The 112,281-nt window shown below is 44.1% G+C and overlaps 4 protein-coding genes across 9 annotated transcripts; 3 read left to right on the top strand and 1 right to left on the bottom strand.

The window, feature by feature from the left end:
* Positions 1-2,937: 2,937 nt before the first annotated feature.
* Positions 2,938-24,258, bottom strand: ADAL (adenosine deaminase like). 6 transcript variants are annotated; one of them, XM_045539920.1, is made up of 12 exons: positions 24,004-24,258; positions 22,294-22,429; positions 19,290-19,519; positions 18,927-19,057; positions 18,362-18,422; positions 14,960-15,047; positions 13,146-13,227; positions 10,615-10,741; positions 9,595-9,675; positions 7,252-7,390; positions 5,190-5,290; positions 2,938-4,669 (listed from the first exon to the last, which is right to left on the bottom strand). In XM_045539920.1, the coding sequence occupies exons 3-12, from the start codon at positions 19,350-19,352 to the stop codon at positions 4,475-4,477; spliced, it is 1,068 nt and encodes a 355-aa protein (XP_045395876.1). In that variant the 5' UTR covers positions 19,353-19,519; positions 22,294-22,429; positions 24,004-24,258; the 3' UTR covers positions 2,938-4,474. The 6 variants fall into 6 exon arrangements, with proteins under 6 accessions (XP_045395876.1, XP_045395849.1, XP_045395859.1 ...); XM_045539893.1 differs by lacking the exon at positions 24,004-24,258 and adding an exon at positions 23,727-23,947 and having other exon boundaries at positions 22,285-22,429; XM_045539903.1 differs by lacking the exon at positions 24,004-24,258 and adding an exon at positions 23,727-23,947 and having other exon boundaries at positions 19,290-19,516; positions 22,285-22,429.
* LCMT2 (leucine carboxyl methyltransferase 2) lies at positions 23,979-26,667 on the top strand. Its single transcript, XM_045539866.1, has one exon. The coding sequence runs from the start codon at positions 24,086-24,088 to the stop codon at positions 26,144-26,146; it is 2,061 nt and encodes a 686-aa protein (XP_045395822.1). The 5' UTR covers positions 23,979-24,085; the 3' UTR covers positions 26,147-26,667.
* Positions 26,668-50,526: 23,859 nt separating this feature from the next.
* On the top strand, positions 50,527-72,679 carry TGM7 (transglutaminase 7). The gene is made up of 13 exons (XM_045539857.1): positions 50,527-50,541; positions 58,171-58,353; positions 58,843-59,088; positions 59,977-60,095; positions 61,732-61,860; positions 61,945-62,122; positions 64,201-64,339; positions 65,670-65,773; positions 66,229-66,471; positions 67,821-68,147; positions 68,537-68,697; positions 71,960-72,093; positions 72,339-72,679. The coding sequence occupies exons 1-13, from the start codon at positions 50,532-50,534 to the stop codon at positions 72,496-72,498; spliced, it is 2,133 nt and encodes a 710-aa protein (XP_045395813.1). The 5' UTR covers positions 50,527-50,531; the 3' UTR covers positions 72,499-72,679.
* Positions 72,680-76,553: 3,874 nt separating this feature from the next.
* TGM5 (transglutaminase 5) lies at positions 76,554-105,704 on the top strand. Its single transcript, XM_045539846.1, has 13 exons — positions 76,554-76,609; positions 83,546-83,725; positions 83,860-84,105; positions 87,043-87,161; positions 89,758-89,886; positions 90,466-90,643; positions 99,435-99,573; positions 100,513-100,616; positions 100,707-100,946; positions 102,308-102,673; positions 103,622-103,782; positions 104,833-104,966; positions 105,175-105,704. The coding sequence occupies exons 1-13, from the start codon at positions 76,600-76,602 to the stop codon at positions 105,326-105,328; spliced, it is 2,160 nt and encodes a 719-aa protein (XP_045395802.1). The 5' UTR covers positions 76,554-76,599; the 3' UTR covers positions 105,329-105,704.
* The last annotated feature ends 6,577 nt before the right edge of the window (positions 105,705-112,281 follow it).

Raw genomic sequence — 112,281 nt, 5'->3', positions numbered from 1 at the left:
ATTAAAAGGAGGGAAAGTTACTGGGTAAATTAGGGTAGGATGAACTTTCCAAAACTAGTTGCAAAATTAAGTGTTGGGTAGGTCACAGAAAATGAGGGAGCACGCTGTTTTGTGTAAATGGAGCAAAGAGCAAAGGACAGACTGTAAGGATGGCTAGATAAAGCTTGGAGCAGCACAAAACTTGAGGATAGTATCACATGAGCTTTGCAGTAGGCAGAGAATCAATTTAGCTGAAACACAGAGTGCCAGAGGCAGACCACAAGGGGGGACCCCCATCACTGAGAGTAAATAAGGTACTGTGCTGTACTTATTGATAAGGAAACAGCTAGCTGGCACTGGTGGGGAATGAGCAGTTTTAGAGGACTAGCTCCTATGGGATACAAAGGTCAGAAACAGTAGTATCTATTACAGGTATTTTGGTGGGCAGGTCAGAGTAAAGATGAACACAGCCAGATGTCCAAGACATGGGATAAGAAGCTGTTTCACATTCTTATTTAATTAGAATCCTGTGGCTGGAATGGAATGAGATCTGAGAGAGAAGGAGAGAGACAGAATATTGGATAATTCATAGTTTACTGTGTTAGAGGAGAGATTAATTAGGGTTCTGGTGTTGAGGGATCCTAACACAAAAAATCTAACATTAGGAATTAAGGGAAAATGATATCTCAATTATGTTGCCTAAGCAGACAGGAAGGTACAAGAAACACCAGTCTAAAAGTAAAGCCTCAGGATCTGAGATGGTGTAGGAAATATGCTATAATGTCAAATAAGAGATAATCATCTTTAGTGTATCCATATATAGTCTGTGGGAAAAGCATTGGTTGTGGTATCAACAGATATGAGTTGTGGTTCCAGATGTTTGTGTGGATGTCAACCTGCCCCTACTTCCCTTTCTGTAAAGCAGAATACTGTTTACACCTAATCTGCCTCTCAGGGATACCATGTTAATAAAAATTACGTCTATAAAGTACCTGGTATTTCTTCAGGTGTTTTTATACATATATGCAAATTATGATCACGTTGGTAGTAAGAAAAGATAAATCTTTACCTGCTTGCTTTGGCTCCCTGTGTGTGGTTAGTAGAAGTATGCCTGTCTAAATCTTTATGTTCTAGGCAGAGGAACAAATTAGGATCTAGTGAAAGAAAACAGAATAAAAGTCCTTCCTTGGTATCTTCAAGATAACTGGGCATGGAGAGCTATTACCAACCCCCCAACCTCCAGATGAAAAGAATGTGCAACAGGAATAGGGTGAGGGCAAACTCTCTTACCAGGTGAAGACCCAGTTCACTCAAACTAGTTTGCAAACCATTAAGTGCTGCCCAACCTGCCATTCCTGAGGATGGAACAAGAAATAAGTCTTAAAACATTCTAAGAAACAGAAACCAAGCCCACTGTTGGGGGAGCAAGAGGATCTATGCACCCATAACCTAATAAAGTAATCAATAAAGCCTCTGTGGATGACGGGGTGGGATGTGCAGCAAAATCAGCAAAAAATGCATGTATTAGCAGAAGCCAGATAGTCCAATCTATTATCAGTTGTTTCCTTAGTGCTGTTACTTCTTTTTATTTTTGCCATTCTATCATTCTTTTTACTGTTTGTTCTCCACTGCCAATGCCATAGAACTTAACATTTATGTGTGTTCTCTGTGTTGCTGCCATTTCCCATGTATCATAATCTGAGTGCAGAGGCTGAGTCTTATCAACTTTGTGCCAGGTGTGGTGGCTCATGCCTATAATCTCAGCACTTTGGGAGGCCGAGGCAGGCAGATGAGGCCAGGAGTTCAGGACCAGCCTAAGCAACATAGTGAGACTCTTGTCTCTACAAAAAATAGAAAAAAAAATTAGCTACGTGTGGTGGCGTGCACCTGTAGTCCCAACTACTCATGAGGCTGAGGCAAGAGGATTGCTTTAGCCCAGGAGTTTGAGGTTGCAGTGAGCTATAATGATGCCACTTCACTCTAGCCTGGGCAACAGGGCGAGACCCTGTCTCAAAAAAAACCTTTGTACGGCTATTTTGTATCGATGTTTTTATGGTGACCAGGTCAAAGGGGGGATTACGTATGAATGTAAAGATGGATCAGTTCTCTCCCTGTTATTCAATTCAAAATCTAAAATGAAGACTTTACTCCTATACACTCAAATAGCTATCTAAGCCTGGATGTAGTTTTTCATAAATGCTCTTTATTAGCAAATCCACATACTTCAAATTCTGGAACCTCAAACAGGATAACTTACACCCTTCACACTTTCTTGCCCCCACTTAAGACTAGTATGACTTTTATACTGTAAAAAGAACTTCATAATAAAGCTTATACATTAAAATCACTTACCCTATCAGCTTTGGTATACATATTAAAAAATGGACCATATAATTATTTGTAACCATATTTTTTCACTGAGTATATTATCATGAATATTTTCATGATTTTCATGAAATTAAATTTTGCTCTACAACATTTTTAGTGGCTGCAGTATATCCACATTTTATGGATAAACCATAATGCTTTTACTATGAGTGGGTGGGGGTAGAGCATAATATAATGCTATGCAAGGTTAGCAACCTAAGAGTTCCCTCTACCCTGTTTCCTAAAAGAAAGTCTAAGTGGAAAAAAACCTGTTTTTTCTCTGTTCTCACAGAAGACTCCTGTGACCAAATGTGTGGGGGGGTTTCCCCACACACCAAGCAATCAGTTTTGCAGCACATACCAGCTGGGTGTCCTCCAATTCAATTCTGACACTACCTCTTTGGAGACAGTGTTAGATCCCACAGGTAGAGGGCTCAGTCCCACAAGATGGCTCCCCATTTCCAGTGCCAGTCATAAGCCCCACGTGGTTTTACTTGTGTTTTGACCAATGGGCTATAAATCAGAGTTTCTCCACCCCCTTCTTGGGTTTGATTAATTTGCCAGTGCAGCTCACAGAACTCAGGGAAACGCTTAGATTTACTAGTTTATTATACAGGACAGTACAAAGGATGCAGACGAAGAGATGCATAGGGCAAGGTATGGGGGCAGGAGAAGCTTCCATGCCCTCTCCAGGTACACCACCCTCCAGGAACCTCCACATGTTCCACTACCTAGAAGCACTCCGAAATATGTCCTTTTGCGTTTTATGGAGGCTTCATTATGTAGGCATGATTGATTAAAGTACTGGTGATCAACTTAACCTTCAGTCCCTCTTCCTTCCTGGAGATCACCAATCATGCCTTGGTCTTTCTGGTGACCAGCCCCCAGCTACCTAGAGGCTGCCAGTCATCACTCAATTATTAGCATACAAAAAGACGTCACTTTGGAGATTCTAATGATTTTAGGAGTTGTGTTGCCAGGAAACAGGGTCGAAGACCAAATATATATTTTAAAATATCACAAAAAGACAGATAGAAAAACCCTTAGTCATTTAAATTAGGGGTGTTATCAGCCTTAACTTCCTCTAATACCAGGGGCAAATATACATTTTAAGCAATTCAAGTATACCCTAGTATCTAATAAATTCTTTTTCTTACTGTTCAGAACTGATCTTAGTTAGTCCCTTGTCCTCAGCTGAGTGGCCACGGTACATGTGAGAGTTTATGTAAGCCTGCGCCAGTGGTCCATCACGTAGGGGTGAGGTTACAAGAGACCCAAAGACCCTATTTACCACGATGTTGTCACTACTAGTGAGATCTTTTCGAATGAGGAGAAAGTGAGTACTGGGGTGGGAATCCTGGCAGCTTCCACAAAGAAAAATTGATAGAAGCTGTTTTAAAAATGAAAGCTGCAGCAGTTTTTCTCTCTCTCACCCCTTGTCTAGCTTTCTGGACCTTTTATTCCTAAATTGGAGCAATGACTTCAATCCCTTTCAAATATTGATGGGACACTCATGAGAAGGGCAAAGCCAGATCTCAGCAGCTAGCTTTATCTGTCACTAGGGTCACTCACAGTAGATTAACCCTGACTACTGGGCACTCACACAAATCCATGATGTGCACTGTGGCCTGCTGTCAATAGTCTTGGGGAATACTTTTAAAAAATTAGAGCAAGTGAAGGGAATCTGATTAAAGTAAGCACAAAAAAATATAAAGCTATTGTCACGTGCTAGAAAGCTTAAAGGTCTTGGCAGCAATCTGTTTTCCCCTCTTTCTTTACCTTAGACTAGTAATCCCAAAGCTTTTCTGGATGAGAAACTACTTTGATTTCCCTGATGTTTTATGACCACTAATGGGGAGGCACTGCTAATTTAATGGCGAGTTTAGTTAGCAACAACACTCAAGTTCCTTCAGTAAGCAGCACGGAGGTAAGCTATGTGAAGACCTCAGCCTGCTAGTCAGTTGAAGACATTTTTACCAAACACCCGCCATGTGTAAGGTGCTGGTGATGGAGCCCATGGTACTTGATTGTTATGCTTCAAGGGAGCAGTGGACAGATTACTAAGTGGGATATGGCAGGAAGATCTTGGTTGCAACACATAATCAAAAGTAGTTAACCTCATTACAGCTTAAAAATGTAACACTTTGGGCTTCAGATGATTCCACTTCTTCCTCAGTTCAGATCTGGTACTGTCAGAAGCAAAGATGTAGTTGATGGATTCATAAGACAGATCCCACACCTGAGACTGGGTCAAATTAAATGTTTCAGCTGCCAGCTGGTACTCTTGAGAAAGGAGTGTTGCAAAAACACCCTTATCATCAGTCTGCCAATGTAAATAAGAATGTTTCAAAATGAAAAAGGAAATGATTTTTCAAAAACCAGTAACTTTTTTGGTTAGTGTCTATTTTCTGATTTATCATGCTTGTTTCAAGAGCCTGAACAGGGGCCTATAAATCCATCTATGCTTATCTGTAAATAAACAAACTTGTTTATACTTAAAACAAAAAAACAAGAGCAGTGTTTCAACTGTGGCTGCATATTAAAATCACCTAAGCAGCTTTTAAAGCATATCCATGTCAAGGACTTACTCCACATCAAATAAAGCAGAATCTCATGGGATGGTATTTTTTTTTAAGTTCCCTCAGGTACTGTCTAGGGCCTTTTCCCATAGAGCCAAACCATTCGCCCTGGCCTCTGCAGCCTCTCATGCCCCAATCCATTCTAGCTCCTCTACTTGGGCATCACCCTCAGGCATGCAAGGCAGTCAGCTTGGTGGTGAATGTCTGACTTAATGTAACTCAGGAACTAAAAGGGAGCAAAATGTTTCACACAAAACACCTTACACAGATCACAGAAGGATGGGCAATGCTGTACCAGAATCCAAAATGATGTTGGTTGTAAGACGGAACTGTCTGACTTTTGATGTTTGAGGTCAAACAGAGTTCTAGATGAAAAGGGAAAAAAGTCTCTCATTAAAAGCAGGTAAATGAACTCATTCAGTGTTCACCAAGTAGACACGCGAGAAATCTTTCTGAACTATGCTACTTTGAAGTAGCTTATTATTTTACAAAATTGACCTTAACTTATGTGTGAAAATTTGTAGTTCAATTAGTATAGTTCAGCAGGAAATATGTACTGCAACTTATGGCAGCAACTGTTCTAGACAAGGAATTAATTAATTTCCCCTTCACAACTATGTGCTTCTTTTTCTTTTACCAAAATGAGGAAGAAAGAGATGTTATAAGCCAGTCATAAAGAACAAGGCAGGGAATTTTCAGGACAGAGGAGAAGGGTTTTTTAAAGGACTACTGAATTCTTCCTAGTCTTACAGTGAAGGCCAAAAACAAGGCAAGGAAACCGTAGCAGTGCTTGAGAGTTAGAGCATTATAAAGAGATAAGAGTGGGCGTGGACTTTTCCTGTGGCTTCTAAGAACCCCTCAACACTTTAACCCAGACAACCATCCATTCATTGCTCACTGCTTCTAGGTCAGTTAAGTCCATCTTAAGAATGACTTCTACTATTAACAAATTCCTGCCTTGAAACACTACCGGGATCTTCAGCCAGAGTAACATACTTCACTGACTTCATTGATGGCATCTGCTCACTTGGGTACGGTAGCCTCAACACCAGGTCACTCAGGCCAAGGGATGACAAGCCCAAACTGCCCCCTCACTCCACTGGGAGCAGAGCTGGGCCACCAAATCACCAAGTAAGGTCACTATGCAAGTGGTTTCCATTCTCTCCACTTTTGTGGATATTTTTAAATGTCCTTAGTAAAAAGAAAAAAACCTCACCCATTATGAGTTGCTGAAAACTCTATAAATGGTTAAAAAATACACACAGAAGAATTTTTGTAAATTGGTAAATTTGTAAATTTAGCAAATTGATCATTCTGTAAAATGGCTTGCAGCCAATCGCTTCTTTCTCTATTTGGAAAGACATTCCCTGAGCATCCAATTCAAAGTGGTTATCCAATCACTATTATATCACCCTGTTTAATTTTCGTCATTGAATTTAACATGATATTTTCTTATACATTTGTTTATTGTTTATTGTCTCCCCTCTTTAGAATATCAGTTCCTTGAGAAAGAAACCTTGTCCATTTTGTTTACTGCTCTATTCCCAGCAATTAGAGCAGTGACTGCAACAAAGTAGGTACTTCGTGAACATGTAGACAATTAAGTGTATAACAGTCAAAAGACAAGTAAAAACATACTTGGATTTTTCCATAATTTCTTAATTTTTAAATAAATGGTACATATTTTCATAACACACGTCAACTTCATTAAAGTCATTTCAAAATTCTAGATGACCCTTATTCTTTCAAAAAATATACCAGGTACAGTGGCTCATGCCTATAATCCCAGCACTTTGGAAGGTCAAGGCTGGAGGACTGCTTGAGCCCAGGAGTTTAAGACCAGCCTGGGAACATAGCAAGACCCTGTCTCTACAAAAACATTAAAAAAATTAGCCAGCATGGTGGTGTGTGCCTATAGTCCTAGCTACTCGGAATGCTGAGGCAGCAGGATTGCTGGAGCCCAGGAGTTGAGGTTGCAGTGAACTATGATCGCACCACTGCACTCAATCCTGGGTGACAGAGCAAGATCCTATGTCAAAAAAGCCAAACAAACAAAGAAAACAACCTTACTCAGTCCCAAGCACTGGGAAGTGCAGCAGTGAACGAGACAGGTAGGGGCCCTGCTCTCACTGGGCTTATATTTTAATGGAAGCTAAAAGTTTGTTACTTAAATGAGGCTCAGAAAGCACACATGTCATGCATCTTTTAATTTCTAAATGGCATTTGTAGTTTGAGAACAGTACTTCTCTATATATGGGATGCAACCTGGGGTTGGAGAAGGAAGGGACGGAGGGTTGTCTGAGAGACCTGAAACCTTAAGCCTTACCCAGTGGTATCCGGTGTTGCCTCACAAAGTCCACCAGATCCAGGGATTCTCCCTCACAGGAGTTGAGAAATGTTCCATGCCCGATTCTGTCAGGAAGCAGATCCAGGAGTATTTGTGTTTCTTTTTTTTGGTTTGGAATCTTAACAAAAGGAGGAAAGGGGATTAATGATCTCTTTCAGTGGTTCTTAAAGTATGTTTTTCCTATAACTATTTTTTTATCTGCTCCTCTGAGTAGTTAATGCAGACATTTGGGGAAGCTGAACTACTTATATCTTCCTAGCTCTCTTCTTCATCTTTTATCTTCTCATTCGTTCCCCAGTATTCTTCCAGATTCATTTCAATGATAATAATAAATACTTACTAAGAACCTACTTTGTACCTTTTTGTTAAGGCCTCACAAATCTTACAAAGTGCTAAGATGAAGAAATTAAAACTTAGAAAAATTAAATTTTCCAAAACCAAACTGCCACAATTCTACATGTGTGCTCTGTATTGTGCACATGTGTTCATATATATTAGAAAAAGTTCTGAAAAATGTAAAACACAAAACTATTAACAGTATTAACTCTGGGGAACAGAATAGAACTGAAATAGAAAGGGAACCTTTTATTTTAATTTTTTTCCTTATATTATACTTCTCTATACTTGGATTTTCTTCGGGTACATATATAACTTTTATAGTTAAAAATATAAAGCATTTTTAAAAAATTGTCCAAGGTCATAGAGCTAGTGAAAGGTAGAAATAAAGGGTGAAACCTAACTCTGTCTGACTCCAGGCCCCAGACACTTTCCACACAGTATGCTCAGGTTTTATTTTGACAAGTCTAGCTACATACACACCACAATCACCATAAAATGTCTAGCTCTGATCTTAATCTCCTAGATAGCCCAAAACACAAATGATCAAAACATTTTGAAATGAAATTTTTTATATCCAATGAATCAAATAAAAAAAAGCAACAGAAACTAAAGTAAAAAGCAGTTTCTAACACTGTGCACAAGGCCAGAGGTAACTGTTCACAGTCACATATGCTATTCCATTATATCGAACAGTTTCTATCACGCACCAGTTAAGTCAGCTATGTGGTGTCCTATGAGTCTTTTTTGATCAGAGTGTAGAAATATGTACTCTACATTTTAAGTTCTGCCATTAGTTAAGTTCTGCCACTGACCCTCTGCTTGCAGACATGAAAGATACAAGTACTGGCAAGAGGTTCCAATTTTTTAATTTTTATTTTTGCTTTTATTTTTTTTAGATAGGGTCTTGCACTGTCATGCAAGCTAAAGTACAGTGGCATCATCATAGCTTACTACAACCTCAAACTCCTGAGCTCAAGTGATCCTCCTGCCTCAGATTCCCATGTAGATGCGACTACAAGTACGCCCCACCATGCCTGGCTAATTTTTCTATTTTTTCTAGAGACAGGTCTTGCTATGTTTGCTTAGGCTGCTCTTGAACTCCTGGCCTCAAGCGATCCTCCCGCCTCTGCCTCCCAAAGTGCTGGGATTACAGGTGTGAACCACCATGCTCAGCCAAGAGGTTCCAATTTTTTCCTTCATCTTTAAATCACTATGCTACTCAACCTTTATATACTACCCTTGTAATACAACAACTTTGTGAGTAAGTAGACTAAGTATCATTTCCTGCGTTTAAGAAACAATAGGTAGAAGTACTGAAGTAGAAAGTAAATCCATCTATAAAATGGGGAACAGTGCAGTAGAGTCCCTTGTTTTACTCACAGGGATGTGTTAAGAAAATAACTGTTTTCCAGCCATACTTGTCACTGTACTCATGCTGCCAGGGAGCTGGGGGCTGATGTGGGGCACTGGATCTCCTTGCTGAGCCTTATGAAATGACAATGAGCTCCTTCCTTTATTGCCAGCGTATGTGATACATTCAGGTCCCTCCCACTATGAGGACGGATGAGATGGACTGGTGCTTTTCTCAGAGTTAGCTTCCCAATAACAAGGCTAATGATGGAAATTCATGGATTTTCTCTAGCCTGATGTCATTAAGCTGTTTTTAATGATACATCTGGAATTCAAGTCAACAGCCACCCCCAGGAATCACAAAAAGATAAAAACAGTAACACCAGAGACTAAAGTAAGTCATGCCTTTATCATTTTAATTTACATTTAAAAATATTTCTACTGTCCCCTTTTAAAAATCTTTTTTCTTTTCTTTCTTTTCCTTTTTTGATACCTCCAGAATCCACAAGGACAAAGGCCTAGAAAGTATCTTAAAAATGTTTTTTCAGTCCAGGTTTATTTCTAGCCACTTATAAATGATCCTATTATTTTCCATCATAATCTGTCCTCTCCAGCCTAGACAATATTATTTACCTCTGAAAGATGCAATGCCAACTTCAGACCTGCTTTTTTAGCTTCTAAAAGAGGTTCCAAGAAGTCTTTTGCTTGTCCTACCTTGAAGATAAAAGTTAAAACAAGGATGCATGAGAATTCTGGGCGAACTGAAGAATTAAGCACCCTGTTCCAATGAAAAAAATAATAATGGCAGAAAAAAATAATGGCACATTCATCTGCATATTTTGTTTATAAACTACCTACATACATTGTGCTAGACACTTTGCAGAATATAAAGCAGGCAAAGGCATAGTTCCTGCCCTTGAGAATCTTAAGTCTAGTATCAGCGAACCTGAGGCCAATTAGCTAAGCTGAATACAGCAGTCACTGAATTTTATTTCTGGAATGACACCTAGGTATCTAGTGCTAAGGAGAACTCACCTGATTCAGGAACCCTTGTGATTACTAAAAACACTTCTATTTAATAGATGGATGAAAAGAAGAACAGAATAGTCCAGATTTAGACAAAGCCATAAGAATCAGTTTCATGGGACTCTCATTCAGTGGTCTCAACCAGGGTCAATTCTACTTCCCAGGGTACATTTGGCAATTTCTGAAGATATTTCTTGCTGTCACAACTGGAAGAGTATACTGGCCTCTAGTGGGTAGAGGCCAGGGATGCTGCTAAACATCCTAAAATGCACAGGGCAGCCCCCACGTCCCCACAACAAAGAATTATCTGGCCCCAAATGACAAGATTTCTATTTGACTCTGATATTCAAGAATTTCAGGCTTTGCATCATCTTTAGAAGAACAGAGATAATAGTCACACAGTCAGGCAAATCTTTTTTTTTTTTTTCTCCTTAGGATTCTTAATTCTTTCACAGAACCCTGGCTAAGAACAGCTGCTCCAGATATTCTGGTCACCCAGGGCAGAAGAGGGCTTTACCCACAGAGTGTCTGCTGGACACTCTGCAGAATGCAGGATGCTCCAAGCTAATCCTTATCCCAATGATTCTACCTTTTAGAATTAAAATGTATTTAGGAAAAATAACTTACAGTAGGGTCTCCACTGAGGTCAAGGCCAAGAACTATTCCCTCAGTAGAAAGGAAGAACTCTTCAGCAAGTTTAACAGTCTCCTTGGCCACTGAAGGACCACCTCTTCTGTCGATTGCTATCAAATACCTTTAACATAAGAAAAACATAGTTGAAAAGTAATATGATGCAAATGAAGAAGACAATTCTGTGTGTGGCCAGAGAGGCATGGCAGGCTACATGTAATACATCTTATTAGAAAAAGTATAACCTGAGTCTAGACAAGATGACAGTTTACTTTGCCAGAGGGAATGAGACATGAATTCCTAAATAGCATCAAATATCTAGTCAGCATTCAAATTTCGAACTCTCTTGTGTTTTTCTCTTCATTTGCTTTTTAGTTTGTTTGATTCAGGATCCAAATAAGGTCCATACTTTGTGTAAGTCAATGTATCTCTTGTTTCCTATTTTTTTTTTTTTTTTTTGGAGACAGGACCTCGCTCTGTCACCTAGGCTAGAGTGCAGTGGCATCATCATAGCTCACTGCAACCTCAAACTCCTGGGCTCGAGTGATCCTCCTGCCTCAGCCTCCTGAGTAGCTGGGACTACAGGTGCATGCCACCACGCCCTGCTATTTTTTTTTCTATTTTTCATTGAGATGGGGTCTTGCTATGTTCACCAGGCTGGTCTCAAATTCATGGGCTCAAGCAATACTCCCATCTCAGCCTCCCAAAGTGCTAGGATTATAGGGGTGAGCCACCACACCCAGCCAAGTCTCTTTTATTCTACAGCCACTCCTTCCTCTCCTCCTCCCACCCCCGCCCCACCTCTTTTCTTGCAATTTATTTGTTAAAGAAACCAGGTTGTTTGTCCTGCAAAGTTTCTCACAGTCTGGATTTTGTTGATTGTATTCCTGTATAGTTAACGTTTTCTTGTCTCTTGTATTTCCTATAATCAATAATTGGATCTAGTCTAGAAGCTTTATCAAATTTGATTTGATTTTTTGGCAAGAGTATATTGGTGGTGGTATATTCTCAGGAGGCTTTGATCCATTATTTCATTAATGGTTACAAAATTATATTCTAATTCTAAAATGTATCAAATATCTGATACAAATTCATTCTTCATCTATTAGCTAGAATTTTATAGGACTTAAATACCCAGAGAACCCATGTTAATACTGTGTCATTTTTCTCCTGCATTAGTTTACTTATTTATTCACAAAATAAAGAAATTTCATTTATTTACTTATTTATAAAATCTAGATTATATATATAAAGATCAATTATATAAAATACAGTGTCACTGTATTTTCACTTATTAATTTCCTGTGCCATTAATGTTAAAAAACAATATAAATCATATGAACTTACCATAATATGATTGTCCTCTGATTGCTAGACATTTTACGATGTTTTCTATTTTTTGTTATAACACTACAATAAGGTCTTATGCACAAATCAATCTATTTCCTAGGACACATTTCTAGAACAGAATTACTGGGGCAGAGGGAAAAGTTTTTTACAAATCTTGATACATACCGTTATTCAGAGAGGTTTTATTAATTACATATGCTTACCAGTAGTGTGCAACTTCACAAACACTGGTTATTACTTTTTTCCTAAACCTACTGAAATGGCATTGTAATATCTCCTTTTAAAAGTACCTGATTAATGAGGTTAAATAGTTTCCTATTCATTTACTGGCCATTTGCATGTCTTCTTTTCTGCATTCTTTTCTTGTCTTCCACTTGGTTTTTTATTGGAGTATTTGTCTAGTTAAGTTTAATTTTTAGAAATGCTCATAGCCCGAAGCTCTACAGCTAGCTTTCTTTCTTTCTTCATTCAAGGCCTTACTGAACCCCTAGTATGTGCCAGCTTTGTTGAATCAGAAGACAAGGTCCCTGGCCTCACTGAACATACACTCTAGTGGGTGGAGATATATATAAAATAATACAAGTTAATTCTTTATCTTGGTATAAATGAATGCCACAGAGAAAAAAGATGGATGATTGGAGGATTAGGGGAGCACTGTAGATACTGGTCAAAGAAGGCCCTCTGAGGAAATGACAGCCAAACTGAGACCTGAATAACAAGAAGGCAGCCGTGCAAGGACCTAGTAGAAGTGTGTTCTAGGGAAAAGTAACAGGAAGTACTGTACCAAGTTGCTGAGGTGAGATAGTCTTACCTATTTAGGGAACAGAAAGCAGGCCAGTGCATAAGTGAGGAGGAGTGGTCTAGATGAGCTGCTTAAGAAAGAGGGGCAGCCAGATCATGTGGGACCTTGTGGGTCACAGTAAGAAGTTCATTTTAACTTAATAGCAAAGGGATGCTATACTTTACTCAAGTAAAAATACTCAGAATTTTATTGCCGTATAAATAAATTTGGAATTGTATTCTTACTTTAAACAACAGCGTTCTTGATTATATTTTTCTATGGCAGGTAGAAATCATTTAAAGGTAAATTATTAAAAATCCATAATACCCATGATTAAAACAGTAAAAATTCACATTCTAGTTTTTAAATGGTAACTACTAGGGTACAATTTTCTTACCTAACATCAATGTCTAAGTTTTCTTCTTTAGACTGTTTTATGCCCTCAAGTATAGATTCCACATAAGTCTTTTTAGTCATTCCTGGAAAGGACACATAGAAAATATACGTAAAGAGATCGATCATCAACTATTTTATCCTTCAACTTTAGCATCTCTATATGAACAATACATTTTCACTTTATGCTGTGACAAGGGCATGATTAAAGATAAGTGAAAACATGGCCTTTAATGGGTACATTTTAGTAAATGCTAATTGTATTTAATAAAACTGAAAAAAACGAAGTACTAGAAAAAAAACCAAAAGGACATATGCTATACCAGCCCATTTAAAAATTATTCTTAGATTCAATAGACATGAAATTGCCCTCACAAATTGCTATAAAAATTTAAATGCTCATTCTAACAAAACAAGAAAAACAACAAGCCCTTTTCTAAGGCCTGTTCTTTAAAAAAATAAAAATAAAAAGATACATTTTCTCTATTAGCAGGATGTTTTTCTGCTGGTCCAGAAAAAAAATCCTAGCTTGGGTTCCTTTTCCCTCAATCCTACTCAAGCTTGGTGTTTCTCATCCAAGACACCAGAGATGTTCTTCCCAATTTGAGTGCTCTGGTGTTCCTCTTCTGGGAAGCTCTGCAAAAGTGCTCTCCAGAACAACTTCCTCTAAAATACTTTTAGCCTGATTATAAAATGCTTGTTTTGGTGGAAAATCTCTAGTGAAACACAGAAAATTATAAAGAAGAAAAATAAACATAACCTGTAATCTCCCACCCAGAGATAACTACTATCTTTTTTTAAGTATACATATACACATGTTTAAATAGATGAGATGCTTCTAGGTATATATGTACCTGGTTCAGTCATTTAATATTGCATTCTAAGTATTTCCCCATGTCATTAAAGTATCTTCACAAATATTTTTAATGGTTGCCTAATATTCCATTAACCTTTATTTAAACATTCCCCTACTGTTGCATACTAAGGTTAATAATATCCTTCTTCCCTTTCATTACCCTCACCAGCTTAACTTGGAACCTACTGTACAGTTTAAAAATGTGAGATAAGAATCTTGTTGTTGTCCCATTTAAACACTTACTTTACAATAACAGTTTCAAAAATTTTACCACCCAAATGATTGCTAAGCTACACACATCAGGGCATAAGACAACCTAGGTCTCTTCAGGCCATAGACAAGGTGCTCAGAGGGTCTCAATGACACTACATAATATCTCCTGATGCTGCTCTTATGCAAGGAGGGTCCCAGGAAATCCCTCCAGACCACATCCAGATTCGCTCTTCTCCATCCAGAGAGGTTTTGCCACATCAACAGCTTGCTCCTGCCCTAAGAAACTATCAGTCCCTGAGCAGTGACTGAATAACCTATATTTCAATAACCACCATAAAATATGATTCTGTATCCCCTCAGTGGCATTGTCTCACAAGTGCCCTTGATACAGGGAACTAGAATTAGCCTCTGTTATAACAATACAACTATCAGAGTAAGTGTTCTTTTCTCAGAGTGAGAAAAACTAAACAAAGAAGAACAAAAGAAATTTTTACAGGCCTTTTTCTCCCCCCTTAAAAAGACAATGCCTGACCAGATTTTCTGCTTTTTACTTAGGAATAACTCATTAATAATGTACATCATTAATGTACATTAGAGGATTTGGACTGTTGACTCAAGGTCCCCATGAAAATAGAGAACAATACAATAGTGTAAAAGCGCTTCATACTCCCAACTTCAAAATATGTGAATGATTAAAACACACAGGAAAAGGGACAAACAGTACATTCAGTGAGAAGTATAAATTCTACCAGTAGCATTTTCTCTTCTCGGTGTGCTCCTTAGTTCCAGGTATTTGACACCATCATCTGCAAATTCTTTAATGACATCTTTTGTGACCTGATAATAAAGGCAATGTATATGGTATTGATAATGTTAGCATAAGGGTCCCAGTGAAAGTGCCAAGTGCTACAACTTTATTTCATTCATTAAATTTGATTTGGAAGAAATGCCAGCACTATCCCACATGGTAGAGATTAACTGCTTTGTCACACCCTGATGGAGAACACAACAGAGCTGCAACATCTCCAATAGCTCTCATCACACACTCATTCCCACCTTAAATCTAAATCTGCACGTCTGTCACACTGTTTATTTCCTCCCTTTTAACCACTTGTCTATTTTCTCATGTTCATAAAAGCAGATTGATAAAACAGAGAAATGAGGCAAAACTAGAACCAGGTGGAACCATCTACTGTGTTTACAGTGTAGGAAATGTACATACAGAAATAAACAGTTAAAATGATGAGGCGTTACTGATGTGCTATTTAAAGTCAAGGCTTAAGGTTCTTATTCAAGTTACTTAAGAATAAATTGTATTTTTCAGTGGATTCTGGGAGGATTAAATTTTCCCGAGAAGTACTTAGGAAAATTCCCCTATGCAAAGAAAGTTGGTGATAAATATTAAGTAAAAATGTATCTAATTTAGTACAAATCTCAATAATTCAAAAGTTACTCAAGGCATGTTTTTCCTTTCTACCCTCAAACCTAAAAAATACCAAATCTAAAAGAAAAAAGGACTTGTAGGGGACGCTGTGCCTACCTGCCCTAGTTAGTATCCTAATCTTCGTCGGCTTTGTCTATATGCACGTAGGCATGCACGTGCAGTGTCCTGGCAAGGAACAGGGCTGGCTATTTGTGAAGACAGTGCCTAATGGGATGGCACTATGTTGGTGAATTCACAGCAATCCAAGGTCTGGGACTCTTCTTTTTTGTTTGTTTGTTTGTTTGTTTTGTTCCCTCCCCCACCCCCGCCCCACTAAAGCCAAATAGGAATTTATTATACTGTAAATGGAATGGGTAGCTCAGATTCACCAGGAGGTCTGGAGAACCAGACTCTGAGACTACACAGCTCAAGATAACATTTAAGTATTCAAAATCCTGAGACACTCCCGGACCAAGCAAGACACCACTGCTGCCTCCACCACTGAGCACAACCCCGCATCCTCCACGCCTTCTTCACTGGCACTTGGCCCTGCGGCACTGCTACCCCAGGAACTCCATCTTGCTGCCACTGATGCCTTATCTTTGCAAGTTGAGGAACCTGGATCTTGCATTGCCTCAGAAATGAAGAGACTCAGAGGGACCAACTCACCCTACCCCAGCGCATGAGACTAATGCAGAAACCTGTTTCACAAAGGAGAGGTGAACAGAAGAGAGGGTTTGAAACAGTGGTCCTTTTCAGTAACTGAAGTGATCATATACACTGTCCATGGCCCCCCCTTCCCAGGCAGTTAGGTACCTGCAAAACCAAGTGAACAATGAAAAAGTTGCTGGCAAGTATAGAACAACAGCAAAGGGAGGAAGATTTATCTAGGCCACAGTGAGGCCTGTGGAATTATCCCTAACCCACATCCAAGAACCCTTCCCTGGGGTCACATCTGTGTCTGCCAGATTTAGCCCTTTCTGTTCTGTGCAGTGGGTACCGAGGGCTACTCTTTGCTCTTTCCTCTCCTGTGCTCTGGACTGAAAGTATCTATTCAAATTCTTTTTCCAGATAGAGTACCTCACAATTAGTTAAGTTCCTGCTTACTCAAAGGCTTGAATGGGAAATGAGCTCTGGAACCAGATAGAGAGAATCAGTTCTTCCACTTACTCTCTGTGGGTAACCTTAAACAAGTTACAGTTAACCTCTTTAAGCCTTTTTTCCATCTGCAAAAAAGGAACAATAAAAAAAACCTACTTCGGAGAGTAGTCCTGAGAATAATGTTTGGTACATGTAATAGTGAATATCATTTTTTTAGCCACATTCGAATCCTGTCTCTTTGAGATTATACCCAGGTCAACTTGACTAGAGTTTTAAGTGATTCCCCCACACTGAGTTCCACATTTACAAATGATCTCTTAGCTTCCTCTCACAGATGTTTCACCTATAATATTGGGCCCCTCACAGTCATCTTCTAAACCACTTATATATAGATGCTCATCCAATAGCAAGCACTAAGTCAAATGCACAAAACTTTGTTTCTCACTTCATTTAATAGAGCTTTTCAACTTTCATTCTGAAATGAATGTAGTGATACACATAGCATTATTTAATCCATTGAGTATTAAGCTCTTAGAATTTCAAATTTGATCCTTTTGCTCCATAACACTCAGCAACTAGGTGAGACCAGAGCCCCTGTGGTAGAAAATTCCTAGGAGTATTCAATGGTATCTGTTGAGTGGCTGATGAGAGAATGCCCTTTTGGGTTCCTGTAAATTCTTGTGCATGTTTCTAATACAAAGTTTACCACATTATGTTGCGTTTATCTGCTTATGGGTCTGTCTCTCCACCCTGAGTATAAATTTCTCGGGGGCAGGGACTGTGTCTATCTCTCCTTATATCTCCAGGTCTGTAGCACAGTATCTGGAACACTACAGGCCTTCAGTGAACTTTTGTTGAACTAAACTATTAGAGTTAACTCTCCTCTAAAAGGTGATTAATTTACTTACTACTTATCATGAAGATCAGTCTTGACCAAGGGGGAAAATTTTTTCTTGAGCAGCCAAAAGTAACTTCTCCAGAAACACAGGTTATACTTACTTTACATTTTTTTTCTAATGGCTAAGAACCCTGACAAGATTTTGTTTCTCTCTGTTTACAAAGAAGACATTTTAAAATGCCATCCTGGTCAGATCAACGATACAGAAGCCAGTCTTCCATGTCAGACTCTAGTGCCATGGAGCTTCAGATAAGAGCATAGTGGCATCCTCTACTCCTTCATCTCCAGAGAGAAGGCACAATTTCCCTAGGGATTAATCATTCAATCTATAAGTACTTCTTAACTTCTTCATTCTCTACAATGTCCACCCAGGCAGGTAAAAGTTTCCTACACAATACACACAAAGCTCTATCAAGGACATTCCCACCTGTGGTCAAATATTTCATACATTATATATTAAAAACAGGACCATATATTGTCCTCCATATGGTCCTCAATCCAACAGAAGATGCTCATCTTAGTTCTTTCCTCATATCTTTTACAAACACACTCTTTTTATATTAGCTCTTAAGCAAATGTATTATATTGGTTTTGAAAAGAGTTGCCATAAAAAAGAAAACATTTTCATCAGACTCTTAATAAAACTAAAAATGAAAGGTCGCATGCAACAACAAAAGGGCATAAATTACTTCATAATCTTAACCATCTAAAAATTCCTTCATGTCTCACCATTAGAATATCTTCAGGGCTACTAGTAAGCTGATGAATAGTTTGAAACATCTGGAAACATCTGTAACATGAATGAAAAGGTTTAGCATACTCTAGTCATCAAAAACTTTTCACTCAAGAGAAACTCACTAAGCAGAATTAATGGACAGATTTTAGGCTAACAGTAAGTATACATTTATATTTACAAAGAACTACAAAATAAGTTTTTCAAAAATTACATTTATCTGGAAAGATAATCAAATGACTGAAAATCAAACATTAATGATATTTTTAAGTGAGAAATAATAGTTCCCCTTCTCCAACCCCACCTCAGACACAGGGACAAAATTCAATATGCCTATATTATCAAGTCTAAAGAATATTCCAATTTAGCATAACTTCACAAACAATACAAATCACTAAAAATACTGTCAGTGGTCTGACAGTTGGAAAAAATGCTGTATATTATACTCTCCATGGCAGATGCCTACCCCATTCTAACTAGTAAAATCTGAATTTTTACTACTTACAATCTCAAAATACTGATACAAAAAAAAGAAGTATGACACAACCTCCCCAAACTCACTCTTCTAAAGTTCGTTTCTTTCCCTTGTCAATCATAGTCATCTGATCATTGATTTTAAGATCTGGTTTCTTGGCTATTAATTTCTTCATGGTATTAGAACTAATGGATCCATTCAAGTGGGCATGAAGTTCCTAACACAAGAGAATACAAACAGTAAAAACTTATCAAGTGTCCAATAGTTTCACAGCATCATACCAGGCACTTGATGTTTGCAGTTTGTACTAGGCAAACTGCCTATTTAATTTAGCTACATAAATTTTAAAGTTTACAAAGTCTACCTACAAAATTTACTTTTGTGAAAAGGAACAACATAAAAATCATTTAATTAGCAACCACTCAAGAATTCTGTAGGTGAATTCTCACCACTTTTGGCAATTCCAAGTAAAAGTCTGTCTTCCATGGTTGTTGCTGTTCTTCTGCCTCCATTGTGATTTTAGCAGGAAAAAAAATAGTCCTTCTCCACTTTTAGTATGAAAAATACAATGTATTTCAGCCAGTAAATTCTGTGGTCTCCAATTTCCTTCAGATTGCTTTCCTTTCACACATTTTGATAAGATTAGTTATATGCGTAGCTCTGGGCTCAGCTTCACCTACTTAAACAAATGGGAATATTTTTGGATGTTGACATAAAAAGCAAAGAAGCAGGATTTTGCTTATTTATTCTTCAAAATGCAAAAGCCCCTCCAAAGCTAACTTAAGTGTGTCTGAGGTGGAGAAATGATTACTGAACAATCTGAACTAGAAATAGGAAAAGGCCTCAAGCTTATAAAAGGTGTATTAAAACCTGAAATTTAGTAGAGTATATTCCTTACCTATTGGGACCATCTATAAAACTACTTCAAAAATTAGAAATTTCATAAGGTCTATTTTGGATAAAAATAAAACTTACATTTTTGAATTATTTAAAATATATAAAGGAAGGAACAGAGGTGTTGGGAGTCAGACAGACCTAGGTTTGTCCTTTTACCACTTCTGCAAGTTAGTAGCTGTGTGGCTTTAGTCACTTACTCTCATGGCCTATTTCCTTATTTGTAAAAATGGGATTAAAAATACAAAGTAGCTGTGAGGATTAATAAAGCAATTTAAATCCCCCTCTTCTATGCTCTCACATGAGCCAGTGACTACAGTAACTCAGTATCTTACCACATTGTATCTCAATCACTGATTTACTTGTCTTTCTCCATCATCAGACTTTAAGTTCCTTGAACATAGGTCCTACTGATTATTCTACCACTCTAGCGCTTAGCACACTGTAGGTGATAAATAAATCCTCATTTCCCTTCACCTCTGAAAGTGGCTTATTAAATTAAGATAAAATTCCAAATGAAATTTAGTGATTTTTCAAAGTAGCCACCTTGAACCTCTCTGGGTACCCACCTATTAATGATACTGATAACAGCTTCCATCTATTCAGAACCTGCCAGGTATGTGGCAGGTACTTTTAATAATACTATCTTTAATTGTCACAATAATCTTTTAAAATATTATTACAACATTACAAATCAATAAATTGACACTGAACAGAGTTGAAGTTACCAATATAATGTGCAACAAAGAAAATAGCTTGTACAGGACTAAAAAGAGCCATAAAAATCCACAGAAACGCGAACTCAATATGAGATAAAAGTGGCATTTCAATGTAATGCCAAAGTAAGTGCTTAATAAGTAGTAACAAATGAAAAAGATGGACTATTTAATCAATGGCATTTAATAACTCTACTAAAAAACATAAAAAACTTCATTAAAATGAGAAAATATACCTTATTCTTGCATAGGTAAAGCCAATTTATTGTAAATTAACTTATAAAGTGTCAATCAAAATATTCCCTAAATTATTCCTTAAAAATTTATTTTAAAGTTCAATGGAAGATTTAACTTATAAAAATACTCATAAAAACATCTGAATCTCAGAAGAATAATACCCAATACTGGTAAAGATATGAGTAAAAGCTCTGGTGGGAGCAGAGCTTGGTATGATCTTTTTGGAAAACAATTTGGCAATATCTATCAATATTAAAAAAAACACACATTTTTTTGACCCAATAGTTCTACTTCTAGGAATTTATTCTATATCTTGTATGAACAAATATATTTCTTGCAGCATTGTTTATAACAGCAAAAAGCTGGAAATAACCTAAATGTCATCAGTAGTGTACTGACTAAATTATTAATAATTATATATCCATCCAATTGAATATAACTCTATGGAAAGATGACAGTCATTTTCAAAAATATATTGTTTAGAGCGATGACTTTATAAACAAAACATGTGTGTGTATATATACTCATACAACAAGTATACACACATTAATTTATTTATATCATGATGCCTAAAATATATATGAAAGGATATACAGAAAATTGTTACCACTAGAAAGTGGTTTGGAAGTGGGAAAGGAGAGTATTTTGTTTACCTTATTACTTTTGTGCAATTTGAAGGTTTTACAAGCATGTAATAGTTGATAATTTTTAAAATAATTTAAAAAAACAGTGCTTGCAAAAAAAACTTTATTATTATGGATTGCTCTAACTTGATGAAATATTACTAATGAAAATCTTATCCCAGGGTTTGCTGCCTTTCTCCATTAGTAATATTTCATCAAGTTAGAGCAGGGCCAAAACCAAGTCTCCTGTCCCAGGGAACCTTTTTCATGCTCCCCCTCCCCCCCTGCAAAATGGAACTCAGAATAAAAAAATTGCTACTATTTATTATGTACTTACTAGGAGATAGGCACTGTGCTAAGTATCTTAGAAGTTACTTTATTAAAATCCTCACAACCCATAAGGTATTATTATTCCCATTTCACATAAGAATAAACTGAGATTTAAAAAAACAAAACAGTCATAAGGCACCGAAATCACAAATTTTGCTCCATTCTCTTTCTTCTTGAATCACTTTTCTTGATCTGCTCTTTGCAAAAAAGTACTATTTTTAACATAACATCTATATTTTACTAACTTGTCATTAAATTCCTTTCTACAGTGCTATATATTTTTTCAAAGTCCCTCACTCCTTTTTTTTACTATTTGGCCCTCAATCAACTTTATGAAGCAGAACTTAATCCCCTCATTTTAGAGATGAGGAACCAAAGACCTAGCAAGCTTCCGTGAGTCCTTCTCCCAATTCCTACAGAGGCAATTCCAAATTCCTCAACTGTTCTACCAGATCCAACCACCTTACAATAAACTGACAACCCCACCAATAACTTTATAGAGAATACAAAAGCCATTAGGCATGAATTCCTTCTATTTCTCTCTGCCCTACCCCACACCTAAGCTTATCTTTATCCATACTGTTTTTTTTCCTCATGAGTCAGAGAAAAAGGATCCATTTCCTGTCCCCAAGACTAATATGTACCCAGGATACCATTTCTTCCTATCTATTCCAAGTGGTTACTCCACCAGTGAGTTATCTTCTCGTTTTTCTGTTCCTTCAACCTCTTCCCCTCTACTGGCTGATTTCCCTCATGGGACCAACATGTATGTGCAGTATTTGCTTCCACCTGAAAACAAAACAAAAGAAAAAACTCTTTTACCCCACATTCTTCTTTAGGTACTGCTCTGTCTCTCCTTTCCTTCCACGACAAGCTCCCTGAAACTATAATTTAGACTCAATGCCTCCATTAACTTATCTCCCATTCACTGACACATGGATTCTGCCCTCATTGCTTTGCTCCACGGAAACTACTCTCCCTAAGGTTGGTTGGTTGGTTTGTTTTTTTTTTTTTTTTTTTGAGACAGACTCTTGCTCTGTCACCCTGGCTAGAGTGCAGTGGCATCATCCTAGTTCACTGCAACTTCAAACTCCTGGGCTCAAGCGATCCACCTGCCTCAGCCTCCCAAGTAACTGGGACTACAGGTGCGCACCACAACCCCAGCTAATTTTTCTATTTTTGTAGAGACAGGGTTTCACTCTTGTTTAGGCTGGTCTCAAACTCCTGAGCTTAATGGATCCTCCCACCTCAGTCTCCCAGAGTGCTAGGATTACAGGTGTGAGCCACGGTGCCCGGCCCCCTAAGGTCATTAATGAGCTCTTAAACACCATATCGAAATGACATTTTTCAAAGATCAAATCTTTATCCTGATTCAAACTTTCTCTTGACTCCAGTATTCAAATTGGCTGGGCTCCAAAACTCATGCTCTTAACCATTATGCAATATTACTTAAAGTTAACCATTCATCCTGATTTCAGCCGGTCAGTCACCAAATCCCAACTAATAAATTATAAATTTCCTATGTATCTCTGGAAGCGGTTTCCTATTGATGACTACGATACCCAATGTTGAAATTTTATGATTATTTCAAATTCCAACCTGGATTTATTCCTTAAAAATAAAGCTCAGAACATATCACAGGGAATAATCACTCTCTTCAGTGACTCTCTCTTCAGCGGACATATTCAACACTACTTCAAAATCCACAGGTTTTGTGAAGTGGAGGGGTGTGTCATTTTAACAAAGAGAAACAGAGGCGAATGGTTAACTCACTGTCAGCCTATCACAGGACTAGGAATACAAGGGTATCAACAGTCCATCTGTGGGGGGCACGTTTATTGTAAATATCTGTAAATTATTTGTAAAGGTTAGTTTCTTCACTTTGCACCTGGCCTCACTGATTTGTTTTCACACATAAATGGGTTCTCTTCTGCAACGATGAGAGTATTAAATAAATTAGCATCCAAAGACGCCAACTAATTAATCCTTGCCGGCTAAAGGTGCGTAGTGCTGACCCTTCTAGATCCTTCCCAGACCTTCCTTCCGCCGTCCTAGGAAGTCAGGTCGTCAGTACCCACGGACTCACCTCTTAGCGATTTCTCAACTATGAGGACCTAGGCAAATTTTCCCTTCAGCCTGGAAGACTTGTAGAAAAGTGACAACCCGCGCACCCCTAATACACGTGTGACAGCGGTAGCCGGCTGCCCACCCCGGAAAACGTAATGCGGGAGAATGAAAAAAAGGTCAATCACTGTCGCACTTAGTACAAGCTACACCCTCCTCCATTCTGATTGAGGCGCGCTCCCCGGAAGTGACGCACTCTGCGGAAGGGAAGTCAAGGGGGAGAGGTGGAGCTTCCATACCGAGGTCCCTGAAGTGTGTACTGTACGACCGAAGGACCGGCTCAAACCGTGACCGACCGCCGTTCCTGAGTCTCTCCTGGCCATGGGGCCAAGGAGCCGCGAGCGTCGGGCGGGAGCGGTACAGAGTACCAACGACAGCAGCGCCCTCAGCAAGAGTTCCTTGGCCGCGCGCGGGTACGTACAAGACGCCTTTGCCGCCTTGCTGGTTCCGGGAGCCGCGCGCCGCGCGCCACTCATTCACCGAGGATATTACGTCCGCGCACGCGCCGTGCGGCACTGCGTGCGCGCCTTCCTGGAGCGGACGTGCGCGCCCTCCGATGGGCCTCGCGCGCAGATCTTGTCTCTTGGCGCCGGCTCTGACTCGCTGTATTTTCGCCTCAAAACTGCGGGCCACCTGGCCCGGGCTGCAGTCTGGGAGGTGGATTTCCCTGACGTGGCGTGGCGCAAGGCGGAGAGGATTAGCGAGACGCTGGAACTGTGCGCGTTGACCGGGCCTTTCCAGAAGGGGGACCCCGCGTCAGCGCTGTGCTTGGAGAGCTCGGACTACCGCATCCTGGGCCTGGACCTGCGGCAGCTCGAACGACTGGACGAGGCCCTGGCCGCCGCGGGCCTCGACGCGGCCTCACCCACCCTGCTCCTGGCCGAGGCCGTGCTGACTTACCTCGAGCCTGATCGTGCAGCGGCCCTCATCGCCTGGGCAGCCCGGCGTTTTCCTAACGCCATCTTCGCGATCTATGAGCAGATGAAGCCTCAAGACGCCTTTGGCCAGTTCATGCTGCAACATTTTCGGCAGCTGAATTCTCCCCTGCATGGTCTGGACCACTTTCCTGACGTGGAGGCCCAGCGGTGCCGCTTTCTCCAAGCTGGCTGGACTGCCTGCAGTGCCGTGGACATGAATGAATTCTATCGCCGCTTTCTCCCCGCAGAAGAACGCCGGCGGATGGAAAATCTTGAACCCTTTGATGAGTTTGAGGAGTGGCATCTGAAGTGCGCCCATTATTTCATTCTGGCAGCTTCTAGGGGAGACACCCTCTCCCAGCCTCTCCTGTTTCCATGCTCAGAGGCCTTTCCTCGGATAGATCCTGTTTCGCCTTCAGGGGTCTTCCCTGCTAGAGTAGTTACTAGTGACAGCCAGGGCCCAAACCTTAAGAGATACGGCCACGCCTCTGTCCTCTTGAGCCCGGACATTATTCTCAGTGCAGGAGGTTTTGGAGAGCAAGAGGGGCAGCACTGCCGAGTGAAAAAGCTTCACTTGCTCTCAAGATACTGTGACTTTGAATGGAAAGGCAGTCAAATATACAGTCATGGGACTGAAGTTCAGTGGGATGGACGCCTTTATCACACCATGACAAGACTTTCAGATACTCAGGTTTTGGTTCTGGGAGGGAGGCTATCCCCAGTAAGTCCAGCCTTGGGGTTTCTCCAACTTCATTTTTGTAAGAGTGAGGATAATAGCACTGAGGACCTGAAGGTGATATTAACAAAGGCTGTCCTAAAAGAAGATTCCACTTTGTCATGTTGGCGGCATTCAGCAACAGAAGTGTCCTATCAGAATCAGAAATATTTGTTTGTGTATGGGGGTCGAAGTGTGGTGGAACCTGTACTAAGTGACTGGCATTTCCTACATATAGAAACAATGGCTTGGGTCAGGATCCCAGTGGAGGGGGAAGCACCGGAAGCTCGGCATTCCCACAGTGCGTGCAGTTGGCAAGGGGGAGCCCTTATTGCTGGAGGTCTCGGGGCTTCCGAGGAGGTGTTGAACTCTGTACTCTTTCTGAGACCAATCTCTTGTGGATTCCTCTGGGAATCAATAGACATCCAGCCTCCCATTACCCCACGGTACTCTCACACAGCTCATGTGCTCAATGGAAAGCTTCTGTTGGTGGGAGGGGTCTGGATTCATTCCTCCTCAGTTCCTGGAGTGACTGTTATCAATTTGACTACAGGCTTGAGCTCTGAGTATCAGATTGACACAACACATGTGCCACGGCCATTAATGTTACACAACCATACCAGCATCCTTCTTCCTGAAGAGCAACAGCTCCTGCTCCTTGGAGGTGGTGGGAACTGCTTTTCCTTTGGCACCTACTTCAACCCCCATACAGTAACATTAGACCTTTCTTCCTTAAGTGCTGGGCAGTAAGGACTGGACTCTTGATATGTTCAGGACCCGCTAAAATAGACAATAAAGGTTTCCACAAATAGAACTTGCCTCTAGCTATAGATTTTGCCACTCCTTCCTCCCCACCTCTTTTTTTTCCCCTTAGCACTATTCACTGTAGACGGTGAAAAAGTTAAAATACACACCAACAATCAGAGACAGTACAAAACTAAAACAGCTGAAGACAGTGACCACACAGTAGTAGAGCAGGAGACTTTGGATTCACGTATCCAGTTTATTGGTTTTCCTCTAACTTTCTAATCTAAGTTTACCCATTTATTGAGTTTAAATGGCCTTTAGCCTAAGTCAAGTAAAAAAATTTCCCAATCCTGGGCCTTGTGATTTGAGATGGAACCTTGGAAAAAGTTTCGCACAGATCCTTCGTTGAATATAGTTGAAGGAACATAGTATTGACCTAATTCTTCATGTATGAAATCTGAAGTGAACACAGTTGCAGTTTGATTAAAGCATTGTGGCTGTTTAGTGCAACAGAGAATTCTAGGATAGCTTTAACAAAAGGAAACATTTGTAGGTCTTTACAAACAAGCTTTTGATCAATTTTTTTGCTTTTGGGTCCATATTTGTTTAGATTTATAAGTGCCAATAAGCCAGTTGTTTGATGCCTTAACTTGTACATTTTGTACAATCATTTTGTACAATCTTTTGTATAATAATGTTTAGATCTATTCTCCTCCCTTGACTGTGTTCTGTGCATCAAGAGGCTGACCTTTATGGACTGCTTCAGTGAGCTCTCTTGTCTAGTTTTTGGTTGAGTCCTACCAGTCAGAAGCACCAGAGGGAAATGGGGGCAAGAAGAGTGAGTCAGGGTATTTTTTTTTGCAGTGGCATCATAGCTCACTGCAACCTTACGCTCCTGACCTCAAGGGATCCTCCTGCCTTGGCCTCCTAGAGTGCTAAGATTCTAGGTGTGTGCCACTGCACCCAGCCAAGTCAGGGTATTTATTCCCAGCTCTTCCCCAGTCAGTCTGCAGGTTGGCAGTGGCTGCATTCTTCTATCAAAGGCTACAGCTCCACAGAGCTCTAATGTTGCATTGCTCCAGGTTTCGGTAATTGTTCTTTTTCCTTACCTCTTCAGGTCTAGGAGTTACAATGGCTCTTTGCTAGACCTGAGCTGTACTGTCCACTATAGTAGCTATTGGCAACATATGGCCATTTAAACAAATTAAGAATAATAAGAAGTCAGTGGCTTAGTCATACCATATTTTAAGTGCTTAATAGCCATGTGTGGCTAATGGCTACTGTATTAGTGTAGATTTAGAACATTTTTCATGGCAAAAAGATCTAATGGACACCACTGAGGTTCTTTACCATCTTGAGTTTGTTTTCCTTAACCCTGCTAACCTTTCCCCAACCCCTGGGCCATGGCCTGTTAGGAAAACAGGGCCACGCATCACTGTCTGAGCTTCGCCTCCTCCCTCCACCCCCCACTGTCAGTGGAAAAATTGTCTTTCATGAAACCAGTCCCTGGTGCCAAAAAGGTTGGGGACCTTTTTGTGCTAATCCCTTGCAGTTGGTATCTTCATTAAACTCCTCAATTATCCCTTTAAGTGGACAGTCTGTTTACTGGTGAGCCTTATGAGATCAATAAAGTATCTTAGCTATTCATCCATCAAATTTGAGACTTAATTTGTCATCTAAATTATGCATACCTTATGAAATTCACATCTCAAAACATAGTGGCTTTGGTAGTACTAAGTGTACCATTTTAGTATTTCTTGTTAGTCTTTAATCTTGGAAACCTTAGTATCTTGAGATTCTACAAGTGCTAAATGGTTATTAATTATCAGTGTTAACATCTTAATGCACCCAGTATGGCACAGAATCTTTTTCTCTATTTTTATTTACTTTGCATATTAATGGATATGAAAGGTGATTAAAATGAAAACTAAGTAGCAAAGGCAAACCAAAGTGTATGTAGAGGGCAATCTCAGCTCCATTAAAGGATTGTTCTTACATGAAGGCTCCCAGGTGAAAACAAGCTGAATAAAGGGCTAAAAAGCCTAACTTCAGCTTTCCTGAGCCTGTGTAAGAGCCCTTCCTAGTGAAGTCATTGTTAATGGTTATGGGTGAGTCCTGGGAAACAAAGGCAGGTATCTGATGAGGCTATCAATGGGCCAAGTACTAGATCACTGTCAGGAATATAATTAGGGTAAGAAAAGGCTGTTCTGTGTTTCCAGTTTCTGAGTTTACTACAGCCTGCCTCCAGCTTTCAGGAGCAGATCAAAGCAGAATGCTATAATGAAATGAGTGTTCTCAGCTATACAGTGGATAGTATCAGAATTCTAACCTAGATCTGACTCCAAAGCCCAGCTTATACCTTCCATCATGCTACTGCTTAGATCATGCCATCAATCATTATTATTTCATTACTTTTTGGGGGGAAAAAAAGGAGGAAAGGGAGGTAGTCAGGAGAATGTGGATGTGTGCCAGACCTAAATTAGTAGTTCAGTAGTGCTTATTCTCTTGAGCACTGCCCAGTATGGTGCATTATGAGTAATTGAGCTTGTTCTCTCCAGAGAAATTACCCACATTTTCTATAAGTGATTACCAGATTAAGCATGCCCTCCACCTCTAACCCTATATATGCATCATGCTTGGTTAAGGAATTATTCATCTCCCAAGCTCTACTCATTAGAGCACTTAGAAGTTTTGTCAGCAGTATTTACTCTGTGCCTTTGGAGCAGCACTCAGTATGTACTTGTGCTGGATCGCAATTTCATTAACAGTACTCTGCAGCAGTTGGAGATGCAGCCAGATTGAGAACTAAACTTGACAATAATTTTTGCTTCTCCATTTCATCTTTGAATATTTTTGCTCTAGAATTCTGGTAAGGAGCTCTGGGTTAGTTATGAGAGTTAATGAACAGGTCTCTTCCTCTTTTAGTGATTGTACTTTCTAGAATAGATAAACAAGTTAAGGAAGGAAAAGAATTTCTTATTTTGAATCTCTACTCTGGGTCAGGGTCTCAAAAACAGTGTATAACACTACAGAGGATATGAAAACAAGGTTAAGAACAACTGTTCTAGCATATGTTCTTCAAAGGCCAATGCTGTCACATCTTTGAGTGCTTTCTAAATTTTACAACTGAATGTTCATTTTTCATCTTTCTGGAGCTTTAATCCTTCTTAGTGATTTTAGGGAGATGGCATGTATCTGACATGTTCCAGGGCCCAGGCATTTCCTTGGTCTTGTTCAGTGATCTCAAACCTTGAAGTCTTGGTTTATTCCATATGCACTTTGTGGTCCCAAACCCAACCTCAAGCAACCCATGCCTACTCTGGGACTCATTGCACATGGCATCTTCTGGAAGACAGCCCCAAATGTAACCAACTACTCTCTGCCTGTGCAAGAGAAGCCTGTGCTATTTGGAGAGTGTGGTAAGAGAAGAACTAGTTACTAAGGTGGGTTCTTAATCATAGGGACCATCCAATAATGTCTAGTCTGACGTTAAGATTAAAGTTAGTCTTTTGACGTCAGTAATGAAGAAGGGGACATAAAATTTAATAGCATTAGGCTGACAAGTGAGGTCATGAATCCTGGCTAATCTCATTAGATTTGATGTGAGTGATCTGAGGGAGTAGGAACATGCAATTAAATGTACTTGTGAGCACATACACACAGGCTCTTCCTAGGTGTTTTGATGCTTCACTGGGCATGACTTGGTACGTAACTCTCAACATAAGTTTAACAGAGGAAGGAGGAAAAACCTTGCCCTAATTTTTTTGTGAAAATTCATTTGTCACCTAATTGGTAGACCAAGGCTAGGAAATAAATTGTAGTAAGAATGATGTTAGGATATTACACAACATTCTGCTTTCCTCATTCCCTAGCCTTTGTCCACATTTTTAGGCTTTTTGCATAGAGCTGTAACTTCTGATTCATATTTAGATTTATTACTTCAGAAAAATTCAGCAAAGCTGATTTTTCCTGTTTATGGATATATCAGCAATTTAAGCAATATTTAAGAAAAATAAATTTTGCCATCCCCTTCCCTCTCCCCCCAAAAAAACCTTAATTAAAAAGGTAGAGTCTAGATCCCAATCCATGAAATTTATATTTGGACAATTGAGTCCAGTCAGCAATATTTTTATTTCTAGCACATAGCACATAGTAAATGGTCAAAAATGTTTACCACATTATTGAATATATGGTTGATTTAGGCTAAAATTAGTAATAAATTATAGTGAATTATGTTAAGACCAGAGATTACCACCAGAAAATCAAAATATACTATAAAGTCATAGTAATTAAAAATAGTTTGGTATTGGTGTCAGAATAGACAAATGGATGGAAGGAGCAAAGAATTAAAAACCAGACCGTGTGATAAGGTGATTTTTCAAATCAATGAGGAAAGGCTGTACTGTTATGGTTTGGGATGACCTGCATTTGTGAAAAATGATGTTAGCTCCCTACTTCTTAACAAATTACAAGCATAAATTCCAAAAGGATTAAAGACCAGACCCAAATTAAAAAACAATAATAAAAATTATAACCTAAATTATGTGAGCATTAGAACAAGCATAAAAGATGTTTATAATCTTCACGGTAGGAAAGGCCCTGAAGAACACACAAATGCAAACAAAATCCATGGAGAGAAAGTTCCGATAAATTTAACCGTATATGTATATAAAACTTCTGGACAACAAGAATATACACTAAAATGTTAAAATAGTGATCAGCTAATCTTTTAGATTGTAATTGCTGTCTTCCTTGGAGGAAAATAGCTCACAAGGTGTCTCTCTCCTCCCCATGGCCATCATGCCCCAGGCAGATTGTTTTCTTTTCTTAGCCTCTGGAATTAAGATGCATGGGACTCATCCCTCAGTTTCTTAATATTAGCTTCTAAGATATTTTAAGAATGGAAAATTTGAGTAATAGAAAGTGGAGCTTTTTCTCTTTTTTATTTTTTATCTTTTATTTTTACCAACCAGGAAAGCACTAAGAAAGTGGAGCTTTCAATTAAAGATATTCACTCATTCACTCATCCATCCATTCATCCGTTCAACATTTAAGTGTTCTAAGCAGATATATCAGTGAACCAAATAATTCCTCACAGAATTTACAACCTAGCAGAGGGAGACAAGAAATTAAACAATGGGCTGGGCACAGTGACTCATGCCTATAATCCTAGCACTCTGGGAGACCGAGGCAGGAGGATCACTTCAGCTCAGGAGTTCGAGACCAGCCTGAGCAAGAGCAAAACCCCGTCTCTACTAAAAATAGAAAACATTAGCCAGTGTTGTGGTGCACGCCTGTAGTCCCAACTATTCGGGAGGCTGAGGAAGGAGGATCATTTGAGCTCAGGAGTTTGAGGTTGCTGTGAGCTAGGCTGATACCACGGCACTTTAGCCTGGGCAACAGAGCAAGACTCTGTCTCAAAAAAAAAAAAAAAAACCAGAAATTAAACAATAAAGATAACAAATACACTATATATTCTAAGTGATAAGGACTTGGCAAAAGAAAAAGTGAAGTAGGGTAAGAGAGATCAGGAGGGCCTGGGGGTGAGGGTAGTGGGTTATAATACTAACTAGGGTAGACAGTGTTCCTCTCACTCAGAGGTGAAATTTTAGAAAGACTTGAGGAATAGTAGGAATTAGCTAAGTAGACTACTGGAGAAAGAGTATTTCAGACAGAAGGAATAGGCAGAGCAAAGCTCCTAAAGCCATTTATTAAGAACTTTGTAAAGGCCGGGCGTGGTGGCTCACGCCTGTAATCCTAGCACTCTGGGAGGCCGAGGCAGGTGGATCGCTCGAGGTCAGGAGTTCGAGACCAGCCTGAGCAAGAGCGAGACCCTGTCTCTACCAAAAATAGAAAGAAATTATCTGGCCAACTAAAAATATATAGAGAAAAAATTAGCTGGGCATGGTGGCGCATGTCTGTAGTCCCAGCTACTCAGGAGCCTGAGGCAGTAGGATTGCTTGAGCCCAGGAGTTTGAGGTTGCTGTGAGCTAGGCTGATGCCACAGCACTCATGCTAGCCCGGGCAACAGAGTGAGACTTTGTCCCAAAAAAAAAAGAACTTTGTAAAGTCCTTTAAATGGTCTATTAAAAGTATTAATAAAAAATTTTTAAAAAGAAATAAAAGAACTTGGCTTTTAATCTGGGTGAAAAAGGGAGTTGTGCAGGGTTTTGGGTGATATCATTAGACTTTTTTAAAAAATAGGCTTTATTTTTTAGAGCAGTTTTAGGTTCACAGCCAAATTGAGAGGAAGGTACAGAGGTTTCCCATGAACAGCTTGCCTTCACACATGCATAGCTTCCCCCATTATTAACGTCCCGCCACCTGCGTAGTACATTTGCTACAATTGATGAACCTAATTGACACATCGTCATCACCCAAAGACCATAGTTCACGTTGGGTTCACTCTGGGAATGGTACATTCTATGGGTTTGGATAAACATAATGACATGTATCTACCATTACAGTATCATGCAGAATAGTTTCACTGTTTCACTGCCCTCAAAGTCCTCTGTGCTCTACCTATTCATCCCTCTCTCCCCCTGCCCCTGGTAACCACTGATTTTTTACTGTCTTCATAGTTTTGACTTTCCCAGAATGTCATATAATTGAAATTCTACAGCCTTTTCAGATTGGCTTCTTTCACTTTGACTACATTTTTAAAGGATCCGTCTGATGAGAATAGATTATAGGAGTTCAGGAGTAAAAGCAAGGAGACTTTTTGGAAGGTTATTGCAGTAATCAAGATGAGAGATGATGTAGATTCAGCTGGAGATGGTGAGAAAGGGTGGGATTTGCAGTATTCTGAAGGTAGAGAATTTCCTAATAGACTGGATATGGGATATGATAGTGAAGGGTGGGATTTTAGACTTTAGGCCTAAGCAGCTGGAAAGCTGGAGTTGCCATTAACTGAGATGGGGGAGGCTACCTGTGGCACAGATTTGTAGGGGGAGATCCAGAGGTCTAGAGTTAAATATGATGTTGGCTTTGGGAAGTCTGTTAGACATTCCAAATGAAGATCTTCTTACTCAAATATCTGTTTTATAACCTGCATCCTCATCTTCCACATTCACTCACTATTTTCTTTTTCTTCTGTAAATATCCAGACCAAACACAGGGATGGGACTAGCAAATAAAAATGACTGAATTAGAAACATACATTGTAGCTTAAGAAATAGAAGCAAATCCTCTGTGGGATGGCCCAAGAGCTGCTTTCATTCAGACATATTGTCTTGTTTTTTTCTTATTTTCATTTATTTATAAATTAATATTTATTATACATATTGTATAATCCTTCATTAGCATTTTCAGAAAGCTAGAAGTGGAAATTCCCCATCTTACAAGCCTATCCTCTGTCACGCCTCCTCATGCCACCTCCCCTTCCTTGGCATCCTGGTTACATGGAACCATCCCTAGTTCCCAAAGATGATATTTGGGAAGCATTCCATGATTCTAACCATCCCTGCTTTCAGGCTAGGATAGGTTTCTCTTTTTTTGTATTGCCATAGCACCTTGTAAATATCATTTATATTGCATTTATCACATTGTGTTATAATTTGTATTTTACTCTGTCTTCTCACTTAAGACTAAAGTTTCTTGACAGCAGAGATAATGTTATTCATGTTTGTATTCCCAGTGCCCGGCACTCTACAAACACTTGAACTGAACAGGGTCCTTCACTATGTATGTTTAACTTCTTTTTTTTTTTTTTTTTTTGAGACAGAGTCTCACTTTGTTGCCCAGGCTAGAGTGAGTGCCGTGGCGTCAGCCTAGCTCACAGCAATCTCAAACTCCTGGGCTCAAGCGATCCTCCTGCCTCAGCCTCCCAAGTAGCTGGGACTACAGGCATGTGCCACCATGTCCGGCTAATTTTTTCTCTATATATTTTTAGTTGGTCAGATAATTTCTTTCTATTTTTAGTAGAGACGGGGTCTCGCTCTTGCTCAGGCTGGTCTCGAACTCCTGACCTCGAGCAATCCACCCACCTTGGCCTCTCAGAGTGCTAGGATTACAGGCGTGAGCCACCGCGCCCGGCCTGTTTAACTTCTTGAAGCCAGACCTTTCTTTTACCCTTTTAATAGAACAATCCTGTGCCACTGGCTTCCTGGGAAAGGACAGTATAGCACTAGAGAAGAATAATAAAATGGCACCCAAAGCCCCACAAACTTCCATCATGCAAGGCAGTGCCCTTGCTCATAAATTCAGGGAGAATCAGCCAGAATCTTTAGAACACAGCCGTGACTACATATATCTGTTTTCAGGAACCCTATTTTTAGTCCCGGTGCTTCCTTTGTCTCCTACTCAGACATCTGGTGGGTGGTGACAGAGGTAAGTAGCCATATAGCAGTGAGTTTTTGTATTTGTGGTTTTAGTAGTAGAAGACTAGTATACGAATCCCATTGTAACTACTAAGACCACCAACTGTTGTGACTTGAACCTGCAACTTACCCTCTAGCCCAGTTTCCTTTGATTTTTTTCATTTTGGGTAAGACATCCCTGAGGCCACTTTTGGTTTGAATTGACCACTTAGTCTTACACCAGTGTCAGTTTACCTACATAGATTCAGCTAGAACACACAGCAACTCAAGGTTTCTGTATCCTGCTATGGTTCACCTACAGTTCATTTAAAAACACTTATTGTTGCTATTTATTGTATAAATCATACATGCTCATTGTAGAAATATTAGAAAAAGCAAGATCTGTAATTTTAAAACATTTTCTAGGACTTTCTAACCATATTTGGGTCACCTTGTTTGCCTTTTTTACAAGTTCTACATAAAATTGTTTTCCACAGCCACGAAAAAAGTTAACTTCAGAGAGACAGAATCAAGTGATTGATAGTTCTTGTGTGTGACTCTTGTTCAGCTAGTGCTTGCATACCAATTTCTCAGGTTGATGGATCTCCTCACTGTTGAGTGATTGCCTTCTCTTGCCTACAACTGATAAGACTAACACCAAGTCTCTAAAGATACTAAGATTATGAAACTAAGATATTTGGTATTCTTCGTACTATTTTCTTATAAGATGAGAAATATGGTCTGCAAAATCAGCTCTGGGGAGACGTGAGGAAAAATAGTGTTCAGATGAAGAATGAAAGCACTGCTACTCAGGGTGGAAGAGAAGTAAAATATATGCCTGAGAAGCACAATGTGTAGTCAATGGCAACCTGAACTAATGTTCACTCATCCTGAAGAGCTAACTAGAAAGAATTGTGAAAGAGCTCACACTCGACAACTGAGGTAATGGTGGCTGTGCAAGTAGTAGTTTTAAGTTCACAGGATTTGGAGTCAGGCAGACCTGGGTTGGAATTCTGACTTCGTTCCTTGCTATTGTGTGACTTTGAGAAAGTTACTTCATCTCTCTAAACCATATCTGTAAAATGGGTATAATAATGGTACCCATATTATAAGTTGATGAACTGTATAGGACAATGTAAATAAAGCATTTAGCACAATGTGAGGCACACAGTAAGCGCACAGTAAGTGTTAGCCCAGGACATAATGAAGGAGAGAAGGGATAGACTTTGACCTCTCAGAAGTAGTTTGTCCTCAGGGTTTAGCCAGTTAGCCCATTTTTTCCCCGTATGAACAGTTGACACAGGAAGTCCAATAGTTAATGACTGTTTAACATAGTGCTAGGTCTTATGGAGGAAAACATCATATCTACCCTTGAAGAAGTTAACAATCTAAAACAAAAAATTAATGCACATGAAGCAACTGGAGAAAAATTGGTATGGATAGTGTAATGGCCAGAGAGACTCATAGAATAGCTTAGAGTTAGAAGAAATCAGATAGAGTTTAATTGAGAGAGGTTACACAGCTACATAGATGATTCTTGGCAAAACAGGTTTTGACTGGAGCATGAGGGAGTAGTGGAAGAACACTTCAGGATAATGTGGGATGAATGCCTTGCATGGAAAGAATGAATAAAATATAGATGAACTGAGACAGGAAGCCAGCACTTCCCAGGTCTAACTGGGACAATACCTTTGAAATGCTTCCCATGAACATATTTTCCATTCTTGATGATTCTTTTTTTTTTTTTTTTTTTTGAGACAGAGTCTTGCTCTGTTGCCCGGGCTAGAGTGAGTGCTGTGGCATCAGCCTAGCTCACAGCAACCTCAAACTCCTGGGCTTAAGCGATCCTACTGCCTCAGCCTCCCAAGTAGCTGGGACTAAAGGCATGCGCCACCATGTCCGGCTAATTTTTTCTCTATATATTTTAGTTGGCCGGCTAATTTTTTCTCTATATATTTTAGTTGGCCAGATAATTTCTTTCTACTTTTAGTAGAGACGGGGTCTCCCTCTTGCTCAGGCTGGTCTCGAACTCCTGACCTCGAGCGATCCACCTGCCTCGGCCTCCCAGAGTGCTAGGATTACAGGCGTGAGCCACCGCGCCCGGCCTCTTGATAATTCTTATTTGGTTCTCTTAGGTGATTTATTCTTTAATTCTAGGCCATGAGGCTGGAGTACAAAAGAAAGAAGATAAAACATATGAGAAGGACCTTCTAGACAGGAAGGGGAGCTGAAAGCCCTCCTGGTCCTGGAAGAGAGAGAGAAAAAAGAAAGTATGGCAAGACTTGAGATAAGAGTATCCTGGTTTCCTACCCTCCTACCCCCACCTCTGAAGTAAGTAAGTGATGGTTGAAACATCCAGATGGATTTAGTTAACTCTGAATTCAAGGCTTTCTTCTCCATTCTCAGGGGAGAGTCTGGGAATGCTATAAACCTCTCAGAGAAGCTCCATATTAAACATGGCACAAGAGCAATATGGGGCCACCCGGGAGGTAGATTAGAAATTGCCAAGGATATGAGGATCTGAAATAGCACCACAGTTTCCTACTGCCTGTGTGTGGCATGTAATGGAACCAGAAGTTCCTTCATAACCAGCACAACACAAAAGCACTGAACTATCCAGCAGACCAACAGAGGCCTGGAGTCAGGCTAAGAAAAGCCACAGGGGAGGGACAATGGACTTTAGCAGAGGAAAAAAGGATTCATCATGAGTTTCAGAGAACAAGATGGGCCCACCTGAACCTCAGCAGAGACCAACATAGGACATGGCAGGACCAGATGAGACCACAGGACATCCAAGACCAGACAGGAGCCAGAGGTCTGTGCTCCCAGCCCCTGTGAGGATATGTAAGCTCCCCCTACACTCAGAAGCCATCTTAGGAAAAAGGCAGGGAGTGAGAGAGTCTTGAGAGTGGAGAAACAGTCTGAATAGGGAATTTAAAATTTTGAAATGACCAAAGACACACAGTTACCTAAGGTTACACAGTTAGCTAATGGTGGAGCCCCTGAGCCTGTGCCCTCAGTCTCTACACTACACCTGGACAGGCACTGAGCAGGGTGAATTCTTGAGGCCCTTAGAAGCTGCCCAGAGGATTGTGAATTGGAAACCATAGGTATTAGGAAGCCGTTGTGAAGTCTGAACTGGAAACTTACATGGTGTTTAAGGAAGACCAGTCTGGCAGAACCCTGCAGGATGGGTTGAGGAAAGGAGAGTCTGAAAGCAGGATAAAATTAAATAGCAGTATCTGTAACCCAAGCCAAAGATGATAAGTGCTTAAAATAGAGCAGCTGCAATAAAAATAGAGAGAAAGGAGCACATCCTAGACTATTATAAGAATAATAAAATTAGTAGCAGAACTGGATCAGAACTGGCACTTACTATGTGCCATCACTGTGCTAAAAATCATCTCATTTAATTATCACAGCAACAATTATTTTTAGTCTCTTATTTGGTTATTTTTGCTATTTTACAGATGAGGAAATGGAAGCACAAGGAAGTTAAGAGATGGGCCTGATGTCGTGTGGATGTAAAGGGTCATGTCAGGCATCGAAACCAGGATGTCTGGTGATGGAGCACAGGATCCTATCTAGTCTGTGTCACCATGATGCAGCAACAGGACCAGCTGGCTCCTAACCACAGGGGAAAGGAGGTGGAAGAATCAGAGATCACTTCAAGATCTTCAGCTGTGGAGAGGCAATAGTAAAGCTAATCTTCAAATTTAAAGGCATATATTATTTTTAACTTGAATCCTCTGTATTGCGCTTATACTAAGATAAACAAGAAAAAGGTAACATTTTTCTCTCCATAACATCAGGGACATTCACTCAATCAGGTGAGTTTAGAAATCTAGAACAGAACAAAAATTATCATCATTGTTCTACATTCAGCAGAAAACTTCCGTGGTAACTTAAGTCCTTTGAGAGGCTCAGCTACTTCTAGATGCTACACCCAGCCTTGTGGTTACTCAACAAACACCTTCACCCTTCCTTATTTATCATATTAAATAAGGTGTCAACAAGCCATAGTTCTGCTTTCTTCAATACCAAAGAACCTGAGTAATTTGCTGAGGTAATCACCGTAAGTAACTACCTTTGGACAGATGCCGAACTATCTGGAAATGGAATGGGATGATGGGTAATGAAGTACATTACCAACTGGTCAACCTCTGTAGTCCTTCAGCAAAAATAAGGAAGGCCAAGCAAAGAGGGGGGCAGTCATATGATTTTTAAATAGTCATAACCACTTCTATTCATGGAGAGCTGACTTTGTGCCCAGAACTGGGCTGAATGTTCCTCACAACCCTGTAAAGAGGTATTATCATCACGTCCTCTTTGAAGATGAGGAAACTGAGGATGATGAGGAGAAGGGATATAATTTGTTCATGGACCCAAACTAATCAAGACAGGATTCAAACTCAGGATTGAGAATCCCATAGTAATCCAGTGTCAAGGTAGCTCTGAGGCTTGGACTAAATCCAAACCTATTACACTAATCTTCCTTGTAAGAATAACCACCGCCACATCTTATAGAGGCAAACTAGAAAAGTCAAGCTGGTACTTGCGGGAAATACCTCTGAGAACATGTTGCTGGTCAGACTGGCCATACAGGCAGCATCGACTCTGCCCCTGAAATGCCAAAACTCCCTTCTCGCATTGTCAATGCAGCAACCTGAAACCCATTTCTGTTGACTTTGAGAACTAAACCTTACATAACCCTTTGCTGCCTGTACTTCTTTTACAGGTCCATGATTTCATGCCACACTGAAATCAAATAATCCAGGCATTGGTTTATGTCACAGCAGTTAAACACAAGCTATTAAGGGAAACCATTGTCCTTTTGTCCAGAACACCAAGCCAAGCATGAAACTACAATAGAGATGTGTGGTATTTCCTGGGGCTGATGTAGTGCAGACTCGCCCCAGGTGCCCAGTCCATATCTCAACTTGAAAACTACCTGGGATGATGGTTTGGGGAGTGAGTTAACCTGGAAGTCATTCTCTCATCCAGAAATTTTGCTACTGTTCTACCAAGTAACTTAGAGACCAGACTCCTTTTTGCTTCTTGTTTCCTATCTACGGCCTTGTTTGCTAGTGATCAAAAGTTCATAGTGGGCTCTAACTTTCAGATCCTAGGATAACCACCCACATGGAAGAAATGATGTCTGTCCTGATTTTAGACCCCTCTGGGAGGCATCTTCTTTGCGCCTTCTGGAGACCACAGGAAAGTGTCATTTTCAAGAGGACTGAGTGAATCTCTGGCTTAGGGTTGAGTGGAAATAGCTGCTGTTTTGAACCTTGCAACCTTGCTTAATGGTTATCCTCAGTGCCTCACCCACTTCAGCCTTGAAGTGTTGCCAAAACCACAGGATACCTCAGGACACCTCGTCTCATTCTTAAATACTGTCCGGATGTTCTCTTCCAGGATGCTGTGTTTATATTTTTTAAAAAATAGGGCTTCTCATTTCCCTCCCTCTGATGAAAATCCTGACTGTCTGCCTTCACAGAAGCTCTATTTCACTGATTCATTCACAGTTATCAGTGGGGTCAGAAAGGATGGGTCAGGGGAAAAGATGGGTCAGGCTCAAGAGAAGGAGACCAAGGTGTCTGTAAAAGTAGGGACCGTCTTCCTCACCCCAAACCAATACCTCTCAGGAGATGAAGTCACCTCTCATTCAGGGTTTCTGGTGAAAGTGTTGAAACACTGACTTAGCCATGTAGCCATCCTTAAATTCTGGCCTGGCCCCTTGCCTAAGTGTAAGGTTTCATCAATCGACGTTAGAGAAACAGCCACACCTCACTTTAATGATTTTTGCCCGAAGTCTGTTCCAACCAACGAGAATCCAAGCCAGAATCATCGTTAAAAACAACACCACGGACTGACGCAGAAGGATCTTAATCTGAATTCCCCTCAGATTCTGAATCAACTTTCCATCACCCATTCTGATTGCTCTTCCTCTGGTTTCAAAGTTGTTCAGGGAGTTGCTCGGGTTCATTCCACGTGTGAGCTGGACCTTCCCCAAACAACAGGTAGGGAACTGTCAGGCACAGGTGGAGTCCTAGGGCCTGTGACCATGGGATGCAAATCAGGCAAGGGCACTCCCTGTCCTTTTGCTTATCTAGAGATCAGAGTGGGCTTTGGGCTGTGGCCAAAACCTAGTCACAGAAACTCAGTGTGGAATGTACTTGGTCTGAGAATGTCCAACAACCAGAGAGATCAGAGTGCCATACTCCTTGTGGAGACACAGTACATGTCCTTGTAATAAGAGTGGAAAAGATAAGCCCCTTCATAGAAGTCACCTGGGGTATAGGAAGAGAACATATTTTAGAGCCTGGACCCACCACTGGGTGACCTGAGGGAAGTCATCTAGTCTCTCTGGGACACAGTTTTCTCATCTGTAAAATGAGTTTGGTAGTATTACCTACCTCACAAAGTGCTTGTGAGGGTCAAATGAAGCAAGCTTCTTGCATGTGCTTGGCAAGTAGGGCACACACAAAACAAATGCTGGTTTCCTTTGCTTATTGTGTTTTCTGAAGTTCACATTCATCCCAGACCATCTGGAAACTACCATCTTTAGACCTGGCTGAGTAAGGCTCTATACCTCTGAGGGCCCTGCACTTTGGAGTGCCTTCTTCAAAGTTTCTAACCCTCTTACCAGGAGAGCTGGCAGCACAGTCTAGCCTGGAGTTGGTCCTACATGGACCCCGATTCCTGTTTCACCTCTTTGGGGCACTCTAACTCTCAACCCTTCTCCCCCAGTTCCCACATGTGGGGTTGACCAGACACCCTGTGAGGTTCCAAGACTCACATTCACAGGTTTGTCTCTGGGCACTGTGATCAGGAGCAGGTTCCAGGAGGGCAGCCTGGTGAGTAGATGACTCCCACTGGCCAATATGATATTTCTTTGAAAGACTGAGCCACCAAGATTGGTGCTGACAGGTTTGGTAGATTCTTGTCTCCCTGATCATCACTTGAGTTTCAGGGTGCCATCATCTCATCTCCTCATAGCCTAACTTCTCCCTCTCCATGATCTCCTGTGGCACAAGCTTACCCACTCAATTTCTTCTACAGGAGCATTTCTGCCACTGCATCAGGATGTCCCGGGAATTAGGTCTCTACTTTCTCTCCATACACATCAGCTTCCTCCAGCCCTCACTCTTCTCCCAAACCCAGTTTAGAATCTATGCTCCATCATTGTAATTACTCTCTCAAGACAGTTCTAGACTCTTGCCCATTAGCACTTTCATATCAGTCATTTGATAAAACTCCAACCCCTGGTGAAAACAACTCCTGGGTTTCTCCATGGCCACATCCTGAAATGAACCCCACTGGAGAATGAAAAGCACACGACAGGGCAGATCACTGTGGTGGAGATTACAAGCTCTGTGCTCTAATATATATTCTTTAATAATAGAACCATTATGTTTAGTTGGGCACCTTGCTGCCAGGGATAAAAGATTGCATATTCCAGCTGCTCTTATATGCAGGTGTGGTTGTGTGACTAAGGTCCAGCAAATGAGGGAGAATGTTGAGGGTTGCTGCAGGAAAGCTTAAAGATAGAGTTGACTCAGCAGGAAGATCCCCCTTTTTCTGTCTTCTGATGCAGCTCCCGTGGCCATCTTAAACCATGAGGTGACTTTGAGGATGGAAGCCACAAGCCAAGATGTTGAAGCAAAAAGTAGTAGTTTGGATCCCTGATGTAATCATACACCACCTGTACCTCCATAATTCTTTTATGTGAAAGAGAAATAAACTTTGAACTTATTTAAACCACTATTAGTTTGCTTTTGTTTTCCATTATATGCAGTGGAACTCAATCCTAATAAATATAATAAAAATAATCACCAACCTTGGCAGGGCTTGAAGTACTACCTAACAATCCTATCACCTTTTTCTAGTCAATTCATTCTCATATTCTCCTCTGTAGCTGTATCAAACCTTCACCACTCTCCTCAAATAGCTAACTTTCCACTTCCCGCCTCACAGTCAGCAGATGACCTGGTCTTCTGCTTCACTGGTAAAATGGAAGTCATCTGATTGGAAATCCCTCAAAGGCCTGCCACAAACTTCCCTGCCTTCCTTCACCCCCTCACTGCCTCTCTTCTTGTCACCACAGAGATCATATCCCTCTCCGTCTGGGGCCAAGCTCTTCATCTGTGGTCTGGGTCCCATCTTTTTAGGAGTCCTAATCTCTCAATTATTCCAGAGGCCATAGACATAGATGTTTGTGTGCAGATATGGCCCATAGACATGTTTTATTTGGCCCACATAGGTTTTTAAAAATTTTATTTTTATTGTACTTAAATTAAGGAATAATTTGCATATGGTTAAAATCCACTAAAAATGGTGTATAATTCTGGAAGTTTTGATGAACATGTACATTTGTGTGTATGCTACCACCACAATCAAGAACAACCACATCACCCCCAAAACTCCCCTGTGCCAGAGCCAACATTTAGAAGGAACCTGCATTCTCCAACCTCTTGCAGTCCCACTACTCTGTTTCTTTTTTAAATTTATTTTTATTTTTAGAGACAGGGGCTTGCTTTATCACCCAGGCTGGAGTGCAGTGGTGTGATGATATCTCACTGCAGCCTCGAACTCCTAGGACTCAAGTGAGCCTCCTGCCTCAGCCTCCCTAGTAGCTGGGACTACAGGCTTGTGCCACCCTGCCTGGCTACTTTTTAAAAATTTTGTGTAGAGATGGGGTCTTGCTATGTTGCCCAGGCTCCTGACTTCAAGCAATCCTCCCACCTCAGCCTCCCAATACTCTGTGTTTCTTGCATCCCACTGCCTCACTCATTTTGGTTATCGGCCTGTCCCCTTGGACATTTGAGTTTGAGGTCCCTGGATTTTCCTTCTCTTTCCAGTATCTTTTAATCAATCCCTTCCTACTCATCCTTTCCTATCAACACTTAATCATGCTTAATTCTCAGACATTAGGGAAAAATCCCTCCTTTGACTTCTCCAGGTACTACCCTTCCCTCACAACCAAATCCTTTGAAAGATTTGTTATTTGGGGACACTCTTGGTCAAATTCCTTCTTATAGACCTGAAGTTCTCCTGATGCTCACCATATAGGTAAGAAGTTTTCTCTATTTCTTTGGGGGAAAAAACAAAATAAATAAATAAATAAAAGCACATTAAACCAAGATCTGCTGCATCTTTCTCAGATGGTAACTCTCTTATGTTGTGTTGCCACAAATGGAACATGTAATGCTTCAGAATTTTAGTAAGAAGGTTATATCTGAATCATGCCAACTTGCTCTTTTAGGTTAGAATTTTAAAATAGTGCAAGACCTGTCCAGTGAAATGGTCTCCAGTGAGGGAGTGGGGTTTAAATCCAGTGTTATGGCTACACATCATATCATCGTCTCTTTGAAGGAATCGCCAAGGTGTGAGAAACTCTGCGGGTCTTTTCTCCCATAAAGTGAGTGATCCAGATTCACTTGGGCATTTGGACAAGAAAAGAAGGAGAAAAAAAAACCACCCTGAAACCTCATTCACAGAGGGTTGACACAAAGATGGGTAATATTTAAATATTATGGAATATTTTAGTAGAAAATAAAGGGACAATAAAATGATTCCCTGCAACTGGCCTCTGCCTCTTGGTGTCTTGAAACTCTCCCTTCATTGGTAATTTTTAAAAGAATGAAAATGAAGCCTGGCCAAAGGAAAGGAAGTCAATCCTCAACTTCACCTAAATTCACTGTCTCTATTTCCTCCTCTCCAAAGCAGTCCTCCACTCTGTCCGATATCTTTTCCTCTCCTGCCATCAGGCCATCAAAATCTCTCTCACTAAGGGACCAATAGCCTCCAAACTACAAGCTAATGAATGCTCTTCAGACTTGGTGTTATTTGATTGCTTGGCAGTGCTTTATATGGATGAAAAACCCCTGTTTTTCTTTGGCTTCTTGGGATAATCAACCCCTGGTTTTCCTCCTACTTCCCTCCATTGCCTATTTATCCTCCTCTACCCAACCTTTAAATGATGGAGTTTCTCAAGGATCCATTCCAGGTTCCCTTTTCTTCTCACTCTGTAACTTCTCCCATGGTGCCCTCACCCAAACCCTTGGCTCCCAAAGACTATTTGTCTCTAACTCACACCTTTCCTCCAAGCTCCAGATCCATCTGTTCAGCAGCCTAATCAACCTCTCTGCTGTATGTCTCATGTGCCTCTCAAACTGAACCATTCATCCTGAACCTGGCCCATGATCTGACTCCCCTATTCCCCAAACCTGGTCCTCACCCAGTGTTTCCCATTTCAGAGGAAAGCATCACCCAGAGCATGGAGCTGGGAACCTTAGGACTCATGACATCTTCTTCCTCACTCCACATATTCAATTAATCACCACAGCCTGTCAACCTTATCTTCTGATGCCTCTAGAATCCTCCACTGAGAACATCTCTAATGCCGCTACCCTGGCCCAGGTCTCCATTATTTCTTACCTGGATACTGCAGGAATCTCCCAATAGTCTTCGCTATCTACAAAAAGAATGAGAATATTTGGCCAGACAAGCTCATGGGGTTGTTGGTAGCAGAATTAGGCATTAACCTGTACCTCAGGTTTTAGGTAGAGAAGCTGGGCAAAACTCCTCTATTACTCCCCCTCCATCATTTTAAAGGGGTAGAAGAGCATCCTAGAAAAAAAAAGGGGGGTTGGGGGACCAACCATGGCTACCTTCTGTGGACGTTTTGTTCTTTACTTTTTTAAAAAAGAGAGAGCCTTGCCATGTTGCCCTTGCTATACTGTGCAGTGGCTAGTCCTAGGCGCAATCATGGCACACTGCAGCCTCCAACTCCTGGGCTCAAGAGATCCTCCTGCCTCAGCCTCCCGAGTAGGTGGGAATACAGGTGCTTGCCACCATGTGTGGCCATCTTGAGAATTTAGTTATTAAAACAAATGTGATGGTCCGGGGAGTTCCAGGCTGAGATCAGACAGGCAGGTGAGGACAAGATGGGTGTGGCTAACCACCAGGAAGGGGCTTTCTGGATAGGAACCCACAACTCAACAGCAGGGGCTCCAGAGCTGATCCTAGGCACAGGGTGTGGCTGAGCTCACCAATCCCTCCTGCCTCACCCTCCTGGCTATATAACTGAAGGCCTCTGTAATCCTCCCAAGCTTGTGGAGTTGGCCAAGAATATCTAGCCTGGCAGAGCCAGTCAACCCATCCTTGAAGAGTGCAGCTGAGTTTTCCTTCTCCAAGCAGGTACCAACTGGTACAAAAGCAGGACCTATCTGTGGACAAAAGTAAGCAACCCTGGGGATTCTCTGGGACTTCTGGGGAGGAGACCCCAGGAAATACTCAACTTCCAGCTAATTTCATAGGGGACAGATTGGTGGTGTTATAATTCAGATATCCTAGAAAACTGGCTTTATTTTGTAGATGGCTTAGCCTGTTCATGTGTCATCTGAGTGACACATAGAAAACAAGCAAGACAAATTATATAAATGACTATTTAGAGTCTGATGAGTGCTGTGAAGGAGAATTGTACTGTTCCAAGAGAGTAAACGTGGGGACCTCAGCTACTAGGAAAAGCTATGAGGAAGCGACATCTCAGCTGAGTCTGAGAAGAGGGTAGAAAGAATGGCCAGGAAAGGAAATGGCTTGGAGAAAGACTTTAATTTGGGAATTTTGTAACTGGGCAAACAAACAAAAGATCATCAGCATGCTAGTGAGAGGGAGAGTTATAGGTGATATGGCCAGAGATGTTGTAAGGGTAAAATAAGATGGTAGAACCTCAGGACCTGTTAAGATTTTAGACTCTGGAGCAATTCAAGCTGTTGATGAATTTTAAGTAAGGGTATGACCTAATTAATTTACATTGGATATAACGTCATCAGTTCCCTGAGAATAATCAGGCGAGGAGCACTGACAACAATGAATGAGAATAAGGCTGGACTCTATGAATGTCTTCTTGGGCAGCTTAGCAGCAAGTCTTGACATATGTTCTTTCACTCAACATAAATCTCACCTTCTGAAGGATCATAAATATTATCATTATTGCTGAAAGGGGCTAATGTTTGCATATCACTTTAAGGCTTCCACAAACCTTTGATTCCAAAGCAACCCTGTGAAGTAGGCATTACTATAATCCCCATTTTACGTAGGAAGAAAGTGAGACTTAGCAAGAATAACTTGCTTCAGGTCAAATAAATACGAAAGCCCAAAGGGTCAGAACAGAGTCCCGAACCAGGTTCTCTTAACTTAGAAACCTGTGCTCTGTCCATTTGGCTGCACGACCTCCAAATAATAGGTTCTAAACAACTAATGAAGTTTTGTAATGTTTGTAAGGATGAGTAAAAAATAACATGAATGAGGGGGAGGAGTTCATGAGTTCAATTTTGAACATGTTGAATTTGAAGTAACTGCAGGATCTTCAAGTGGAGAACCCAGGAGACACATACAAGGGTGTGGAGCCAGGAAAGGATTATAGTGTGTCTACATTTCCTTCAGAGTTAAGGTCCTCAGAGCATGCTGTCTTGTTGTGGAACAAATCTAGTGTATTAATTCACCTACCAGAGCTTGGTCTATAATCAACATAGAGATGATTCCATAGCAGAAGGCTCTTTTTGTTCTGGAAACTAAATTTAAAACTTGACTATATCAGGCATTTGTCTTTCAGAGAAAATTTATAGAGCACACTGAATATAATAAGATCAATTAAAGAATGTGATTTGTAATGCCAGGATGGGTATTTATCATAAGCAATTGATCATAACTTAATTAAAAAACTAGCTGCCCTATCTAGTAGATTAGCTAGAGTGCCAGGTAGGGAAGACAGTAATGGGTAAGAAGCCAATGAAGGGTAGTGGTATGAAAAAAAATCTAGGGGTCATAAAAAGTTCAATTAGATCAGTGATGTTTAGGTTTTAAAACCAATCACTCACAGCTCTAAAACTCTAATATCTAAAAGCAGTACAGCACAAATAGCATTGATTTTGCAAGTCTGAAACTCTCAAGCCTCTGACTCTTTCTTTTTCTCCCTATTGAACACAATTACTTTATAAAGTGAGTCTTGGTTGCTGCAGGCCGTCCTGTGCCAGTTTCAGAAGCCCTAGCTGTCCCACTGTTGCTCACGCTGTGCCTTCCTCCTGGAATGCCTTTCTCACTCCATCTCTCATCCTTCAGTGGCACATCACAGATCACAGTGTCTTTCTGGTGCTTCTCCCTAGAGAAGCAAACTGAATGAAGAAGGAATGAAAGCAGCAGTGGAAATTCAGACACTCCGTCTTATAATGGGGGCCTTAGGATTGATCAAATGGAATTTCTCCAGTTAACCTGAATGATACCAATAATATTGTGGTTACTTCTATTTTGACATGGAGAAAACTCTCCTCCCCTCTAAGCCCCCAGATAAAAATTGAGGGTTGAAATAAATAAATAATATTTGAGATGTGAAAGCTTATTTTTACAAGGCAAAAGTCATGACATTGTTAAAGCTATATTTTCAAATAGGATGGCAAGGCCGGGCGTGGTGGCTCATGCCTATAATCCTAGCACTCTGGGAGGCCGACACGGGTGGATTGTTTGAGCTCAGGAATTCGAGACCAGCCTGAGTAAGGGCGAGACCCCATCTCTACTAAAAATAGAAAGAAATTATCTGGACAACTAAAAATATATATAAAAAAATTAGCCGGGCATGGTGGCGCATGCCTGTAGTCCCAGCTACTCGGGAGGCTGAGGCAGTAGGATCGCTTAAGCCCAGGAGTTTGAGGTTGCTGTGAGCTAGGCTGACACCACTGCACTCTAGCCTGGGCAACAGAGAGAGACTCTGCCTCAAAAAAAAAAAACAAAAAAACAAAAAAAACCACACAAATAGGATGGCAAATTGTTGTATATGGAAATTCTCACTTTAAAGAAATACTGTCTTCAAGACACAATATGATTGCAGCTATGGGAAAAAACCACCAGTGCACAGACAACGTAACAGGAAGAAAATTTAACAAAAATGTACATTCCTTCTGTACAATTAAAAAAAATCTATGTTCAAAGTATTTTTAATATGATTAGGAATTGTATTACTAAAAAAATTGTTTTAAATAATTCTGCCTTTCTCAAAACAGCATATATGTCTACTACAAGAGATTCTTGGCACCAGTAACCAGTTATTTTTCTGAGCCAAAAGACAGTAACTTTTACAAAATAAGGCTCACAGAGTGCTCAGTAAACACTTGGCAATGAGCGAGTTTAATGTGTCAGCTGAGGACCATTTCCCAAATACACCGAACACATTAAAAAAGGCAGAGGATGTGACAGTAAGCTTTGGTCACAATAGGTGTATGAATTTGCGATGAATCACACAGATTAACTCAGGGAATTAGGCACTTCTTACATACCTTTGACAATGATCAGTAAATGTTTAAGTAGCTCTAAGTTTTCTCTGCAGCACTTATTCTTTGGCCAAACTAAATTCCTCCTCCAGGAGTGCTGACTGGGTACTTCTGCCTCTCTCTTTAAAGTGTGAATCTGATAAACACATATACACACGTCCGTATCTCCTGACATGATCTTCCTACTCCTTTTCCCACTTTCTCTTTTTAAAAATGGGGTTTTTCCCTCTCTGGTTAAAACATCATATACTCCTACTGTGGAATTTTAAAAAAATTCAGTAAAATATAAAAAAGGAAATAACAATCATTTACAATCTCACTGATCTTACACAGGCATAGTTTGTTACACTTTCTTCCATCTTTTTAAAATGGGTCTATCTGTGTAAATAACAATTTTAATACCATTGAGATAAACTACACTGGTTTTTAGAAAAAAATTTTTTTTTTTCCTGAGACAGAGTCTTGCTCTGTTGCTTAGGGTAGAATGCAGTGGTGTCATCATAGCTCACTGCAGCCTCAAACTCCTGGGCTCAAGCCATCCTCCTGCCTCATTTTCCCAAGTATCTGGGATTATAGGCACATGGCTAATTTTTCTATTTTTGGTAGAAACATGTTCTCACTCTTGCTCAGGCTGATCTCAAACTCGTGGCCTCAGATGATCCTCTCTCCTTGGCCTCCTAAAGTGCTAGGATTGCTGGTGTGAGCCACTGCGCCCAGCCTGCACTGGTTTTTAAAGTTTTATTTTGTTTTATTTTCAATTGACATGTAATATTGTGCATATTTGTGGGTACAGAATGATATTTCAATACATGTGTACATTGTATAATGATCAAATCAGGGTAATTAGCATCATCTCAAACGTTTATCATTTGTGTTGAGACTATTCAAAATCTTCTATTCTAGCTATTTGAAAATATACAATAAATTATTGTTAAGGCTAGTCACCCTATGGCGCTAGAGAACACTAGAACTTACTGCTCCTACCTAGCTATAAGTCTGTATCCCTTAACCAACCTCTCCCTATCTCCCTTCCTGCCAACCCTTTCCAGCCTCTAGTAACCACAGTTCTACTCTTTACTTCTAGGAGCTCAACTGTTTTAGCTCCCACGTATGAATGAGAACAGCTGCACCGTTTTTGTATCTGATTTTTCCCCCCTAGTTAACACCATATCATGGGTTCCCTTTGTCACTGGAAAATTTGTAAACTTCCATTTTTAATCAGCAGCATTATAATTCACCATTCCAAATACGCCTTGTTTTCCTTCAAGACCCAATACTCTCTGGGTCCTAATAGTCCGTGCAAACCTTTTTTCCTGACTATTTTTCTATGGCCTTCCCCAGGGCAGCTCTGTTCCTTCCTCATCCCTGTCTCAACCCCAACGCTGTTGGTGGATGCCAGACGGAGCTGGCTTAGATCGAATTGGGTCCCAAGCCTTGAAGCAACCGAGGTACAAAGGGACAGATTCAAACAAAGCTTTGCCTTCCACATCACTCGGGAGTCTTCTCAGCTTAAAAAGGAGGCCACAGAAACAAATCCCTCAGCAAATTTTTTAAAGGCTTAAGCCAGAAGCTAAGATGCACCCAGAACAAGGGGAAATTTAAGAGGAGTGGGGGGAGGAGGAGGAAGTGGCAGCCCCACCCAACTCAGGGATGGAAGGGAAGGTTCTAGTAGGATGACTGTAAATGCCCAGAGAGGCAATTAGATCTAGAATCTTAATGCTGACTAGTTGAAGGGACTTGGCTGACAGGAGGAGGAGGGAGATGGATCCGGGTGAGTACTGGGAATTTATTCAACTTTTCTGAGGTGCTGAGTCAAGAACGGGGAGAAGTTTGGAGAGGTTAGAGGGTGAACAGAAGAGACGGGAGAGCCTAAATTGATGGTTGCTGGTTCATTGTGTAATCTGGCTCCTTCCTCCCATTTCCTCACCTTCACTTGGACCTTGGGGCAGAAATCATACAGCCATTCATTTTCTTTCCAGAAGTCGTGAACAATCTTTTCTGTAAAATCCTAGGGCTGGAATTGCCTTGGGAAGTTGCGGGAGGCCCACACAGAGCTTGGCCCTGTCCCCAGCTGCCCTTGGGTGCTTAGGAGGCATTTCTGTGGCTCACCCTGGAGCTGTGGGAGGACATCTCTCAGCTCCTGGACCTTTCTCTCACCCCGCTCTCCTCTGGCTCCCAGCTCCCGATTGGGAGTTACAGCTCCTGCCTCTGGGCTTAGGTCCCTTTTTGGCTGCCCTAGAGCCCCTGCCAGTCCTCTGCTGGCAGTGAGGAAACAGGCTCCCACAGGCTGGGACACCTGGCTGACACACAGGGCCTGCCTGCGGCAGAGGGCACTAAACATGGATCATCAGTTTCTTAAAATCATATTCTAAATCGTATATCATAGAGAAAAATTAAAAATTAGAGATGTGACTGGTTTTTTAGTACCAGCCAGAGTATAATAGAGAAGGCTGAAGAGGTTTGCTTGTGTGCTAGATCCCAGGGTATTTTTGTGGTAGATTCTAGGGTATCTTTTTTCCTTGGTTATCCTTAACTAGAGTAAACCTAGAATGTTACATAATATTTTTAAATAGTATGCTTTAATTAAACAAGTAATATACGAAAACATATGCTTGTTGTAAACAGTAAAAAATTAATACAGTGGAATTAAAAAAGTCTAAGTTCCCCTTTACATACATAGATACTCCCAACCCTGCTCCTTCCCTGGAAGAAACATCATTAATAATTTGATCAACTGCTTCCAAATAATACTAGAGTATGCAAAATCATTTGTTTTATACAAATGAGATTACAAAATACATGTTATTTGATGACTTGTTTTTTTAAAAAACTTAACCATATATTTTAGAAATCTTTCTGTGTCAGTGCATACTGATTTATCAAAAATTTGTAGTAACTATAGTTTTCCATTCTGGGCATATAACCAAAATTTATTTAATAAATTTATTAATTTGTTTACTTTGTTACTATCCCTTATTTATGGACATTTAGATTGTTTCTAATATTTTGCTGTTATAAACAATGCTGCAATGGATACCTTAGTTAATATAACTTTGTAAACATGTGTAAATATTTTTATATTAATGATTTCTAAAAGAATAACTGTTGGATCAAATGTAATATCTGCTTTAAGTTTTGATGAACATTAACTGATTTCCTCTAAAAAGTCTGTATGAATTTACACTCTTACCATTAGTATATGAGACAACCCATTGTCATATATGCTCAACAAAATAGATTATTGTTATTCTTTTAAATATTTTTGAATGGATCAAAGATGGATCTCATTGTTGTTTTAGTTTGCATTTCCATGATTATAGCAAGATTTCTTCATATTTATAATAACTTTTATATATTAGGGATATTAAACCTTTGTTACATATGAAGCAAAAGATCTAATGATTTAACCTGTGCAAGCAATCTGGGAATACTTTTCTCCTGTCAGCAACTATTTGAATTGCTGGGTACTCTGTGTAAACTATCAAACAATATAGTTAATCATGTAGTCACCATCAAATGAAAATAACGTTCCAAGGCAACAACACAGTAGTAAGTGACTAACTGAATAGTAACTCAGAGTCTAAGACATTGCAGAGTAAAAAGACAATCAGGTGGGTCCTGGAGCTGGTTCTGTCCTGACCTGCTGAGCTACCTTAGGGCTTTTGCCCTCTTAGGCATTTTAGGATGAGGAGGTTGAGTCAGAGCTGCGGTTTTCATTGTGTTCTTTGGACCCCTAGGGCTCTACAGAGAAGCCTGGGGGTGGTCAGAATCCCTGCCTAGTTCTTCGACCAAGCAGCTCCTCTTAGGTTTGTTTATTATGCTTTGATTTGAAGAAAGCATAGTATTCACTTACTTGGGAAAAAAAGCTTGAAAACCTCCAGACCAGCACCATCAGCCAGAGGTTAAGAGTTGGGTTCTAGAGTCAAACTGTCTAGGTTTAAATGCCAATTTTGCCACTTACTAGCTAGGTGACACTGGGCAAGTTACTTAAACTCAGTGGTCATCTTTCTACACATCTGAAACATGGGGTTGATAATATCTCATTGAGTAGTTGTAGGGATTTAAGGAGATAATATATATAAAGCCAGGAGCTTAATAACACTTAGGACTTATTAGCTAGATATAAAACTCTTGTTGCAGGTGCTAAGATAGCCCCATGTTCTGAAATGCTTGGGGAGGATTTCATGGAGGAGGTGGATGCTGAGTTTTGCTTGAAGAGCAGGTACAATGGAGACAGAAAGAGACTGGGGAAGGGGCAGGGGCCATCCAGAGGTGGAGCTGGGCAGGATTTAGTTGAAGCCCACCAGACAAGTGAGGCAGAGTTTATGGGCTATTCGGAGATAAGACTGGATTTATATGCTGGCGATGCTTGAATATGGATATGCATAATGCTTGGCTAAGCATTATGGGCTATTGAGAGATAAGATTGGATGGACATGTTGGGACCACACTTTGAATGCTTGGCTAAGGAATTTGGACTTGAATTTTTAAGTAAGAAGACATTTTTATTCTCACACACTTGAAGAGGCACAGAATACTGCAGAAATCTCATCTTATAGGAATCTCCTCATATGCTCTCACACAGATTGTACCTTTTCACATTTTTTAAAAGAGAAGAAATGAAAAAGAATAAAATATTTGTGAACGTCCCCAAACTGACAATAATAACGAGAAGTGGAAAAAAAACCAAGCTGGAATAAATGCAGGAACAAAGGCAGGAAAAGGGAAGGAGCTGAGTGCGCCTGGCATTTGGCAGCAGGTGCCAATCCTCTCTGTCTGCTGCCTGGGAATATCTCACCGTTTGCCGTCTCCACCTGGAGTTTTCCGTCCTTCACCCCCAGCCTGACTGCCTAAGACCTTACGGCAGACCTCACTCCTTTAACTCACCCTGTCTGCTTCCACACTAGCTGGGGCCTTAGGAAGCCCTGCAAGTCAAGCAATTTCAACAAGTAAAATTTATTAGCTCACCACATGCCCAGGGATGCTGGTCCCTTGCACACGTAGGGTGGTCCCTCTTTTCCTCTTGCCAACACTTGTGTTTACATCCTCATCTCCTTATTAGCCTTTGGCCCAGATCCTTTCAACAGAGCTCCCACTGCCCTGCCCGACCTTGTCTTTTTTCCCTCAGGTCTGGGCTAAATACCACAGCCAGATTAATCCTGAAGTACAGCTTTGATCCTGCCACTCCTGCTTAAAACTCTGCCTTTAATCAAGTTAACACTTTCCCCTAAATACAAAAAGAATACACGTTCAAAGCAAAAGCTTGGAAAACACCAAAAAACTTAAAAATTTCCCCTAATTTCACCCCCGAAAGACAATCTGTAACCTACTGATTTTTAGTCTTTTTCATTTTTCTTTTTAATATCTCATGGATTATCTCCCCATATTCTTTGTTCTTTTTTGTTGTTGCTGTTGGCGTCCTCTTTGTTCACTACATCAGATGAGAGGAATAAAGTTTATGTAGCCAACTCTTATTGTAGGAAATTTGGGTTACTTTGAAACCCTTATGTGTCCATTTTTGCACACAAATGATGATTTTCTTTGAAAAAATTCCTACGAGTATTTATATTTTCAGACTTTCTTATGTTTTGTGATAAATACTGGTAAATTGCCCTTAGAAAGATGCTAACAGTGGCCGGGAGCAGTGGCTCACGCCTGTAATCCTAGCCCTCTGGGAGGCCGAGGCGGGTGGATCGCTCGAGGTCAGGAGTTTGAGACCAGCCTGAGCGAGACCCCGTCTCTACTAAAAATAGAAATAAATTATCTGGACAACTAAAAATACATATAGAAAAAATTAGCCAGGCATGGTGGCGCATGCCTGTAGTCCCAGCTACTGGGGAGGCTGAGGCAGTAGGATCCTTTAAGCCCAGAGTTTGAGGTTGCTATGAGCTAGGCTGATGCCATGGCACTCACTCTAGCCCAGGCAACAAAGTGAGACTCTGTCTCAAAAAAAAAAAAAAAAGAAAGAAAGATGCTAACATTTTATCCTCCCATCTGGGATAGATCTACCCATTATTACTGAATAAAGCAGCAGCATCTTGGCCTGGGGTCAAGTCCCTCCTCATCCTGGCCCTGTCACCCTCACAGGCTTTGCCCCCAGGTCCCCCACAGCCCCACTGCCCTCCAGCCGGGCTACTCTCCTGGGACTTCATGCACACGTGCATTGATCCATCCAGCAAACACTGCCACCAGGGAAAGGAGGAGATTGTGAAGGTCCAGGGGGCAGGCTCTGGAGCCAGCCTACCTGGGTTTAACTCCCAGCATTGCCCAGCACCTTCCTGCATGTCACCAACAGTATTGACACCTCCATTTCAGAGTGGTTGTGAGAATGTCAATGATTTCAGAGATGTAAAATGCTCTAAATGGTGCCTGGCATAGAGCAAGTATCCCATGAATTTAGCCATTGTTATCTGCAATTAGGTACCATCCTCCATGCTAGGCATGGGGGATCCATGCTAGGGAAGATGGCCAAGGTCTCTGCTTTTGTGGAACTAATTCTAGATACTAAGTGCTCTGCAGAAAATAAAGAGGGTGCTGTGATAGCAAGTGATCAGGGGGCGAGAGCATCGTATTCAGTGGGCAAAGAAAGCCCCCGTGCAATGGTTACCTCTGAGCCAAGACCTGAGTGGAGAGATAGGGCCAGGCATGACAGCATGGCTGCGTCAGGGTTGGTCTCTCCGAGGACAGGAGCTTCGCATCTCAGAACTCATCGCAGGCAGATGGTTGTTTTTAGTGTCTCCTTTCTTTTTTTAAGGGCTGATAATACATTGGGATATATTTTGATCCTTTTATACCTTTGTCTTTGTATTAGTCAAACAAGCACCAGGAGTCTTGTGGCTGGGGCTTACCTCTCCTCTTAACTCATGTCATTAACTCGGTGGGACTATGGCCAAGTCAAGAAGGCCGTGTGAGTGCTGACGTGTTTTTACTAATTTATTCTGCTTGATTTCCTGCTTTGTTGAATCTCTTCCTGATCCTCTTGGCTTTCCTTTCCTGCTCCCTTTAAAGCCCTTCCTTTTGTTGTTTTAAGTCATTGTCTCCTTGACATGAAAAGCACTTCAGTGAACCGAAGGCATAATTATATTGAGTGGAATGAAAAGGAAACCTGAGTGTCCCGTTTCTCCATGCACTGCAACCTTGGGCATCCAGAGAGGAGGATGTCTTCCTGCTTCCTCTTCCCCTTTCCTTCCCCAACTCAGAGAAGCCTGGGTAAAGGGAAAATGGGGTTGGCTGCCTTAGGAACTATGCTTTGAGCTGTGACCAGCAGCCGGGAAAAGGCTGCTCCGTGTGGCTCTTCCCTCCTGTGGAGGGAGGAAGGGCTCCTGTGTGCTCTTTACTGCCTTTTGGGTCTACGACCTTTCAGGGTGGAAAGGCCACCGGAGTTGTGTGTGGGATGGAGAGGCTTTCTGTGAAGGCTCAGTGGTCCTGGTATGAAAATTTCAGGCCCTTCAGAAACAAATAAGATGCAACCAGTTTCCAACAGGATCTAGGCCAGCTGCTTTCAAACTTTGACCGTGACACACAATTTACATCATGACCCAGCTACATGTAAAATTATCCATGTTCTTCCTCTGCGCTATGCATTGTGATATTTTCCAATCTATTCTATTTTTCTTAGTATTTGCCACCTATCTCTAAATTGATTCCACAGACTCCTGAATGGGTTAGACCTGAAGTTTAAAAAATGCTGTTAAATAACTCAAAGGCATTTTAGATCTTTTTCTGAATATTCTGGTTCCAATAACATATCTATTTAAGTACCCAAATTACATCAAGAGGTTTAAAAACGTCTTACTGTTTGATCTGGTAATTTACCTTTGATGAATCTACCTCAGGAAAGATTGTTATTAGGAGGGGGTTCAAGGGGCCATCGGGCACAGTCTGTTTTCAGCCAGACATTTGATAAATTTGTGGGAAAGATGAAAATATGAATGCTGAATTTGATTTTAGACTGTGAAGGAAATTCGAAAATACCTAATTCAACTTCTTAATTCAAAGAATTAGCTGTTGAATAGCTACACCCAAAGAGTATTTCTTAACAGCTCAGTGTTAACCTGGAGGAAAGCTCTGACGATACTCCACTGGCCTTTGGCTTAAACCCTGATGCTTAGAACCATCTTATTACCAATGACTTGGACGAAGTCATGGAAGACAGTTTAGCCAGTCTACAGATGGCCCGGTAAAGCATTTGAGTCAAAGAATTAGGATCCAGACAGTTAGGAAAGATGCAAAAACATAAAGAACCTATGTGGCAATTCAAAATGTAAATGGTACAAAACGCTGGAGCAAACATAAGGTTTCCTCTGGGGTGCTGTTTAGCAGGTTTCTTGGCCTCTACCCACTAGATGTTGGGACCATTAGGGGTCTCCCCCCAGTCAAAAAGGTTTCCAGACACTGCCCAATGTCCTTCTGGGGACAAATTCCCCCTGTTGAGAACCACTGAGATAAACTGATGTACTACTAGGCAAAAGACCTAATGGATTTTGTTGATAGTAAATGTGATTATAAACATTGCCAGCAAAAGTAGCAAAGCAAATGTAATCTGAGGCTGCATTAATACTATTGTTAATACTAAGAATAACTGATAATTACTGAGGGCTTACTCTGTACCTGGCACAATGCCAAGGCCCTTACACGTGTATCCTCACTTAATGCCCCAAGGACCCTATGAGGTAGGAGCGCAATTGTCTCCATTTTTCAGAAGAGGACACTAATGTATAAGCACATTAAGTAACTTGCTTGAGGTCTCACAGGCAAGGTGGTAGACCTGGAGCTGCATCATTCCTGAGCCTCCACACATGCCCACTGTGCAGTGAGAGTTTTACAACCATACGCTAGGTGTACACATACAGTAGCACCCCAGGAAGCAGCCAGTGCCCTCCTCATAGACCTGGATGGCTGAGAAGCAAGAAATAACTTACAAGTTACTATCCTAAAGTAGGACTTGCCTGTAGCCGAGGTTCCAGCCTCCAGTCACCTTGTTGACTTAATTAATACAAAATTCTGGTATGTTTTTTTCTTATATCAGCAGCATAATAGAGTAACTCTTAGAAGGATGTCAACAAACGTGGTTAAGAGCATGTGGTGGCACTTCAGGAGTTAAATTTCAGTTATCTGGAATTGTTTCACTTTTGGGGACTGCAATCCCTGAGCTCTGTGGCTCCAGGTCCAGGTGCAGAAGACACCAGGATCAACCTTCCCCTTCTCAGCCAGGACCTGCTGAATTGCCCCGAGGCTGAGGCATGAAATGAGAGGGCAGGGTGGCAGAAGGCCTAAAAACTGGACAGGAATCTTACCTAAGTCACGGCCAGGTGGCACAGAAATGACTGAGAAATGTCAGGGGACACCTGAGCCCAGGGAGTGGCAGCTGGGCAGTGACCTGTCCCCTTCTCTCCCCTAGTGGCCGCCTTGGAGCTCAGGTCCGTGGACCTGCAGAGTCCCAGGAACAACAAGCAGCACCACACGCAGGAGATGGGCCTGAAGCGGCTCATTGTGCGCCGCGGCCAGCTCTTCACCCTGCAGCTGGGCTTCAACAGACCCTTCCAGCCCCAGACCGACACCATCAGCTTCGTGGCTGAGACTGGTGAGTTCACCCCGCCCCAAGGCCCTGCAAGTTCCCTCAAAATGGGGGTGTTAGCAAAGTCCACCTGCAGGGCCCCTGCCTCTCCCTCTGAGCCACCCTCCCCTCTGTTCTCCTGGGAGCACCCGGGAGCCTCATGCTCAGGACCCTGTAGTGCTGTTAAGGAAGGATCTGGCCAAGTCAGCACGCTGAAGTAGTGGCAATAACAGCCAACCTTTAAATACACAACAAGCACTGTGCTAACACTTCACATATGTTATCTCATTTAATCTCCATGACAAGACTTTCAGGTGGGTACTATTATGATCCCCATTTTACAGATAAAAAAAACGAAGGCCCAGAGATCTTGTTTGTCCAAGGACACCCAATGGCAGTAAAAGGCAAAAGGATTAGCAAGTAGTGGGAGATGGTGAGGGTCCTTTCAGTCCCCCTGGAATCATATACCACATAGGTTTTTTGAGCTTCACTTTGGGACCATTCTCTCCTACACAGGACCTGAGCCCTCAGAGCTGCTGGGGACCCGGGCCACGTTCGTACTCACCCAGACCCGGCACGGGAATGTCTGGAGTGCTTCTGACTTCACTACGGACTCCAACTCTCTCCAAGTCTCCCTTTTCACACCAGCCAATGCAGTCATTGGCCCTTACACTCTGAAGATAGAGATCTCTCAGGGCCAAGGTCACAGTGTAACTTACCCTCTGGGGACTTTCATCCTGCTTTTTAACCCTTGGAGTGCAGGTAGGACTTGCTCACAGGTTGTAATGCTGACCTGATCCATTGGGAAGGCTCCGTGAGGTTCCCTGGAGAAAACCCAGAAGATAAATCACTGCATGTAACATATTACCATGTGCTCTCAATAAGAATCATCTTTACAAAGAATTTTTAACACTATGATGAGAATATTCATAGTGTGATGTTAAGTGAAATAGCTCAGGAAGTATAACATGATGATCCTAACTGTGTTAAATATATGTGTATAGAGAGAGCATGCAGAACACACCACAGTGTAATGGTGGGTGTCCTGAGGAGTGATTTTCATGGTCTCCCTTCTGTCCATCTATATTTTTTGAATCTCTACAATAAGCTTGTCACTTTTACAATCAAGGAAAGATAATCTTTTTTTTTTTTTTTGAGACAGAGTCTCACTCTGTCACCTGGGCTAGAGTGCCATGGCATCATCATAGCTCACTGCAACCTCAAACTCCTGGGCTTGAGCGATCCTCCTGCCCCAGCCTCCCGAGTAACTGGGACTACATGCGAGCACTACCACACCTGGATAATTTTTCTATTTTTTGTGGAGATGAGGTTTCACTCTTGCTCAGGCTGGTCTCGAACTTCTGGCCTCAAGTGATCCTCCTGCCTCGGCCTCCCAAAGTGCCGGGATTACAGGCGTGAACCACCACACCCAGCCAAGATAATCATTTTTTAAAGTATAGATTATATTGCTGGCCTCTAGAAAAGCACATATTAGACTTTTAAGGGGGTCCAGTCTTAATTTCTGTTGTCATCAACCCACTGACTGCTCCTCCTGTCTTCCAGAAAGATACTGTCATTACCGGTTTTTAATTTTATTACTCTATTTTCTGGTTTGGGGTTTTGCCCCTTCCACTACTCTTAACTGCTCAGAGGATGATGTCTACCTGCCAAGTGAAATACTGCTGCAGGAGTATATCATGAGGGATTATGGCTTTGTCTACAAGGGTCATGAAAGATTCATCACCTCCTGGCCCTGGAACTTCGGGCAGGTAACACTGTCACCTGGATGTGGGCCTCGGGTGGGCTCGTTAGAGCTGGTCTATAGGCAACTGTTAGCTCATGAAGGGCTGCTGACAGGGCCAGGGTGTGAGGTGCTGGGCCAACTTTCCTTCCGGTGAGAGGGTGACGAAGGATGGGGACAGGCCTTTCCTCTTTAGTTTTTAATATTTTATTATGAAAGGTTTAAAACATAATAAAAGTAAACAGGCTACTATAATGAATCTCCATGGACCCATCTCTCAGCTTCAATAGTGATCAGTGAGTCTTGTTTCGTCTACACCAGGGGTTTGCAAACTATAGCCCACGGGCCAGACGGGGCCTACTATCTGCTTTCGTGTAGCCCACAAGCTAAGAATGGTTTTCACATTTTAAAATAGTTGAAAAGGAATTTTAAAAGAACCCTATTTTGTGACATGTAAAAATTATATGAAGTTCACATTGTGGTGTCCATAAATAACACTGAGTGGAACACAGCCATGTTCATTCGTTTAGATGTGTCTGTGGCTGCTTTCATGCTACAACAGCAGAAATGAACTGTTGAGACAGTGGCCCTGTGGTCTGCAAAGGCTGAAATATTTACTCTCTGGTCCTTGGCAGAAAAAGCTTGCCCATACCTGGTCTATACTCCTCCGTCTCCCCACCTCACCACTGGATTTTTGGGAAGCAAATTACAGATACCATATTATTTAATCCAGTAATACTTCAGAATATAGCTCTAAAAGATGACTCTTTCTGAAAAACTTAACCACAATACATGATCATAACAGAAAAACAATGAACAGTAATCCCTTAATAACATCCAGTCCATGTACAGAGGAGGACTTTGGCTACGGTCAACCTTTCCACTCTCAGTCATGGCGAGTATAGTTCCCCCCCGCCCCCAATGCCATCTCAGTCCTGTCCCCAGACTCCAGGAGGGAACAGTTGGGGGAAGCGGGGAGCCTCGCTGAGGAAGATCACTTTTTCCCCATTCTCCAACTGTGGCAACTTGTGAAATTTTTTAAGACAGAGATGAATACCCGTGCATTTGGCAGCCAAAAGGGCTGTGCACACGTCATGACCATATGCTGTAAATGTGTGTCAGGAGCCTACCCTGGCCTCTCCAGGGCCTGCAGCGTCTGCTCTGAGCCTCTCTGCCTGATCTCGAGACTCTCCACCATCTTTTCTCTCTCCTCAAATGCCTGGCCCCACACCTAGCCCTATACTTATCTGATCTTTTCCTGTTCCCACAAGTCCTCCATATAGGAGACTAAGTCCTTGGTACCCACCATGCTCAAAGGCCTCAGGTAAATGTCCCCACTGTCCTCTCTTCCTGTCTGTCCCATCCTTCAAAGTCCATGGGCTCCAAAGCCTTCTCTGATCTCTTCAGCCAACAGGGATCTCCCACTCGCTGAATTCTCTGTGTATTTTCCATCAGAGCCACACAGTTTAGTTGTCCAGCATTCTGAATCTAATATATTCCCAATTGGATTTATAAGCTCTTTGAAGGCAGGACCTTGTCTTATATTTAGCCCCCTCCAGCTCCCCACATACACACCATCCCTAAAAGTCTGTTAGTGACTTGAAGTTTCACAATTCTAGACATTTTTGCTCTTCTCTTTTATCTCTCTTGAAATCACTTGGAAGTTTGAAGAGGACATCATAGATATCTGCTTTGAGATCTTGAACAAGAGCCTGTACTACTTAAAGAATCCGTCCAAAGACTATTCGCAGCGGAACAACGTTGTATACGTGTGCAGGGTGGTGAGCGCTATGGTGAGGATGGAAACTTCCCGCCCTGCCTGAGAACAGTCTGTGCTTCCCGGGCGCTGTGGGAACCCACCTGTCTGTCCTTTGCAGATCAACAGCAACGATGACAATGGCGTGCTGCAGGGGAACTGGGGCGAGGACTACTCCCGGGGGGTCAGCCCGCTGGAGTGGAATGGCAGCGTGGCCATCCTGCGGCAGTGGTCGGCCAGGGGCGGGCAGCCTGTGAAGTATGGGCAGTGCTGGGTCTTTGCATCTGTTATGTGCACCGGTGAGTGAAGACACTCACGAGTCCTTAAGATAACCCTTGGAGGTCAGGCTGTGATTGTCTCCATTCAGATAAGTTAACCGTGCTGGCCTATGGCCCCACAGCCAGGGAGGCCCCTGGGCTCCCAACCAGCTCATCGTACAGTCTCCAGGAATCCTGCACATTTACATTTACTGATGGAAAGTCACACTGTTATAACGGTCACCTGGATAGAGGAGCTTGTGGTCCTAAAGCACAGGCCAAACGGCTTCTTTCTGCCACCTGCTCAGGCTCCTCAGCTCAAGGTGAGCCCAGAGGCAGGTGCAAGCAGATGGTCTGAGACAGCCTGCCCTCCCAAATGCTTTTCTGAGCTTCTTGTGAAGTTGTAAGTAGAGACGTGCCACTTTGCTAACTGCCCTTAAGGAGCATGAATGTTTTATGCGTTATCAGTTATTTACAGTTCAGAGCAAAGTTGTTGATCAGATTATCTGTGAAGATGAGGGTAAGATGGAGAGTACTGTCTCCCCTTGCAAGGCCAGAATGCCTTCCACAGGGCACCTTGTCGCACTATGGACGTGGATAAACGTTTGCGGAACTAACAAGTTGACTCTGAGTTGGAGAAGGAAGGAGCACAGAATGGGGAGAACAGAGACAGGCACCAAAGACAAAGTTCTAGACTTTTCTGAGAGGGGCCACATAACCTGGCAGTTATGTACAGGTGCTGCAGACAGAGAAGATGCATAAATCTGAGCATTGAAATCAAGGGACCTCACTTTGCTTGTTTGTGAAATGGGGCTGAGGCTCCTCCGGCACTTAGTTTTCCCCATTTTGCCTTGGGTTGGGAAGGCCCCAGGCAGTGGCCAGGTGGGTGTTATGGAGGAGGCCTGGGATGAGTGGGAGAAGGACGAGGTCCTGACCTTGCTCCACCTCTGAGCCCCTCCTCGCTCCCAGGCCCTTGAGTTCTGGGGCTGCTGAGCCCTGGGAGATCCGCCCCTGCCAAGCTGCCTCTGGCCACGTGTGGCCCAGGTCCGGCTTCCGCACCTGCTAAGAATTTGTGATGAGCCCAGGAGCTGAGCTGAGTGGACAGGTGACTGCAGGAAGGTGGCCCTCTTGGGAGCTATTCAGTGAATCAAAACAAAAGATTGGTTACTCTCAATAGTCCTTTTGCTTTTCAAAGCATTGTAATCCTCCCAGTAGCCTCAGTGGGGGCTGTCTGTTCCTCCTGGGAAGGAGAGGGGTGGAATAAACCTCTCTTCGAACTCTTTGCCACACTGGCAGAGGTGGGAACCTAAGTACCCAAGGTCACACTTGGCTCCTGGCTTGATTTCATCCGGCTCTGGGTACGGAGGTGTGTGGGGGGGGCAGTTATGTCTGCTCTGTGGGACTAGCTCTATGAAATCTTAACTCAGCTGTAAAAAGCCTTAGTAGCACTATCCTGACAAGCCACAAGGTGGAGCTGCTGCCTTATTAAAGATGGTCGCTGCCTCTGGTGTGTGGTTTCCCCTTGTGTCTGATGTCTTCCTCTTCAGTCTCTAGAAGTCTATCCTACCCTTCTATCAATTCTCTGATTTCTTTCTTGCTTCCGCCGTAACTCTCATCTTTAAATAGAATTACAGATCCACAATTTCAGAACTGAAAATCATCTGGTCCCACTCCTCATTTTGTTATACACAAGAAACTAAGGACCAGAGAAGTTAAGCCACTTACCTCAAGTCACACAGCTTCTCATTTGAAATTGGCCATAGCAGAGGCCTAAAGTTTTTAAAATTTTCTTCCTAATTATCAAAAATTTTTGGTTCTCTGTTTTTAACTTGGAAAGCTGCCAAGTGGGAAAAGCCCTAAATGATAAATTGAGTTGTTAACTGTTGTTTTCAATGATCCTCAAATGACTTCTTTCTCCTTGTGGGATGGAGACCATTGATGGTGGGCAGCAGGGTTCTGGGCCCAGGTGCAGTGCTCTGGGACTAAAGAAGTTACAGGTGTAAATCTGCAAGAATCTTGGCTTCTTTCTCTCCTCTAGCTTAAGTTAGAAATATGCATGGAAAACCAATAATTCTGCTTGAAATGAACCCAGTGATTCTCTATTCTTTTTTTCTCTTTAGTAATGAGATGCTTAGGTGTTCCAACTCGTGTCATTTCCAACTTCCGTTCTGCACACAATGTGGATAGGAACTTGACCATCGACACCTACTATGACCAAAATGCAGAGATGCTGCCAACTCAGAAACAAGACAAAATATGGTGAGGGGCTTTGTCTTGAACAGGTCTGTCTATCCCAGACAGGGCAGGAAAACCTTGACCTGGATCTCTCTGGCTGTTGAGGCAATACTGCCCTGTGAGTAGCTGCTGATGCTTGGAGGATAATGCCCAGCCCAGTAGGCCATTCTGGCTAATTAGATCATCAAGTCAAATTCCCTCGGAGGTAGAAGACAATGTCATAGCATTCTGAAGCCTCGACCAATAATTTGCTCTGTGTCTTCTGAACACTGACCTCAAAAATCTTTATTCATCTTCCTTCTCTGAGTCTTTCTGTTCGTACCATTCTGTTTCCCTGTTTGGGGCAGGGCCAGGCCTTGCTGCCCCGTAATCCTCCTCTAGTCATTCGTGCCTTCTCCCTCCCCTGCCTCACTCCCTCTCTACCTGCCTCTGTATGTGTGTGTATCTCTGCTCTCTTTCCCTGGTCCTTGTCCAGCTGGTTTCCAGGTGAGACTCGTTGAGTTACACAAGAACTAGCTGCTGTCCTTGGAGCCCCCTCCCTGTCTGGGCTTCGGTGTCCTTGTCTGTAAAAGGAAGATAGTGTCTACTTCACAGGGTTGTTAGGGCAAAATGAGAGAAAGGCAGGCGAGCAGGGGTTTTCAACCTGGTATCCAAAGACACACTCCTAGAGGGCTGATTCTTCTCTGACTCAAGAGGCAGTGGTAGATATGAGAAGGATATAGCACCTATGTAGAATTCTGCCTGGGAACGCACAGCCTGAATCTAATCATGAGGAAACATCACACAAGCCCCAAGTGGGGCCCTTTCTGGTATAAATAAATACATACATACATACATAGGGTTTTAAAATGTCAGTGTAACAAAAAGAAGAAAGGCTGAGAAACTGTTCCAAGATCAAAGGAGACTAAAGATACTGAACAGCTAAATGCACTGTGTGATCCTAGACCGAATCCTTTACTGAGCGAGACAAGGATGCTATAAAGGACACTATTAGGTCAAGGGGCAAGACTGAAATGTATACAGTAAATAGATAAAAGTATTATATCAATATGAAATTTGCTAATGTTGATTGACTGTACAGTAGTTATGTAAGAGAAGATGCATATTCTTAGAAAATACACACTGAAGTATATACATATGTACATATATCCATATTGAGAGAAAGTAAATAAGGCAAAACACTAACAATAGATGAATTGGGTATATTCTTTGTACTATTCTTGCAACCTTAAGCTTGAAATTACTTCCTAACAAAAAGTAAAAAGAAACAATGCTATAAATCCCTCAGTGTGGTGTCTGGCACCTGGCAAAGCCTCAGCTAACATGAATCTTTGCCTCCTCACTCCCTCTGCAGGAACTTCCACGTCTGGAATGAGTGCTGGATGATCCGGAAAGATCTCCCGCCAGGATACAACGGGTGGCAGGTTCTGGACCCCACTCCCCAGCAGACCAGCAGCGGTGAGTGCTGGCCACTGTGGCAGGGACACTATGGCAGGGCCACGGTGCCAGGGTGCAGGCTCCGTGGGGAGCCAATAGGGTGACTTACCATGTGAGCAGCAGGCCAGAGAGGAGCGGCGTCTTCCCACTTCACAGCCTTCTGGAAGCCGAAGCAGAACAGCTTTGGATCAGGATTCTAACCTCGCCATCAACAGTGGGGTCAGCTGGATAAGTCACGGGCCCTCAGTTGTTTCCTCACCTGTAAAGTGGGGAAGATGATAATTGCCACTCCACAGGGCAGCTGTGCGGGTTAGATGAATGAATGGGAACACGAGTGCTTGGTAAACAGGAGGGCACCCCACGGGTGAGAGTCAGCGGTGACACTGCCCATGCCATTGCCCCACCTCCCCCCACCACAACCAGCTGCCCCTGGCCCCAGGTCCCCAGCCATCTTCCAACTCCCGTTGCCTCCCCAGGGCTGTTCTGCTGCGGCCCTGCCTCTGTGAAGGCCATCAAAGAAGGGGAGGTGCACCTGGCCTACGACACCCCTTTTGTGTACGCGGAGGTGAATGCCGACGAAGTCATTTGGCTCTTCAGGAATGGCCGGGCCCAGGAAATCCTGGTGCACAACACCAGCTCCATCGGGAAGGAGATCAGCACCAAGATGGTGGGGTCAGAGCAGCGCCAGGACATCACCAGCTCCTACAAGTATCCAGAAGGTGCCTGGACCCTGGGGATGCAGGCAGGGGCTGGTATAACCTCCCTGGGCCACTTGGGTGGCTCCAGGTCAAACCCATCACCATCTAATTACCTCTTCCTCATGGCAAACTCTCAGGGGTCTTTTCTGGACCCAGTTATGTAGCCCTAGGGTAGGATTGCCAGACTTAGCAGATAAAAACTCAGAGTGTCAGTTAAATTTGATTCCAGATAAACAAATATATTTAGTATAGTAATATAGTAATATATCTAGTAATAAATTAGTATACGAATGCCCCAAATGTCACATGTCACACTTATACTAAAAAGTATTCACTGTTTATCTGAAATTCGAATTCAACTGGGTATGATTTTTAATACAAGTATGTTCCAAATATTACATGCAACATACCAGACTAAAAATTATTGTTTATCTGAAACTTAAATATAATTTAATTGGATGTCCTGTGTTTTATCTGGTAACTCTATCCCAGGGTCACACGCCATCTCCCCGTGTCCATGGTAGTGGGGGCGGCAGCAGGGGAGAGGTGGGTGCTCGGCAGATGGGCCCTGGGGATCCCCATGGAGAGTGCGTGGTGGCGTTGGGCAGCCCAAGTACCAAGCAAGGCTCTGCTGTGTTCTAGCTGGGGAAGCCTGGACACAGCCTACTATCCCTGTGCCTCCATGTCCTCCTCTGCAAAACGGGATAACAGTACCTCAGAGGGCTGTCATGGGGGTTAAATGAGTTAATGCGCAGAAAGCACTGGGCACAGTGCCTCTGGCACATAGTGACCACTATGGAGAAGTCCACGGTGGGGCGTAAGTGTGAATTAAGCCTCAATGTCGAGTAGCCCCCAAGGGCCAGAGATGAAGCTCTGTTTAAAAGGTCTGAACATATATTTTAGAATAAGGATAAGGATGCTGGGGGTGGGGGAGAGAAGCCTCTGGCTTCTATGATGATGACAGTGATGATGGTGGCAATATTGATGACAAAGAACACTGCCGAGTGCTTACGTTCAGCAACTCACTTAACCCAACTTTCCTTGGCAACTCTATGAAGAAAGCACATATCATCCCTGGGTTACAGATGACATGACCGAGCACTGAGAGATTAAGGGACTGTGATAGAGGGAGGATTTGAACCCAGACCTGAGCAGCGCCACCAATGCCTGTGTCCTCAGCCATGACACTGCCCCCTCCCCACGCTGCGCCCCGTCACTGTGCTGTGCTCCCTCCCTGCACTGCTTGCTGTTCCTGTGGTCGGGGCTTCAGGAGGGGGCTGGGGGTTGCTGAGCGGCTTGTTCCCCCAAGAAGGTCTTTGGTCCTCTCCACTCCTCACCACTGATGCCTTCCTGTCTCTCCTTTCCACCAGGATCCCCTGAGGAGCGATCTGTATTCATGAAGGCTTCCAGGAAAATGCTGGGCCCAAAAAGAACCTCTTCATCGTTTCTGGATCTCTTGGGATCTGGGGGTTTTGAGGGTCATCCAGTGCGGCTGCAGCTTCACCTGGCCAGGACGCCCGAGTGGGGCCAGGACCTGCTGCTGATGCTGCGTGTCCAGAGGGTACCACACAGAGCCCGCCTTCAGGGGCCCATCCGACTGATGGTGCGCTTCTGTGCACAGGCCCTGCTGCACGGGGGTGGCACCCGGGAGCCCCTGTGGAGGCACATGATGCAACTGAACCTGGACTTTGGGAAGGGTGAGTACGAGGCAGGCCTGAGAAGGCACCTATTGGGATGGAGCTTTGGGCCGTGAACAAAGCTGGGCTGGCCCAGCCAGATCACGCAGAGACCTCCTCCCCCAACACATACACATTTCGGGCAGTGAAGCTGCCAGCTGCTGTACCTCTGATGCTACCTACCATGTGAGACACAGCAGTGAGCCCCAGGGTACTCTGTGCAGGGTAAGCACACTGTCTGTCTGTCTGTCTGTCTTTCACATACACACACAAATACTTTCACACACATAGACTCACACGTGTATTAGCTCTCATGTGAAAACTCTAATTTTTCCTCTCTCACACATGCACATTCTCTTTCTCTCTCTGACCCATTCCCTAGACTCAAGATGTTTTTCCTCTGTGCTTAGAGACACAGTGGCCACTCCTGCTGCCCTACAGCAATTACAGAAACAAGCTAACAGATGAAAAGCTGATCCGTGTGTCTGGCATCGCTGAGTTTGAAGAGACAGGGAGGTCCATGCTGGTCCTAAAAGATATCTCCCTGGAGCCTCCCCACTTATCTATTGAGGTAGGCATCTGGACAGAGGCGGGGGCCCAGGGGCTGTCTGACTCACCAAACCCAGGGGCTGGGTGTGCAGCAGCAAACAAGATGCTGTCCTTGCCTCAGACACCAAACTGATGGTAAAGTGCAGTGCGGCGTGGTCTCCTGTGTTCTGTACAAAGTGCAGGATGGGGCATGAGGGCTCCTCAGAGGAAGTGACATTTTGTGGAGATGCATAGGAAGGCACCGTATAGAGAAATGAGATGGATATGAAGGCATTTTAAGTAAGGAAATAGCTTTGCAAAGGCAAAGAGACAACAAAGGTAGTGACCAGCAGATGGAATAGAGGAGACAGATTGGAGAGAGGACATGAGGTCAAATTCTAAAGGTGACTGCTGATAAGATGGGGGTGACAAGAAAGAAGGAAACAAAGGAAAGTGAGATTCTGAGCTCAGATGCACGAGTGGCTGGTGTGGCCATTACACAAGGCAGGAATTCCAGGTGGAGGACGCGTACATGGAAGAGGGCATGTTTGTTCCCCATCTCCTGTTACCAGGGTTTTCCTTCCCTGAAGCCTCAACTCCCCACCTCCCCCTCCCACTATGAAAGACTTGCCCACTGCCTTCGCCAACAGCATGTCCCATCCCCACCCCAAATGAGATCTTGGCGGCTCTGTTATCATAAATCAGCTGGCCCACCCTGTGGTTTCCACCTGGGCACACTGTCGGTTGTCGGGCCAGCTGCTGCCAGGCAGCCTCCATGGTGGGGCACGCAGTGGGCAGAATTACAAGTGCAGACACACTCACCTGAAGCAGAGCCCTGGCCACAGCAGGATCCAGGCGCCAAGTAGCTTGCTAATTAGTCCCCGTCATTAAAGGACCTATGGTTGATTGTGTGACTGTCCTGGCTTCCACAGTTATTTTATTTTTTTTCATTTTTTAAATTTCAGAATATTAGAGGGGTACAAGTGTTTTTGTTACATGGATGAATTGTATAATGCTGAAGTCAGGGCTTTTAGTGTGCCCGTCACCAGAGTAGTGTACATTGTCCCCCATAGGTAAGTTTTTATGCCTCACCCCTCACCCTCTCCCCCCTTCTTGGTTTCCAATGTCCTTTACACCCCTTTATGACCATGTGTACCCATCATTTAGCTCCCAATTATTAGTGAGAACATGTGGTGTTTGTTTTTCCATTTATGAGATACTTCACTTAGGATAATGGTCTCCAGTTCCATCCAAGTTGCTGCAAAAGACATTTTATTTCATTCCTTTTTATGACTGAGTAGTATTCCACGGTATTTATATACCACATTTTCTTTATCTACTCATCAGTTGATAGGCATTTAGGTTAATTCCACATCTTTGCAATTGTGAATTATGCTGTAATAAACATTTGGGTGCAAGTGTCTTTTTGATAAAATGATTTCTTTTCCTTTGGGTAGATAACCAGTAGTGGGATTGCTGGATCAAATGGTAGTTCTAATTTTAGTTCTTTGAAGAATCTCCATACTGTTTTCCATAGAGGTGGTACTAATTTGCAGTCCCACCAACAGTGTATACGCTTTCCATTCTCTGCATCCATGCCAGCATCTATTTTTTTTTTAATAATGGCCATTCTAACAGAGGTAATGTGGTATCTCATTGTGGTTTTAATTTGCATTTCCCTGATGATTAGTGACATTTTTTCATATGATTGTTGGCCATCTGTCTATCTTCTTTTGACAAACTTCTATTCATGTCTTTTGCCTACTTTTTAATAGGGTTATTTGTTTTTTTCTTGCTGATTTTTTTGGGTTCTTTGTAGATTCTGGATACCAGTCCTTTGTCAGATATATAGTTTATGAACATTTTCTCCCATTCTGCAGGTTGTCTATATACTCTGTTGATTATTTCCCTTGCTGTGCAGAAGCTTTTTCATTTAATTAAATCCCATTTATTTATTTATTTTTGTTGTTGCTGTATTTGCTATTGGGGTATTAGTCATAAATTCTTTGCCTAGGCTGATGTTTGGAAGAGTTTTTTCTATGTTTTTTTCTAGAATTTTTATGGTCTCAGGTCTTACATTTAAATCTTTAGTCCCCAGTTATTTTAACCTGCTCTTTGACACCCTCGTTAGGGCACATGGGACTCGGTTCTTTTGTTTGAATTCCAGACAAGTCAGGGTGAGTGCCTCCTTCTCCTTGGATCTCTGGCCAAGCCGGAACAAGCCCCTAGAATGATCTGGGTGGTCAGAGCTCATTTCAGTTTAACATACATTTACCAATGTCCATCCTTTGGCTGGCACTGTGCTAGGAACAGGGGCTCCAGAAGCAAGCAGGACAGAATCCCTGCCTGCTGCTCACAGGCCATGGCTATGCTGCCCCATGACACAGACCTCACAAGTGAGGCACTGAGCAAACTTCTGCTGATGTATACGAAGACACAGCAATGTGGGGGAAAGATCTTGGTCTGGGGTCTGGGACACCTGGGTCAGGTCCTGTCTCTGCCATTGTTTCCTCACTGATGAAGCAAAAGGGTGGAATGACATCATCGATGGCATATGGGTGGCACACATGACACCACTTTCTTATGCCATGCCTGTGTCAGACATTACTAATCAATCATGATTCTCTCACTGACTCTGGATTTGTTCTCAGGATCCTTTTTAACACAGCCTTTCTAATAGCCACCACTAACTGATCAGAGCTGGTGCTTCATTTGAAAGTTAGTGGGCATCTCAAACCAGACAATAGGAAGGGAAACAGGTTTCAACTTGGTGCCAGTTCCTGATGGATGGTGGCTTCTTGAAATATTGTGACCTAAGATAGTCAGTACATGTATTGTTTTCTTTTGTTTTGTTTTTGAGACAGAGTCTCACTCTGTTGCCCAGGCTAGAGTGCCGTGGCGTCAGCCTAGCTCACAGCAACCTCAAACTCCTGGGCTCAAGCGATCCTCCTGCCTCAGCCTCCTGAGTAGCTGGGACTACAGGCATGTACCACCATGCCTGGTTAATTTTTCTATTTTTAGTAGAGACGGGGTCTCGCTGTTGCTCAGGCTGATCTTGAACTCCTGACCTAAAGTGATCCTCCTGCCTCGGCCTCCCAGAGTGCTAGGATTACAGGCATGAGCCACCACACCCGACCCAGTATATGTGTTAATATCAAATAGTCTCAGGTCATATTCTTCTCTCCCAACTGTAGCATTTTAGCTCTAAGTAGCAGTCCCTGGTGGTCACCAGAGGGATAGGGAGGCAGGTAACTGAACTGGAGTGCAGCAGCAGCCCACGGTGTCTCTGTCTTCTCTCCACACAGGTGTCTGAGAGGGCTGAGGTGGGCAAGGCGCTGAGAGTCCACATCACTCTCACCAACACCTTAACAGTGTCTCTGAGTAACTGCACGATGGTGTTGGAGGGAAGTGGCCTCATTGATGGACAGATAGTAAATAAGTAAGTGACACCACTCATCTACCTTGCCCATGCTGATCTCTGATAAGGGGTGCCTCGTGGGGTCCTATGACCCTTCTCGGTCTCCTGAAAGGTCCCTTCTGGCCCCCACTTTCCCATCCTCCTCAGCAAAGGTTGAGCTGGGTGGTGTTGGGGAGTGGGAGGTACGTACCCACCGAGAAGGGAAACAGAGCACCCACCCAAGCGGTGACCCCTCAAGACTCTGACTGTCTCTTTTTGACTTTCAGCCTTGGGACTCTGATGGCTGAACACACCATCCAAATTCAACTGGACCTCTACCCCATCAAAGCCGGACCCCGTCAGCTACAAGTCCTCATCAGCAGCAACGAGGTCAAGGAGATCAAGGGCTACAAGGACATCCTGGTCACCCCAGCTAGAGCTTCCTGAGCCCGCTGCTCCTGGTGCCCTTTCCAGCACCCTTGGCCCTGCCATCTTCTTTCCTACTCCTGAATGCGTTGTCCTTGCTCCACCTCTGTCCTCTCCCCAGACTGCCTGGGACTGAATGAAGCTCTCTTAGAACCACTGTGCACTCTGGGAAGAGACAATAAAGACGTCTTTATTTATCACCTGTGTTCTTGCTCCTGTGCCGACAAACCACTTACTGCTATTGGCTGGTCCTCTTGGCCTGGCTGCCAGCTATGTGGCTGGGCCCTACCTGCTCCTCCTATCCTCCCTCTCCTCCTTTAACAGCCTCAACCACAAAACAAGCCCACCACCATGGCCTCTAAAGCAGCCTCTCTGGACTGCAGGATCCCAGGTCTCTCCATGTAAGTTGTCTTAGTGAGACTACAGGCCTGGGGAGGGCAGCCCGGATGTGCTGGGGACAGCAACTGCAGTGCCATCGCCACTGACTACCCAGAAGCTGCCTAGCAGGACCTTTCTGCTGCCACCTAGAGCATCCCAGGAGAGCTGGACAGCCACCTTTCAATGCACATTCACTCAACAAACATTACCTGAGGGCCCACTCCTGGTGGGCCCAGGATGGCCGGAGCCACTCTCGTATTTTTTTCCCCTGTGGTTACCAGAGTCATTCCTGCTCATTCTAGATGATTTGGAAAGAACCAAAAGGTGAAAAGAAACTAAAGAAAAATCACCAATAGCTCCCTCATCCCAGAGGAAATCTCTGCTAACATTTTGCAATAGATCATTCTGGTCTTTTCCCCTCTCGTGTTTTCCTAAAGTCATGGTTGTAAATTGATCCATCTCCATCACAGATAATTCAGAAAATCCAGAAACACAGAAAAAAAGAGCACTTCCTGTTGGTTTTCAGGCATGGGCTCTTTGTCCTCATCCACTCCTCAGGTGTTCCAGGGCTCATTTCCCCCTCCCCCCTCCCTCCTCCTCCTCTCCTCCTCCTCCTCCTCTCTGTTGTGATATTTGTTTGCTTGCTTTTCCCATCTTCCTCCCCTCCTCCCTCCCTCCTCTTTTTCCTTTTCTCTTCCTCTTCCTTCTCCTCCTCCTCCCCCTTCTTCCTCTCCCCCTTCCTCCCCTCCCCCTCCTTCTGTCTGTGCAGTGTTATTTGCTTGCTTAGTCCTCCTCCTCCTCCCTTCTATTTTCTTTCTTGGTGGGTCCCCCAGGCCTGCACCTCCCCCAGGTCTGCTTGCTCAGGGCTGCCTGGGGCAGGAAGGGTAGGAGCCTGCACACTCTCACCCCTCCCTGTGTGCCAGCTACACCTGTCCCCATTAAGTGCCATTGGGCATTTCTGTGGCACCTTGTCACGCAGTGTTCTAGGCAGTTCCCCACCCTCAGGAGACCGACACCTGCTCTGGCTCTTGCAGAAATGTGTGGGTCCTCCTATGTTAGTCACTGCCCTCCTGTGCTGTCCCTGGTTCTGTCACTGGGGGGGAACAGTGAGCAGTCTTCCCACTGGGCTTCTGAGGGCCTCCCAGGAGATGCGGATGTTAGCCATTTCTGCCTTCCCAGTACACCTTTCCAATTATTTTCCCTGTCCCCAGCTAAAAATTGGCTTTTAAACCATAATTGAACTGTGTTTTCTTCTCCTCCTCCTTCTCTTCCTCACTTAGGCAAGCCTGTCTGCTTCCTTTCCTTTCCCTGCCTTGGATGGACAGGCTAGACCGTCTCAAAGCTCTCTTCCAGCTCGACATCCCCAGGGCCCAGAACTGCTATAGTGCACCCTGAGATTAGATCCCGAGCGACCCGCCCTCTGCCTCACAACCCAGCGGGGCTCCCATAGATAAACTGTGGCAAAAGAAATGTTCAGCTGTGGAGCAGGGAGGCAGCTCAACCAGGCCAGCGCCCCTGGCTCCTGGCTTCTGGTCTTCCTGTGCCCCAGTGGTGTGCACAGACCGTCATCCTTAGGTCATTTTCGCTGGTAGTTTTGGGGTTCATGTTTCGCATCATTGTGTGATACAAAGCAAAGAGCTCTCAACTCCCTTAAGGTGTGACCCTGATTTCCCCAGGTGTAAAACGATCACCTAACAACAGTAGTAGTGCCAGCCCTGCCTGCCCTCACAGGGCTGCTGTGAGGACCAGAGGAGGAAGTATATTCTAAGGTGCTTTGTAACTTGTGAGGCACATGCATGTGCAGAGCTCCTCTGGTCAGTTTAATCACTTCTCCGGGGTGACTGTCTCCATTGCTGGGATGAGAAGAGGAGGGGAACAGAGGAATCCACTGGACCTGCCCATTGTGGCTTCCCTTTGAATCATCTGTGGGGAAACTCCTCACTCTCCCCTCAGCCTGGGCCCCCAGAGCCTCATGGGCCCTGATTGGACAGGCGAGGAAACTGTAACCTGCTCAAGGGCATACTGGGAATTCATGGCAGGGCCCGAATTAGCACCCAGGGCTCTCTGGGTCTTAGAAAGATCTGGAGGTTTCCCAGTCCCACCTTGCTAGAGCTGGCCTGCCCCAGGAGGATGGTTGGTATGTCCACATCACTGCTCAAGTGTCCCTCCCTTGTGGGTCTCACCCCTGCTCATCACCTCTGCTCAGGTTCCCGGTGTCTCCCTGTTCCTGCCCCTGGACTGAGGGACAAGCTTCTCTGATCAGAGCTGCCTCCCTGCCCCAGCACACCAGCCCTCTGATTCATGGTTCACAGAATTGAATGAAAGGCTGAGGCTGTACGTCAGCTCGTTAGGCGCAGAGCCCAGGTCTTGTTCAGCCCTGGGGGTCCAGGGAGAGGAGCAGCCAGGGCTCTCTTGGCCCCATGAATGGGCTTCGTGCCCCTGTGTTGTTTCCATGCCTCTCCTGTCCCGGGGCTGCCTCGGACCAGTCTTCTCTAAGTGCCTCCTGACCTTGCCAGGTCCTGTGTGCGAGACCCAGGCCTCCGAGGTGCATGTGAATTCCTTGCCTCCTGCTCAAGTTTGGGGGCAGGCAGAGCTGCCTGGCATTCAGGCCACCCACCTGCCACAACTCAACGAGCTTTACTCACAGTAGCTGCCTGATGGCTCCAAAATCTCAACTCTTCCCAGCTGCTCCAGGCTGGCCCGAGGGACGAGAGACACCATGAAATAGGCCACTGGGCATCTTCCCCTTTGGCCACCACACCCATCCAGACCCGCCCACCCTGGCTGTACTCACCTTCCTGTCTCTCTCACGATAAGCTCTCCTGTCCACGTCCCTTCCTTCTCCCCAGCTAACCCTTCTCAGTGAGTTCACGCATAGATCATCTTTTACTTCATTCACTCCAACAGGTCACAAACAGGACCTGGAAGAAAACCATGTTTTGGTTACTGCATTAAGCATTTATGGAGCACTCGGGCTGTGGAGTCTGCCTGCCTGCAATCGAAATCTGGCTCCACCAGTTCTTTGTGAGTGATCTTGGAACAACTAAGCCTTCATTTCCTCATCTGTAATATAAGAACAGTAACAGTACCTAACCATAGGGCTGTTGTAAGATTAAGTGGGGTAGTGCACATAAAGAATTTAAAACAGTATCTGATATTAAAACCTATTACCAGTTGTATTAGTAGTTTTATTACTATTAGCCACTGTCATTGTTAAACGCTAGGAGTGCTATTAATAAGACACAGCCCATGCCCTCAAGGGCAACTGGGGGAAAGATAGGTAAGTATCTAGAATGTGAGGTATGAGCTGGCCAACAGGAAATTCAGAAGAGGAATCCCCAAATCAGACTTCCTGCAGAGGCGCAGCCCCCTCCATCTCCCTGGAGACCCTGTCAGCTCACCTTTCCCTCCTGGCTCCCCCATCACAGCACAGCACCTGCCAGGGAATGCCCTATTGCTCAAGAGCTATGCAAGGCCCACATGGCACAAGGCTGTGACAGTTCATCAGCCTCCACACCTCCTCTCAGCCAAGCAACCCTGCCAAGAAAAACCCAAGGGCAAATGAGAAAACCAGTTGTGATCTGCCCAGTAAGCAGGTGGCAGTGCAGCAGTCCGGCCCCACCTACAGTGTCTCCTGGAGTCTGGGGATGGAAGGGGAGGCAGACACTCTGGCACCAGTTTCCTGAAGGTCCAGTCCATCCAGCTGTTCTGTAGGGAGCAGCCGAGGAACCGGAGGCAGCCACCATGGCCGAAGGTATGGAAGGCCGGTGGGGTTGCTGAGTGCAGGGATGACGAGGACAGGGAAAGACTATAGGAAGTCAAGGGGAGGAGGGTGGATTCGGAGGTGGAAAGGAGTAAATACAGAATTGAGGCAGGACCAGCAAGAAGCCCAGAAACCTCAGAAGTCACTGGTGGCCTGAGAACCAGGAGGCAGGGTGGAGGCTGGCAGGTAAACACGGGCAAACAGCCCTGGCTTCCATAGCCCAGTGGGATGGGGCAGGGCCAGGGATTGGGGGTCAGGGTTCCTGTCCTCTGCCACTAGCTGATCCTTTGACATTGGGCAGGTCATTTCTCCTCTAGTGTCCAAACCCGTGCCTGAAAAATGAAAGGTTGGACCAGATAATTCTGAAGTTGTCTTCCTGCTCTAAAGTTCTCTGAATTGTCATATCTTCTCCTCTTCTCCCTTTCAGAGGGTCTGTTTTTATCTTAGCTAATCTTACCACCACCAACCTTCTCTCTGTATCATCTCCCTCTCTCTGGAAAGAGCTGCTATGAAGATTAGGTGGTTAGTTGAAACCATTTATAGGAATGGGCTTTAAACTTGCTCCACCAATGTAACAGCCTCACCTTCCCTCACTACTTCTTGTGTTTTTTTAATTTTAAAATTTTTATAACTTTTAATTACACAAGAAATATATGATTACATAGTTGGAGTAAAACAAATCAACAATTATAGATAAAGCTATTGTTCCCTGACTTCCACCCACAACTGCAGACTCATCTCTAGAGTAACCACTGTTACCTGCCTTTTGTCTACACGTTTACATTCATATATTGTATGAATGAATATACTCAACGAAATACATAGGATTAGTATCTGTGACTTTTCTTGGTATGTCCGTGGTATCATCACATTGTATATATTTTTCTTTTTTTTTTTTTTTTTTTTTGAGACAGAGTGTCACTTTGTTGCCCGGGCTAGAGTGAGTGCCGTGGCATCAGCCTAGCTCACAGCAACCTCAAACTCCTGGGCTTAAGCGATCCTACTGCCTCAGCCTCCCTAGTAGCTGGGACTACAGGCATGAGCCACCATGCCCGGCTAATTTTTTTGTATATATATTTTTTAGTTGGCCAGATAATTTCTTTCTATTTTTAGTAGAGACGGGGTCTCACTCTTGCTCAGGCTGGTCCCGAACTCCTGACCTCGAGCGATCCACCCGCCTCGGCCTCCCAGAGCTAGGATTACAGGCGTGAGCCACCGCGCCCGGCCTATTTTTCTACAACTTAATTTTTTCACTCAACAGTATGTTTTGGAGCTCTATCCATGCCAGTCAGTGCCTAAAGCTCTATCTCAATATTTTCCATAGTTTGGGTGTACATATTTTATTTATCCAGTCCCCTATTGCTGGTCATTTAGGTTGTTTCCAATTTTCCAGTTATGTAAGCAGCATTGCAATGAACATTCTTATCCATGCATCTTTGTGCTCATGCGGAATTATCTCTCGAAGACAACTACTAAGGTCACTTCCATTAAAAGTTCTTCCTACTGTCTGCTTTCTATTTCCCTGATCATTTTACCCCATTCTCCTCTCACCTCAAGGAAAGCAAATATGTCCAGTACTAAATGAACCTCCTATTTGAATAGCTGGTATCTGGGCTGAAGGGTCTTCCCGTCGTAGGCAGAGATTAACATGCCCACAATGTCTCCAGAGGATGAGACTTGGCCGCTGAGCTTGCTGTCAGGCAGATGCTGCCACATCTGTTGGGTAGTCTGGGTCACGTGCCCAACCTGAACTGGAGCCAGTTAGTCAATTGGTCTCCCAAAGGGGTGAGCTTCTTTTTCCACTGTTATGAAAAAACCGAGTGCTTTCCCAATGGGCAGTGGATCAGGATGTTCCTTCTGAGCACAAGTGAATGCCAGCAGTGGGTGGCAGCGGTTGGGTGCCGGGAAGAACTCTGAACGTGGGTCAGGAATCCTGGTTTAACCTTAGGGAAGGCATTTAATCTACCTGAACCTCAGTTTTCTCATCCCCATATGGAGATGACATGACATTTTGTCCCTCCAAGGTTGTGGTGAGGATTAAATGAGACAACCGTCTCAGAGTGCCTAGCACAGTGCCTGGCAACAGTAGACAGGCCCTCAATAGAGTGTTGATGGACTCTGAAATCTGACATAAGTACAGGGTGATTTTGCAAAAGATAGAGAACTCTATTCAACCTGGCAAGCCTTTCTGAGTACCTACAATGTGCTGATCTTTATGTCTTAATTTCTTTTGTAATAATAATAATAAACTACATTATGAAAAAGATGTGTGTGAGTCAGGTGTTGTGTAAACATGTTTTCATTTCTCTTGGGTATATACCTAGGGACGGAATTGTCAGGTCATATGGTAACAGCAATCAAAAGCACTTAAAGATGTTTAAGAAGACAAAGTTTGATATTCATTAGGGTATTTTGGTACAGTTGATTTGGTTCCTATTTGTTTATAACAGCTTTATTAAGACACAATTCATATACCATAAAGTCCACCCATTTGAAGTCCACAACTCAGTAGTTTTTAATATATTCACAAAGTTTTGCAAACATCACCACTATCTAGTTCCAGAACATTTTCATCACCTCAAAAAGAACTAGCAGTCATGCCCTATTCCACCATCCTCCAGCCCCTGACAAACCCTAACCTCCTTTCTGTCTCTGTGGATCTGCCTATTCTGGACATTTCATATAAATATAATCATACAATATGTGCCCTTTTGTATCTGACTTCTTTCACTTAGCATAATGTTTTTAAGGTTCAACCATGTCATAGCATGCTCAGCATTGCTTTTTACAGACAAACAATACTCTATTATATGGATATACCCCATTTTGTTTATCCATTCATCAGTTGATGGATGTTTATGTTGTTTCCACTCTTTGGCTATTAGGAATAATGTTGCTATGAACATTCAGGTTTTGTATAAAATATGTTTTCATTTATCTTGGGTACACACCTAGGGATGGAATTGTTAGGTTATATGGCAACTCTATGTTTAACATTTTTTTTTTTTTTTTTGAGACAAAGTCTCACTTTGTTGCCCAGGCTAGAATGAGTGCCGTGGCGTCAGCCTAGCTCACAGCAACCTCAGACTCCTGGGCTTAAGCGATCCTACTGCCTCAGCCTCCCGAGTAGCTGGGACTACAGGCATGCACCACCATGCCCGGCTAATTTTTTCTATATAGATTTTTAGTTGGCCAGATAATTTCTTTCTATTTTTAGTAGAGACGGGGTCTCACTCTTGCTCAGGCTGGTCTCGAACTCTTGACCTCGAGCGATCCACTTGCCTGGGCCTCCCAGAGTGCTAGGATTACAGGCGTGAGCCACCGCGCCCGGCCTAAATTTGTTTATTAATTCTAAGTTTTTGGTGATTCCCATAGGATTTTTCTATATATGAGATCATAGAGATAATTTTACTTTTTTTTGATCTGGAGGTCTTTGATTTCTTTTCTTTTTTCTTTTGGTGCATGTGAAGTGATACCTCATTTACATTTTTCTAATGACTAATGACATTGAGCATCTCTTCATGTGCTTATTGATATATCTTCTCTAGATAAATGTCTATGCAGATCAGTTGCCCATTTTTTATTTGAGTTATTTGTCTTTTTTATAATAGAGGTGTATATGTTTTTAAAAAAATATTCTACATACAAGTCCCTTATTAGATACATGCTTTACAATATTTTCTCATATTTTGTGGGTTGTCTTTTCACTTTCTTGATGGTGTTCTTGAAGCAAAAGTTATTAATTTTGATCAATTTACATTTATCTGTTTTTTTTCTTTCACTGCTTGTGCTTCTGCTGTCATATCTAAAAAAACACCATTGCCTAGAGCAAGATCATGAAGATTTACCCCTGTGTTTTCTTCTGTGAGTTTTGTAGTTTTAGCTCTTGTGTTTAGAATTAGAATTTAATTTTAGAATTAGAATTTAGAATGTTTAGAATTTAATTAATGTTGAATTAATTTTTATATGTGGTGTGAAGAAGGCATCTAACTTCATTCTTTTGCATGTAGATATTCACTAGATCTAGCACCGTTTTTTGAAAAGAGCATTCTTTCCCTATCAAATTGTCTTGGCACCCTTGTCAAAGATCAATTGAAAGTTGAGAGACTCTCATTTCCAGACTCTCATTTCTATTCCACTGATCAGTATGTCTATCCATATGCCACTACCACATTGCCTTGATTACTATAGCTGTGCAGTGAACTTTAAAACAGGGAGGTGTGAATCCTCTAACTTTTTCTTTTTCTTTTTCTTTTTTTTTTTTGAGACAGAGTCTCGCTGTGTTGCCCGGGCTAGAGTAAGTGCCGTGGCGTCAGCCTAGCTCACAGCAACCTCAAACTCCTGGGCTTAAGTGATCCTACTGCCTCAGCCTCCCCAGTAGCTGGGACTACAGGCATGCACCACCATGCCCGGCTAATTTTTTCTATATATATATTTCAGTTGTCCAGATAATTTCTTTCTATTTTTAGTAGAGACGGGGTCTTGCTCTTGCTCAGGCTGGTCTCGAACTCCTGACCTCGAGCAATCCACCCGCCTCGGCCTCCCAGAGTGCTAGGATTACAGGTGTGAGCCACCGCGCCTGGCCCCTCTGACTTTTTCTTTGTCAAGATTGTTTTGACTGTTACAGAGCCCTTATGTTTCCATATGAATTTTAGGATCCAGTTGTCAATTTCTGCAAAGTGACAACTAGGATTTTGATAGGGATTGTGTTGAATCTGTACATTAATTTGTCATATTAATGATACTGTCTTCCAACCCATGCACATGGAATGTCTTTTCATTTATTTAGGTCTTCTTTAAATTTTTTCAATGACATTTTGTGTTTGTTTTTTGGTTTTTTTTTTTGTGGTCCAGGTTTTGCACTTCTTCTGTGAGATTTGTTACTAAGTATTTCATTCTTTTTGATGCTATTATAAAATGGAATTGTTTTCTTAATTTTATTTTCAGATTATTCATTACAAGTGTATGAAATATAGTTGATTTTTGTATACTGATATTGTATCCTGCAACCTTGCTGAATTTGTTTATTAATTCTAAGTTTTTGGTGAATCCCATAGGATTTTTCTATATACAAGATCATAGAGATAATTTTACTTTTTTTTGATCTGGAGGTCTTTGATTTCTTTTCTTTTTTCTTTCTTTTTTTCTTTTGGTGCCTAATAGCCCTGGCTGGAACCTTTAGTACAATGTGGAACAGATATGGCCAGAGCAGACATCCTTGTCTTGTTCCTTGTCAAGAAAGCATTTAGTCGTTCACTATTAGATATGGTGCTTATTGTGAGTTTTTCACAGATATCCTCTACCAGGTTGCGGAAGTTCCCTTCTACTCTTAGTTTGTCAAGCATTTTTACCATGAAAGGGTGTTGGATTTTGTCAAATGCTTTGGTTCATTTTTTAAAAATCTAAATACAGCCAAGACAAAGCAGTGAAGTCTGTGTACTTATTGGCTTACATCTAGTGGTAAAAAGCAGACAAATTTAAAAGCAACTAAGAAAAACATCTGGCTACCTTATACTGAGCCAAAACCTAGCAGAAATTTGTTGATAGAAATGAACAAATGAGCATGACATGTAAATTAACTTGTCAACTAAGCAGTTAAGATTGTCTGTGAGAGATTCAGTTAAGTGCTGCAGATCAGTGGGCCAACTGGGAAGGCTTCAATGAAGGAGGACAGGCAGGATTTGGTTAGATAGTGAGGGGCCATTCTGAGTTGAGGCTACAGCAGGAACAAAATACACAGACAGGTAGGGGTACCATTTGCTTAGGGACACATTGTCTACAGGAGAGGGCCCATGCTGGGAGTGGTGAGAAGTGAGAATGCAAGAATAAGTTAAGGCCTGCTATGGACAGTCGTAAGTGTCAGGGTAAGGAGTGTGCTTTTTATATGGTGACTGTAAGATATCTCAGAACTTTTGAAGCAAAAGGATGGCACGATCAAATTTTCTTGAGGAAAGATAATCTGATGATACATTAAGGGTGGGTGGTGGGGAGAGAGACAGGAGGCAGGAGACCTCATGGGGACTATTATGGTCACCACTAGGTGTGAGGTGAGGAGGTCAGAATCTTGTGAATGTGGAAAGAGACAGACAGACACCAGAGATGTTTTAATGGACGGAATGAAGGGACTTGGTGACACACAAATGGATGCAGGCTAAGGATTTGGGTGAGCCAATTGTGATTTAAAGACTGTGAGCCCACCAGGTGACTGGGGACCAGGGCAGGATCATGTCCAACATGACGGAGTCAGAATTGGAGCTCTTCTGGGAGAGGCACACTTGGAGAACAGTGAGGTCAGTCTGTATCTTAGCAGAAGCTCCAGAAGGCTGGGAATGGAACTTTCTTTGACTGTAATCAGACTCCAAGCTCCTAGGGCATTGAGCACATGGCATTGTGGTGGTCAGAGAGCCAGCAAATTGCTAAAGGAAAAGCAGCTAACTCAGGGGCAGCTAACCCTGGGACAGCTAACCCAGGGACTTGCACCCAGGTCTGGAGGTTGGTACAGGGGCAAGTGATACTATTAACTTGAGTCCAAGAAAGTAGATACAGGGGTGAATCTGAAGATATGCTAGGCTAAAGGGGGCAATCAGACTTGACCATGTCTACAAAAGGAGTTGGACAGAGGCAGAAAACCATGTACCCAAGGAGGGTGTAAGGGAGAAGGGGACAGAGCGTCAGAGACGTAGGGGAGGGAGGGAGGGAGGAAGGAAGGAAGGAAGAGAGGAAGGGAGGGAGGGAAACTTGTATGCATGGAGCCTCATTAAATCCTCATACTAATGCTGTCAAGCTGGCATTACGGACTCTTTTACTGATGTGGAAACTGAGGTTCAGAGATTAAGTTACTTTCTCAAGTTTGCACAACTAATAAGTGGTAGACAGGATTGGACCAGGCTCCAAAGCCTGAGTCTGCCTCTGGCTGCCTCATTGCAGGGCTACAGGTGGCCCTCACAGACTTCCAGAGCTCCAGGAACAACGTGCGGCACCACACACAGGAGATCAGCGTTGACCACCTCATTGTTCGCCGGGGCCAGGCCTTCAGCATCACCCTGTACTTCAGTAACGGGAGCTTCCAGCCAGGCCTGGACAACATCATCTTCGTGACTGAGACTGGTGAGGACCCCAGCTGGCTCACAGGGGCTGTGTATGGGGGGGTGGGGTGTACGTGCACGCACGTGTGTGTTGGGGGAACTTTGGGAGGGGCTGGAAGCTTACCACAGAGGGTCTCAGCTCTACTTCCCTCCCAGGACCCCTGCCAGACCTGGCCAAGGGGACTCGGGCCATGTTCAGCCTGACAGGCCGTGGTGGCCCCAGCCCCTGGATCGCCTCTCTAGAAACCAATGGGCCCACCTCCCTGGAGGTGAGCCTGTGTGCTTCTCCCACGGCGGCTGTGGGTCGGTACCTCCTGAAAATTCACATTGACCCCTTCCAGGGGTCTGTCACGGCCTACCAGCTCGGGGAGTTCATCCTGCTCTTCAATCCCTGGTGCCCAGGTAAGGCAGGGTGCCCACGAGGGGTCCCTCATCTCTATTGGTGCTGCCAGAGAAACAGGCTTGACGGTTTCTAGACCCTACTTCCTGTCTGCCCACAAACCACCCCAATCCCATGCACTCAGCACCCACCCCCAACCACCCCTAACCAGGCCAGGGAGACCTCGCTATTTATTTAGTTATTTAGAATTTCCAAATTTTGAACCAAATCATCTTTACTTAAATAGAAAACTATTATAATTTTGACCATTGTTAACATCTACCTTTACCGTGCATTTTTAAGTTAACTTGAGTTTTTCATTATAAAAGTAAAAAATGCCCTACATCAACTATTTGTGGAATAAAGTAAAGGGTAAAACCAAAAAAGAAAAAGAAAAAAAGAAAAGAAATGAAACGTATAAGGCAAAAAGTAAAACCTCCCAATATCCAAGTTCCCTTCTCCAGTGGAACGAGAAATGTTAACATTTTCTTGTGAAGCCCTATGAAAGTGTTCTGTGCTTAACCAACTATGTGTACATATGTGTGTGTGTGTGATTCTGCAATGCATACCACAAACAGGATTATGTAATACATACTATTCTCCAACTTGCTTTTTTCATTTAACAGTTCAACTTTGGACATGTTTTTCTATCAGAACATTCTTAATGGTTACAATTATTCTACTGTTTGGATGCACCAAATGTTTTTAACTAGTTCCCTATTTTTGGATGTCTCCAGTTTTTTTCTTCTACAAACAAAGCCACAGTGACTATCCCACACTACCTGTCCCACAAGCCCTGTCCTCTAAATCTACTTGGGGGTGTGGGTAGATACATAGACAGACATAAGGACACGGTATGGGCAGAATGGAGCACAAACCAGGAGAGAGTCAGAAGGACAGAAGGAGTCAGGGGTAGGGAATGGGTCTGGTGTGCCTTTCCTCAGAGGCCAGACTCAACAAACTTTTGCTTTTCTGACTTAAGGGATGATCTCCTTCCTGTCCCCACCTCCTTCCAAATTCTCCGCCAGTCTTATCCCTCTCCCTGGAAGGGGGCCTGCTGGGTTGTGTCAGGACCCAGAACTCTGGCTGGGTTCTAACACCTCTAACCACCTCCTACCTCCTTGTCCCTGAGTGGCTCAGAATTCTCAATCACCAGCCAGGGGCAAAGGCCCAGCCACTGGATCAAGAAGGGCCAGTGTCTGTCTTCTGTCTCTGCTTCTATCTCTCTCTTACATACATACACACATACCCCTCCTGGCCTCCAAGACTGTGGGTTTCAGATTTGTACTGAGGGCCTGCTGAGATGTGGGGAGGAAAGAGTTAACTGCAGGGCCTTCTCTCCTGAGCTTGTGAGCACCAGGTCCTAGGGAGACCCAGGGCTGGGGCTGGGGATTGGTATGAAGGCAGGATCAGCTGCCCCATCACCGCACCCGTGGCACTGCGGGAAGGGGGAGGATACTGGCTGGGAAGCCCATCCCGTGGCTCAGGCCACCGCTGGCCCTGGCTGTGAGGACGGATGTGTGTGGTTTTGCCCCTGACCCTGCAGCTTCTCGCCACACGGGTCCAAAACCTCAATAAAACACATCTCAGCAAGGAGTCCTCCTGCACCTCGGTCCTGTCAGGCTGCCTGAGGCTGCCTCTGGGGAAGCAAGGGGGCCCCTTCCCCTCAGGGTCAGGCAAAGCTTCCAGACAGTTCCAGGACACTGCAAAGAGAACATCTGCCTCCATGACCTTTTGTTTGTTTGTTCTTAACTTTAAATAGCTAATTTTTTTTATATCATAAAACAGCATGTTCCTTTCAGAAAATCTAGAGAATACCAATAGGCCAAAAGGAAAAAAAACATAATTACAATTAATGTCTTGGGATAAGCTTCAAAATTGTCTATTCATATACGTATATATTTTTTTCTTTTTTTATTTCAGCTTATTATGGGGGTACAAAAGTTCAGGTTATATATATTGCTCATGTCCCGCCCATCCCCCTGAGTCAGAGCTTCAAGCGTGTCCATTCCCCAGACAGTGCACCTGGCACTCACCATGTAGTCATACCTCCATCCCCTTCCCCCACCCCCACCTGCCAGAGTCAGCACCTTCAAGCATGACCATTCCCCAGACGGTGCGCAACGCACTCATCATGTAGGCATACGCCCTTCCCTTCCCCCCGCCCCGCCTCAGTCTGATATCTAATTGATATCATTCCCAAATGTGCATTTAGGTGATGATCAGGGAATACATATATATTTTTTTAAAAAGTCAGTTCATGGTGTACACATTGTTTTATGATGTATTTAAACCTAATATATCACATGTGATTTCTGTGTCCATATATACAATTCTGCCACCTCGTATTAATACTACGCAGAATTCCGTGGTGGAGAGGAACTAAAGCTCTTTAACCCGTCTCCAAGAACAGGGCACTTAGGTCCTTCCCAGCTTTTCAGTATTATAAACAGCACTCAATGAACAGATTGGCATCTACATCTTTGTGCACATCCTAAATACTTTCCTTAGATTAAATTTCTAGAAAAGGAATTCTGAGGTCAATGCCAAACCTTAAGTTCTGGTTTGTTCTTTTCCAACCAAGATTAGTTCAGCAGAAAGAGCACAGAATAGGGAATCACATGGGCAGTGCTCAAATTCCAGCTCTGTTACTTTGGTGTGATTTGGGGAGTTACTTGATCACTCTGAGCCTGTTTTCTCAACCTTAACATGGGGCCAGGGTGTAAATGTGATTGGAAACCAAGAGATTCCACCAAAGGTACATTTTTATTATTCCACTTTATGTTTATATTGAGCCTGTTGCTGGTGCTGGGGCCATGGAATCCCCGAGACTCGCTCCCTTGTGCCTCTCTGGTGTTGCCAGGTGCCCTCTCCACAGTTTCCACGGGCCTGCAGGGATGGGGATGGGCAGGAGGGGCAAGATGATTTTTCTGCTTTGCATCCTCCCACCTGGTTCCTAGAGGACGCTGTCTACTTGGACAGTGAGCCCCAGCGGCAAGAGTATGTCATGAATGATTACGGCTTCATCTACCAAGGGAACAAGAACTGGATCCGCCCGTGCCCCTGGAACTATGGACAGGTGAGTCTCAGTCTGCTCGTGGCCATCCAGGCCCTGGGCTTGTGGGGAGAGGGGAGCAGGGTGTGTGTGTGCGAGTTTTGCCAGAACTGCTGACCAGCGCTAGCTAAGGGCACCAGGCAGACCTGTGATGGGAGCCCAGCTTGCTACAGGAGCAGCCATAGGAAGGGGGAAGGTGTGTCCTTGCTGGTCGTGTCTGATTTGGACAACAGGATCTAAGGGGGAGGGCAGCTAAAGGCTCCCGCCCCGCAGTTCCACTGGGTGTGAAGGTGAGGATGAAGAGGGCAGCATCAGCTGTGGTGCCTTGTAGTTCTGTTTGTTAAACTGTGTTTCTGGCGGGTCCCATTTTCCACTCTCTCACTTCATCCTCACAACCCCTGGTGGTGGGCCCTAGCATCAGTTCTGTCACACTGAGGACAACCTGCCCCCTGAACATCTCAGCCACAAGCAGGGCTGATGGGCAGCCATGCGTCTTCCTCGCCATGACTACTGCCTCTTTACTCATTTGTTTGTTTAATGGTATATCTTTTTCATTATAAAAGTTAACACGTAATTGTTTTTAAAACTTTGCAAAGAAATATTACAAACATCGATACATGAAGGTCATCCTAAGCACTGTCACCAGCTTGCTATAGGTTCCTCTGCATTTTGGTTTCTACACATGTTCTCAAACATCATTTTATATGTAAAAATAGTGTCATATTAACTGCAATGCTTGGCAGCTCCTGCCTTTCTGAAAGCTGGCCTCTCATTTAAAGTTCGGCCTACAGCAGGTGCTCCAGGAAGCCTGGTGCCAGGCTAGGGAAGAGGGTTCTGTGGGCTGTGCCCCGGCACCAGGAGTGCCGTGGGAGGGAGAAATCAGCCCTTGGCCAGTCAGAAGGGGTGTCAGCTGGAAAACCCTGGGGGTCCCCATGGAGTCCCCATGGAGGGAGCCTTGTATCAGCTTGATGTGGTTCCTCTCCTGGACTTGCCCAAATAAAACTCCAACACCCGTGGCCTGCCGGCCCAGCCCGGGCCCAGGGGTCGCTATAGCCAAGATGAGGCATAGCAGCCTCGACTGTCCCCAACTGACATCCCCACCCCCTTACTCAGCATGGACAGATTGGGGGTCCTAGAGAGCCCTTGGACAGGAGCTTGCTGTCGTCTGTGAGAAACAGAAGGGAAGAGTTGCTGTTTTCTGAGCCCTGAGTCCCTCTGCTTTTGTTTCTCTACCTCATTAAAGGCATATTGCATGCTGCTTGGTGCCGGGCAAGGTGCTAAGTGCTAGAGATAGGAAAATGAATAAAACACTGTCCCTGATCTCACAGTGTAATGGGGATGCAGACACACAAACAGATCGCTTACCATGCAGTGGGATATGTAGAGACTGAGAGACGGGTGCAGAGTATTCTGGAAGCAGGAGGAAGAGCTCTGTGTTGGACCTGGGAGTATCAAGAGAGGCTTCCTGGAAGAGGAGATGCTTGAACTGAGTTAGCCAAGTGAAGGGAAGTGGGGAAAACATCCCAGACAGAGGGAAGACATGAACAAAGACACACAGGGGAGAAATGGTTTGGCCTGCTGCAGGAGTTATATGGAATTTGGTGTTGCTGGAGGAAAAATGGTGGTGGTTGGGGGGATTATTGAGACATGAGGCTGCAGAGATGGGGGTCCAGATCTGGGAGGGACTCCTAAAGGAGGTTAGATCTTTGATTTTCTAGACCATAGGGACCTTTGAACATTTTAAAGCAGGAAAGTGAACTGGTCAGACTGTCCCCAGGGGAAGATGGGTCAGAGAAGCCTCCTGATTCTGCTTACTGCTCAGCGTTTCAGGGGAATAAATGCAGTCATTTACACTCGTTCAATACACATGTACGAGGTCTCTGCGGTGTGCTGCGCACAGTGCCAGGTCTGGGGTCCAGCCTTGTGAAGACAGCTGGATTGAGATAGAACGTCACTCAGGCAGGAAAGATGGACCTTGACCACAGCACATAACTGAGTCTGACGAGTAGAGGGGACGTACCCAGGGCTACGGAGTTACACCAGGCTCGGGGCTGGGGACGGCCTCAGAGGATGTGGCAGTCACACCCGTCAGAAGGACCAGGAAGAGCCAGCCTGTCTTGGGTGGGAAGTTTCACATGCCATTAGTCAGTCCAGAGCCCCACTGAATTGCGGGTGCCATGGCAGGTTGGTGCCATCACCTCAGCAGTAGCTGCCAATGACAGGCTGAGTCAGCAGCTGTGTGAAGCAGTGTGGTTCTAGCGAGAACATTCCAGGGGCTCCAGGAGTGTGGAGATTGAGGGGAGAAGAGGCAGAAACGGACTTTTTGGCCAGTCAAACTCACTGGAAATAAAACAAAACCCAGCAGTAGCAACCGTCACTTCCAAATGAAGGGGGAGGGATTTGACGTGCAGGGCACACACACCAGGTGAGTTGTGACCCCAGAACTTTGAGACCCCACCCCTGAATGGGAGGCAGGCCATAGCTGTTGTATTTGACTGTAACCTTCCAAATGGGTTTGTATTCCACAAATACACTCCCTCCGAGAGCTGGGTGTGATGGGTCATGAATGTTTCACACACTCCCACGTGCCAAGCCTCCCCAGTCTGCATCTCCCCTGCAGTTTGAAGACAACATCATAGACATCTGCCTGACGCTGCTGGACAAGAGCCTGCACTTCCAGATTGACCCAGCCACAGACTGTGCCCTGCGGGGAAGCCCCATCTATGTCAGCAGAGTGGTGTGCGCCATGGTGAGATCCCTGGGGTGCCCAGGGAGGGAGGAAGCTGTGTGGGGAGCCCTGTCCACTCACAGTCACCTGCTGAGGTGGGGGAATGAGGAGGTGAGAGGAGGGACCCCCTGGCAAAGCTATTTTGGATGACACTGACACCAGAATGTAGGTAACAAGTTTTCTCAATTGAGCTCTGAAATAGCTGAGTTCTGGCTATCACCTCTATTAATTCCAAATTGCATGTTTTGGGAAGGGCTGAGTCTAGCACCGGTTTGGGAAACAGTCTTGTTTCTAAATTTCTTTTGTTCTGAGTATTTTTAAAAGCTCTCAGAGCCAGGATCCAGCTTTGCAGAGGATGGGAGGATATGGGGTAAGGCGGCATTTAGAAACAGAATAATAAACTAATTAACAGTGGAGCACAAGTCAGAATAGCCGGCCCCCACCTCCAGCCCTTCCCTAGCAGGTCTGGAAGTCCCCAGTAAAATGAGGTCAAAGGTCTCCTCTGTGCGTCAGCCCGTGGGCCTTCCAAGGCAGCCCCCACATCACATCTTACTGAAGAAATGGATGTTTCTAACACTTCCCCACATGGGTGCTCTTCAGATCAACAGCAATGATGACAGTGGGGTGCTCAATGGAAACTGGAGTGAGAATTACACGGACGGCGTCAACCCTGCGGAGTGGACAGGCAGCGTGGCCATCCTGAAGCAGTGGCGTGCCACTGGCTGCCAGCCCGTGCGCTACGGGCAGTGCTGGGTCTTTGCTGCCGTCATGTGCACAGGTAGGAGGTGGCAAGGGCCCCATGGAGAGACAGAAAGTGTAGCAGCACATGTGCGCGCCCTCTGGACTTTTCTTGTCCCGGTCTCACACAGTGCCCACCCAGGCACATTTGGAAGGAAGCCCTTTCCCTCCAAAATGCCTCATCACAGACCTCAGGCTTCACACATTTGGGCTTATTTCAGACCATGTTTCTGAAATGACAATCACACTTCCCAGGACACCTGGTGCCCTTCTGAGCTTGGACAACTTAACATTCCTAAGAGCCTGGCTGGGAATTGTCCAGGTCCAAGGCAGACATGGACCAGAGGCTGAGTAATTAGAAAACTTGCGAATTGACTAGTAGCCTTTCTGAGCACAGAGAACAGGCTCAATGAAGACAGACAAGTGGAAGGGAAATGTGCGTCTGGGCTGTGGTGTGGGCCATGGGGCCAGAGTGAGATGGCAGCCAAGTAAAATGACCTTGAACTTGGAGTTGTCACAAGGTCAGAGGGCCTGGCCACCTGGCTCAGGCCAGGGAGTTAAGGATGCCCCTGTTCCTCACCCTCACCTGCCCCCATGCCTAGGCGGGCTCTCAGCCTCTTTCTTGGCATGCATGTCCTGACTGGGGTCGCAATCAGGAAGTTATTAGTCGTGTCAGCTGGGAATGAGGCCAAGCAAGGCTTTCTCTCACATGACTCTGTGGTTGAATCCAAGGAGGCCTGATCTGCCCATAACTTGCTGTTTATTGAGGGCTCCGGCCTTCTGCGTAGAAATTCCCTGTTTGACAAAGCTTGATGCAGTCTGTGTGCTGGGCCCGTCTCTGGGCTCTTGGAAGAATGGGACGGCCCTGGAGGAAGCTCGGAGAGCCCCAGGCTGCTGCACAGACAGTGCCAGCCCTCAGTCCAAGGGCACGAGGAGGCTTCCGTCAACACCGACAGAGAGTGACCACACAGGTTGATGATGACAATCAGTGAGTCCAGAGCTTACTCCTCTGCAGCTGCAGGGCCCGATCATGAGTTGGATGCTTTGAGTGCCCAGGGATAAGAAACAAGGAAATCAGCAGTTTTGAAACCCAAAGTCACAGAGATCTGGGTGAGGTAGGAGGTCTGAGTCATTCCAGAAACAGGCATAAGACTGCAGGCAGAGAATGGATCTTGTAACCAGATAGGGAATTTTCCAGTGTGTGGAAAAGCCTAGTGTCTAATGGGCCTGGCGTGTGTGCAGAGGGAGTGAGCGGGTTTGGGTGTGGGTGTCTGGAACTGGGTGATGAGAGAAGTGGAGTCAGTGAATGGAGATTACGTGAGAGCAGACCAATTAAAATGTTTATGGGAATCATGGCCCTTTGGTGACCTGGAAAACAAAGGGAGGGACAGAGTGTGTCAAACGTGGCCCTGTCCAGCTCCAGCACAGTGAGCACCAGGCTTCCCTCAAAGGGCCACCGTGTCATGTATAATAAATATAGCAATTTGAAAAACTCGTTCATTCCTCCAACAGTACTTACAGAGTCTTTATTCTATGCCAGGCACTGTGTTCCAAGTACCCTTGGACACAGAGAGGGTAAGACCCAGCCACTGTCCTCCACCAAAGTTGAAGTTAAGGATTTAGTCAAACTCCCTAACTCAAGACAGCCGCCAAAGCATGTTTTTTAAAAAAAATATTATCATAATTTCACAGCCACAATAGCTAATGTTTATTGGGGACTATGCTAAAAACCTTGATAGCCTAGAGTAGTGGTGAAGCCTGTGGCTTCTGGAAGCAGACTGTTTGGGGTTAAATACAAGCACTACCATTAGCTGGTGGAGTAACCTTGGGCAGGTCACTTAACTTGTACCTCAGTTTCCTCATACATATGATGGGAAACCTTATAAGGTTATTGAAAAGACTGAGTAAGCTCATACATAGAAAGTGCTTGAAATAGTGCCTGGCTATAGCGAATATTCAGTAAGTATTAGCTAGGGTTGTCTAGTGTGATCCCCTAACTGACCTTAGGAGGTAAGGTCTATCATCATCTCCACTTTACAGATGAAGAAACTGAGTGGCAGAGCCAGTCTCACTTCCAAGTCTGGCTAACTCTGCAGGCCATGCTCTAACCACTGTACCATACCGCCTCATGAACACTGCTAGCAGCTGCCATTTATCCAGCACCCACTAAGTGCTTCAGGAATGCACTGGGCACTTTCACTATTTCCAATCCTCACAACCACCTGCATAGTAGGTGCAGGTACAGCCATTTTACAGATGAGAAAACTGAGGCTTAAAGTGACCAAATGACTCTTGTCTGACTTAGAAGAGCATTCTCCTTTCTGCAGCTCTGCCTCCCGGTGTTGCCATTCAAAATGTCAACATATTAACTTAAACTTCCCATAGGAAAATCATCAGAGATATTGCATCCAAGATACAATTATAATTTTTTGCACAGGCTGTTTTCTTGGCATTCATTTAGTTGGCTGTTACTTGGAAATTTCAGAGAAATCCCTGGCACTCAGGGCCAGCTACCCCAAAGCACCAGGTCACTGGGCTCTTCCTACTCTGGCTGCCCACTCCTTGACAAAGTTGGGACCCTCAGCCCTTGGCTGAGGTCTGGGAAGTAGCCAGGATGCTTTGCACTATAACAAGGGAACAGAGGGGACAGTGATGTTCTGTTGCCTGAAAATTCTCCCCAAAAGCCAGGTGTGAAAAAGCCACATAGTGTATGATTCCGTACGTATGAAATGCCCAGAACAGGCAAATTCATAGAGACAGAAAGTTATAGTGATTGCTTAGGACTGGAGGGAGGGGATAAATGAGGAGTGACTGCTAATGAATATAGGGTTTCTTTTTGAAGTGGTGAAAATGTTCTGGAATTAGATAGTGGGAATTGTTATACAACCAGTGAATACATTACAAACCACTGAACTGTATACTTTATAAGGGTGAATTTAATGGCATGTGAATTATATCTCTCAAGAAAGTTGTTTAAGAAAAACCCAGGCATCCTGGGAACACGCCTGGTCTGTTCTTGCTCGTACCTGCATGGGGTTGGAGGTTGAAGTGGGGACAGCAATGACTTGGGCTGAGGGTTGAAAGACACTAATGTGTGACTATGAGCAGGTCTTTTGGCATCATCCCCTCCTCTGTGACGCAGGGTCCTAGGTCCCAGGAGCAGCTGTGGGAAGGGGAGGTGGGAAACCGTGTGGGAGCTGGAAGGCTGCACGACTGGGACTGGGCCCCCTCTTCAACCAAAGCAATCCCACTTGTCTGACTTTTACACTTTGAATCCCCACTTATGATTGACTTGCCTGTAGGGTCCTCTGCTTACAATTTCTTCGAAAATTCTTGAGATGGATTTTATCAAGATTTCTTTTCTTTTCTTTTTCTGACTAATTTTTAAAGTTTTTGTAGAGACAGGGTCTCTAATTTTTAAAGTTTTTGTAGAGACAGGGTCTCGCTGTGTCACCCAGGCTGGTCTCAAACTCCTGGCCTCAATTGATCTTCCCACCTTGGCCTCTCAAAGTGCTGGGATTATAGGCATGACCACCACACCTGGCCTAAGAATTTTTTCTAACTCAGTTGTGTAGTGGCCTCTATAAAGTAGCTCAACTTCATTTCAGTACAATAACCCTTGTTTTCATTGTATTCACTGAGCCCTTAGTCTCAAAGAAGAACCTCAGCCAAGACCGTGGTGCGGCATTTTGCCTCAACCTTTCTTTAGATCCCAGTCTGAACTCTCTTTTGTGCAATGCTCTGGCTTAAATACAAATCTACCATTATTTTCCATTGATTTATGAGATATCAAGATTGTATGGAATGTTCCCTCATAGGTCTGTTGATTAATACATGACAAGTATTTACAAAGATGTCTGGCACACAGTTACTTTTACCTAAATGTTAGCTATTATAAGAGTCTGATAGTGTTTTTCTCGCTGCCTCTTGGCCTCCAGAGGTTTGGCTGGGTCTTGTTTAAAAGTTGTTTCCAGCTATTCTCCAAACTTCAGTTCCCTATCTGCTCTACCACTTTTTCTTCTTATTTTCTTTCTTTCTTCCTTGGAATGTTTAGGGTTAAATTAATCATATTCCTCATTTCGTGGCACTTATCATAATTGATCTGTGTCAGGCCCCTCTTTTTAAAAAATTAATTAACTTATCAATTTCTCCCTAGAGAATTTCATCCCCATGGTTGCACAGATCATTATTCCACCAAAACTTGGAGGGACCCCTCTGCGGATCCCTGAAATACTCTCTGTTCAGCTCTCTCCCCTCCATACTACTCTACCCTGCAAACTCTAGGCACTTTGGCTTCCCTGAATTGTGATTTCATCTCCTCAACCCAATAAGACTGCTCAGTTCTGCCTGGGGTTCTCCTTCCTGTGTTGTGGCCCGGGAGCTGCCCCTAAGAAGTCCCTCAGTTGGAATTTGTCCAGTGTTTTTCTCATGATTGGACTAGAATGATATGTTTTGGAGAGGAAGACCACAAAGGTGGAGTGCCATCCTCATCACAGCATATCAGAGGTACACACTGTCAACATGGTTATCACCGCTGATGGTGACCTGGGTACCTGGCTGGGGTAGTTGGGCCTTTGCTGGCGTGGACTGGCAGGGGTGAAGCTACAGCTTTTATCTGTATAGTTACCTTGTCCAAACCAAATCTAATTTGGAACCGAGCATTGCACCTGGTTGCAATGTCTTTTGTGTCTCTTTCAATCTAGAAGGGACCCTTTGTTCAACATGTGACTTTGTTGAAGATACTGAGACAATTGTCCTGAATCACTCTACCTTTTGGAGTTATCTGAGGCCTTCATTGTATTGTTGGTCTTGTGCCACTGTTCCTTGTATTCTGTCATTGAAAATTAGAAACAAGGGCTTGAAATATGCAAATTAAACATTTTGGCTAGAGGCTGACCCTTTTAAAGCAGCCTTCTGATTGTTCATCGCTGCAGAAGCAGCTGGAGTTTTTATCTTTTCTGTGGGTCCAGATGACTGACTGCTGTGAGCACGGAGGGAGTAGATCTAGGAGCGCTGATTGTGAAGGGGCCTCTTTTACCATTTAAGACGCCCCAGGTAACCTTCACAGGTCTCCCACAGAGCCTCAGAGCAGGTCTCCTGGTCCTATGGAAACTGCCCAGTACCATCCTCAGGACTGTCATCTTTGTCATTAGACAAAGTAAATGCAGTGACTTTCACTCCGTGAGCTGGAGCTGTGACCATATTCCTCAGCATAAGCCATGCAGGTGTGGCAGCAAAGCTGACGGAATCAATTTCAACAATCTGAACTCTAACTTTCCAATGATTTTTCTTATAAAATTGGAGCCATATTTCCACACGGCAGGGAAAAAGAACTTCACAGCCAGTCCTGAAACATATTCAGTGTTTTAATACACCGTTGGACAGTATCACCACCAGTCAGAAGTGAAGTTGTACTCCTGAGGGCAGGAATGTCTCCTTTTTTATCCTCTGCATCTAACCCACTGCCTCATCCATAGCAAGGGCTCAACACTTATCACTGAATGAGTGCCGAATGGCTGAACAAAGTAATGTATTTATCAATACTCAGAACGTGGTGTAATATACCTTGGCAACTCTGTAGTCCTTTTCCAACTCTGAGATCTTGTCTGCCTTTGCCCAATCATAACAGCATGCGTGTACACAAACACACATGCCCCATGTGGGGTTCTCTTTTTTTGAGAGACTCAGATCCCACAAAATTATCAGTGACAGGTCACCTAAATCTCATAGCAACCTGTGAGTTTTCAGGACTGATAATCTGTAGAAACCTTGTTTACAGGTTAAAGACACTTTAACAGGAATTTAATAAGCACTTACTCTGAGCCCAGCACTGTACAAGAAATGAAGAAATGCAAGAAAAGTACCTGATATGAGCCCAACTCTAGGGTGATTTGTAACTTGGCAGACAAGATAAGACAGATATATTAAATTATAGAGAGCTTAATCTGGTGCTAAAATGTGTGACACAGGCGATTGGGATTATGTGAGAGCAAGAGAAGGGATTAGTGTGGAGGGAGTAGCCGGTGAAAACTTCAGAGAGGAAGGAGCATTGACACTGAGGTGTGGCTGGGGTGTCCGATGACGTTGCAGCGGTGTGACCTGTAGCTAAAAGCATGGGAAGCTTTGAGAACAGAGAAATGTGGGTTTAAATCCTGCCGCGGTTTTCCTCTTTCTCCCACATGACCTCACCTCTCTAAACTTCGGGTGTCTCATCCTTAAAATTGGGATAATCATAATGTTATGGAAAGAATTAAGGAAGCTAGTGTCTGTGCAGTGCTAGGCACCTACGGTGACAATGACATCCTTGCCTAGAAAGGAATATTGGGAAGACAGAAAGACAAGTTCAGCTGGGGTTGTGTTTAGTGATAGCAAGGTCTCTAGGCGGGCTCAGGATTCAAATCCAGTAGCCCTGGGCACAGACGTGAAAGACAAAGCCATAGATAGACTGAGCTCTCTGTGGGAGGACAGAACAAGCAGGACAGAGAGAGCAAGGCCCCTGGAAACATGTATGTGCCTGACGTTGGCTGCATGGATCTGAGCCATTGGCTCCCTTGGTGTGACAATGAAGCTGAAGCCTTGGCTTCAGCCCCTAGATAAGAAATCATTCTTGCCCTCTGTAACTTCATTCTGTTCCACTGTGACAATCCGCCCCCAACCCAAGTCCTCTCACAGCCATAATGAGAAAAGAGTGAGAATGGATCAATGCAAATCCATCACCATTCAAAGCTTATGCTCTAAAGACAGTCAACCTTGGTACCCTAAGCATCGCACATAGCCATCAGGACAGCGCTCTGCTGAAGTCAGAAATCACCAGAATAGGCAAAAGATTCACGAGACGCCATTCATTCATCCATCTAGCAGAGACGGACCAAGTATCTGCAAAATGGGTCTTGCCCTGTATTGTTAATGGGCTGCGTAATGATAAAGATGAGTAATGCTCAATCCCTGCCCTAGGAAGACAGACTGGTAAACAAATCAGTGCAAGCCTTTTATTCTGGTCTAGCAGAGAACTTCAAAGTGCTTTGAGACCAATGACTTGTGTTAGGGTGGAAGAATGCTCCTCAAGCCCTGGTTAGCAGGGGTCGACACCACTATTGACACTTCCAGTGGCCATTCACGAATTCACCCACCAGGCTCCTCCCTGCTCCCTCTGCCCGACCACCCCTTCTTGGCATGTCCTCTTGTTACCATGAGTGTCGTCCACCCTCCTGACTGCACTTCTAGCGCAAAGATGCCAAGCAATGCTCCTCTCTCGCCTCACCTCACTCCTGTTTCAGGTTCCTTCAGTGGCAACTTTTCAACCTTCAGCCTCTCCTCTGAGGCTGTCCTTTGTCACCTCCGCCTAACAACCCACACATCGGCTCTGCCCACTGGCTGCCCTACTTGTCTGGCCCTGTTCAGACCTGCCACTCACAGGAGAGCTCAGGCTGTCCTCTGGGCTTCTCTCCTCCCTTTCCCGGGCCACATCCAGAGTGTGTCTCCACCCTGGAGACTTTGTGCCTAAGCAGTATAAGAAGGAGCCTAAGCTAAAATCTATAAGCAATTAAATGTTTATACTAAAAATTATAAACATTTATTTTTAAATGACAGTAATATGTGTGAAGAATCCTCAGAAAGATCTATATTTTTTGACTTAGTCATTTTACCTCTTAGCATCTGTCACAAGCAGGTGTAAATATTGATCTACAAAGATATTTATCACAGCACTATTTACAATGGGAGAAAATTGGAAACCAGCTAAATGTCTAAAAAAACCACCACTTAAAATCTTTCTTTGGGAAAATATTTGATAACATGGGAAAATGCTTGGGATGGAAAATTAGGTGACAATACTAGAATGCTGAACTCTGTTCATACTACTGAGGGGTGGACTCAGTGTGGACTGCAGGCTTAGCAGTGAGACCGGACTTGAATGACAGCTGTGTCCCTCACTAGCTGGGTGACCTCGGTTAAGGCAGCAAACTTTCCTTAGCCTCTGATTCTTCATTTTCAAACTGGAGATAATAATAGCAGCTACCATGTAAAGTTGTCATGAAGACAATGTATATGAAGGATTTAATACTATGCCTGGCTGATAGACACTATTGTTAGTATTATTACATTGAGTGGGCCATCACTGCTGGACTAGAGGGGACAGGGATCCCCAAGGCATTTCACAGGGGGATGGGCTGGGGGATATTCCTGTATTTAAAAGAGCACAGAATGCGGCAAATATGGCAGAGGATAAAGAAAAGACGGTGTCTGGCAAAGGGAATGCATGCCCCTCAGACATAAAGACAACACTCTACCTTCTTTCAGGAATTTCCTCTACCAGGTAGAGATTCTCACTTTCCTAAGCTTTTGTGACATGGTTTCCTTACCTTCCTTGGCTTGATCTGTGATGCTTTCCTTGAGAGGCTTCAAAGATACTAGTAATACACCCAGGGAAAAAAGGAAATCCAAGCCACAGAACTCTTTGCCCAAGAATCTGATGGTCTCCACCAATAACCCTAACCACAGACAGGAATAGAATTCAGCCTTGTCAAAGGAGAGGCACTCCTGTCCCACCCAGCTGGCATGAGCAGGAAAACCCATGACGTGCTAGACTTTCTGTTGGCTCTGGCAGTGCTTGTCTGAGCAGCCAGCATCCTAACCTTTGTACGGAATCTCTCCCATGAGCTCAGAAAGTAGGGAAGGAGGTTGGAAATGTCACCAACCCGGTGCCCCAGACAGCTCCTGCCTGGTCCTGCAGATGCCAAATAAATGATTCCCCTAGGTCCCGGGCCCTAGGTCCAGGAATCCACAGGGTTCCTGGGTCCACAGCCCACATGGCTTTCCTGCCCCCTCTGCAGTGATGAGGTGCCTGGGGATCCCCACCCGCGTGATCACCAACTTTGACTCCGGCCACGACACGGACGGAAACCTGATTATAGATGAGTATTACGACAACACAGGCAGGATTCTGAACAATAAGAAGAAGGATACCATCTGGTGAGAAACATTTCCAGGGCTGCAAACCGGGGCCCCAGCCTGTAGCAGGAAGGCGGGCAGGGCTGTGTCCAGCGGGCTGCTGCCCTCGCGTTCTCCGGCCCGCCCCCCTTGCCGGCCTTCGGCTGGGAGACCGCTGAACACGGCCACTTCGCGCTTTGGAACCCTCACCTCTTAAGAGCTCTCTGCCCTGGGTTGGGCTTTTGCTCTCTGTCCCCTCCCTGACCTAACACTCCGCCTATGGTCCTGTCCCGGGCGGGCCTTACGCCTGGACGCAAACACAGCGAGTGCCTCTGTGGGTCAGCGACCCACACAGAAAGGGCCCACGGGGACTGTTTCGTGAGGGAGAGTGACGGATTTTTAACTTCAGTGCACTCCGGAAGCCTTCACTTACCGTTCACAAACTGAGTCAGCCAAGGGACGCTCTTTCCTGGGAGGCGCACGGAGGCCCACGGGAGGAAGCGCCATCACCATCCACCCACGGGGGTTTCCAGCCCGCGGCGTGCCGAGTCTGTCCCTCCGCCGAACCGTCCACTCACCGCCCGTCCCCTGCCCCGCTCGGTCCACTCACCGCCCGTCCCCTGCCCCGCTCGGTCCACTCGCCGCCCGTGTCCTGCCCCGCTCGGTCCACTCGCCGCCCGTCCCCTGCCCCGCTCGGTCCACTCGCCGCCCGTCCCCTGCCTCGCTCGGTCCACTCACCCGTCCCCTGCCTCGCTCGGTCCACTCACCCGTCCCCTGCCCCGCTCGGTCCACTCGCCGCCCGTCCCCTGCCCCGCTCGGTCCACTCGCCGCCCGTGTCCTGCCCCGCTCGGTCCACTCGCCGCCCGTCCCCTGCCTCGCTCGGTCCACTCGCCGCCCGTCCCCTGCCTCGCTCGGAAGGAGCAGGCCGGACAACCTCTCCTCAGCTCCCTTTGACGCTGACTCTCCTGGCTTCCCCGTCAGGAATTTCCACGTGTGGAACGAGTGCTGGATGGCCCGGCAGGACCTCCCGCCCGGGTACGGAGGCTGGCAGGTGCTGGACGCCACCCCGCAGGAGACCAGCAACGGTGAGGCTCCCCCGCAGGCAGGCCGCACCCCTCCCGCAGAAAGGGCCCCGCCTGCAGCGAGCGGCCTGCGAGCCTCCCCCTCTCCTCCAGGCCTGTACTGCTGCGGCCCTGCCTCTGTGAGCGCCATCAAAGAAGGGGAAGTGGACCTGGACTACGACACGCGCTTTGCGTTCTCTATGGTGAACGCCGACTGCGTGTCCTGGCTCGTCCATGGAGGGAGGGAACAGAAACTTCACCGAGACACGAGTTCGGTGGGCAATTTTATCAGCACGAAGAGCATCCAGAGTGACGAGCGGGACGACATCACGGAGAACTACAAGTACAGAGAAGGTAGGACTGAGCCAGCCCTGCTCAGGGTCCGCGTCTGTGGCGCCTTGCCCGACCCCAGGGAACCAGAGAGCGGATGTGGGCAGGACCCGGGTCCCCCGCCTTGTCAGGTGCTCAGGTTTAAGGCCCCGGTCGGGGTGTCCTCACTGCCTCGCCCGCCACCACCCCACGGCCGCAGGCCAGCCAGCTCCCTCCACAAGACATTCACGTTGACGTGGAGCCATCCACACGCTTCCCCCCAACAGAATAGGGATTCTTCGTCCCCGCTTCCCCCCAAAACCAGCCTTGCACTCTACATGGCAGGGGATTTAGTAAACTGTCCCCTATTCGTTAATTTAAGTGATTGTATTTAACTCATTGTTTAATTAGTTGTGTTTCACTGAGTGTTTGGAAGACAGGCCAGACCACAGCTGGCACCCAGGCTGACGGGGCCAATGTTCACTCCCACCCCCACCGCCCCACGGCCAGCGGGTTTCTGTCCCCTCCCACCCAGCCTGACAGGATCGGGTCGAGACCACAGATGCACTTAACCTGTTCACACCTCTCTGGGCCCACTCTTACTGAAGCAAATGTCTCCAGATCGTCTTCTGCCTAGAACTGGGCTAAGAACAACCCCCAGAGCAAGGAGATAAAAGTGTCCTCTCCCTCAGGAGGTTGTGGCAAATGCACTGAGGGGGTGGAGCCGGTCCCTGGGGACAGCAAGTTCTCAGCAAAGGTAGCCTCTGGAATTATTAGGGACATGGGGGAGAGTATTTCTGCACATCCTGCCCACAGGGACCCCGAGACGGAGCAGAGAGGCCTGGACCACTCTGGGAACTCTGCTTGCCTGAATAAATTTATTTATTTTTACTGTACTTCTCAGTTCCTCAATTTCTAGGAATGAGTCTACACCTGACCAATCATCTGGTTCTAGAAGAGGAAATCATACCATCCCCTGCTGTCCTTAAGACGTTTGTTCCTTTGCGCTTGTGGGTCTCTGTCTTCCCCTTAAGGCTGTCAGGGTAGAGGGGATGGTCGTGAGCACAGGTTTTGGAGTCAGGCGTGTTTGGTTTCCTCCTAGACTCTGCTCCCTGCCACTTGTGTGACTTGGGCAGGTGACAATGTCCTCTCTGAGCCGCCTTTTCCCCAACTGTGTATGGAATAGTAGTAATAGCAACACATCTCTCTCACGGTTGATACGAGGATGAATGGGGTGAAGTGCTCAGCAGAGCCTGACTCTTAGAGAACTTGATGAACGGGAGGGAGTGCTTCCTATTGGAAAGGAAAGTTCCAAGCTGCCGATGGAGATGCTAAGGGTGGGGTGTTCAGCCAAGGCTTCCCCCGGGTCAGCCTGGCTCACAGCTGGGCTTGTGCTCTGCCCTCAGGCACCCCCCAGGAGAGGCAGGCCTTTCTGAAGGCTCTACAGAAGCTGGAGGCCAGAAGGTCCCAAGGCTCCCTACGAGCAGGCTCACAGCCTTTGAGGCCCACACCGAGGATCCAGGAGGAGACTCGGAGGCTGGATACGCCTTCCCTTCAGCCGAGTGATATCGTCCAGGTCTCCCTGAAATTCCAGCTGCTCGGCCGGCCCAACATGGGCCAGGACATAAGATTTGTCCTGCTGGCCCTCAACGTGTCATCCCAGTTCAAGGACCTCAAAGTGAACCTGAGTGCCCAGTCTCTGCTGCACGATGGCAGCCCTCTGTCCCCATTCTGGCAGGACACGGCATTCATCACACTCGCTCCCCAAGAAGGTAAAGATTCTGGGTGTGGACATGCGATGGACTGCATACACAAAGTCGGTTAGGTCTGCGGTCCCCAACCCCTGGGCTGTGGACTGGTACCAGTCTGCACAACAGGACATGAGCACCGGTGAGTGAACACAGCTTCGTCTGTATTTACAGCCGCTCCCCATTGCTCACATCACTGCCTGAGCTCCACCTCCTGTCAGATCAGCAGTGGCATTAGATTCTCATAGGAGCACAAACCCTACTGTAAACTGCGCATGCGAGGGATCTAGGTTACGTGCTCCTTATGAGACTCTAATGCCTGATGATCTGAGGTGGAGCTGAGGCAGTGATGCTAGTGCTGGGGAGAGGCTGCAGATACAGATCATCATTAGCAGAGAGGTTTGCACAATAAATGTAATGCACTTGAAGCATCCTAAAACCATCCCCCACCCCCCATCCATGGAAAAATTGTCTTCCATGAAGCCGGTCCCTGGTGCCAAAAAGGTTGGGGACCACTGGGTTAGGTCAATGCTGGTGGGGTCAAGCCAGCCAACAGGGTTCTAGGAGAGACCCCGTACACGGGTCTTCCTACTGTCCCCTTCAGCACAGATTCCTCCCTCCCTCCCTCTGTCCCTCTCCCTTCCTCATCCCCTCCTTTTTCCTCCTCCTGCTGCTGCCCCTCCCACTCCTTTACTACCCCAAGGAAAGTAGCCAGTTTAGTGGGAAAAGTCCAAGTTTGGAGTCATCTAGACTTTGGCTGGAGCCTCAACTCACCCATTTATAGCAGAATGACCTTGGGCAAGCCATTTTTTCTCTTTTAAACTCCCTTTCTTCATCTGAAAAGCCAGTACCTGCTTCACCAGGACTCTGTACATGTTGGCTTCCTTTTCTCTATGAAGGAGTCACCAGATCCAACCCAGACCCAACTGATGTCCTCAGCTACTCTCACTTTATCCTGTGTTCTCTCCCTAGCAAAGACCTACCCCTGCACAATCCCCTATTCCCAGTATAGCCAGTACCTGTCCACAGACAAGCTGATCCGCATCAGTGCCCTGGGTGAAGAGAAGAGCCGTCCTGAGAAAATCCTGGCAAACAAGATCATCACCTTATCTTATCCGAGCATCACGATTAATGTAGGCAAAAGGCCTGCAAAAGGCCTGCGGGGCCCTTGGATCTGGCTGGGAGGGAGTGGGGCCCTCTGAGAGGGCATCCCGGGCCTGCTCAGGAGAGCATCCCTCCCTTTCCTTTGGTGCCCCAGAAGGGGGAGGTTTATCTGAGAGGACTTCGTCCTCTTGTACCACTAGAGGCATTATGGATGGTTCCTTGAGCAGGTGCCATGGACAGTGAAAGAGAGACCCTCCTGCTGTGGGCCTTCCCCAGGGTCAACATGAGGAACACGAGCCCAGATGGGAGGGTCTGGGATGGGGGAAGGGCCCTGCCTGCAGGTCAGCTCAGACTTGATTTGTCCTTTTCTGGCTGTGCATCCAAGGACAAGCCCCTGGACAAGCCTCTGCTTCTTGAACCATCAAAAGAGAGGTTCAGACTAGATGGCCTTTGGAGAACCCTCCCGTAGAAAGACATAAAGGGCTCCCATCCTTCCAGTGCTGCCTCCCCAAGGCCTGCGAGCCTCCTAGGCCCTGCCAGCTGAGCCCAAGGAGACCCCTGGTGGGGAAACTCCAAGATTTGGTTAGAACTTGAGCTTATATAGTATCTTAGCAAAGGAACAGCAAATTTTTAGTGAAGTAACAATAGAAAGGAAAAGGACCTTGCGTCTCTAAGGGCAGCAACTTGTGGGAAGGCAAATACATGGAAAACTCATGGTAGATAAAGGCTAGTTAGTAAAGTTTGCTGTGTAGATTCCTCTGGAGCCATCTCCAGGCTGACAAAGGTCTAGACTTGTCTCGGTGATTAAACTCTGTCCTTCCTGGTAGAAAGGAGAGGAGGAACAGCTTTGTAAATTTATGTTCTGCTTTTAGGCAAATAGGGGTAGACCAGAGAGCTTTTATTATATATCTGCTTTATCTCAGTTGTCTTCAGCTCAAAATGATCCTTATGCCAAAGTGGCATATTTTGGGGTGGCCTATTCTGCTGCGCTACAGGACAGTGCCCTCCATAAATGTTCAGTAAGTTGGGGAATGAGGACTAATTCTCTACTCCTCTCCTGGCTCCGGGTCTCTGTTTAGGTTTTAGGACCTGTCATTGTGAACCAGCCACTCTCCATAGAGGTGATATTTTCAAACCCCCTCTCGGAGCAGGTTGCAGACTGTGTGCTGACCGTGGAAGGAAGTGGCGTCTTCAAGAAACAGCAGAGAGTCCTGTGAGTGCGGGGAGTGCCCAGCCTTCTCACCCATGTCATCCTGGGATTAGCACTCTCCTCCTTTTTGGCCATGGGCTCCCAGGCCAGGTCCTCTACCAGGGAAGGGAAAGTGGAAGCTCTCCGTTCCACTCAGGAAACTGAGTGGAAAAGGACTTTCGGGTTATCATAATACCTACAGAAATTGGACATTCTCCATTCTCTGTTGCAGCATTGGAGTCCTCAAACCTCAACACAGAGCCAGAGTCAGTCTGACGACTGTCCCCTTCAAGAGTGGCCCAAGGCAGATCCAAGCTAATCTGAGAAGTGACAAATTCAAGGACATCAAGGGTTACAGGAACATATATGTAGACTTTGGGTTATAAATTCTGAGACAGTGAGCTGGACATGTGGATTTTAGGCTTCAGGAAAAGGAGCAAATTCAAATGCAAGCTATGCCATTCTCCACCACAACAGAGGCTTCACAGGGCTCTGGCCTGAGCACCAGGGTGGATGCCCACACTGGATAGTTTCCTGGTCAATTTGCACAGCTCCCCAGGACTCTGTTCAGGTCTCAGGGATTCCATGGTGTTCCATCCAGAAGTATGATTTGGCACAGAAGTCAGAGGATACTGGTTGGACCTGGCCATGACTTACTGCCCCCAGATACCAAGGAAAGAAGACTAGCTGAGCATCTCCCTGTCATTTTGTTGTCGCAATAGCTTATTCTCTAGTACCAATAAACTTTAGTCCTTGCTCTCATCTCCTTTGCCCCATGTACTCATCAGTTTCCCTACAGCAGCTCCCACCTGTTTCCTGGATGCTGGGAGTGTACTACTGTTTCAATGCCTGATCCTATTCATTCATTCAAGAAACACTTACTGAGTGCCTAGTATATGCCAGGTACTATTCCGAGTATGGGGCGGGAAGGCAGGAAATAAAGCGCAATTCCTACCCTCATGGTGCTTACATTCCAGTGGGGCCAGGGGAGACAGACAATAGACGTGTCAACGGATGAGTAAGATACTTACAAATGGTGTATCAGTCATGATCCAGTTAGGAAAACACAAACCTCCATAGGTATTTCTACATACTACCTATCATCTGTGTGTTTTGGCAAAAAACCTGCGAGATATTTCACTCTTGGGGTTCCTTTGAATCCTTTCCCACGTCACATCTAAGAGGTCCCTCAGTCCTAATGGGACTAGCCTCTTCACTCAAAGCCCACCAGTGCGTTGTGGTCCTGGATGGCCTTGGGTTGGCTGAGGTTCAGGAGACAAAGCCAGTGGAACTGCGCAATGAGGTAGACTTTTGGTGGGGAAAGCCTCTCTGGGTCCTACGAAACACAAAGCAGCTCCAATCATTATCTCCTCTTGGACACACCTGCTTTCTCCCGGCACTGTGCAAAGTCCTGCCTGAAGAAAGGCATGATGCACCTGCTCTCCAGGCATGGGCCATGTGACCGAGACAGCTGTCCTACTACATGCACACACATTAAATAAGGATGCTAAAGACTTCCATTATATTTAATCAAAAGGGTAAGTGTAATCAGAGGGAGAGAAGGAGGTGTGGTGGGAATTGCGTAGTGGATAAACAGTCCTGTTAGAGAGTGACCAGGAGCTGGTGGCAGGAAGCTGGAAGTAACCTACAATTATGTCATCAGAAATAATTTAAGGAAAACGCTATGGAGAGAAACATCTTACAGAGACAATGACCTCTGAAGCACTTGGAAGATTTCAGTCCCTGCACCCTTGAACTCTTTCATGAGTCCTGATTTTAACACCATAATCATTAACTTTTTCACTCAACACATATTGACTGAGTTTCTACTAGTGGCCAGGCCCTGAGTAGGTGGGCACTGAGGACACGAGAAGGACCAGGGCCTGCCCTCAAGGAGCCCACATCTAAGCATGTGAAGAATGAAAAATAAACACACGGTTATAACAGAGTGGTGAGGTCCACCACTGGGGTAGCCCAGGGTGTTGTGGGAGCACAAGGAGGGCCAACTAGTCCAGACTTGGGATTGTGGATCAAGGAAGGCTTCCTGGAGGAAGTGGCATTTAAGTAGAAAGCTAAAAGACTAGCAATTGGTCAAAGAGTAGGAGTTGGAGGCAGAGGGGGTGCAGTAAAGCATCCAGGAACTGCAAGTCATTCAGATGGCTAGAGGTCAGAGTGGGAGGGAGCAAGTGCAGGGAAACAATGAGCCAGGTGGTAAAGAGCTTCGGGTGGTGGTTTAAGGAGCTTGGACCACAATCATCTTCGGGCATCTGTCTCCTCTAAGTCTTGGATCACAGTCACTTCCTGCAATGTCAGTGCTCAGAGCTGATTCTATGTTGCAGAGCTGAGCAGACTTCATGTGATTTAAGAAGCACTTAAAGGACAAATAGTTTTCCACCCTTGTCTTCCGTAGGAGCTTGCAGTTCCCATCAGAGTCACTTCTTTAAGGCCTTCCTTGAATGCAAAGGTTGCCTTTTGTCCATCTGTTTAACATTTTTTGAGTACCTATGTGCTGAAAGTTCTAGGCATGTGGAATAGGGCAGTAAACAGGACAAACAAGGTCCTCCTCCAGCCACCCCCAACCACCAACCTCACAACCCCAACCCCTATCCCACAACCCTATGGAACTCAGTATAATTTTCTTCTTACAACATTCAGTTCAGCACAAGGCCAAAAGGACCCTGGGAAAGGGTTTTTGAAGGAATTCCTTTTACTTCATTGTGTGTAGCCTGGGCGAATCTGTCAGCCAAGATGCCCCATTGTGAATCAGCAAATGCCCCAGAGGGAAAGTGCCTTTCTGCGCTCTTCTCCCCAAGATCTTAATCCTTCAAGTCCTCACTGCCTTGATGCTTTCAAAGAGATATTTGAAATATTTCATTCAACTTTTCTAGTTGTTCTCAACAGAGAGGATGGTAACAAGCCAGTCTGCTGCATCTGGAAGCAGAAATCCTTGAGAGATTTTAAAGAACAGAGAGACCTTCTCAATGGTGGTTTGGATTAAGGCTAATGTGAAGTCAGATGTGTGGGATTTGAGTTTTAAGACCTGAGTTTGAGTCTAGGCTTTGCCGTGAGTGTGAGCTATTGGGAACATTGGGAGACCTCACTCCTGGGAAGCTCAGCAATCGATTTTTAGTGCGTGCGCAGCAGGGGTACAGGAGGTTGTCACGTGCATCTTTAGCCTCTTCCTTGGCTCTGTTTGGGCTCCATCTCTATTCTTTCATCTTTTGCATCATTTTATTAATGATATGTCTGTCTTCAATATCCCATTTCAGTGTTTGTCTTCTTAAATTCTTTCCGGAACGAGACAGTATATTAATTGATCTATTCGTTAATTCGTTCATTAAAATAAATTTTTACTCCCTGAACCTGTTTTCTCATCAATAAAATTGGAATAATGACCCCTTATCTAGTGTACAAGATTGAGGTTCAGATCATATGAGATAACATGTAAAGCAATGTGGCAGCATAATTAATTTATTTGCATCTGGGAGTCATGTTGAATATATTTTCTTCTTTGCCCTCCATATCTGTCCATTAGCATGTCTTGTACATTTAGCCTCCTACATTTCTGTCAAATTTATCCATATCTATCTTTACAAACACGCCTCCAACAGGGCCACCATCATCTTTCACCTGAGCCATTATGGTGGTTGCTTATTGGTCCTCTCTCTTCCCCTTCTTCCCCCTCTAAATCATTTTTCCTATTTTAGCCAGTGTGGTATTTTTAAAATGCAAACGTGACTGTGTTACTCTCTTGCTTAAAATATCATTTAATGGCTTCCCACTGCTCTGAGTATAAAATCCAAAATCCTTAATTCAACTCTGCAAGGTTTAGCCCTTGCCTCACCTCTCCCCCTCTGTGTGATGCAGGCCCACTCACCCCTTGCCCCATGGCCTTGCTAACTCCCATTTATCCTCCCAGCTTCTCAGCTTAAATATCACTTTTTCAGGAAACCCTACTCTGACCTTCACACATAGGCCCAAGAGCTCAGACCCTCTTTTATAGCACGTATCACAATGGCAGGCAAATGACTAATGGTGCAAGCACCGCCTTCCCCCGCTGGAATATAAGCTCCTTGGTGGAAGGGACACTTCTATCTGATTTACTGCAGTATTACTAGTACCAATACAATTCCCAGTGCACAATAGTACTCAATAAGTAATTGTTCACAAATGAATAAATGAATCCTTCTTGGGCACACACCAGCTGAGGGGGTGTTTTTTGGCCAGAGGCTGGGGAGTTGAAAGGTGTGGGTGCTGTAGGAAGCAGGACAGACCTTTCTGGTCACCCCTTCCTCCTTCTTCCTCACATCTCCCACTCACCTTTCCCCAGCTCAACCAAAACACAGCAGTGTCTGTCTTATCATGGGCTCCCCTAAAAGGGCCCCAACTGAAATACTACCGGGAAATTGGACCAGGAAACAGAAGATTCTCTTTGCTGATACCAGAAGTAGAATAAACTCCCAAAAGGGAAACCAGCCCAAGATGTCCCCATTGCCCGCACAGGTAAGGGGCTCTCCGTGGTGAAAACAATTCTTTCAGCCAGCCTTTTCTTTCTTTTGGAAGTTTTTGTTATTTTTTGAATATCAACACATAAACATATGCTCATGGCACAAAGATACAAAAGGGCATACAGAAAAACCATTACCCATAGGCACTGAATTTACTTATCTGGAAGCAGTAACTTTCCAGAAATATTCTATGTAAACACAAACACAAGCAAATTCATACATATTGTCCCCCTACACATCCTTTACACAAAGGTAGCATACTGTTCACACTATTTTTTTTCTCCCTTGTTTATTCCATTTGACAATATAGCCTGGAGATTGTTCTGTATCAGTTTATAGAGAGCTACTTCATTCTTTTTCACACTTTATGTGTAGTATTTTATTGAATGCATGTCTTATAATTTATCTATCCACCTTATTTATGGGTGTTTAGGTAGTTTCCAATCTTTTGCCATTATAAATATCAATGCATTGAATATACATGTGTAAATTTCATTTTATACCTGTTTGCTTATTTGCATGATAAATATGTAAAAGTAGAAAAACTGAATCAAAAGTATAGACATTTAAAGTTTTGTTCTTACTACCTAATTTCCCTCTGTTACGGACTGAACTGTCTCCTTCCCCAAAAGTCATATGTTGAAGCCTTAACCCCCAATGTGACTATATTTGCAGATAGGGCCAATATGGGGGTGATAAAGGTTAAGTGAGGTGATAAGCATGGGCCTTTGTCCATTAGGAATGGTGTCGTCATAAGAAGAGGAAAAGACATAGAGATCTCTCTCTTTCTGAGTATACACAGAGAAGACGCCATGTAAGGACACAGTGAGGAGGCAGCCATCTGCAAGCCGGGAAGAGAGCCCTCACCAGACACCAAGCCAGATGGCACCAATCTTGAACTTCAAGGCTCCAGAACTGTAAGAAAATAAATCTGTTGTTTAAGCCATCCAGTCTGCAGTGTCTTGTTATAGCAGCCCGAGCTGACTCATACATCCTCCATAAAGGCTGCACCAATTTACACTCCCACCAGCGTTACGTGAGAGTATTTCCCCAAACCATCACTAACTCAGTATCTTGTCAAACTCTTTTATCTTGCCAATCTGATAGGTGAAAAAAATGACATATCAGGGTAGTTTTATTTTGCATTTTATTAAGTAAGGCTGGATATCTTTTCATGCCTTTGAGGGACATTTGTTTTTCATTTTCTGTGAATTGTCCATCATATCCTTCACACATTTTCTGTTGGTTTGTTATTCTTATTGATTTTAGGCATCTTTTATATTAAAGAAATTAACCCTTTGTGATAGGAGTTTCAAACACTTTCCCCAACTTGTTGCATACCTTTTAACTTTGTTTTCCATTTTAAAAAATTTAAGGAGTCAAATATCTCAATATTTTCTCCATGGCGTCTGGGTTTTGCATAACATTTTAAAAGGCTTTCCCAAGCTGACTTAAAAATAAATGTCTCATCTTTTCTTCTAGTACTTTAAGGATTTAATTTTTTACATTTAATATAATTGATCAACATTTATTTGCACATATGGAAGTAAATTTTTTACATTTAGAGTATTGATTCATCTGGAATCTATTTTGGTATGTGGTATAAGGTAGGAAGCCAACTGTATTTTGGCAAACTAGGTGTCCCAAAACCATTTACTGATGAATCCTTATTTTTCCAATTGATTTGAAGTGCCACATTTAGCATATATTTAATGCATAATTTTTGCTCTATGGACTTTTTCAATTACAGTAATGTTCATTGTAATATCTAGGAAGGCTGGTCATAACTTCTTACTGTCTTAGAAATTTCCTTTTGAACCTTAGAATCAGTTTATTTAGATTCAAATGGGCCGGGCGCGGTGGCTTACGCCTGTAATCCTAGCTCTGGGAGGCTGAGGCGGGTGGATCACTCGAGGTCAGGAGTTCGAGACCAGCCTGAGCAAGAGTGAGACCCCGTCTCTACTAAAAATAGAAAGAAATTATCTGGCCAACTAAAAATATATATACAAAAAATTAGCCGGGCATGGTGGCTCATGCCTGTAGTCCCAGCTACTCGGGAGGCTGAGGCAGTAGGATCGCTTAAGCCCAGGAGTCTGAGGTTGCTGTGAGCTAGGCTGATGCCACGGCACTCACTCTAGCCTGGGCAACAGAGCGAGACTCTGTCTCAAAAAAAAAAAAAGATTCAAATGAAGATCTCCTTGTTGTTTTTACTGGAAATGAATTAAATTTGAGATCAACTTAGGAAGAACTGACATCTTTATGTGTTGAGTCATACTATCCAAGATTGTGATCTGCCTTTTTATTTGCTCAAGTCATATTTTCTGTTCCTCAACAGCATTTCAAAGTTTTTTTCTGACAGCCCTTGCACATTTCTTAAGTTTATGTCTAGGTATTTCACCTTTTGTTGTTGTTTTTAACTATTGTAAGTTGATTCTTCAGTTACATTTTCTATCTGGTTATTGATTGTAGGGATGAAAACGATTGGCTTCTATAATTTTGATACTAGCCAGCATACTAAATTATCTTATTTTTTATAATCATTTTAGCAAATTCATGCTTTCCTGGTTAAAAAAAAGTCATATCATCTTCAAATAATGAAAAATTAACTTCTTCATTTCTTATTAAGACTCTTTTTTGGGGGAGGAGTGGAAAGGCAACAGTTTTATTTATTTACATAAGATCCTTCAAATGGGTAATCGTTCAGAGTTTTAAAAGTATAAAAGGGTATACAGCAGGGCTGGGCGCAGTGGCTCACGACTGTAATCCTAGCACGCGGGGAGGCCAAGGCAGGAGGATTGCTTGAGCTCAGGAGTTTGAGACCAGCCTGAGCA

Source organism: Lemur catta, chromosome 1, assembly GCF_020740605.2.
Source record: "Lemur catta isolate mLemCat1 chromosome 1, mLemCat1.pri, whole genome shotgun sequence".
NCBI lineage: Eukaryota > Metazoa > Chordata > Mammalia > Primates > Lemuridae > Lemur > Lemur catta.
This window is presented reverse-complemented; position numbering and strand designations above follow the sequence as displayed.

What these genes read in the sequence shown, in the direction of transcription:
- ADAL (XM_045539920.1), bottom strand. Translation starts at nt 19,352, where the DNA reads ATGGAGGCAGAAGAACAGCAACAACCATGGAAGACAGACTTTTACTTG. An exon ending in GCCCTGAAGATATTCTAATG is followed by an intron (nt 15,048 to 18,361) that starts GTGAGACATGAA and finishes CTTTATTATCAG; the next exon opens with GTCACAAAAGATGTCATTAA. An exon ending in GAGAAGAGAAAATGCTACTG is followed by an intron (nt 13,228 to 14,959) that starts GTAGAATTTATA and finishes TGTCCTTTCCAG; the next exon opens with GAATGACTAAAAAGACTTAT.
- TGM7 (XM_045539857.1), top strand. An exon ending in GCAGGGTGGTGAGCGCTATG is followed by an intron (nt 61,861 to 61,944) that starts GTGAGGATGGAA and finishes TGTCCTTTGCAG; the next exon opens with ATCAACAGCAACGATGACAA. An exon ending in GAACCTGGACTTTGGGAAGG is followed by an intron (nt 68,148 to 68,536) that starts GTGAGTACGAGG and finishes CTCTGTGCTTAG; the next exon opens with AGACACAGTGGCCACTCCTG.
- TGM5 (XM_045539846.1), top strand. An exon ending in CATCTTCGTGACTGAGACTG is followed by an intron (nt 83,726 to 83,859) that starts GTGAGGACCCCA and finishes CTTCCCTCCCAG; the next exon opens with GACCCCTGCCAGACCTGGCC. An exon ending in AAGAAACAGCAGAGAGTCCT is followed by an intron (nt 104,967 to 105,174) that starts GTGAGTGCGGGG and finishes TCTCTGTTGCAG; the next exon opens with CATTGGAGTCCTCAAACCTC.
- LCMT2 (XM_045539866.1), top strand. Translation starts at nt 24,086, where the DNA reads ATGGGGCCAAGGAGCCGCGAGCGTCGGGCGGGAGCGGTACAGAGTACC.